Here is a 144,179-nt window from a genome sequence, read left to right as displayed (position 1 = left end):
CTCTGCTGGGATAGATATTTGCCCTTTTGGTGGGAGGGGAGAAGTTTGCTGAACCTGTCAGCTAGGATGTTGGCAATGTCTGTGGGTTCGGTGTATTTTTGTCATTCTGGACTAATTCTGAGCATATCTGGGAATTACCACCCAGGTTCCTAACATAACTAAAGAAAGCCTTGTGATTATCCTTCGTGTCCTGTGCAATTTTTCTCTCAAAGCTGGCCTTAGACAATTTTATGTGTGCCCGTAGTTTTTTGCTAATACTGATCAGTGATGCCTTCCCTTTTTGGGATTTTGCTTTATCATTTAGTAGCTTCCTCCTTCTATTGTATAGTTTGTTTATGGCTGGGGTCCACCAGACAGGACGTCTGCCTTTGGAGGATTGGGTCTTGGTTTTATTTGGGATCGCATGAATCATGCATTCCTGAAGGTGTTCATAGAATGCGTTATAAAGGATTCTGCGGTCTGGGCTGTATTTTCCACAGGCCCGGGGGCTTTGAAGGATTCCACCTCAGTTTTGAGGAGTGTAAAATTTGCTTTAGAGAAGTTTTTCACTGTGGTTTTCTGGGCAGGGGGTGGGGTCGGGATGTGAATATCCAGTGAGATTAGTTTATGGTCTGATCTTACCAGTGAGGGATACACTTCTGGTCTGGAGCATACAGTCCCCATGTTGGTGATGATCAGGTCCAGTATGTTTTCCCTCTTGTGGGAGTGGTAACAAGTTGTTCCATAGCATTTGAGTTTATAAATTCTAGGAACCTTTGGGCTAGGGTGTTGGAGCTAGAGTAATGCTCCCAGTCTATGTTTGGGTAGTTGAAGTCGCCCAATATAATGGTGTTTGGTGAGACCTTCATATTTTCCAGTGTTCTCAGGAAGGCCGAGTGGGGTTCCTGGGTTTGGGAGGGTGGTCTGTAGCAGGCTATAAACTGGAAGGCAGTTTTACCCACTGTTAGTTGCACATGGATAGTCTCTGATGCTTCGTGCTTTGCCACCAACCTGGAGGTGTGGGTATCTTTGATGAATATCGATACTCCCCCTCCTTTTGTGGTTCGGTCCAAGTTTTGGGGCCGAAAAGCATGGTATGAGGTATAACCTGGTAGTGCTGGGGTGCCCTCGGGAGCCCTGAACCAGGTTTCTGTTACTGCACAGATATCGATGTTCTCCATGCTAAGGAGAGTTTAGTGTACTATAGATCTTAGCTTTTAATTACCTACATATTACTTTCTGACTTCTACCCTTCAGAACTGACATCCCCCTGCTTAATCTACTGTCTGTCTGTGTAGGCCTGGGAGGGAGGTTGCCCATAGGCCTCATTCAGAGGCCATAGCACAGCCTTTGTTTTTGTTTGTCTACACCTGTCCTGCTGGCTGTGACTGTTGTTGGGCATGTGACCCCCCCCCGTGACTGGCATGTGTGAGTCACTTACCTTGTGGGTGTCCCAGTATTAAGGGTGGTGCTGCAGGGCTGCCTATGTCGGATGCACATAGTACACTCCCTACACATGGTTAGGCACAGGTAGCATAATGTTTGGCATCCCTTTTACTGTATGTGAGAGTCGGAGAGAGGTGTTATTCCCTGGGTTCCTTCTGTGTCAGTGTATGTGCTATGTGTTGCATCTTTGCCAAGGCCAGGGCATACTGGGCATGCCTCCTTCTGTCTACTGGGGCAGACTTAGGTTGTTCCTCCTCCGAGTCACTCTGTGCCTGTACAGGCCTTGGCAATGGTGGGGGGCTGTGTGGACCTGCCTCGTGCTGTTCCTGATGCAGCTGTTTCCACAGGATCATATTGTGTAGTATGGCAAATACGAGGATGATTTGGGTACATGTAGCTGGTGAGTACTGCAAGGCTCCACCAGATGTGTCCAGGCACCGTAACCATGACTTGAGCATCCCAAAAACGCACTCTACTATAATTCTGGTCTGTGCGTGTGCCTCATTATGTAGTACTTGTTCGGGTGTGTGTGCATTTCAGATGGGTGTCATCAGCCGTGTCTCCAGTGCATATCCAGCATCCCTCACTAGGTGACCGTGAGGAATGTCCCCATTGGCAAATCTCTGGTACAGCTGCGTCATAGGCTAGATGTGGAAATCATGATAGCTTGCAGGGCAGCCAGCATGCACATTCATTATTATGCCCTGAGCATCGCACATGACCTGGCAGTTGATGGAGCGGAAGCCCTTGCGGTTGATGTAGACCCTACCCCGCTCACCGGGTGGTGCTTTGATGCATATGTGCGTGTAGTGCATAGCACCCACTACCTCAGGTTATTCTGCTGTTTGGTAGAACAGTTGCATATTGCTGGCCAACGCTTCATGGGTGTTGGGGAAATATATGTGCTCACCGACATGTGCTGATATGGCATCCAGGAACTGGTGGAGTACCCTGGATGCTGATGCCTGTGAAATCCCCATCATATCCCCAGTTGGCCTTTGGAAGGTACCTGTAGCTAGTATTCTTAGGCCTGCACATACCTTGGTATCCACTGGGATGGGTTCCCCTCTGTTCTGTGCATCAGGCGTGGCCAGCACAGCTCAACAATTTGCTGTAGGAGGTCCCTGTCCACCCTATAGCACTCCACTATCTCCAGCTCATGTAGCCCCTGGTAGGTTACCCTGGATCTGTACACTCTTCTCTGTCTCCTCACTGTGGGTTGGTCGACAGCATTCACATCCTCACCACCCTCAGCCTCTTCCACAAGTTGTATGATAGCTATTGCAGCCCCTATCATTTTGCTGCTTTGAGTGTTAAAAGTTCCCTGTTTGTTTACACCGGTGGTGTAGAGTGTGGGAAAAACCAGAGGGGAAGGTGTTTGCTTAGTTTATAGTAGTATTTTGGGCTGGGCTGGTCTACTGCCTGTGTAATTGGCTGATTCTGATACATTTCACCTGCCAGCTAAGCTAGTTCTCCTCGATTGCCTTCCTACTGCTGTTTTCCCTTCCCATTGCCTTCCTGTTTAAGCTTGTGTGCGTGCCGCACAGAGTGCTCAAATGTGCACACTGCTGCTATTTCCTGGTTTAACTTTGTTTTTCTTCCTGTAAAACCCAGTGTGCAGCACACATACCCACTTAGGCTTTGTAAAGAGTGCTAGGCAGGTTTAGACACACCCCCTAGCTTAGCTGTGCTAAGCTGGGAGCAAACCTGAGCCACAGGGTACCAATCTGCATTCAGTATGCCTGACACCCCCCCCCCCCATGATGTCAGCTAACTCCTAAGCTTGCACCAAGCTATTCCTGCTCTTACACTGTTGGGACCTGACTCACATGCTGGGGAAAACTGGGATTCACTATCACCCTCCTCATTTGCATAAGATTGCCTGCTAATGCATAGTTACATGTCTCACACTGAGTCTCTCCCCTTAGCAACCACTACTCACTGGCCATGTTGTCTACTGCCTGCATTGACTTGCATGGCAGAATACTGATTTGAGTTATAATGCTTAATTTAGGTTTATTTTGTTATTTGCCCCCGATCCCATTTGTGCACCACTGCCCTACACTTAAACAGCCGAGATTGGCTACAGAAAAGATAAGAGTTGATTTTTTAATTTTTTTGTTTTGTTTGCAATGCCAATGGCCTTATATTTGGCCATTGGCATGCTTACTACATGATATGCAGCCTTTATTTGGAGCCGTCATAGCTCCGTTTTGGAGTTTGCAGAAATGTACTCTGTTACTAACCAAGTACATTTCTGCAGATAGCACTAGTCTTGCACGGACTGTTGCAAGCTTCCTGGATTGCAAAATCAACTCATTTGCATGGATTTCACATGCAAATGGGGTGATTTACATACCAGGGCTTAGTCCATGCAAGATAAGTGCAGGAACATTCATGCACGCCCCTGCAGAGGCTGTTCCTGGATCACACGGCAGACATATTGCCTGCTTGAGCTCCTGCACCAATCTTGCACTCCATGCAAGCTTTTGAGACTCCAGGGAATTATTTTTTGGTATTGCTGTCCTGTCATAGTACATGTGGATGGTATTTTTACCATTTGATCTGTATGAAGTACTGGCCTGTTACCCAAAATGGTAAGTATTTTAACCCATGTTCCTTTTTTTGTATTACTATGTTGTTTATACAAATAAACAGAGTATTGGTAGAAATCATACCCTTTTTTTCCCCTGTTGAGTTTATTCTTATTTTTGTGTTATTGTCTACACACTGTGACATTTTTGCATGATGCCATTCCTTGTCAGAACTGTTACATTTTTGAGGTAATGTACAGTATCTAATAGAGATAGAGCTGTTTACTGAAATGTTTATGTCAGTCTTTGATTCTTTCTCTACTTTTATGTATCAACTAACCATGCTGTTATATTTCTGTTAAATGTTATCCTCCCAAAGGTACATGCTGTATGCTTTTTAAAACTGAAATTGTCTTGTGTTCTATTTTGTGTAGCATTTTCCTAACTAAGTTTTATTCATGAAATATTGTAATTCTCTCTGTTATGATGTTCAGAATGATGCAAATGAAATGCATATGTCTGCGTTGAATGCTGTGTGCCTTGTCTCGCAGCTGAATTTTTATCTATAGTCCTTGAAGCATATTCTAGACACTGAACATTCAGCTTGTCTCAAGCTGTACCAGAATATATGTATGCTACCAAATAGAAATACTTGTATTTAACTAACTATATTATTTCTACATATATTATAGCAACAGATGTGTATATGCATCTAACTAGCAAATAGATGTGCACATGCATTTATACATTTTTAAACATAGTTATCACTCTATAAATTCCCTCTGTTTTACTTTAAATACAAAACGGTCTATATTAGTATGTACTTTTTAATCAAGTTATATTGCTATTAACTAGAAACACTTTGGGAAACAAAACCTTTTGTTTTCTTTTAATACTGCAGGTTAACACAGTTTTATATTGTCAGCACAATGATAACAAGCATTAACAGTTAGAACTGGATTAATCTGAATATGACTGTATACAGTGATGTTCTATACAGTAATTTATTGACAATGCTTGAGGATTTTATTGCAAATGCATTGCAGTCTTGTTTTTTGAAAAAAAAAACATACGTTACAAATGTCAAGCTTTGACTTGTTACTCTATTTACATAGATAAACCATTTGCTATATACTGTACAGAATACACTTGCATGTACAGATTGTTTTTGCATTTGTATATACATGGCTGTAATGTACACTCAGTCTAATTTTTAAACCTAGCATTAAACTGAAGCCTGCTAATTACATTACTTGAAAAATTAAAATGTATTTTTGGTATTACCACTTTGCACTTTTATTTGAGTCCTTTTTGCAGTATTGTGTACACAGTTAGTGCAAAATTGAAAGCATGCCCTCCCCCCTGTAGTATACATCATTTTATTGCAGTATTGTTTATTTGATTTATGCTGTGAGAATTGAATGTATGCTTGCCCTTCTGGCTGTTACCTAGACTGTGACACTTTGGTCTTAAACATTTGCTTATTTTTTGCCATTTTCAAAAACAGAAAATATTTTTTATAAAGCTTTTGCTGCTGCCTATACTGTCAAAGTTGTAATTGGAATCACTTTTACCCATTTTGAAAAGACGTTTACTGTTACTAGTAGCTATCTGTACCCTCCATTTTTGTAAAGGGACCTGCATAATTTAACTGCATACTATAGCCCATGTACTGACTGCACTTGTAGTATTTACTTGCAAACAGATTATTAATGACATGTAGAAAAACGTAAGCCATTTGGCCTGGTGACCAGTCTTGTTTCCTTCACATTATAAATTTCAGTACCAGTAACATTTTATCTTATGCAACATTCCTTATAACTACCCATTCCAGCCTGGAAAGATTTGAGCTCACATACTTTTTTGTTTTTCTTTCTGCGCATTCCAGACCCTTAACCCATAACTCCTTCAGCACTTACTTGCACCTTCAGTCATTCATTAATATACTTGCAACTTGATATTAGAATGCAGTTGTTATAAACATTAACTTGCCTAACTATGCATAATATTGTTTTTGAATACTGTTTTTGCTGGAGTCTTTGCTATTTTTTATGCTATTATACAATTACAAAATATTGTAAGAAACAAAAGAGATATTGGCTTAACTAACACATGCTTAAACAGATATATTTACATGATTTACATTTGCTGTTGTGTGCCTTTTGCTGCACTTTAAGTGAAAAAAAAATACATGCAGTCAGTCTTGTGACATCATGGGCAGGATTTACGAAGCCTCCGTGTAAGAGTTACAAGGCTTACACGGAGGCTGCAGTTAAACGGTGTGACGTCAGCATGTCATGCATATGCATGAGGGCATGCTGAATCACACCTAAGGCTTACATGGTCCGTGGAAGACAGTAGGGGCGTGTCCGTAGGCCAGGCCCTGCAAACGGACAAGCCCCCAGAAGAGTAAAATTCCCAAAAGAAAACCCCCACGACAGAGTCCATGGAAATGTGAATAAACACAACACATGCCCCCACAGACTATGAACATAAAATATATAAATGAACATGTTATATATTTTTTTAAATTGTAAAGATGTTTGCCCGTGAGTGCGCTCGTTTGCGCGGGCGTGCCCATAGCTTAGCCACAGTTAGCAGTCAGTGGAAAAGCATATAAGAACTAAATATGCAAAGTAAGCCAAAAAGCAATAGCGTAGCGGTAGAGATGTCGGCTGAAGAGCAGGCAGTCATGGTTCGAGACCCCACAACGTCAATTTTTATTTTTAGTGAAATAAGCACGAAACAAGTCCCTGACATATATGTACACATATAAAATTATATTTTATGTAAAATGTAATGAAATGGGCCATTTATTTTGAAGAAATGTGAGATAAAATAATAAAAAATGCCAGATGTGCCTATAGCTGAGCTACAGTTTAACAAGTTGAGTGTATCTGCCCGTAGGTGAGCAGTGGTTTAACAGGTGTAAAATGAGTGCCCGTAGGTGAGCAGTGGTTCAACAGGTGCAAAATGAGTGCCCATAGGTGAGCAGTGGTTTAACACGCTGAAACTGTGTGCCCCTAGCTGAGCTGAGCGTAATATGCGTGCTGACAGCCAAATGAAGCATAAACCAGCGTAACCCGTTTGCGCAGAGCTGCGCACCGCGCCAACAAGCTAACCGACGGGCAACGTTGAGCAAGCTGTAACAAAACTGCCTTTACACAGACACACCTCCTAGCCTGTGTAGACAGTCATAAAATATAAAAAGCAGTGGCCAGGTTCGAACCCAGGATACCATGCACCATAGTCAAGGTACTGAACCACTAAGCCATAACAGCTGTACTGAGAAATGCAGTAATAGCAAATATATAGGAATGAATAGAAAGACGAGTATGACAAAGCAGGTTTTGTGAAGCTGATACAATTCCAAAATGGCCAATCACAGATAAGTGTGGGAAAAATGGCATATATAAGCCACATAGGCGGGAATACACAGCATAACTGATTGTAGAACTAACTTGCAGCCAGAATTCAGGTGTAGGTGAGGGTAGTTGCTTTCGAGCACAGAGGTGGGGCGTTGAGGAGTCCAAATATATGGTTTGGCTCCTTGTCCACAATCATGAGGCCAAACTCATGCAGGGCCAGGTCCTGTGGGGAGCAAATAGGGCTGAGGCGTGGGACCGGTTGGCTCATGATCTTACCAGTGCCACAGAGATTCCAAGGATTGGTGAGCAGGTCCGTCACCACCATGCGGACCTGAAGAGACGGAAGCAGGACCAACTGAACCTTTGGATCCAGGTGGCCCGGCAAATGCCCAACGCCCCACTACTGAGTAAGTTACATCTAATTATTTATGTAAGAAATTAACCTAGCTGATATTATGGAGATGTGTATTCCAATATTACTTTATTTATATTACAGCTGCAGGTGTCCGTTCTGCGAACCGTAGAGCCTATGGCGATAGGCTTGTGCGGTTGCGCCACCAGGCAGGTCAGTAATCCTCTCCCTGTAACTGTAAATAAATATAAAAGTATGACAGTTAGCAAAAGAGTGCAGTGTAGTCACTAAGTAATAAAATGTGCAAGTAACGGTGTAAGAGGGTTTGCAAGTATTGCTTGATTACAAAAGTGTGCTGCAGTCTGTAATCCAAACAGAAAAATGAAAATGTCTGAAATAAAGTCTGAAATAAAGATGTCCCACCTGTAATATAATAGTACACAACCTGCAACAGGCTGAAAAGTACAGCTGCAGAAGCTGAGTAAAACACGTGTGAAATATATCCCTGTTGAAATACTGAAACATGACAGAAGTGAGACTGTTGGAAAGGATTGTAATAACTACAGGTAAAACATGTCAATAAAGCCTAGAAGTAAGTGCCATCCTGAATTGTAAAAATAAAACAAGTGAGAGAGTGTGACAAAGAGTTATGAATCCACCAATAAAGTAGTAATAACTCCTGAATAAAGTATACTGCAGTCAGTACAGAATGAAATGAATGTGACAAGCAGAACCAAACTGCAAAATGTGTTCAAAATGTTCCTGCAGCTAGAATGTGTATCCCAAAATCTGGATATGTTGCTCTCAGTCTGCAGTATGCAGATAGTATGGTTGTCTGAAATACCAAACATCCACAGTTGTCTATAGTTATATAAAGCAAATGTAGCAGGATGATGTAGCTGAACAGAGCCAGATATGAACGTGTATGAATAAAAATGAAAATGTATATTGATGTAGCAGTAACATTCCTATCACCAACTTGAAGTAGTTATCACATAGGAAACTGTAGGTAGAACTGTAGTGTGTATATATCTGCAGCTATTAGAAATGTACAGCATATGTATTGGTATTTGAAGGTGTTAATTATATTTTCTTCACCCTACCCTATAACCACATATAATCCATTCCACATGAAATTGGTATGTGCAATCACAATTAACACCCCTGGACATTTGTCCTGTTGGGTCATACATATTTGCATGTACGTTGATGCATCTGCCCTGTTCATACATCCAAACCTGATGGCCTGTTACCATCAATCAACCCTGCATGTTGTTGGACTGTGTATTGCTGTTCAAATTATGCATGTGTTATGCTCTCTGTTCAATGGTTTGAATATCTGGGTGTTTGGTTAATGGGAATACTAATGCATGCTGTTACAACTAATTGTGAATGGTATTGTATGTTACTAACCCAAACTGTCATGACATAATGCAAAACATAGGACGACAGGGAAGGTGGGTTCCAGCGGACCCACCTCTCCCACCTCAGCTGGCGAGTGCACCTGGCAGTAGTGCCCAGTCCGGACCCTCCTCCGGTGGCTCTGTGCCACCTGCGGGTGGAAGCGCTGCAGGGAATGGGGCTCGTCCCCCCTCTGCAAGTGTGGCCGGAGGAGAACCACCACTCACACTCCATAGCGTCCGGACTGTGGTGCGTAGGGAGATCCAGGAAGCTGTTCTTAGGCCCCTACGCCAGCTTGAGGCACAGATGGCACAACTAACAGGCATGCCTGCTGCCTGGCCTACACAGCCCCCAGCACAGCACCGTCCTGGGCAGTGAAGGCACAGTGGCAACTGCCCATGGGTGAGGATATCAGTTCCACTGTTGCCATCTGTGGGCTCATGGGCTCTAGATATCCAAACATCCTTCCCCGTCAATTGTGTAACCCCCCACACGTGTCATACACCGCCCCTGTATGCGTCTTGTTTGTCTTGTCTGTTGACCTGCCCAACCTACCTCCCCAGCTATACCGACTTCCTTTACCTGACATACCACTCTCACCTGAAAAAAATAAAATAAAATAAGGGCACCCTGTACCCACAAAAAAATTACGCCCCATACATAGCTGCCCATTTCACACACATGTCTGCTGGACATGGAAACTGTCAATTACAAGTGGCTGTACAACAAGTATTATTGTTGTCCTTACACCTCTCTCAGGGGTGGAAGGTTTCAAATGTCACACCAAATTACAAACATATGCACAGCTGTTGCTGATGAAGAAATGGGCAGCTATGGGCCTTACCTACATCCCTCCTGCAAACCCAAGCTTGTTTCCCTGCTGTCTTACCCTCTTTGTGACCCCTTTTTCTCCACTTTCCTGTCTCCCCATTTTCATTTCTTTCAAAGAAAATAGTGCGGGTGTGCGCAAGAGTAAGCACTTTTAAGCGGTTGTAAGCGGGTGTGCGCAGAGCTGAATGCCAGTGCACATGCGGGAGCTCCGCGCAAACCAGCGCTAACCAGATTACAACTGCTTAAAAGTGCCTTAGTCACTCTGAATGACAGGTCCTGTAGTCTGTTCAAAAGCAAAATAAAATCCCACTGTCAGTCCCGAACCCAGGACCTTGGAAACAGTAGTCTGCATGACTTACCACTAAGCCATGACTGTTATATAAGAACATTGTGCTACAATAAATATATCATGTAATAGTAGGAATGAATGTAAAGGGAATATAGGATGTGTAGTACACAAAGCATGTCATGTATATTTACTGTCAAATCTAGTGGATTTCTATAATAGTAGTGTGCGAACAGAAACAGCCATGCTAGTTGGTAGCTAGTAGGTAATAATGTCACTGTAGCACCTTGCAAGCCACACACATACTCACAGCAGGATAATCACTGCCCATACCCCACAACCTCTTACAGGAACACATCCGGACCAAGTAATAAAATATGTGAAGCAAAGGGCCAAAAACAGGGACACATTCCAAATAATGTTACAACAAACTTAGACAGTTCAGAAAGTAACAGGTTCTGTATTTTGTTGGATGTTTGGAAGGGTATGAAGTCTGAAACTTAAACGGTTGTCACTATATTCTGACTTGAGCCCAGAGTGATTTGCCAGAAAGAGCTGTTCATGAGATATTGACCAAAATATGAGGCAGACAATGTGGACAACCTGCAAATATCTGTACACTTGAGAGGTCTGACGCTGCTATATTTGAATAGTTAAGAGCCTAGACATAGCAACAGTGAGTGAGTTACAGGGATGCCCCACAGACTCCATGTGCAATGTACAAACAGTAGACAGAAAGGTGTTACAACACATGCAATGGTAACTATGAAGTCCTGAAAGTATGCACCACTTGCACGGCAGAAATTGTGTAGTAATACATATGCTCATGCTATCCCACAGTCACAACTGCAGAATACCTGACAATTTAATGGGTGTACCCCACTGATATGTACCATTCCATGAGGCAGATAAAATATGCACCTGGGAGTCTCTGGGGCCTGCTCAGCAGCATACTCAAATACCCTAATAGATGTCAAGGCCCACACCATGGCCAGACCACACTGCATGCAGTAACTCCCTAGCAGATATAGCAAGCATTCCAAGGTGTGAATGTACATGGAAAATAGGAAAGCCACAGCAACACACTACAGTCAAGACACCTAGCAGGCATACAAGTAGTGAATGTAAAGGGCAAATATTGAAGCCATAGCAACAAAGTGCAAGAGCCACTGCTATACACCAGTTACACCACATGTCCAACAGGAAAGCACACACACCCACATTAACAGTAGTAGTAGTCTTAAGTGTCAGTGTACATACACACTTAGTACAGGAAACTGGAGAAATTAATGGAGAAATGTTAATCTACAACACAGCCGGAAATATGAGCAAGATACTAACCTTTACACTCACAGAACAGTGTCCACAGCATACCAGCATGGTCCCTGCCCTTCAAATCTGAAAGGGCTACACCTATCTCACATACCTTTTTATAGCACTGTCCTGAAATCACAGTGAGAACTGCAATCAGTACACAACTGGCTGCGTGCAATTAGCAAATGCTGGCTAACAATTGGTGCAGAGGCCATCACATGGACATATGCAGATACCTACAAAAGCATGCTGTACTCCGAGTCCACACATGCAATACTTTCATTGCACCCTGTGGAGGTAGGGAGAGACAGAGAAAAAAAATTAAACATACACAAACAAAACCGGTCAGCAACAACCACTTGAAAGCTGACAACTAGCAAGTGGAGAAGCAGGACACAAAACCAGACGGCAACACAAGCAGCTGTGACAAACACAGGTAATGTAAAGTAATACTATAAAAGTCTACATACTGTGAACCCTCCATATGTGTCATTGGTCTGTATCCGTATGTATATGAAGATGTGCAAAGGGCAGGGGACATACAGCAACTATCAGTGAAGGCTGTACATACATATGTTTGTGAGAGCATCTATGTGCACATATCAATGTAGGTTGAATGTAGGTTGTAGTGCAATGTACAAAGTAGGTTTCACAGTTATGTATGTTTAGCAGTATGTTAGTGTGTGTATACAGTTTTGTAAACAAACATGTTGATATACCTATCTATCATATGGATACGTATGTATGTCAATATATGTATGTATATATATATATATATATATATATATATATATATATATATATATATAATATGCATATATGTATACATACATAGAGAGAGATGTAGGAATACATAGACAGATGTAGATAGATAGAATATGTACAAACATATATATGTAATACACACATACAGATATAGATATATGTAGATACATATACATACACAGACAGATCTGACTATCTACAGATATGACTGTATATGACGATCTCACACTCCCCCTGTCCCACCCCTCTGTCACTCTCACCCCCTCTCTGTCACACACACCCCCTCTCTCCATATCTATAGCAATATATGTACATCAATATATATATGTGTATATTGTAGACAGACATATATATATATATATATATATATATATATATATATATATATATATATATATATATGACAATGCACTCAAACACATTACCAATGCACAGTGACTGACAACACCACAGAGTACACACATACTACCCACATAGAGGTTACAACTCCTGGATTTACATACTTAAGTCACACCCATGACAGATGTCCAACAACCATAGTAACACCTCACACCATCCACAACCTAAATGACTGCTGTGTGTCGTCCGTGACACTGCAATAGAGAGCAAATGGTGGAGGTACAGGTTCCTACCCACAGATAAGACATACCCTGCAATAAACCACACAGCGTTAAGAAGCAAGACTCCCCATGAGTACATGTCACACATACACCTGCTGAATGTTAGTCAGATAGGTAATATGCCATATGAGTCACCCTGTGTAACTGTTTGACAGCAGCAGGTACTATCACATCACATGTGTCACAATGGTCAGGGTAGCAGAACAGTATGCTGCTGTAGTCCCAGGGGCAATAGCATATTGTATTGGTATGTAGAGGTGCCTCCTTTGTGGAGTGGAACCACTGCTGCTGTGCGCCTGTGTACAGTTACATATCCTGTACTCAGGCTAGTGATACATAGCACTTCTATATGTGTGTTTAGCTCCTCTTGGAGTTCATGTAGCATGCAACAGGGGATACCAGCAGGTCCCATTCATGTTGTGTATCCTGCTTTCCTGAGGGCGGCTCTCACCTGGACATCTGTGATGACAGGGAGGTTACAGTCAGCTGGGATAACTTTGTCTTATTTTGGGGGAGAGGGAGGGGGGAAACCTGCACTGAACCTGTCTGCCACAATGTTGCCAATATCTGTGGGTTCAGGGAATTATTTCTTGTTGTGTACTAACTATGAGCATAGTGGAGGGTTTCTGACTAGGTTGCTAACATAACTGAAGAAGGCCTTGTGGTTATCTGTAGTGTCCCTGTTGATTTCCCTCTCAAAGTTGCCCATGGATGTTTGTATGTGAGAAAATAGCTCCTTACTAGTGCTGATCAGACATGCCTTCCCTTTATGGAATTATGCTCTGTCTTGCAGTAGCTTCCATCTTTTGTTATACAATCTGTCTATGGCTGGGGTCCACCAGACAGGATGCTGTCCCTTTGTGGAGAGTGTCTTGGTCTTATATGGGATTGCATGATCCATGCATTCTCGGAGATGTCCGTAGAAATAATTTGTGAAGAGGTCAGCATTGTGGGTTGTGTCTTCCACTGGCCCAGTGGGCTGTAAGGATACCATGTCACTGTTACAAAGTGTAAAGTTTGCATTTGAAATGTTATTCACTATATCCATTTGTGCTGGTGATGGAGGTGGGATATGTATATCCAGGGCAATTAGTTTGTGGTCAGCTCACAGTAGTTGATGATGTACCCCATACAGTACCTTGATACAAACCCCCAGAGTGAGGAGGTGCTTTGGACCTGAATCAGTGTTCTGACTGCTGGGGTTTGGTAATATGTGATATGGAGCATGCCAGGTACTGTTGCACAGTTGTTGGCTGAGCACTGATACCTGGCCATTTACATGTGTATCCACCAATAGACAGACAGATGCTATATATGTGAGATATGTTGTATCACAACAGTCGAGTAGCATGTGTAGTATGTGTGTCAAATTCTGCTGACATATTTAGCTGATATCATGTTATTTCCTTTTTCAGGACTATGGCTCACCAGTGCAATCCAGCTTACTCAGCAGCTGAGGATGAGGAGATACACCAGAGCCTGGTGCGGGATTATGCAATACTCTTTTCCCGCACCAGCCAGAATCAGCAGGAGAGGGCTGCACTGTGGCAAGACCTGGTCCGTCGGGTAAATGACATAGGCACGCATAATAGGACATATGAGCAGGTACGACATCACTGCAGTGATTTTATCAGAAATGTCCGTCAGCGTGCGTCGGATAACCACAGGCAACAGGTTGCCACAGGTGGTGGGGTGGCTACACATCCCCCACTCACCAGACTGGAGGGACTACTCATAAGTGTTGTGGCTCCAGCCCGACAACAACAACAGCAGCAGCAGACATGCATTATGATGGAGGCTGGAGCCACGCAGCAGCAAGACTACGAGCGTGCAGGTAATATGCCATATGTATAGTTGACTGTTATGTACACTGGTAGTTAATGCATGTGTGAGGTGTGTCCTTGGTTTGTAGCTGTCATCATAGTATTTAATGTGCAAGTGTGGTATTCTCAATATCAGCAGCTGACCTGTGAAAGTTGACTGTTGTACTACTGACCTGTCTCATACTCAGTAACAATGGCACAGTTGTGCCCACTGGCATTAGTTTCCTCACTTCTGCAGGTCCCTCCGGTGTAACAGCAATGCAGCCTATCCATGCTGGTGAGTGTGTATTAACAATACCTTTAATAGTCTTGATAGTAATAGTAATATTAGGCTCACTGAGTAGTGCTCTGTGTATGCATGCAGGTGTATCTGTGTCTGTGTGTTGATATCTTGCATACTGAGTAGTGTGCAACTGTGTGCAGCTGTGTGCAACTGTGTGCATGTGTGCACCTGTGCATGTGTGCATGTATGAACCTGTGCATCACTGGTAATATTGTGTAGACATTGTAAACTGTGTTTCCTGTTTCCCTCCCACATGTTCTGGTGCTGCTCTGGTGTCATGCAGCAGGGAACCTGAATCAGGTGCCATGGGCACTGATAATGATGACATCTGTGTAATGGCACAGGAAGGTATGCCAGCATCCGTCATTGGTAGCCAATTGACAGTACACAGCTGTCAACCCTATCAATGCGCACAGTTATCCTGCCAATACACCCTTTGTCACCAATGTCCCTAGGTGATGGACAGGATACAGTGGCCATTGACCAGGGTAATGCGGTATCTGTGGCACATGCGTCCCCACACAGCAGCCATGGGCATGGCCCTGAGATGGTACCACACAGACAGATGTCCGGGGGTTCTCGTGGGAGCATCCGTGGGCGTACTGCCCCTGTCAGACGTGCCCACAGAGGTCTTACAACCTCAGCTATGTTTCGGGCTGTCATGCAGGCACAGTCACGTATGGAATGGTACACCAGACAGGGTCTGAGGGAGCTGACAGCATGTTGCACAGCCATGACTGACAGTATGCGTGACATTGCGGCTGCCATCCGTAATTTCACCGATGTCATAGACAGACGTTGTGGGGACATTTTAGACCGGTTCCACAACTACATGTCCATGAGCCAGGGCGATGGTGGACGGTTGAGGCGTCGATGTGGGCATATGCCAGCAGCAGCTGGCAGTCGTCGCGGACGACAACAGGGCCGCTGCTGCCCACATAGTGCCAGCAGCAGTCTGTGCTGTCATCAGACCGCCCCAGCAGACCACGTGCACGTGGCTCTGGCCAGGCCCGACAGGGATCTGTGTCCAGTCAACGAACACCTGCTTCTGATGACAGTACCCAGTCTGGATTGGTACCGGATACGGTCCGTAGCACCCCTGCAAGGCACACGTACCGTGTCCGTGGCCAGAGACACTGATCTGTATGACCTGGCAGGTACAGTCTGTGGCTGTCCACAAACACCAGTATATGGCAGCCATGAGGTGGAACTGTGTGCATCCATACACACAGGCGAATTGACAACACCTACGGCTAATGCATACACGCACACACTGCATCAACATTGCCCCACCTTGTACTGCTGTCCCTCACCAACACACATACACATACATGTCTATTGGTGGTATTGGTGGCTGACTCAGACGTACCAAGTTCACACCCTGTGCATATGATGAAACTGTGCCACCTCCTGCAATCTGTAACATCAGTGCAGGCACAGGTTAACATGTTGCTGATGCACAGGGTGACTACACAGACGTGTAGTAATAGTATCATGTTGTTAACAGTACTGTGTGCTGATATAATTGTGGGTATATCCCAGCATGCCTGATGCAGTAAGGGTATGATTGTCATGTACTGTTGTCTACACCCATGGTAAGTACCATAGTGTATCATCTGCACATGTTGGCATACTGGTGGTAAGGATGTCAACAGAAGTCTACATACATAGGTAGCACAGGGGATAAGGTAATGAAAGTATTGATACGCAATGATGGACATGTAAACTGCAAGTGGCATGTTGCCCACACTGGACTCTGCAATGCGGATGTATGAGGATGTTGATATGTGTGCAGTACTACACGACTGGTACAGGACACACAGAAGCACCCTAGCACTGCAAGCTCACATCTCATACCATGCTAGACAGCCCCAACACACAAAACTAACTGTCACAGGAGGGAGAGTCCCCATACATGTCAGGGATACTGTGGTGGCAGGCCAGGTAGCATACATCCTACTAAATATGGAACCACTGAGTGAAGGCTCAGTGTCTGTTATTTGACATGTGTATTACTGCAGGTATGAGCACCTGGGTTTCCATCCAGTTATTGTACATCCTGACGGTACATGGTCTGTACACTTGTGTGCGCTGAGACTGGACCCTAGCCATCTAACCTGTGTATTTCCATGTACATGTGTATAGTGCCTGCATATTTGCACTGTTACCTACTGGAAGTGTTACAGCTTGTTTGTTGTACAATGGACTACATGCAGCCCTGCTTACTGTAGCTTTGTTTGCATGCATGTTTGCTTGCAGTTACCCTGGAACACTGATCCCACCTGCATTGCAGAGTTACAGAGCTTCTGTGGAATCCTAGTGACATCTGCATAGCTTACTATATGTATGTCCATGTCTCACTTGACAGAACATCACTGTTTGTCCTGTTCACATGTACGTTGCCTGTGACACATTGCATATGACTTACCTGGCATTTGTCCACGTGAGCAGTCATATATGCCAGTGCTAACTAATCACAGACACTACACGCTCACATACTCACCTTCTGTTGAACCACCTGCTCCGCTAGGGACGGCTTGCACCTGTCACCCCTGGGCTTTAGGATATTGGCAAAGGCTCTTGCTACCCCCGTAGTGGCTTTTTTCGGCAAGGCTCAAAGGACAAACCCACCTCCATAGGTATCACAAGGGATAAGAATAAGAGTAATGCTACTCAACGCCAGAAGTCTAAACCTCAAGATGCACGCACTCAAAACTCTCCTTAGCATGGAGAACATCGATATCTGTGCAGTAACAAATACCTGTTTCAGGGCTACCAAGAGCACCCCAGCAGTACCAGGTTATACCTCATACCATGCTTTTCGGCCCCAAAATTTGGACCGAACCACAAAAGGAGGGGGAGTATCGATATTCATCAAAGATAACCACACCTCCAGGTTGGTGGCAAAGCACGAAGCATCAGAGACTATCCATGTGCAACTAACAGTGGGTAAAACTGCCTTACAGGTTATAGCCTGCTACAGACCACCCTCCCAAACACAGGAACCCCACTCGGCCTTCCTGAGAACACTGGAAAATATGAAGGTCTCTCCAAACACCATTATATTGGGCGACTTCAACTACCCAAACATAGACTAGGAGCATTACTCTAGCTCCAACACCCTTGCCCAAAGGTTCCTAGAATTTATAAACTCAAATGCTCTGGAACAACTTGTTACCACTCCCACAAGAGGGGAAAACTACTGGACCTGATCATCACCAACATGGGGACTCTATGCTCCAGACCAGATGTGTATCCCTCACTGGTAAGATCAGACCATAAACTAATCTCACTGGACATTCACATCCCAACCCCACCCCCTGCCCAGAAAACCACAGTGAAAACCTTCTCTAAAGCAAATTCACACGCCTCAAAACTGAGGTGGAATCCTTCAAAGCCCCTGGGCCTGTGGGAAATACGGCCCAGACTGCAGAATCCTCTATAAACGCATTCTATGGACACCTTCAGGAATGCATGGATCATGCAATCCCAAATAAAACCAAGACCCAATCCTCCAAAGGCAGACGTTTTGTCTGGTGGACCCCAGCCATAAAAAAACTATACAATAGAAGGAGGAAGCTACTAAATGATAGAGCAAAATCCCAAAAAGGGAAGGCATCACTGATCAGTATTAGCAAAAAACTATGGGCACTCATAAAATTGTCTAAGGCCAGCTTCGAGAGGAAATTGCACAGGACACAGGATAATCACAAGGCTTTCTTTAGTTATGTTAGGAACCTGGGTGGTAATTCCCAGATATGCTCAGAATTAGACCAAAATGACAAAAGAAACACCGAACCCACAGACATTGCCAACATCCTAGCTGACAGGTTGAGTGCAAACTTCTCCCCCCCGTCACACCAAAAGGGCAAATATCTATCCCAGCAGAGTGTTGCCCCCCCTGACATCTCAGATGCTCAGGTAAGAGACGCCCTCTCCAAAGCAAAAAACATAGCATCAGTGGGACCAGACAGTGTCCCGGGCTGTGTCCTACATGAACTCCAAGAAGAGCTAAACCCAAACATAAAACTACTGTGCAATCTCAGCCTTACTAGAGGATATGTGCCCAAAGAGTGGCGTACAGCAACAGTGGTCCCTCTCCATAAAGGTGGTGCCTCAACGGATCCTGGAAACTATTGCCCCATAGGCCTGACTAGCTTGGTCTGCAAAGCTATAGAAAGGATCATCATGGACCTCATAAATAAAGATATTGGGGACCTACAGACACTGGATCCTACCCATTTCGGCTTTGTTAACCGCAGATCCTGCCTCTTAAACCTGGTTGATTTCTTTGAAACAGTCACCAAGGCCATTGACGAGGGGAAGGTGGTCCACACAGCCTACCTGGACCTCGCAAAAGCCTTCGATACAATACCCCACTCGGGCATTATAGAGAAGCTCACCAGCTTAAATATAAACCCCTATGTCACTAGATGGATTGCAAACTGGCTCAAGGACAGAACCCACATGGTTAGAATTGCTGGAGCCATGTCAGACTCCAAACCAGTTACAAGTGGTGTCCCACAAGGCTCAGTCCTGGGACCTCTCTTGTTCGGTATATATTTCTCGGAGGTACAGGCCAACACGGAAGGACTGTGGCTGACCAAGTTCGCAGATGACTGCAAATTGGCCGCCATAATCGACTCTCCAGCCGACACAAGCATCCTCCAAAAGGGCCTCATAGAAACAGACAACTGGTGCCAGAGCCATGGCCTCAAGCTAAATGCCAAAAAGTGTATAGTCATCCCCTTTGGCAAAAACAAAGTGCCCACAAATTACCACATAGGTGGTAATCCATTAAGTAAAGAAGAAGTAATTAGGGACCTGGGGACCCAAGTTGATAGCAATCTCTCATTTAACAACCAGATGGCCAAAGTGGTTAGAAAAACATTTTATATAGCCCACCTCATCATGAAGGGATTCACATCTAGATCAGGGGAGGTCATTGTGCCTCTTTACTCATCCCTCTGCAGGCCCAAAATTGAGTATAATGCCCCTGTTGAGATGTACCTTACCAGACACCTACAGCAACAGGAAAGACCCCAAAAGTACCTCACCAAGAGGATCAAAGGGCTCAAACAGATGCCATATGCTGCCCGGTTAAAGAAACTCCAGCTCTATTCAGTGGCATACCACCTGTTCAGAGGCGATCTGTGCCTGACGTCTAAAGCCATGTCCAACCCAGACCTAATGGACATGCTGCACCTCAGAATATCCAAATGCCATCGAGCTACGCGCTCGAGAGACTTGAACCTCAGCACTGAAATAAATAGGACATGCTGGAGGGACAGATTCATAACCCAGAGGCTCTCTTCACTCTTGAATACAATCCCAGTCCAGGTTAGGCAGAGTCCCTCATTGACTCTCTTCAAGAGGAATCTTGATGAGTGGATGGGAGATCGTAGGTTTACCCCGGGTATCACTTCTGTGTCACTGTTAGACAGAGGCACAGTATACTAACCTCGGAAAAGGGCATAGCAAAATAAATTTAAAATGGGTGGCGAAAGCCAAACACATTCTGGCTAGGCTTATACATGCCCTAGAGCAGATAGCCTAGTATGAACCTATGAACCTATGAACCTATGTACCTTGTTCCCCATAGGCCCTCTGTGCTGTTAATCACCATGGCAATCACAATACTATGGTAGCATGTGCAAAGGTCACTTGTCAGTCACCTCTATGGTACAGTTGTGGAATATGTGGGTCATGTGGCAATGTCACAGCTGCCACATGTACACAGTCAACCCTCTCCCCTACACATGGACGTACAACACATGTATAAGATGCAACCACATAGCCAAACTGGGGACTAAGCACTCTGCACCCAGTACTGGCATAACCTGTCAGGTTGCATGAAATACTACAGTGACTACAATACCAGTCTGATGTAGACCTACACTGACAGCAATCCAAACACGTGAACACACTGGGCCATTCGTGGAGCCTCAGAATAGCATCCTGCCTGAACAGCAGACACCTCTGCAGCTGGCACACAGGCATACGTTAAGCCAGAACACAGCACATGCAACACATAGCACACAAATCCTGTGTGCCAAACAGTCACAGCTTGTACGGCTAGACAACACACCTGCTACAGTTGTGTTAGGTACCTTTATTGTCCGGTACAGTGAGGTCCCGCTCACCAGGCTGGACAAGGTGAAGGTCACAGTGATATGCCCGTGGGGCACTATGGTCCACCACATAACACAAGCATACAGGTCAGTCAGAGGCATGGACACATATGACTCAGTCATTGTCCATGCCACTATGGCTGACCTGTGATGTACCTCCCTGGACTACATGATATTGAACATGGAAGGGCTCTCTGAGCATGTGGCACAGGCTGGTATGACCCTGACCTTGGTTGGCATCATACCCTCACCAGGAATGCTGACGTATTACTGAATGCTGATGAATTACTGTAGCTACAACACCCTAGCTGAAAGGTTCCTAGCATGTAGTCACTGCATTGCTATGGAACAACTTGTTACCACTCCCACAACAGGTGAAACATGCAGCACCTGTTCCTCAACAACATGTAGACTATATGCCCCAGACCAGATGTGTATCCCTCGCTGCTAGGATGATACCATATACATCTCACACTGTATATACACATACCACATGCAGCACCCGCACAGAAGACCACAGTCATAATGTTATCCAGTACAAATACCATGTATTCACATGTGGCAGGCGTTAGACATGGGAACTATTGAAGGTCACAGGTACATATGTGTATTTGGCACACACATACATCATCTGTGTCCATTGCCATTACTGGTTTAATCAATGTCATGTATTATTGTGAACATCAACCCACTCACATGGGCATTCTGCGTGACAAAAACACACGTGGCATGTGTGGAATTCAAAGCCATAACTAACTGTGCTATGACAGTAGTGAGAGACACAGTAGCAGAGTGTGCTATTTGCATTACTGAGAGATTTGGCCTCTTCCGCTGTACTTGTAGGGTGCTGACATCATCAGTGTTTAGAAAGGGGAATGTGCATCCTGCCGTGTGTTCTCCTAGTTTCCAAAAGGGACATTTCCCTGACACAGAATTGCACACACACTAACCCCCCTCACCCAAACACACACACTTGCCATTTGCAGGATTCAAACCCCTACCTAACTATGTTATGGAACACAAGACAGACACATTAGCAGAGCGCGCTATTCGCATTACTGGGAAGTTTCCCTTCTCCTGCTGTACTTATAGGGTTCCGACATCATCAGTGTTTCGAAAGGGGAATGTATATCCTGTAGTGTGTTTTTCCAGTTGCCAAAAGGGACATTTCCCTCACACAGAATTGCACCCACACTAACCCCCCTCACCCAAACACACACATTTGCCGTTTGCAGGATTCAAACCCCTACCTAACTATGTTATGGAACACAAGATGGATACATTAGCAGAGCACGCTATTCGCATTACTGGGAGGTTTCCCTTCTCCTGCTGTACTTATAGGGTGCTGACATCATCAGTGTTTAGAAAGAGGAATGTGCATCCTGTAGTGTGTTCTCCTAGTTGCCAAAAGGGACATTTCTTTCATACAGAATTGCACACACACCAACCCCGCTCACCCACACACACACACACACACACTGAGCATTTGCAGGATTCAAACCCCTACCTAACTATATTATGACACTTGAGGGAGACGCATTAGGAGAGCGCACTATCCGAATTACTGGGCATCTGTTCTGCACCTGCAGTATTTATAGGGTGCTGACATCATTATTTCTACAGAGGTATGTACATCTAGTACTACCTGTCAGGTGGGGGATAGCATATATATGCATTTGCAGCCACCTACTTCAGGGTCAGATATGCACATCGCACTGGCAGGTTATGTTCTATACCATGCTTCGTGACCACAGGACCTGTAACACACAACACAACCAGTTCGAACCAACCCTCCCACATCCAGGACACACACTTTGCTTCCCTGGGAACAGTGCCAAGATATGCAGGTGTTCACATACACCATTCCAGTTATTAACGTCAGGTACAGGTATGTTGTGTGTGGGAACTATTCAGGCCTCTACAACATTACCCTACAGCCACTACAATTTGTGAGTCCATGTGCTATGGCAGAACCACTCACCACAGCCACAGGAGGAATACATATTGCACATGACCATCTGCAACATGGGTACTCACTGTTACACACCAGAGGTAGACCACCATTGTTGATATCTGACCATACCCACCTTTCCCTGGACATCCATATTCCATCCCCACCCCCAGGCAAGGTTGTCACTGCAAACAAAGTGTATTTATCAAAAGCAGACTTTACACTTGTGAAGACTGGGGTGGAAGACTTCAAAGGACCCATGCTGGGGGAGTATACAGGCCACTCTGCATAATCCTTGACAATTGCATTCTATGAGCATGTGGACAGTTTGCATTGATCATGCTATCCCAAATATACCCATGACTGCTCCACAACAGGACATCTGTCAGGTGTACACCAGCCATATATGAGCTGTCCAACAGACAGAGTGAGCTAATACATTGCAGAGCAGTAGCCCAAAGAGGGAGGACATCTCTGAACAGTACTGGTACGACACTTCAATCCCTCATAATCATCACGACAAAGTGTTGACAGTGAAATTGTCCAGACAATGCAGATAAGGCTCCCCTCAGTCTGTTATTGACACGCACTTACTGTTAGAGGTCCTCAGCAACCCTCTTCCGGCACACACCAACAACATGGATGTGGCTTAGCAAATTCAACCCCTGGGATCTCCACTGTGTTCCTGCTTGACAGAGGCACAGTACACTAGCCTCACACAGTGCCTTATGTGACCTACTTTACAGTGGCACAGTAGGCTACTGTACTGGGGAGGCAGACGCCAAGTACACTCTGGCTAAGCTGTCATTCCCTAGGGCAAACAGCCTAGTGTTGACCTCTACACCCATATGTTTAATTGTCAGATGGACAATATTTGTTGCTGATAGACTGTTTGCAGGTCTTTATTGCCATAGCATTCCCTGTATCTATGAACAACTTGTGTATCTGTGGAAGATGTTTGAATATGGGAGGGATCCACTATATCACGTATGTCTCTGTAGTCATTTAACTGTGTGCACTGGGCAGATTGCTGTAATGTGGTTGGTTCCTGGAATAACACGTACAAATACCAGATATGTGTGGCCAACTGCTAAACTGAGATTTGGCCTAAGTGTGTGAGCATGCCCAGTTCAGGCTTCCCATGGCATGTTGTCTGACATATGTCTCATTTATCGGTGTGCGAGCATGCCCAGTGTGAGCTTTCCATAAGTTGAACTCTGCAGCCCACCACATTTGTGGATGAGTGTGAACTTCAACAATATCTCACGTTTATGGTTGTGTGTTGTGTGTCATGTTGTGTAGTTACTGTCCAACTGCTTTGTGTCTGAACACAACAGGGATTATACTCTGCCTGCAGGATTTGCATGGGATACTTTGCATACAGTTGTCAACATCCTTTCATACTGACCTAACACTGTAGTACCGTATAGTGTACTGGTTCAGTAGTTTCACTGTGGTGGACAGTATCCTGGCCTTTAGTCCTATCACTGCTTTACATTTTCATAGCAAGCACAACAGCCTGGTTAGGGGCCAGTTGTGCACATCTGACCATGTTGCATTATGTTCAGATATGAACTACTTAAACCAGGCTTGTCCAGCATTGGTAGTGTATTCCACAACATAGGTGTACATTGGCAAACACTAGCGATGTTCCCTAGGCCATTTCTAATGCTAGTCGGAGAGTGTGTTTGTCCTTTGACACACATTGTAAGTTGAGTTTGCCATGACATAGGTCATGGTTAGTATACTGTGCCTCCGTCTAACCGTGACATAACAGTGATACCCAGGGTAAACCTACCATCTCCCATCCACTCATCAAGATTCCTTTTGAGGAGAGTCGATGAGTGACTCTCTGGCTAACCTGTACTCGGAGTTTACTCATAAGTGGGGGTGGCTTCTGTGTTATGGATCATTCAGTACAGCTTGTCCTATGTATGTCAGTGCTGGGGTTCAGGTCTCTCATGTGCATAGCTCACTGCCATTCAGATTGTACAAGGTGCAGCATGTTCATTGATTCCAGCCTGGACATGGCTTTATACATCAGGCACAGCTTGCCTCTGGATGGGCAGTATGGCAGTGTGTGGAGCTGCAGTTTGTTTAATCAGGAAACACATGGCATCTGTTCAAGCTCTTTGATACTCCTGGTGAGGTACGTTTGGGGACTTTACAGTTGATGGAGGTGTCTGCTGAGGTACATTACACAGGGGCTATTGTAGTCAATTGTAACGCTGATGAAGGGTGACTGCAGAGCCACAATGACCTCCCCTTATATAGATCTGACAACCTTCATGATAGGTGGGTATATGGTATGTTTCTGTAACCACTACAGCCACATGTTTGTCCAATGCAGGATATCTATCATCTTGTGTCCCCAGGTCTCTCATTACATGTTAAGTACTTAATGGGTTAACACCTATGTGGTAATTGGTGTGCACTTACTGTATATCCACAGGGGTTGACTATACACTTTTCTGCAATTAGCTTGCTGACATGGCTATGGCACCAGTTGTCTGTTTCTATGTGGCCCTTTTGTGGGATGCTTGTGTCAGCTGGAGGGTCAGGTATGGTGGCCAGTTTGTAGTCCTCTGCAAACATGTTCAGACAGAGTCCTTCCATGTTGGCCTGTACCTATGGAACATATATACCAAACGAGGGAGGTCCCAGGACCAAGCCTTGTGGGATGCCAGTTATATCTGGTTTGTAGTCTGACATGGCTGCAGCATGTCTGACCATGTCAGTTCTGTCCTTGGTCTGGTTTGCAACCCCTCTACTGACATGGGGGTTTACATTTAAGCTGGTGAGCCTATCTACAATGAACACGTGGGATATTGTATGGAAGCCTTTGCAAGGTCCAGCTACGCTGTGTGGACCACATTGCCCTCATCAATGACCTTAATGACTGTTTCAAATGAGTCAAACATGTTTAAGGGGCAGGATCTGCACTTAAGACAGCCACACTGGGTAGGGTCCGGAGTCAGTAGGTCCCCAATATCTTTATGCCTGCGGTACATGCTGATCCTTTCCATAGCTGTGCAGACCAAGCTTGTCAGGATTCTGGGGTGGTAGTTTGCAGTATCCATTCAGGCAACACCTTTGTTGAGAAGGACCACTGTTGTTGTACACTGCTCTTTGGGTACATATCCTGTGGTAAGGCTGACATTGAGCAGTAGTGTGATTTGGCATTCCATTCTTCTTGGAGTCCATGTTGGACTCAGCCCAGGACACCATCTCATACCATTGCTGCTGTGTGTTTTGCTTTGTAGATGCTGGCTGTTACCTCAGCATCTGCAATGTCAGGGGGGCAGCAGTGTGCTGGGATAGATATTTTGCATTCTGGGGAGGGGTTGCACTGCACCTGTCAGGTTGTATGTTGGCAATATTTGTGTGTTTGGTATGTTGTTGTAATATTTGAGTGATTCAGAGCATATCCGTGAATTCCCATCAAGGTTCCTACCATCAGTTGAGAGCCTTGTGATTATCCTTAGTGCCCTGTACAATTTGTATCTTGATAGGTTCATACTAGGCTATCCACCATAGGGCATTTATAAGCCTAGCCAGAGTGTGTGTGGCTTTCACCACCCCTTGCTATGTGAATATTATGGTCATTTATGATTTACTTTACTGTGCCTCTGTCTGGACGTGACACAGTGTAGACCCCCAGTGTACATCTACGATCATCCATCCACTTGGCAAGATTCCTGTTGAAGAGTGTCAGTGAGGGGCTCTGCCTAACATGGAGTGGGATTCTTTTCCTGGGTGTAGGGAGCCTCTGGGTTATGTATCTGTCCCTCCAGCACATCCTATTTCATTATGTGTTGAGGTTGACATCTCTCACTCTCACAGCTCCGATGGCTTTGGGTTTTTTGGGGTGGAGCATGTCCATTACTCCTGTGTTGGACATGGCCTTGTACAACAGGCATACAACGCCTCTGTGTAGGCAGTATGTGACTGCATTCAGCTGGGGTGTCTACAGCCAGGCAGCATATGACATATATTTGAGACCCTTTATCCTCTTGGTGAGGTACCTTTGAGGTCATTATAACTGCTGCAGGTGTCAGGTAAGGTACATCCCAAATGAGGCATTGTACTAGATTATGGGTCTGATAAGAGAACAGTATAGGGGCACAATGACCTCTGTTGACGTAGATGTGAATCCTTTCATGATACGGTGTCCAGTATAGACAGTCTTCCTAGCCACATTGGCAATGTGAGTGTCACATAAGAGGTTACTGTCCACTTGTGTCCCTAGGTCCCTGATTACTCCTTCCATACATAATGGTTTACCACCTATGTGGTAATTTGTGAGTACCTTGTTTGGTATTTGGTGGGACATTAATACTGTCCAGTGTCTTCAGGACGGCTGGGTTGGGTTCCTGTGTGTGAGAGTGTGGTTTGTAGCATGCTGCAGACTGTACAGCAGTTTTGCCTACGGTTAGTTGCACATGGGTGGTCTCCGATGCTTTGTGCATTGTCAGTTACCTGGACATATGGGTGTCTGTGCTGAATATGGATACTCCCCCTCTTTTTATGTTTTGGTCCAGGTTTTGGGGCCATAACGCATGATATGAAGTATAACCTGGTAGTGCTGGTGTGCTGTCAGGAGGCTTGCAGCAGGTTTCTGTCAGTGAACGGACATCAATGTTCTCCATACTGGGGAGGGCCTCGGGAGCATGCATATTGCGGTTTACACGTCTGGCATTGGTCAGCATTACCCTTATGTTTCTTTCCACTTATGTTTTCTAGGGTGGTGGGTTAGTCTTTTCAGCCTTGCCTACGAAAGGCTCTATGGAGGTGGCAAAAGCCTTATCCAATATCCAGACGCCCAGGGGTAACAGGTGCAAGCCATCCCTGGAACAGCAGCGTGGCTTGTCAAGCATGACATCCCAAGCAGACAGACATTGGATCCCCTTGGAATGACACCAGTAATTGTGCCACTTGTTAAAGCTGATTATTCTGTGTTTGTACTGTGGCATCATTCTTGGTGGGGGTAGGATGCTGCAAACGGTCAGTGTCATACCGGCCTGCACTACATAATCGGAGAGCTCATCTATGTTTCTTTTCATGTAGTCCAGGGAGGTACATCTCAGGTCATTCACACCAGCATGGAAAATGACTGTATCATATTTCTACTTGCTTTGGGACAGGACAGATATCAACATTCTCCATACTGGGTGAGTTTAGACTGCATGCATCTTGCTGTTTAGACTTCTGGCATTGGGTAGCATTACATCTAGGTTCTTATCCCTTGTGATACCTATGGAGGTGGGTTTGTGTTTTGAGCCTTACCTATTCAGGGCATGCTGTGGGTAACAACAGCCTTTGCCAGTATCCATAAGGCCTGGACTGATAGGTGCACGCCACCCCTAGCAGGTGGAGCATCATGTCATGCTCAGCATGTCATCCCAGGCTGGCACACATTGGATCCCCTTTGACTAACTGCAATACTTCAGCCAATTATTGCAATTGATCATCTCATCGTCATATTGTGGCATCATGCTTGGTGAGGGTAGGATGTTAGTCAGGGTCCTCAAGTGTGCATATACTACATGGTGTTACATTGCGTAACACATGTTATTCATGCCTCAGGTGGTGCTGCAGGGCTGCCTCTGTCGGATACACATATTACACTCCCTGTACATGTTTGAGAGGAGGTTATGTCATTTTCGGCATCCATGTTATTATATGAGTGAGTCAGAGAGGGGTATCATTCCCAGGGTTCCTACTGAGCCAGTGTATGTGCTATGCGTTGCCTCTTTGCCAAGGCGAGGGCATACTGGGCATGCCTCCTTCTGCCTACTGGGGCAGGCTCAGGTTGTTCCTTCTCTGAGTCACGCTCTGCCTGTGATGGACTTGGCAATGGTGGGGGGCTGTTTGGCCCGGCCCTGTGCTGATCCTGCTGCAGCTGTTTTCGCAAGATCATATTATGTAGCATAGCACATACCATGACAATTTGGGTACATGTAGTTGGTGAGTACTGCAAGGCTCCACCAGATGTGTCCAGACACCGGAACCGTGACTTGAGCAGCCCAAACACACGCTCTATTACTTTACGTATTTGTGCATGTGCCTCATTATGGCATTCCTGTTCAGGTGTGTGTGCGTTTCTGATGGGTGTCATCAGCCACGGCTCCAGTGCATAACCTGCATCCCCCACTAGGTGTCCATGTGGGATGTCCCCATTGGCAAATGTCTGGTACAGCTGCGTCAAATGCCAGATATGGGAATCATGGCAGCTCCCAGGGCAGCCAGCACACACATTCATTATTATGCCCTGGGCATCACACACGACCTGGCAGTTGATGGAGGGGAAGCCCTTGCGGTTAATGTAGGCCCTACCCTGCTCACTGGCTGGTGCTTTGATGCGTATGTGCGTGCAGTCTATTGCACCCTCTACCTCAGGGTATTCCGCTATTTGCTGGAAGAGACGCATATTGCTGACCAATACCTCACGGGCATTGGGGAAATATACATGATCACCGACATGTGCTGACATGGCATCCAGGAACTGGTGCTGTACCCTGGAGGCTGATGCCTGTGATATCCCATCATATCACCAGTTGGTCTCTGGAAGGTACCTGTTGCTAGTATTCTTATGCCAACACATACCTTGGTTTCCACTGGGATGGGTTCCCCTCTGTTGGTTCTGTGTGTGAAGCGTGGCCTGCACAGCTCGACAATTTGCTGCATGAGGTCTCTGTCCACTCTATAGCGCTCTACTATCTCCAGCTCATGTAACCCGTGGTAGGTGACACTGGGCCTGTACACTCTTCTCCGTCTCCTCACTGTGGGTTGTCTGGCACCATCTGCATTGTCACCACCCTCAGCAAGTAGCCTATGTCTCCTTATGACAGCCCCTAGCATTTCTGCTCTGAGTTCAGCTTTTTCAGTTTTCACTTCTAATAGCTTACTCTTGTCTTGCAGTGTCTCTTGAGAGAAACATCCTGCACTGCTGTTTGCAGAGTTTTAAGTGTTTGGCTGAGCTACTATTCTGCCTGTGTAATTGCCTGCTTCTAATTGTTTTCACCTGCTAGCTCCAGCAGTATTCCCTGCTAGCTTCCTACTAATTCTGTTGCTTCCTTTTTCCTTTCTGTTTCCTCAGGGGGGAGCAATGCGCATACCAGCAGAAACATGTTCACAGTGGCTTACATTCATGCACACATGCTTACACGGTTCAGAATCTGCTTATTCGGGTTAAAATGCGCACACACCAGCGCACACAGTGTTACAAGTCTGCCAACAGGCTCCCACATGCTCAGTCTGCCTTACACATGCGCACACTGCCCTACTTGCGCTTCATGGCGCGCACACGTGCGCATGCACGCCCAGCAAGAAACTTGGTGTAAGCAACAGTGTACACCTTCCATTTCTTGACTTTCCCATGCTTATGTTGTGGCACTCCTTTTTCCATGATATGTGTCTGACATCTGTCATGTAACACTAACATCCAATGAACTGCATTTCTTTCTACTATTCCCCCCTGTGATGTCACCTATCTCCTACTCTATTCCTCCCCCTTATGTATCTCTTACACTACTCAGAATGTGCTCATTTGCTATGTGACAGTGGAATTCGGTATCCTAACACTCATTTATATCAGATTGCCTACTAATGCTTAGTTAAATGTCTTAGACTCAGCTTCCCCCCTTAGCAACCACTAAACGGTGGCCATGTTGTTTTTGGTCTGCTGGTCCCTGTATTGTAAATCCATGTATTGCATAAAACCCACATTTGTGGGTTTATGACCTTCATTTTTATGTTTTACACAGTGCAGCCCGTTTGCGTGGGGCTGCGCTGCGTTTAAACATCGGCGATCGCTGAAACAAAAAATTATTTATTTTTCATATTTGCATCGGAGTACCTTGCCAATGGCCACATATTTGGCCATTGGCATGCTGCCTGACACATGTGCACCCTTTATTTGGAGCTGACATGGCTGCGTTGTGGTTTTTGCAGAAACGTACTCAGTTGTCAACTCAGTACATTTCTGCAGCTAAAACGGCTCTTACACGGGCTGCTTTGGGCTTCGTGGATCGCTAATCTACCTCATTTGCATGCCTTTGGGCTGCAAGTGAGGTGATTAGCATATCCACGCCCACTCTGTGTAAGAGACGTTTTAGCTGATCTCTTACACGGACTTTAGGGCTGTTCCTGGATTGCGAAGGCTGCATGGAGTTTTACACTACTCTTAGACTCCGTGCAAGCCTTCGTGAATCCTGCCCCATGTCTTTACTGCGTTTAACTACTCTCTTTTGATTTTTATATCCTAGAACTGTTTTGTTGTGAGAAATGGTTTTAAAATCACTATTTAAGTGCCTTGCTCTAACTGAATGAAAGTTTGTGGTGTGTATGCTTAACCATTTTCTAAAGGTAGAATAGTACGTCATAAATTATTTTCTATCAGCGTAGTTAACTGCTATTGCTTTAACTCTTTACTAACCAGATACAACACCAACTACGGACCAAGTGCAAAACAGTCACCAATGAAGTTAAAAAGCACTCAGACAGCTGTTGTTCACCCACAAACTCCTTTAATGACATAGCACAGCACACCACACAGAAAATAACACTGAACAGAGTTCCCAGTATGTTTTCGTCCAAGACTTCATCAGAATGGTTACATGCATTACTCCCCTCCATTTTATACAATAACCACTTCATCAATCAAACAATAAAACAATTAAAACAATTCATTAAGCTGTTATGCTTACTTAACACAAACACAACCAAGAACTTGCATTGAATAAAATGAAAACATTCCTATATATTATTTCATGCCTTTAAAGTCTAGTAATCCCTGTTCTTTAAAACAATCATTACAACATAGAAAAGTAATATATTTAATGAAATATGTATTATATTAAAATGTGAATATATATTAAAGTAAATACTTATAAAAAGCAATGCTTTGCTGCTATCTAGCAATCTAAAGGTTTATTACATTAACAAATTCATAACATCAAAAATCAAAGTGTCAAGCTAACACCATGGAATAGTCAATACATTATTTAAAAAATCTAACTTGTTAAAATCATTAAAAACTGTCAAAATCGGAGGAATATATAGGGTTTAAATATAAAAAAAGTAATTGTATACATAAATAAATAAGGAGGATGCTTAAGCACCCTATAACTTGGCTGCTCTTAATTATAGTACAGGTGCAAGGGAGACCATCTCATTAAGCCCTGGTCATTTGTTCTCCTCAAGGACCAACTTCCAGTACACTTCTAGATATTCAGTTTGTGTCTCCCATGGTCCCCCTTGAATATCCATCTGGACTTTTAGCACAAAAAAATACAAAAGTAGCCTCTTTTCATGTCAGTGTATGCTTATATAGGGCATTCCTATTATTGCCCTTTTTAATATCATAACTGTGCTCATATATTCTTCTTTTTAAGCACCTTTCGGTCTTTCCTACATAAAAACTTCCACATTTTCCACATAGGGACAAGTACACTGGCCCCTTAGAGTCACAGTTAGAATAACATTTTGCACTAATGCACCTATTCCTACTAGGAATGCAAACCTATGATTTGTTAATAATAAAGGGGCATTGTGGGCAAGCACCACATTTATATGTCCCTACCCTTCTAGATCGTTTTTCTATTCCCCTCTTTTCCAAAATATTTTTATTGCTTTTACCTTTCCTAAAAACAAATTTTAGGGGATAGTTCAGTTCAATATTCAAATCTGATAACTTACTAAACCTATCCCACTCCTCCTTCAGACATAATAATGGTTCCTGCATCGCCACTATAATTCAACACAAAATATTTTCCACCCTGTCCTTATTATCATTTACCTGTTGGTTAACACCTGTCTCATTATTATCCATCCCTAAAATGGGTGCAAACCTATTACTTCTGTTTCCTAGGACTTCACTGAACATTTCATTAATTATTTTCTCTGGGTATCCCCTATCAAGGAACATACCCTTCAAAAGTTCACCTTCTTGTATAAAATCCACATCCTCTGATGTCATTCTACTACCCCTGATGTATTGACCTTTTACAATGCTCTTTTTTGTGTAAATGGGTGGGAGCTCTGAAAATGTAGAAAGGAATTACAGTAGGTAGCTTTTCTATGTACTTTTGAAGTGAACTTATTACTGTCATAGTTGATCCCTATATTCACATCCAAGTAATTGATGGAACCCTGTCCCATTTTATAGGTAAACTTTAAAAATTATGTGCTATTGGTAATATAGTTCATAAATTCACCAATTTTTTCCTCACTCTCTATCCAAAAAAGGCAGATGTCATCCAAAAACCGTTGATAGAGGACCCAGCAGTCCTTGTACACAGAATTGAATATACATTTCTTCTCCCACCAGGCTAACACCAAATTTGCAAAGGTTGGGGCACATATGGCACCCATTGCCAATGTACATTGTACAATTGTGCATATTTCAGAGGATCTCTCTTGGACCGTGAACACTGAACAGTTGGTCAAAAAAGCACACCAACATCTCCACTTTCTCAGAAGGCTCAAAAAAGCAAAGTTCACACCTACTGTTTTCACTATATTCTACAGAGGATCAGTTGAAGGCATTCTCACTAGTAGCATCACAGTTTGGCTTGGGAACAGTCTAATAGCAGACAGAAAGAAGCTACACAGATTGTTGCGGATTGCCAAAATAAATCATGGGCACCAATTTATCACCAATCCAGGATCTCTTTGCAACAAGAAGCATTAAATGTACATCCAGAATAATTCATGACCCCTCTCACCCTGTACATGGCTGATTTACACAACTGTCTTTGAGTAAGAGATATCGGAGTATCCGCTGCAGGACCACCACATACTTAAATAGCTTCTACCCAACAGTGTTGAGACTTATAACCTCTGATACCAGCTACCGATTATTTAGTCAGTAATCATTCACAATACACAGCTCAGCTGAAAAGTGTGCAATATCTTTTTTATATTCTTTGATGTAGCAATATATTTTCTTATTCATGTGCAATTGCCTACTGTTTGTCTGATGCAGATGAACAAAGGAGTACAATCTTAACATGTGCAATCCTACTCTGTCATGCTATGTACAGTAATCTTCTTATGACTGTTTGGGGGGGGGGTTGTGTGCTTTTGCTGATATTATTGGTTTATTTTTCCTTCTGTGGGTCTTATACTGAAAATCGTTTTTTAAATTGAAATGTTCTAATGTTGTTCTTGTTATCCTTGCTTCCTATGTTCCCTCTGGTGAGTTGATACTCAGAATTTTGTTTAGGCTGCACTTGTGTAGTCCTAAATGACAATAATGTTTATTTTGACTTTCACTTTGAAAAGATGCCACAATTTTAAAAGATTGTCTCTGGTTAAATGGACTAGCTTTTCTTGTAGACATCACCAAATTGTTAGACAACTTAAATATGAAAATATAGGGGGAGGATTAATTGGTTAATAGACTGTATAAACATTTAGTCACGTTTATTCAAAAGATGGAATTGCCACAGTTTCATTTTCCCAAGCAGACAGTATTTCATTTCTCAGTCTGAAGCACAAAACCTGCTGATAAGTTTAATTACACAAAATATTGTTCCCTACAGGCCAAGCTCACTGAAGAGTGCAAGCATACATTTGAGGACTGTAAAGGCAATGCTAACATGAAGATCTTTAGGGAGCCATTTGCAGTTCATCCCTGCAGTGCTTCTAATACCATGCATCCCATACTGTTCCTGATACCATGCAGTCCTGCACTGCTCCTGATACCATGCATCCCTGAACTGCTCCTGATACCATGCATCCCTGCACTGCTCCTGATACCATGCTTCCCTGCACTGCTCCTGATAACATGCATTTAGAACTCAATGAGCTTCAGAACAACAGTGACTTAGAGAGCCTTTGTAGAGAACAGCCTCATCAATTTCTACAGCAAATGTTTTTTTGCAAAAATATATTCAAATGTCATAGAAAACAATAATGAAATTTACTGCACTTTTTGGCAGCATGTACTGTTGTGAGTATCTCTTCTCCAGAATGAAAGTGTGAAAAGCAAAACCAGATGTTATCTCAACTGCACATCTGGCAGAAAAACTTCACACTGCCACTTCTACAGTTGATGCTGACATAGATTACTTATGAAAAAGCAAGCAATGTCAAACATCGCATTAACTGTGGATCTAAGGATTACATCTCAACTTTTTCTACTGTCTTGACATTTGTTGCAAGGCCTAGTTACTCGTTCTTTGTACAGTAAAGGGGACTGCAACAGAAAGGGATATTTTTATTTTTTAATACCTTTATTGAATTATCACTTAAGACATAGGCAAACATGCATTTATATAAAATAAATCAAACCATATTAACATGTTCCTAGTTACAAACATTAGACATTACATATTTTTTTTTGTATAACTGTCATTAGCCTAATATTATATAAATTGCTTGATTCCTGCCTTCCCTTAAATTTCACTCCTCATACAAACCCTTTTCTAAAGATCCCAGTTCCACTTCTTTTATCTCTGTTACTGTATTCAGTACTTTAAATACAGTTGTTTTAGACTTTGATTCACATTTTCTATTTAATGGTATGTTTGGTAACCATTAGAATTAAATTTAGCAAGGCCTCTCTCGATTCAATGTCATACTTCTGCCTTCTTTGACACTCATGCCTGACTGTCACACATCTTCTCTCACACAATCCATCCACCTCTTTGCTAGATGCTCTTGTTTCCTCTTACCTTCTTCCTGTCTCTCCCAAATCTTCTTCACTAGACTGTCTTTTGTTTTCCTGTACATTTGCCCAAACCATCATAATCTGTTTCCTTTGATTTTTGATATTTTTCAGCAATTATAGCTATTTTGGCTTCTGCTCTTGTGTTGTCATTTATTTTTCTGTCCCACAGTGTGCATTCTACCACCTTTCTCAGGCACTTCATTTCCATCACCTCTATCTTTCTCACTTGCTGTGCCTTTAATGCCCAGGTTTCTGTACCATGCAGTAGTACTGGTTGCACCACTGTTTTATACATCACACTTTCCAGCTTCTTTGGCATTCTTATATCAAATGCTACACCTGACACTCTATGCCAGTTAGCTGCAGCCCCTCTGATTTTAGCTTTGACCTCTTTATTCAGACTTCCCTTCTTGTCAACACCCCTGACAATTACTTGAAGCTTTTAACCTGTTTCACGATATTCCCTTCTATCACAATAAGCTTTTTCTGATTTCCCCAATTTGCTGTTATTACCACTGTCTTATCTGCACTTAGTATCATCCCATTTTTGCATTCCATTGCCCTATCCTTTGCTGAAGTTCTGGCTCAGAGTCTGCCTGTAATACCACATCATCTGCATACAGCAACATTGTTGATCTGTCCCCTCTGACCTATTTGCCAATGTAGTCCATCACAGTATGAATGACAGTGGGCTCAGAGCTGAAACCTGGTGCACACCCACTCCCACTGGGAACTCATCTGTGAGACTGAACACTGTTTGTACTTGAGCTATTTATTTATTTATGAATATAAAGTCCTAAATGGCTGTTGTTATTCTCCTTAAAGACCTGCATCCAAAATCCCACTATTTCCTTATTTCTTGAATTCCCCTTCCCCATTTCATCATCATCCCTTTTCACTTTGAATTACAGATTTCTGTTTGTGTTATGTATATAAACCTTAACTATATAGCTCCAAAATATATCTTCAAATCAAGTAATTCTAAACTACATTGAGCTGTTGGAAGGATCGACTTATCCCACTTGATCCTTGCCTTCTTCCTTTCCCAGATAAATCCTTCATCTTTTTATTAATTACTATCCACATCTTCTCCTCCAGTTAGTAAACCATGCCTGACCTTTATAAAAAAACTAAAGGGACTAAAAAAAATATTTACTGATTGTATCTTCCTAGCCATATCTATAAACAAGAGCTTCCATTTTTTCAGTTTTGGTATTATCTTTTCTTTAGTATCTTCCCATATACTATTAGCTTTCATAACAGAATCCTTTTTAATGTTGTTTTTGTTGTTTGTCTTTCGGGTTTTTCCCGGTAAGGAGTTGCCACAGCGGAACACCTGTCCGCTAATGATTGGCAGTAGATTTTTTATGAAACGCCGAGGTCCCAGCTCGATGTTCAACCATCAACGAAGGCACGCCCATTTACGCACGCATGTCTTTCGAACGCTACCCAATCACAGGGAGGACATGCAGACTCTACACAGAAGGCATTCCCAAGCCAAGCCGAGAATCAAACGGGAGAACCTCTTGCTTTGAGGTAACAACTCTACCGCTGTACCACAGCGGTTTGTATAACAGAATCCTTTTTAATCCATACTCTTAAATACCTCATTTTATTGGCCAAAATATGGGTCTTGCTAGATGAATTTATGTGTGTGGGTATACAGTTTACAGCTATAGCCTCTATTTTCTGTTCATTAATTACATATCTCAAAAGACTTAAAACTGTCTCAAGGTGATCTACGACACTGAGATGTCATTTTCTAGTTTATCAGGTACAAAATAACATAGTCTGCAAACAAAGCCAACCTTTCTTGATTACCATACTAATTATATCCTAGACCGTCTGAATACCTTATTTTCTTTGCCAGTGGTTGTAAACATAAAACAAATAAAGGGAAAAAGGACACCCATGCCTGATTTCTCTGATCAGACACAGTGTGTCAGAGTGGAATGCCGCACTTTGATTTCTGATCCCGATCCCTCATATATTTTCCTAATTAACCTTACTATGGTATCAGGGAATGTAAATGCTTCCAGTGCCCTACTCATAAAATTCCATCTCCCTGCATCTAGACTAACAACATCAGTATTTTCTTACACTCTGCTTCCCTGTGGATCATCATTATTCTATTAATGCTCTCAAATGTTTGCTATCCCTCCACAAATCCATATTGATCAATATGCATCAATTTTGGCAATACATTTGCCATTCATTTAGCTATTATAGACATACATACTTTGCATCATTGAAATAGGCCTATAAGAAGATGGATGTGATGGTTCTTTACCATTGTAGATATTACAGCCACCACAACTTTCTTCCAGGATGTTGGTACTCCTCCTCCTTTTAAAATACTGTTCAATAAAACTTTCCAGATCTTTATCAATTTCTTCCACACTGATTGATTGTAGATCACCATTTTTATCTCATCTCCTCCTATCTTAACTGTTAATTGTTGAGCCTCATCTACCTCTAACCTTGGCATACTTAAGCCTTCCATAGATATTTCCATTTGTGCTCTTTCTTGATTTCCTTATTTCTCTGCTTAGTACAAATTTTCAAAAAATTTCCAAAATATCTCGATACCACTACAGGATCACTGGTTATTTTTCTTTTTATAAGCTCCCTACATTTGGCAGCAACCCCTTCTACTTTCTGTTGCCTAATTCATTTTGCTAAAAGTTTTAGTGCTCCAGAGGTATTATCAAAAAGTAGTTGTTTAACACCAGTCTTTCTAAACTCATGCATATATCCAGATGCTCCCTTATTTTCTCTTTATCACTCTGCAGTTGCACATTTTCTTGTTCTTTCTATGAAATTCTCCTTATTCTGCAGTATTTTAACCGTTGTCAGCCCCTGTAAAGAATCCTTGTTACTTCTTAACCATATATTGTCTTTCTTTTATTTCTACCCTATTTTTAAACTCCACTTTCATTTTATCTCACTCACCTGCTACAACTTCTGATGGCATTTCTATCATCCCTAATAACTTTTAAATAATCTCCAATGCACATTCTTTAAATTCCTTTCTTTTTAACAGGTAGGTGGGGAAGCAGCAGTTTCTTTTTATTTCTACTTCATTACCCAGCATTTTTATTTTAGTTGTTATTGGCACATGATCTGGCATAGTCATTGGATGTACATCAAAGCTTTTAATTAAATGCACATGTTCCTGTGAAATATAATTTTTGTCTAGTCTAGCCCATTTATTGTACCTTAGAGAATAATATGAAAATTATCTAAGAGTTTCTACTACTTAATTCACATCTTCCAGACCAAAACTGTTTTCATAAATTTCTTCAGAAATCTACCCTCTTTTGTAACATTTTCCATTCTAGGTCTTCCAGATACATCCTCACTGTTTTAAATGAAGCTGCGGGCTCATCTAGAAGTAACATTCTCTGCTGAAAGTTGATTTTTTCTTCAAAAGTTTTCTTAAGATCCATAATAGCAGTTTATGGTGGAATATAAATACATACCAGCATAATCCTCCTCCCTTGCCAGTAATCCCTTATTACCACAAATCTACTGCTATTATCTTTTTCCGTCTTTTATCACTATTGTAGCTCTTCTTGCAGTTGGTATAAGTGCTCCCATTTGTCCCTGATACTTTGTTAAATATCCATCCTGAAATCCTGACTTTATCAAATTGACATGCTCACTTATTTCCAAATTTATCTCATGTAGCATTGCTGTTCGCACTCTGCATTTCCTAATATAATTCTATACTATTACCTTTTGTCTATACCTGTAATACCATTCACATTTCAAAATAATATGGATAGTATAGACATGATAAGAAATTATTTCCACATTTTATATATATATATATATATATATATATATATATATATATATATACGGGTCTACCTGACAACGTCGACAAGCCACAACATCGACAACCAGTTTACCGAAACCACATAACCGACAGTACACAAGATCGACAAGCCACAACATCGACAACCATTTTACCGACAGCACATCAAAACAAATCCCCTGTCCAAAAAGCACACACACAACACAAGCACACCAAAATCCTTACAAACCCACACTAAACCTCACATACACAACTATCTACAACCTTAACCCAAACCCTAACCCTAAGGTCCGTCACTATCACACACTTACCTAACCCGCCCCTAACCCTAACTCACTTAACCCGCCCTAACCCAAAGACTATCACTACCGACACTTACCTAACCCGGCCTAAGCCTAACTCACTTAACCCGCCCGTAACCCAAAGACTATCACTACCGCACACTTACCTAATCCGCGCCCTAACCCTAACTCACTTAACCCACCCCTATCCCTACAGACCGTCAATATCGCACCCTTTTTTTCGCACCCAACGTCCGTCACTACCGCATACTTACACAGCCTTTTCCCATGTCGGTGTTCTCAGCGTCGGTGTTTTCATCCGTCGGTCTTCTCAATTGTCGATCTTCTGGCGTCGGTGTTCTCGTTGTCGGCGTTCTCAGCTGTCGACGTTCTCAGGTAGACCCATATATACATATGTATATACAGCTTTTAAATGTCCATTTTTAGCTTTTGTGTTACATGTCCGCACTAAAATATTCCAGGTTGATCTTTTATACAATTGTTTCTTGTCATCTGCATTTGAGCATATGTCACATTTTACATGCCCTCAAAACGCTAACCTCAGAATACCTTTGTAACATATTAACTTAAAAAAATAAACACATAAAATTATGGACATCTACAAATAATAAACTTTAACCTTCCTAATAGTAACAATTGCCCCAAATCAACAGCTGCACCTACAGGCATTGCCTAACCTAAAATTAAGGTTATTCATGCTAAGGTGCATGTTATAATGTGTGTTCTTGCTTACACTAATCACTATGCTTTCTTGTCTTATCTTTATTTCCGCTCCCATATGTGAAAAACAGAATGTATGCTTTCAGAAAACATTAACTTTTAACCTTAAAAAGTGCTCTGGATTTTATTGCCTGCCCCTATATTCAGCTTGTTTACATGGAAACATAAAAATAAACTGTATGGCTGCCAACAGCTGCAGACTTCTTAACTCACACTGAACATATATTTGCTAAAGGAAAACTTTTAATTACATTCAGTGTTCCCTTATTTACTTGATTATACAAAAACATATTGTTAGATTAAACCAAGGGCCTTAATGTGGACATTCACCTATGGAAAAGTCAGAGAAAATGTTTCATGTTTACATATGTTATAATCTATGAACTTTTACACCCCATCCTCCACCTCAATAGCTCAAGATAACAGCATATGAACTTAAACATGCTTTTGTCCAGCCTTTCTTGTCTTTTCACATTGTAATGCATATAGCTCTTAAAACTATAAAAGAAGAAAAAAGGTACTTATTTAGTTTTGTTTCTTTATCACATATGACAATAATGTTTTTCTAACATACAACTTATATCATGACATTTTAATATAAATACTGTTAAGAACAAAAATTGTTTTGCACAGTTTCTTTTTTTTTTCCTTCTGGGGTTCTTTCAAACATTAATGAAATGAAGTGGGATGTATGCTTTTCAGTCTCCCAAAAGTTTAATAAAGTCAACCAAGGTCCAATCTTTCCACTTTTTCTTTTAAAGTTATAATTCACAATTGTGACTGATGTTTTATAATCTCACATCTATTCACTAATTTCAGTGCTGCAGGTTTTCTTTCTGTTCATCTGTATCTCCCAACCCCAAACTCCAGTTCACGTCCAAGGTACTCCCAATACTTTTAGTCACCTCCTGTGAATTTTTTCTGTCTGTCACACATTTTCATTTGGAACACTGGAAAAGGTTACACTGGCAAAGTCTCTCTATGAGCTTCATTATAGAAGTATGAAAATCAGAGGTCCCTGCTGTTTGATGGCTTTCTTTTTGTTGGACAAACATTTGTACTTCTTCTTCTTTAGCCTATTCTACATCAAAAATTGAATTTGATCCTCCCGAAAAAAATATTAAGAAAACAGATGCAGCAGCTTGAAGCTTATACCTGCTTCTTGATATTCCCTGATTGCTGGGATAAAGTTTTTTTTTTTTTGCTTGGTGTATAGTGAATAATCATTTTCCATAAATACTGTACTATCTCCAATTTTTAATACTTTACCCTTCTGCCACAGTTTTGTTAAGATCACATCTTTCTGCTGGTATGATTGCTTCTTTATTAATGCAAGTCTTAGCTGCTTTATCATGGCCAGGTTTGGAGCATTCACATGATGTGCCTTTCAAGTAGCAAATACTACTGTGGAATACCAGTCCATTTGCTTACTTGTGATTTGTGCTTTCATAAAATTAATACAGTCTGTTTGTTCTAGTTTCTCTGCTACAGCAGAAAAATCTTAGGTTTTACCTGTGTGCCCTGTCCTCTAACTCCACCATTTTTTGAAACAGATGTTTTTAAACAGTCTTCTACTCAGCCAGCTGTTTCTTCATTTTGACCTCTGGTTTAGTTGTTTAAAGGTTCTTGCATTTTTTCCAGCTTTTGTTGCTTGAGTTGATATAGTCCTTCAAAGTTTCATTTATTTTAATCAGCTTTGAGCATATGAGTCTTTTTTTCTCTCTAGATTACTGGATGTCACATCTTGTACTAAAGCTGGAGCTTGAACTGCTGTTTGCTGAACAGCTACAAGATTCTTCCTAATCAGTGCTTTCTCTTCATATTTTCTAGGTGATTTTCTTTCAGGGTCTCTTAAGTTTTTTTTGTTTTTTTTTTTGTTTGTTTTTTTATCTTTGCTGGCATCCAGGCAGCCAGTAAGTAAATTTACTAAAACTGGCAGAGTTATCCACCCATATTTCTTAGTTTTTTTTCACACTGGTAAAGCTGAAAGTAAGCTTTTGATCAGTGTGCAGCTATTTTGAACTCAGGAAAAGATATTGTTGTTCAAGTGAAATGGGTGATGAGAAAATGAAGCTCAGTGAAGCAAAACTCTGTGGTGTCACAACTGATGGAGCTCCATCCATGATAGGGAAGCAAAGTGGATTTGTAAATTTAATGATTAAGTCAATTCCATTGAAACTCAGCATCCATAATCCAAATGAAAGTATTTGTAAGAAGTAGCACTTATACCTTGTCCAATCAACTATCATAAGCAGAAGAAAGTTCCTGTAAAAAATCGGCCTTCTCTAGAATCAAACTCTGGCACCAGTATTTTCATCACAAAGGAATCCTGAGAGCCAAATCAAATGAAAACAAAGATGTCCTGGAAAGGGTCATTGCAACTGTTAACTTTTAAGATCAAGGGTCAGCCAAAAGCAGTAAACTCAACATGGTCTTACTGTGTATTTAATTTGTCATGAAACTATAGCTGTGCTCAAGGATTATAACATAAAGTGGTGTTACACTGCAATGCATGCAGCTAAATTTTACAGCATCATTGAATGACTGAGGAAGGACACAGTAAAATTCTTGAAACAAAGTTGTAGCAGCCATCATTTTTGACATCAAAGAGCAATTGTCCATGACAATGGACAGCCTGGATACCCATCACATTCTCATCATCTGAGAATTTTGGCTTATGGCTGGATGTCAATTGCTTAGAAGATGCAGTACTGTTTTTCTGTAAACCCTGTTTTAGGCATTGCTCTGTTAGTATGGAAAACAATGTAATTAACAGCCTTGTTCCTGCATAAGTCTTAAAAATCCTACCACTACTGCTATCCTCCTAGGCCATATATTATGTTGTATGTGTGCCTGACAGTGTTTATATATATATATATATATATATATATATATATATATATATATATATACGCACATACATAAATATGCACACACACACACACACACTTAAATGCATATATACACACACTCTTTAAGTAAATGCCAGACACCTAGGTTTATTTACCACATATCCCCATAAAACAATCACAAAAGTTAAATTGACCGATTGACACATGACTATTACACTAGCATTGCTCCAAATAGTGTTACTAATGACATATGTGCTGAGCATGTAATTATAAAATGCTATTGAGCAGTACTCTGAATATGATCTGTATGTTAAGCTGGATATCACCTATCCAGCTTAACAATTCTGCATACTCCTAATTGCTGTATGGTTGCAATCTCTTCCCCAAAACACTTTAGCTAACACATGTAAAAGTACTGAAAAACTGTCATCCCACATAGGAAGCAGGTTCAAGAGCAGGTGCAAGCATCCATAATACAAATTAATGTATTTGTAAGAAGTAGGACTCACCTTATACAGGCAACTGTCTAAAGCTGAAGAAATTCACTGTGAAAAACTACCCTTTTCTAGAATAAACTTTGGCACCAGTCTTTTTTTATGGTATCACAAAAAAGGGTCTGTGCTTCTTCTTGTGTTTATATCATGCAGATTCACCTGTCTGACCATGATGATTATGCTCATTAGGGCTCAGCTCATTACTGTTCCTGAACCACTCAGTTTGCATGATAAGTACACCTGATAAACACAGGGCAGTCTTCTACTTGGTACAGTGCATACACCAGGGGTCCTGAAGGCAGGAATGTGCACACATGATCAGCCTATGCTTTTGTGGGGGAATTGTGACAGAGTCATTGTAACATGATGCATGAATAGTTGACATTGGCATTCAGAACTGACATATTTCACACCTTAAAATAACATTGTAAACTCTGATAATAAATATAATTTCTATACTTTTTTGGGTTGCCATCCATTCTGCAACATCATTGCATGGATGATGAGACATGTGCAACCTGATTTGTAGACTGATTCTATGCCATTTTTCACTGAATATCTTCAAGGTGAAGCATCATGGCTACAGACAGAGAGGGCAGTGTTCCTTTTAGAGCACAGAGCTTAATGTGAGAAGGAAGAAAAGATATTTCTTTGCCTCATCCATAAAGATCCAAAAGCAAGGTAAAGTGGCTCTATGGCAACAGCTTGTCTCAGATACAAATTTTTATTAAACACAAATGTTAAAAAATCATGCCTCTGCAGACTTCATCAGATACAAATGGATAAAATCAAACAAATAAATTTAAATAACAACACCCATCAATATATTGGTACATACACACACCTCTTCTAACAGCATTTAAAGTGGCCCAACACCTTTTTCCTTTGGTCTGCACTCCAAATAAATACAATGTATAACAATATTAAAATACTTGTATTAAAGACACCTTTTTTAGCAGATTACTTCAATAAAACTGTTCTACTTAAATTAATATTTTATAAAATCAAAGTATAAAATATAAAATATATAATTTAAGTGAGTATTCACAATCACTATATAAAATAACTATAAACCCTAGTGGAAGGAATGATAGCATAATGGTTAAGGTGCCCACCTCAAAAACAAAAGGTGCAGCATTTGACTTCCACCAAGGCAAACAGTTAAGCCAGCATAATCTGTAAGGGAGCCAAACCTGGCTCCGACCCATAAATCTATACATGTCATTATAAATAATTTCACTGCTTGTACATATTTTATAAAACCTTATCAGATAAAAAAGCAAAAGAAGAAAGCACTTGTATTGATTTTTTGTAATGTTTACATCTAATAAAAATTTGGCTCTGATACAAGCTGTTGCCGTGGAGCTGCTTTACCTTGCTTTTGGATGGGTTGGTTTGTTCCAGTATTTTCTTAGTCTTCCATAAAGATTACAGCTGAAAGTTGTTGCAGGAGGACTCTACAGGTCTACAGTATAAGACTGAAGCCTGGAAATGATGTACTTAGGCTGTCGCTCATGCAACTGACATCCCCCATATGGGGAGAAAAGTCTGTCATCATTACAGTAACATGAGATGCCACAATCTGAACATTCTATGCCAATGGGAGAATGAAGTCAAAGTGACTACACTACCTATGTGTAATAATGTCGCATAAGTAAGGTTCACATTTAAACTGGTACTGTGTGCCATCCACAAGTAGTATACAGTGCTCTGTTTATGTCTATAGTGTCTGAATTTGTAGACTCAAACAGGTGGCTGCACAGGGGATGGCTGGAGTGCCTCAAAAAGTGCCAAAGTGAGTATACCTGCTTCATAATATCTTATTTTAATAGTAACAGTAGTAGGCATTCATTCAATAAATGAATAACTTTCACACTTCTGTGACACTTCTGCCATCACTTTCATACCTCAAAGGTAGTAGTAAGCCTGTTCATTGTTATTTTTCTGTATACATCCACTTTTATAGTTGGATGACTGAGTTAGAATTTTAAGGATCTGTTCTTGTATTGTGCTGATGCCTTTGGGTTTAATTTCCCCCAAGATTTGTTAGCATGAAAAATGATTAATATTTATTTTTCGTCTAATTTATATACATGCAGCATTCCATGGGCATATATGTAAGAGCATCCTTATTACTTGAGTGGGAATGTTTAAATCTAAAAGGGCAGGATTCACGATGGCTTGCACGGAGCCTAAGAGTAGTGTAAGACTCCATGCAGCCATCGCGATCCAGGAACAGCCTGAATGTGCGTGTAAGAGAACACCTAAAACGGCTCTTACACGGGCAGGACGTGGATATGCTAATTACCTCACTTGCAGCCGAAAGACATGCAAATGAGGTAATTTTGTGATCCAGGAAGCAGAAACCTACCCGTGTAAGAGCCGTGTTATCTGCAGAAATGTACTCAGTTGATAACTGAGTACCGTTCTGCAAATAACACAATGGAGCCTTGTCAGCTCCAAATAAAGGTTGCAAATGTCCCAGGCAGCATGCCAATGGCCAAATATGTGGCCACTGGCAACGTACCCTGATGCAAACATGAAATAAAAATATATATTTTTTTCGGCAATCGCCGATGTTTAAACGTAGTGCAGCATCGTGCAAACGGGCTGCACTATAAAAAAACAGAAAAATAAAAATATTAAACCCACAAATGTGGGTTTATGCAAAGCATGAGTTTACAATGGAAGGGAATAGCAGGCTAAAACAACATGGCCACTGAGTAGGGGTTGCTAAGGGGGGAAGCAGAGTGTAAGACATGTAACTAAGCATTAGTAGGCAATCATATGTAAATGAGTGGTAGGATAGTGAATCGCACTGTTACATAGAAAATGAGCACATTCCGTGCAGTGTAGGAGTAGGATAAGGAGGAGTAACAGAGTAGGAGATAGGTGACATCACAGGGGACAGGGGGGAATGTATGAAAGGAATGCAGCTCATTGGAGCACAGTGGCATGTGAAAGCTGTCAGTCACACATCATGGAAAGAGGAGTGTCAACAAGTAGGCATGGGAAAGCCAAGAAATGGAAGGTGTACACTATGGATAACACCAAAGTTTCTTGCTGGGCTTGCATGCGCACGTGTGCACGCTGGGAGGCGCAAGTAAGATAGAGTGCGCGCGTATAAGGCAGAATAAGCATGTAGGAGCCTGTTTAAACACCTGTAAGCTTGTTTGCGCTGGTGTGCGTGCGTTTTAACCTGAATAAGCAGATTCTAGTCCGTCTAAGCATGTGTGCGCGCGTGTTAGCCACTGTGAGCGTGTTTTCGCTGGTATGCGCGTCGCTCCCCCTTGAGGAAACAGAAGGGAAAAAGGAAGCATGGGAAATAGTAGGAAGCTAGCAGGGATTACTGGCAGAGCTAGCAGGTAAAAACAATCAGAAGCAGGCAATTACACAGGCAGAACAGTAGCCCAGCCCAGCACTTAAAACTCTGCAAACAACAGTGCAGAATGTTTCTCTCAAGAGACACTGCAACAGAGGAGTAAGCTATTAGAAGTGGAAACTGAAAAAGCTTCACTCAGACCAAAAATGCTAGGGGCTGCCATAGCTGTTATAAGGAGACATATGCAACTTGCTGAGGGTGGTGACTATGCAAATGCTGCCAGACAACCCACAGTGAGGAGACGGAGAAGAGTGTACAGGCCCAGGGTCACCTACCAGGGGTTACATGAGCTGGAGATAGTGGAGCGCTATAGAGTGGACAGAGACCTCCTGCAGCAAATTGTTGAGCTGTGCAAGCCACGCCTCACACACAGAACCAACAGAGGGGAACCCATCCCAGTGGAAACCAAGGTATGTGTTGGCCTAAGAATACTAGCAACAGGTACCTTCCAGAGACCAACTGGTTATATGATGGGGATATCACAGGCATCAGCATCCAGGGTACTGCACCAGTTCCTGGATGCCATGTCAGCACATGTCGGTGAGCATGTATATTTCCCCAATTCCTGTGAGGTATTGGCCATCAATATGCGTCTCTTCCAGCAAATAGCGTAATACCCTGAGGTAGTGGGTGCAATAGACTGCACGCATGTACGCATCAAAGCACCAGCCAGTGAGCGGGGTAGGGCCTACATTAACCGCAAGGGCTTCCCCTCCATCAACTGCCAGGTTGTGTGTGATGCCCAGGGCATAATAATGAATGTGTGTGCTGGCTGCCCTGGAAGCTACCATGATTCCCATATCTGGCATTTGACGCAGCTGTACCAGACATTTGCCAATGGGGACATCCCACATGGTCACTTAGTGGGGGATGCTGGCTATGCACTGGAGCCGTGGCTGATGACACCCATCAGAAATGCACACACACCTGAACAAGAACGCCATAATGAGGCACACGCACAAACACGAAATGTAATTGAGCGTGTGTTTGGGCTGCTCAAGTCACGGTTCCGGTGCCTGGACACATCTGGTGGAGACTTGCAGTACTCACCAACTACATGTACCCAAATTGTCATGGTATGTGCTATGCTACATAATATGATTCTGCGAAAACAGCTGCAGCAGGACCAGCATAGGGCTGGGCCAAACAGCCCCCACCATTGCCAAGCCAATCACAGGCAGAGCGTGACTCGGAGGAGGAACAACCTGAGCCTGCCCCAGTAGGCAGAAGGAGGCGTGCCCAGTATGCCTTGGCCTTGGCAAAGCGGCAACGCATAGCACATACACTGGCTCAGTAGGAACCCAGGAAAGTATACCTCTCTCTGACTCACACATATAGTAAAAGGGATGCCTAAGTTGACACAACCTGCTATAAAACATGTACAGGGAGTGTAGTATGTGCATCCAATATAGACAGCCCTGCAGCACCACCTGAGGCATGATTGCCATGTGTTAAGTAATGTAACACCATGTAGTATATGCAAACTTGATGACCCTAACTAACATCCAACCCTCACCAAGCATGATGCCACAATATGAAGACGAGATGATCAATTACAATAATTGGCTTAAGTATTGCTTGTAGTCAAAGGGGATCCAATGTGTGCCAGCCTGGGATGACATGCTGAGCAAGACATGATGCTCCACCTGCTAGGGATGGTGTGCACCTATCAGTCCTGGCCTTTAGGATACTGGCAAAGGCTGTTGTCACCCCCACTGTGCCTTGAATAGGTAAGGCTCAAAACAGAAACCCACCTCCATAGGTATCACAAGGGATAAGAACCTAGATGTAATGCTACCCAATGCCAGATGTCTAAACTGCAAGATGCATGCAGTCTAAACTCCCCTCAGCATGGAGAATGTTGATATCTGTCATGTAACAGAAAACTGGGTTAAGGCTCACAAGAGCACCCTAACACTACCAGGTTACACTTCATACCATGCCTTACAGCCCCAAAACATGGAACAAACTACAAAAGGAGGGTGAGTAGCAATAATTGTTAAGGATAACCACACCCCCATGTTGGTACCACTACAAGAAGCAGCATGGACTATCCATGGTCAAGTAACAGTGGCTAAGACTGCCTGCCAGTTTGTAGCCTGCTACAGACTACCCTCCTAATGCCAGGAACTGCACTTGGCCTACGTTGGAACACATGGAAATATCTAGCTCTCCAAACAACATTATACTGGGTGACTGAAAATACTCAAACATAGACTGGGAGCATTATTCCAGCTCCAACACCCTAGGTCAAAGGTTCCTAGAATCCATAAAACAAAATGCTCAGGAACAACGTACCACTCCCACAAGAGGGGTAAGCATACTGGATGTGATAATCAGCAACATGGGTACTCTATGGCCAGATGAGAAGTGTATCCCTCACTGGTAAGATCAGAACATAGAGTAATCACACTGGATATTCACATCCTGACCACAGTCCCTGGCCAGAAAACCACAGTGAAAAACATATGTAAAGGAAATGTTGCACTCCTCCAAACTGATGTGGAATCCATTAAAGGCCATGTGCCTGTGGAAAATATGGGCCACACTTCAGAACCCTTTATAAATGCATTCTATGAACACAGTCAGGAATGCATGGATTATGCAATCCCAAATAAAACCAAGGCCCAATACCATACATGCAGGCATCTGTCATGGTGGACCACAGCCATTACCAAACCATTCAAGAGAATGAGGAAGCCACCACATGATAGACCAAACCCAAAAAGGGAAGTAATCTCTGATCAGTATTATGGCAATAAAATATGGCCACTCATAAAATCCACTAAGGCCAGCTACAACAAGTTGAATCTGTGAATCTTGGGCAATGTTACACCTGCCCCATGTACACAGACAACCCCCTCCTCCCCCCAAGAAATACAAATATATGTGAGAGATGCAAGCACGTCTCCAAACTGGAGGCTGAGCTCTCTCAACTCAGTACTGTCTAAACTAGTCAGGAGGAGAAGGTAACCACACACACCACAAACCCAGTCTCACATAGACCTATCACAACTGCAAACCAAAGACATAAACACACAAACACATCCCTGGAGGCTCTAATTAAAAACCACCAAATCAACAGAGGCCTCCAAAGCAGACACCCAAGCAACCACTACCCCCAAACATAGCACATGCAACACATAGTACACAAAGTCGGTGTGCCAAACAGTCACAGCCCGTAAGGACAAACAACATGCCTGATACACTTGTAATACGTGACTCCATAGTCAGACACACTGATGTCCCGTTCACCAGACTGAACAAGGAAAAGGGTACAGTAAGCTGCCTGTAGGCTGCTACAATCCGCCACATAACACAAGCACGCAGGTGACTCCAAAGCAAGCACAAATATGACTCAGTCATTGTCCATGCTGGTGTGAATGACCTGAGACGTACCTCCCTGGACTACATATAAAGAGACATAGAGGAGCTCTCCAATTATGTAGGCCAGGCCGGTATGACTCTGACCCTGAGCAGCATCCTACCCCCACCGAGAATGATGCCACAGTACAAACACAGAATGATCAGCTTTAACAATTGGCTCAATTACTGGTGTCATTCCAAGGGGATACAATGTTTGTCGGCTTGGGATGTCATGCTTGACAAGCCACGCTGCTTTGCCAGGGATGGCTTGCACCTGTCACCCCTGGGCATCTGGATATTGGCTAAGGCTCTTGCCACCTCCATAGTGCTTTTTGTAGGCAAGGCTGAAAAGACAAACCCACCTCCCTAGAAAACATAAGTGGAAAAAACATAAGGGTAATGCTGCTCAATGCCAGAAGTCTAAACCTCAAGATGCATGCTGTCGAGGCTCTCCCCAGTATGGAGAACATTGATATCTGTGCAGTGATGGAAACCTGCATCAAGGCTCTTGAGAGCACCCCAGCACTACCAGGTTATACCTCATATCATGCTTTTCGGCCCCAAAACCTGGACCAAACCACAAAAGGAGGGGGAGTATCCATATTCAGCAAAGATACCTACACGTCCAGGTTACTGACAATGCATGAAGTATCAGAGACCATCCATGTGCAACTAACTGTAGGCAAAACCGCTGTACAGTTTGTAGCATGCTACAGACCACCCTCTCAGACCCAGGAACATCACTCAGCCTTCCTGAAGACACTGGAGAGTATGAATGTCTCCCCAGATACCAAACAAGGTACTCACAAATCACCACATAGGTGGTAATCCATTACGTATGGAAGAAGTAATCAGGGACCTAGGGACACAAGTGGACAGTAACCCCACATGCGACACTCACATTGCCAACGTGGCTATGAAGACCACCTATATCGGCCACCTTATCATGAAAGGATTCACATCTACATCAAGAGAAGTCATTGTGCACCTGTACTCTTCTCTTATCAGGCCCATAATTGAGTACAATGCCCTATTTGGGATGTACTGTACCCAACACCTGCAGCAATTAGAAAGACCTCAAAAGTACCTCACCAAGAGGATAAAGGTTCTCAAACATTTGTCATCTGCTGCCTGGCTGACAACACCCCAGCTGTATGCAGTCACATACTGCATACTCAGAGGCGATGTATGCCCGATGTACAAGGTCATCTCCAATACAGAATTGATGGACATGCTCCACCTCAGAAAATCCAAATCCATCAGAGCCGCGAGAGCGACAGATGTCAACCTCAACACATAAATAAATAGGATGTGCTGGAGGGACAGATTCATAACCCAGAGGCTCCCTACACTCTGGAACAGAATCCCACTCCAAGTTAGGCAGAGCCCCTCACTTACTCTCTTCAACAGGAATCTTGCCAAGTGGATGGGAGATCGTAGATTTACACTGGGGGTCTTCACTGTGTCACGTTTAGACAGAGGCGCAGTAAAGTAAACCCTAAATGGGCATAATATTCACATAGCAAGGGGTGGCGAAAGCCACACACACTCTGGCTAGGCTGATAAATGCTCTAGGGCAGATAGCCTAGTATGAACCTATGAGCCTATGAAGATACAAATTGTACAGGACACTAAGGATAATCACAAGGCTTTCTTAACTGATGGTAGTAACCTTGTTGGGAATTCACAGATATGCTCTGAATTACCAAATATTACAAACAATACACCAAACCCACACACATTGCCAACATCCAACCTGACAGGTTCAGTGCAAACTCCCCCCCCCAAAATGCCAAATATCTATCCCAGCAGAGTGCTGGCCCCCTGACATTGCAGATGCTGAGGTAACAGCCAGCATCTTCAAAGCAAAACACACAGCATCAATGGTACGAGATGGTGTCCTGGGCTGTGTCCAACATGAACTCCAAGAAGAATGGAACGCCAAATAACACTACTGCTCAATTTCAGCCTTACCACAGGATATGTACCCAAAGAGCAGTGTACAGCAATAGTGGTCCCTCTCCACAAAGGTGGTGCCTGAATGGATACTGCAAACTATCACCCCAGAATCCTGACAAGCTTGGTCTGCAAAGCTATGGAAAGGATCATCATGGACCTCAGAAATAAAGATATTGGGGACCTACAGACACTGGACCCTACCCAGCGTGGCTTTCTTAAGGGCAGATCCTGCCCCTTAAACATGTTTGACTCATTTGAAACAGTCATCAAGGCCATTGATGAGGGGAATGTGGTCCACACAGCCTATCTGGACTTTGCAAAAGCCTTCCATACAATACCCCACGTGTTCATTATAGATAAGCTCACCAGCTTAAATATAAACCCCTATGTCAGTAGATGGGTTGCAAACCAGCCCAAGGAAAGAACTGACATGGTCAGAAATGCTGCAGCCATGTCAGACTATAAACCAGCTACAACTGGCATCCCACAAGGCTCGGTCCTGGGACCTCCCTTGTTTGGTATATATTTCCCATGGGTACAGGCCAACATGGAAGGACTCTGTCTGAATAAGTTTGCAGAGGGCTACAAACTGGGCACCATATCTGACCCTCCAGCTGACACAAGCATCCTACAAAAGGGCCACATAGAGACAGCCAACTGGTGCCAGAGCCATGTCATCAAGCTAATTGCAGAAAAGTGTATAGTCATCCCCTGTGGATAAACAGTAAGTGCCCACCAATTACCACATAGGTGTTAACCCATTAAGTACTTTAGAAGTAATAAGAGACCTGGGGACACAATTTGATAGATATCTTGCATTTGACAACCATGTGGCTGTAGTGGTTACAGAAACATACCATATACCCACCTAATCATGAAGGTAGTCAGATCTAGATCAGGGGAGGTCACCGTGTGTCTTCAGTCATACTTCATCAGCCTCACAATTGAGTACAATGGCCCCTGTGGGATGTACCTCAGCGGACACCTCCAGCAACTGGAAAGACCCCAAAAGTACCTCACCAGGAGGATCAAAGAGCTCGAACAGATGCCATGTGTTGCCTGATTAAACAAACTGCAGCTCCACACAGTGCCATACTGCCTGCCCAGAGGCAATCTGTGCCTGATGTATAAAGCCATGTCCAAGCTGGAATCAATGAACATGTTGCACCTTGTACAATCTGAATGCCAGTGAGCTATGCACATGAGAGACCTAAACCCCAGCACTGACATACATAGGACATGCTGTAGTGATTGATCCATAACTCAGAAGCTCCCTCCACTCTTGAGTAAACTCCCAGTACAGGTTAGCCAGAGAGTCCCTCATTGACTCTCCTCACCAGGAATCTTGATGAGTGGATGGGAGATGGTTGGTTTACCCTGGGTATCACTGTTATGTCACGGGTAGACAGAGGCACAGTATACTAACCTTGAAATATGTCGTGTCAAAATCCAGTTACAATGTGTGTTGAAGGACAAACACACTCTCTGACTAGCATTAGAAATGGCCTAGGGCACATCGCTAGTGTTTGTCAATGTCCACCCAAGTTGTGGAATACACTACCAATGTTGGACAAGCCTGGTTTAAGTAGTCCATATCCGAACAAAATGCAACATGGTCATATGTGCACAACTGGCCCTTAACCAGTCTGGTGTGCTCACTATGAATATTTAAAGCAGTGATAGGACTGAAACCCAGGATACTGTCCACCACAGTGAAAGTACTGAACCAGTACAGTATACAATATTACAGTGTTTGGTCAGTATGAAAGGATGTTGACAACTGTATGCAAACTATCCCATGGAAACCCTGCAGGCACAGTATAATCCCTGTCAGGTTCAGACACAAAGCAGTTGGGCAGTATGTACACAACATGACTCCCAACACACGACTATAAATGTGAAATATTGTTGAAGTTCACACACAATCACAAATGTGGTGGACTGCAGATTTCAACATATGGAAAGCACACACTGGGCATGCTTGCACACTTTGATAAATGAGACATATGTCAGGCAACAAGCCATGGAAAGCCTGAACTGGGCATGCTCACACACTTAGGCCATGTCTCATTTTAGCAGTTGGCCACACAGATCTGGTATTTGTATGTGCTAATCCAGGAACCAACCACAATACAGTAATCTGCCCAGTGCACACAGTTAAATGACTACAGAGACACAAGTTAAATAGTGGATCCCTCTCATATTCAAACATCTTCCACAGATACACAAGTTGTTCATAGAAACAGGGAAAGCTATGGCAATAAAGACCTGCAAACAGTTTATCAGCAACAAATATTGTGCATCTGAAAATTAAACATATGGGTGTAGAGGTCAATACTAGGCTGTTTGCCCTAGGGAATACAAGCTTAGCCAGAGTGTGCTTGGCATCTGCCTCCCCAGTACAGTAGGCTACTGTGCCTCTGTAAAGTAGGTCACAGAAGGCACCGTTTAAGGCTAGTGTGCTGTGCCTCCGTCAAGCAGGGACACAGTGGAGATCCCAGGGGTTGAATTTGCAATGTCACATCCATGTGGCTGGTGTTTGCTGGAAGAGGGTTGGCAAGGACTTATAACAGTAATTGGGCGTCAATTACAGACTGAGGGGAGCCTTATCTGCAGTTTTTGGACAATGTCACTGTCAACACCTTGACGCGATGAGTTTGAAGGATTTAAGTGTTGTGCCAATACTGTTCAGAGGCATCCTCCCTCTGTGGGATATTGCTCTGTAATGTATTAGCTCCCTCCTTCTGTTGTACAGCTTATATATGTCTGGTGTACACCAGAGAGGTCTCCTGTTGTGGAGGAGTCATGGGTTTAATTTGGGATAGCATGATCAATGCAAACCTTCCAGATGCTCATAGAATGCTATTGTCAAGGATTATGCAGAGTGGCCTGTATGATCCCCCAGCATGGGTCCTTTGAAGTCTTCCACCCCAATCTTCACAAGTGCAAAGTCTGCTTTTGATAAATACTTTGATTGCAGTGACTTCCTTGCCTGGAGATGGGGATGGGATATGGATGTCCAGGGAAAGTTGGGTATGGTCAGATATTAACAATGGTGGTCTACCTCTGGTGTGGAACATACAGTCCCCATGTTGCAGATGGTCAGGTCCAATATGTATTCCCCCTTGTGGCTGTGGTGAGTGGTCCTGCCATAGCACATGGATTCATAAATTGTAGTGGCTGTAGGGTGATGTTGTTGAGGCCTGAGTAGTTCCCCCACACAATATACCTGTACCTGTCGTTAACCACTGTAATGGTGTATGTGAACACCTTCATATCCTACACTGTTCCCAGGGAAGCAAAGTGTTTGTCCTGGATATGGGAGGGGTGGTCTGAACTGGTTGTGTTGTGTTGTGTGTTACAGGTCCTGTGGTCACGAAGCATGGTATAAAACATAACCTGGCAGTGCTGATGTGCATATCTGACCCTGACGTAGGCGGCTGTTAATGCATATATATGCTATCCCCCTAACTGACAGATAGTAATAGATGTACATACTTCTATATAAATAATGATGTCAGCACCCTATAAATACTGCAGGAGAAATGCAGATCCCCAGTAATTCAAATAGCGCGCTCCGCTAATGCGTCTCTCCCAAGTGTTATAATATAGTTAGGTAGGGGTTTGAATCCTGCAAATGCTCAATGTGTGTGTTTGTGTGAGGGGGGGGGTTAGTGTGTGTGAAAGAAATGTCCCTTTTGGCAACTAGAAGAACACACTGCATGATGCACATTCCTCTTTCTAAACACTGATGATGTCAGCACCCTATAAGGACAGCAGGAGAAGAAAAACCTCCCAGTAATGCAAATCGCGTGCTTTGCTAATGCATCTCTCTCAAGTGTCATAACATAGTTAGGTAGGGGTTTGAATCCTGCAAATGCTCAGTGTGTGTGTTTGGGTGAGGGGGGTTAGTGTGTGCACAATTCTGTGTGAAAGAAATGTCCCTTTTGGCAACTAGAAGAACACACTGCATGATGCACATTTCTCTTTCTAAACACTGATGATGTCAGCACCCTATAAGTACAGCAGGAGAAGGGAAACCTCCCAGTAATGCGAATAGTGTGCTCTGCTAATGCATCTCTCTCAAGTGTCATAACATAGTTAGGTAGGGGTTTGAATCATACAAATGCCATGTATGTTTTTGTTACACAGTTTGTCCATGTGTGTGGGGTGTTGCTCTTAATATTGTATGACATAGATCATATCAGTAATGTCAATGCACACATGAGGTATGTGTTTGCCACAGAGACATATGTACCTGTGACCTTAAATAGTTCCCATGTGTGAAGCCTGCCTCATGTGAATACATGTAATTTGCATTACACAACTTTATGACTGTGGTTTTATGTGCAGGGGCTGCATTTGGTATGTGAATATACAGTGAGAGTAGTCTATGGTGTCATCTTACCAGCGAGGGATACACTTCTGGTCTGGAGCATATTGTCCGCATGTTGGTGATGAACAGGTGCAGCATGTTTTCCCCTCTTGTGGGAGTGGTAACAAGTTGTTCCATAGCAGTTGAGTGTATGGATTCTAGGAACCGTACACCTAGGGTGTTGGAGCTACAGTAATGCTCCCAGTATATGTGTGGGTAAATGAAGTTGCCCAATATATTGTTGTTTGGAGACACCTGCAGATATTCATGTATTCTTAAGTAGGCCAAGTGGGTTACCTGGGTTTGGGAGTGGGGTGTGTGCCAGGCTATGAACTGGAAGGCAGTCTTACCCACTGTCAGTTGCACATGGATAGTCTCTGATGCTTCGTGCTGTGCCACCAACCTGGAGGTGTGTGTATCTTTGATGAATATTGATACTCCCCCTCCTGTTCTGTTTTGGTGCAAGTTTTGGGGCCGACAAGCATGGTATGAGGTATAACCTACCAAACACCACGCCTCGCATGTATGGCATGCACGGCCAAACCAATAGTAAAAAACAAAAAAGGCCAGCATGAATAGTCCAATGCTTTATTGGAAGATGTATAATAGGACATGAAAATGCCCCAACAATAAATCCAAAATTCAACCGGTTTCGGCAGAATGCCTTCTTCAGTGAAAAGTACAATATAATAAGAATGAAACATCATGCGTATTTATAGATACAACAGCCAGTATTAACCAATGGTATAATCCAACCCCTCCCTATCTAATGAATATGTATCAGGACATAGAAACTAGATAAGATGCTTGGTAAAGTACTTATGAATCATGAACAAAATAGGTAATGAAAATGATAATAATAAAAACTCAATACATAATTAAATATAGATATTAATCATCTTAGAAAAGCTGATAGAAATAACAACATAATGCTCAAAATTACCATACAACCATGAACCAAATCCAATAGGGTTATCCAACAACTGTATGTTCAATACTCACAAAGTGGGCCATCAACTATAACACAAGGAATAATTACATATCATGATATAAAAAAAATTTTTGAAAAAATATTTTTTCTCGTATGTGTTAGGGATTATCCAATTGGGCCTGATATAGCATTATACGTATAGGACAAAAGCTAAATAGAAATATATCTATCATAAATGGTCATTAAGACCAGGAGGAAACAAGGCTCCAAGATGGATAATCCAATACCTTTCCTTATGGCTGAGTATGTTTTGCCATCCTTGCTGATGGCTCCTATCTCCAATAATCCTGTCAATGACAGTGAACATAAACTTAGCTGAAGGATGTTTAATCGTATGTTGAAAAAGAGCATTTGTTTGCTTTTTGTTCTGTATGTCACTCCGATGTTCCCCTATTCTTATTCGAAGGAAACGGGTTGTTTTACCCACATAAAAGGCAGAGCACTGGCATGTGGCCAGGTATATGACCCAACTACTTGAACAATTGCCAAAAATCCTCAGGTCATAAACTTTACTCATGTTAGCACTAGTAAACTGTTTGATCTTATTTACCTGATTACAGGATGTGCAGTGGCCACATGGAAAAGTTCCCAATAGTTCATCCCCCATAATAGTTAGTTGTTTGTATTTGGCCCCTCCACTTTCTTGATGTTTATAATGGGAAAATAAAGAACCCAAAGTTCTACCCCTTCTATAAGAAAATTGACATTTGCAGCCCAGAATCTCACGCAAGTAATTGTTGGCCAATAGAATATTCCAATTGTCATTCAGAATATTCCTGATTACCTGATGATTTCTTCCAAATGTGGTGACAACTCTCAAAGTGGTATCCTGCGGTGTGCGTGAGTGATCCCTATATTCAAGCAATGTATTTCTGTGCTGTTGGCCCGACCAAGTACTGGCAGATACAATATCAAAAGGACGATATCCCCTTTCTAAAAATCTATTTGTCAAATCCGTCTTAGCATCCTCATAATCAGTCAAAGAGGAGCTAATACTTTTTATCCTAAGAAATTGAGATTTGGGAATATTCCGGATGGTGTGGCGTGGATGCATACTAGATGCATGAAGTAACGTATTGTATTTTTTTTTTCACTAAATATTTTTTTTATTATTTCAAATAAGATGTCTTAAACATTACATGAAATAAAGATAAATAACATATTTACAATTCTAAAACATTACTAACTTCAAACCATTATATAACTATTTACATTGGTGTCTATGCAAATAACATTGAAATTCTATATTATATAGAGTTAGAAACATAAGATGATATATCTTCTTCGATATTTTCAAGTATTTCCAGTACTTTCATCCAAGAGTAATAGTAAGAAGTAGATCTTTTAGTTCTGTTCTTCACTGTTAATATTTCCATGTGAGCAACTGTTGTTGTTAAAGTCTCAAATTCCTTGAACGTAGGCAAAGCCTCATTTTTCCAGTGTATAGTTATGATTTTACGTGAAATTGCCAATAGTGACCATAGGATTTTAGTGCCTTTTTTTGGTACACAGTTTGGAATAGGAGAGTTGAATAAAATTAAAGACTTTGTTAATTGAAAATTATCATTATAAACAGTCTGAAAAAAATAATTAATGGATTTCCAGTACATATTGAGACATATACATTCATAAAAAACATGCTGCCAATCTGCTTTTATCTTGATATGGCATCTCCAACATTGATCTTCAATAGAATACATTTTGGCTAACCTATGTGGTGTATAGAAACTTCTGTGTAGATATCTCCAAGTGAATAATTGCCAGTATTTTGATAATGTAGAAAATTTGGAAGATTTTAGAATATTACTTTTTTCTTCTTCAACTGGAGGATGGTTGTTTATTATAGTATAATAATCCCAGTATGATTTTTCATGATAGTTTTTTGTTTTTTTAACAATTTTATAGATATTAGACAAATAACCTGTACCCTGATAAGGCTGTTTTGTGATAAGAATAAGGTATTCAATGAGTTTTGGAGCTTCATGTCTAACTGAAGGTTGCATTTGTTTTTATTTATAAGAAAATGCCTTAGATTTTGTAAAAACAGCCAATTGTCTTTATTTATATTATAATTATAAATTATCTGTTCCTTTGTTAGAATTTTCCCTTTCTCTATAAGTTGATGCCAAAAGAGTAATGTTTCTTCTTTAAGTATATTTATTTTAGATATTTGGAATGTATCTAGAATATTTGGTGTAAAAGCTATAGGGAAAATAAGAAAAATCCAAGAATTAATATTTGGTATTTTGTTTATATATGTTCTGAACACTGAAAGTGTAGAACTTACATAGTTTGATGGCAATTTATTAATATTATTCCTTTTCCCTAAAAAATAATCTTTTAACATCCATATAAGGGGTGATGGTATTACTGTTAAGTTGTCTTGTATGTGATTATAATTGATTTCTATGTAAATCTGCTCATGGGCTTGTTTCCATATAGGTGTGTATGAATTATTTAACCATAGTGTTATGTTTTTAATAACAGATGAGGTAATATATAAATCAATATCTGGTAAATTAATTCCACCATCTTCCCAATCTGGCAAATGTTTATTTAAGGCTATACGGGTTTATTTGGAAACCATAGAAAATTTAAAATTAGTTTATTGTATCTTTGAATAATATATTTGGGAGGTGGCAATGAACAATTTTGTATTAAGTATAATATTTTGGGAAATATGATTATTTTAATAAGATATAATCTGTCTGCTGTTGAAAAGATATATTTATTCCAGTAACCAATTGTTTGTTCTATTTTGTCTAGTATTTTATTATAGTTAAATATTAGAGAATCTGTTAATTCATTGAGTAGATTTATTCCCAGATATAATAATTTACTTTCTGTTACTATATATTTGGAAAATCTTTTGTTTATATTATTTTTTTTTTACAATTACAGGGCATAATTTTAGTTTTGTTTTCATTAAATTTTAAGCCTGAAATATTTTGAAATTTATTCATGGAGTTAAATAGAGCATTCAAAGACTCATTTGCATCTGAGAGAGTTAATAGTATGTCATCAGCAAAGAGTTGGATTTTAAGGTTTAACATTTTATTAATACAAATGCCCTTTATGTTATTGTTTGATCTGATTTGATTTGCAAAGGGTTCTATGAGTAATGCAAATAACAATGGTGATAAAGGGCAACCTTGTTTAGTTCCCTTTTTTATTGTTATAGGGCCTGATCTATATGATCCCAGTTTAACATATGCAGTAGATTTTTCATATAGTATTTGGATAAGATTATTAAAATTAGAAGGAAAGTTATATTCTTTTAAAACTAGTGAAAGAAAGCTCCAATTAACCGAATCAAAAGCTTTATTAATATCTAATGAGATTACATTTAAATTTAGGACTTTATGTTTTCTATAATCTATTAATGTTAGTATTCTTTTAATATTATCTGAAGTATTTCTTCCTTTAATAAAACCTGTTTGATCTTTGTGAATTAAGAAAGGAAGAAAGTGTTTGATCCTATCTGATATAGCCATAAACATCTTGTAGTCTATATTGAGTAATGATATTAGCCTATATGAGGAACACTGTTTCTCATCTTTATCTGGTTTGATAATTGGGGATATCAATGAATATTTCCAAGAGGGTGGTATATTCAAATCTTTATTGGCTATATCATATACTTTTAATAATAAAGATATGGCTTGATTGGGTATTAATTTATACATTTCTGGTAGCATATTGTCTGGGCCAGGTGCTTTATTTGTCTTGAGCTTTTTAATTTGTAATTTTAATTCTGTCATATTGATTGGTTTGTTTATAATGTCTATTTGTTCTTGTGTTAATTTAATATGAATATTGTTTTCTAAGTATTTTTTATATCCTTAGTAGGTGTATCTTGAGTATTTATGGAATTATCAATGTTAAATTGGAGTCTGAATGCTTCTAAAATATCATTTAGTTCCGTAACTCTTTTGTTAGTATTGGGAATAAATATTTCTTTTATTTGCTTAGATTTAATTATTTTTTGTTCTATTAGTTAAGTATCTCAGGTGTGCTGAATTAGTAGAGTATGAGTTTATTTTTATCTTTTCTAAGTTAATCATAATCTTATGGTGTAGCAATTCTGTATACTTCTTATTGATTTGTGTAAGTTCTTGAACTTGAGTAGCACTACCCTTTTGTATTTCCAGTTTCAATTTATCTGCTTTGTTTTGTAAGTCTAGCATATCTTTATTCCATAACTTCCTTTTATTTATGTACCAGGATAATATCTTCCCATATGTAACTGCTTTTAATGAATCCCAGACATATATTTCTGAAATATCTTCTGTGTAATTTATTTCTAGAAAGTTTTTGATTGTTTCTTCATAAAATTCTTTGAAATCTCTCAATTTTGTGATATAGGAAGGTATCCTAGTAATGGGATTTGAATAAAATGGTGTAAGCTCTATCTCAAAGACTATGGCATTATGATCAGATAAAGGACAATTTATGATTTTGACTTTGTCAATTTTTGTTATTAGGTCATTGGCAACATATATTCTATCAATTCTAGAGTTAGTTTTATATCTATGAGAATAAAATGTGAAGATTAGTGAGTCTGGTTCTGCAAATTCATTTATATCTTTTAAATACAATGTATCTATAAATTTTGATAGTGCTTTAGAGATGGGTTGTTTTCTTCTTTTGGATTTAGAATCTGTATCTTTTTCATTCATTATACAGTTGAAGTCTCCTGCCAATATCAGGCTACCCTTAGTTAAATGAATTATCTCTTCAAAATGCTGTTTAACTGTTTTTAATCCTAGTCCTGGGATCCAATATAGATTTACTAACGTATAGATTCTCTTATTTAACTCTATTGAAACTAGACAAAACATACCTGATGTATCTTGATGAGTAGTAATTATTTTAGGTGTTATAGTTGAGTTGCGAAGTAGTATAGCTACTCCTCTTTTTTTGTTTTGTATTGAGAGTTTATTAGTACTGTGTAATTATTAATATTTAAGTTGTTTATATCTCTATCTAATAAGTGTGTCTCTTGTAAAAAGACTATTTGTGGTTTATGTAAGTTTATGTACTTGAATAGGCTTCTCCTTTTATTACTATTATTTAGACCATTAACATTTATGGATAAACATTTCATTTCCTAGTTTTGAGTTTGTTTTATGTGTAAGTTTATGTAAATATTGTTTATTCTTAGTTCCATCTTGGATACAGAATTCAAAAAGTTTTTCTTGTATGATTTTTGCATGTTTCTGAGTGACACCAAAGTGATAGAATAATAAAAAAAACAAAGAACTTCCAAACTTGTAATTCTTAACCTTAAAACCATTCCCTATTGCTATGAGGTAATATACCTCTTCGTTTGGTTAGTGAATCTAACCAAACAAACTTTCTACCCTCACAAATAATATTTGGATCAGTTTCTCTTATCCTCTTAGTTTTAAATAAAGATAATTGAATAATATATTAAGATAATCTAATCAGCTAAAATATATACATATATTCTTTACTCATCTTATTGTAATTCAATAATACTTACTTCTAAGCAGGTTTCAAAAGGTACAAATATTTAGATTAAGGTAGTATCATTTCAAAATAATTTAGGGTATTAATAAACATCATGTTAAAATCTATAACTGTATATTTCATACATCTGTTGAAAACTATTTACTGACATTACTGTATAATACAGTACCATTGTTGTGCAATTGTTTTAGACTACTCAAGTCCGAAACCAGTGTTTAAATTAATATTTGCAAAGTCATATTGGAATAAAACATGAATAGTTCTGAAACCACATCATATTTCATGTTTAACATAAACTGAAATGCGATACAATGTATAAGTATATTAATATTTCTTTAGTAGACATTAAATATGTTCCTCTGATTGCATTTTTCAGCTTTTCAATGACAATTCCCATGGCTGGAGACAACAAGATCACAATTTAGACAGCTCCCTTATCCAAGAGACCACTCATAATGTTGTTACCTGATTGAGTGTCTTGTTGCCAACACTTCCATCAACCCTCAGAGGGACCCTGCACAATGAAAACTGACACAGTACAGAGGTAAAACTGCAGCGCACTTGACCACACCCTCAAAGCAAACATCTATGTATATCACACATCAACTCCCACAGCTTAGACTGACACCCAACCAGTGAGTCTATCTGCTGACAACAAGTGCTGGAGATACAATCCTGACCTACTCAACACCAGTAATTCAATCCTATGACTGAACAAAAGTATACTGGAGAACACATCAAAGCAATGGAAGCTGCCAAGATTCAAACCACCATGTACGAAAATATTACAGGCCAAAATTCCCAACCCATTTTGCAGCAAAGAGACAAAACGTATTCAAACCATGGGGTAACACCTTTACCACATCAAAAAGGTGTCCAAGAAGCTTGTTTTTCCTCCAACATCGGAGGACAGCCACGATGATCCATGCACTGCAAGAGTACCATTTTATCCTGGCAATTGCTTCACGACTGTATATAGAAACATTTAATCCAAATCATTAACTGGCACCACAACAATATTTCTCAGAAAAGCTGTTTTACAGCCAATGACCAGACAGAACTCATCATTGAGAGGATACATTTATCAAATGTCAAGTGCCCCAGCCATAATACAAGTGTCTCCTCAAATCAATCCCCAACGAATCTACTGCCCACCAAACTTGCAGACCAATACTGGCATCCTTTCATGCAGTCACATTGAAACACAAAAATACAGGTCCGCTGATCAGGAACAACCAGGCTCTCAACTGCCAGACAACACACCCGTCTGCAGAAAGGTCCAAGAATCATAGTTGCATTGTCAAGCATCCTTGTCCACACTAACAGTAACATGATATACCCGCATACACTAGTATTGTGTCATTCTTGATAATATAAAAAGCCAGACAATATTATAAGAAGGGTGAAGCCACAGCCAGGCAACATAACAAGAAGAGCACAGCCACAGTCACCATTCAGATGAGCAAACGGGAACAGCATGAGCCATCTAAGGATGGATAGCCCGTTGAGTACCTGCCACAATGCATGCCCATAATGCATGGCAACCCAGTAACAAATTAGGGTGTGGGCTAAGCCTCTCCCCCTTCCACTCAAATCAGATCCAACACAATATGTGTGTAGAACACAGATGCTTCGACAAAGCCCAAAGCCACATGGGATATAAACATTGTATAATTGACACACCGGGTCAAATCCACTGTTGTTATGTTACTCATTATAGTTGCCTATACAATCATTGCTTCCACTTTCTCCATCTAGTATACCATAACGCCATCTAAATGTTTGATTTGCCAAATGCACATCCAACCTTCTTGTTGCATCCCACCTGCCCACCCGAGGGCATACCTTGGCAGCAGGACATCAGTAGTATTCTGCAGGAGCACCAGCGTGTGAAATGGCAACCCTCCCCAAAACAAACCTGTCAGTTGCTTGACATTTACTAGTTTCTTTAGAGAATTTGTAAAACAGCAGTGATTTTATTTGCTGATGATTAATTTCTGCTTTTTAAACTCTGCTGTATAAAACATAGTAAAGGATAGCTAAAATGTCTGGAAATCTAAACTGATAGAAAGACAAGCAGATATATGTCCTTATCTATCAAGGTGCTAGAAGACATCAGTAGCCATAAACTGAAAGTGCTTCAAAAATAAATATCTGTGTATATTTATATGAACCTTTATATTATTTATGTTTCCTTAGAAGGAATTTAGGTTTCTGTATCTTTAAATGTGAACCTAGCTTATTTTCTGACTAGACGTCAATTAGAAAGAGTCAGAGGATGGCGTACACAAGTAAATGCGACAAGCAATAAGTAACTCAAGTTTCTAGTGATGTTTGTGGCTGTTAAATTGTCTTGAGAACCAAGCGGGGAAAAGGTATGTGTTTTTTCTTTTTTCTTTTCCCTCCTCTTATTTGGTGACAAACTCATGTAGTGTGCACGCAAGCACTCCAGTTTACGGAGTAGTGTTCACAACTGTCAAACTTTGCATTTTAAACATGCTATGCCTTATTTCTCTACAAAAGAAAAGACAACAGGATATCTAAGCTAGTCACAAGCATCTTTCAACTCCGGATGTCTGGAGCCACAACACACATGACTTATAGCCTCAAAATATCACTTAAAACATATTTTTCACTGGACTATATCAGTATGTGCATATGGGTCAAAGGCAGAACATCTTTTAAGATTATTTAAAGTAGTCTTATGATACATCCTAACTGAAATACTTCATTTCAAAAGCAACACATTTCTGCCCAGCATTAGCGTTTATCCAAACAGGGACACTTTTAACTTATAAAAAGTAATACTATCAGGGATGTAACTAATAATAAGTTATATAGCAGCCATTACTATACCTATTAAGCAATATAACCATATACTGATTAAAGTATTATAAGTTAATGAAGATTTAATAAAAAGAAGAGAAAAATAAAAACAACAAAACACAAAGAGAGAAATAAATAAATAAATAAATAAATAAACTATTTGGGAACATTATTATGCATTGATTACTCTGATTAAGAATATGAAAATAATAGATGGATAATAATGAAAAATAGAGTAATGTTTAAATTATGCTTAGTATATTGATGTGATTTGAGATAAATGTATTTACATTTATGCTAATTTTGACATTTAAAATGTAATTGAAAACAGTACCTGTTTTGGTGTAACTTGAAGACAGTAAGAACTTTTCTTTTGTTGTTAGTATTATTATTTAGATTTTACAGAATATAACATATGTAAGATTATTTGTCCTTTAGTTTTTTTTTCTTTTGCTCAACAGTTTTCCAATTATTTACTTCAGCATTTCTCTTCGGTGTACTTATTGTCCAGTCCATAGATTCTTCATGTGTTAGGATGTTGTTGTTGGTAAGGTATTTTATTGCTGAATCTACTGTTTCAAAGATTTTTATTCCATTTGGTAGAAAAACTTTCAGTCTTGCTGGAAATAAAAGATGGACTTTCAGTTGCTTTTTCTTCAAGGTTTTTATTGGTAGAAATTCTTTTCTTTTGAAACCACCTTTGTAGAATAATCATTGTCAAATCTTATTAATGAATCATTGTATTTGATGGGAGAATTTGCCCAAACATTTCTTAATATAAGATCTTTATCTTGTGTAGAAAAAGTCTCACAATTATAGATCTCGGCTTGCTCTTACCGGAGAAGAAGCATTTCCAGAAGCTGCTAGTGATCTATGCCGTTCTATACCATATGAAAGAGCCTCAGGTATTTTTTTTACATCTGGTAACCAGGTGGTAAGAAAGTTTATCATATTGTCCCTTCAGATTTTTCTGGTAGACCATATATTCTAATATTATTTCTTCTTGTTCGGTTTTCCATATCATCAAGCTTTTCTAGTAAATATGTATTCTGTTGAAGTAAGAATTCAGTTTGTTGTTCTTCTATTTGGACTCTAGTGTCAATGTCACTTAATGACTGTTCAATAAGTGATATCTGTCCTTTCTGCTGTGTAAACATTTCTTGAAGCTGTTCCAGTTGTTGTGAGCACTTTTCTTTAAAAGTATCTATTTTATTGTCCATCTTGTCGATTTTTATTGTAAGTTCCTGTATATTTGTAATGAGAGACTGCAGGTCTTTTTTGAGAGAAGAGTCTTGTGCTGTATTCCTTAGATGACTCATGCTGTAAAGCTGATATTGGTGCTGATTTTCCAGTAATTAATTTGACAGGAATTATTCAAGTTCTGACAATAAAATTTTTCTTATAGATGCTCAGAGTTATTAGAAATAAGTTAGTAATAAAAATTTCTTCAAATTAAATATTATTTTGTAAAATTCCTGTCAGGAATTGTATTGAGGTGAGAGAGCTGAAATGAAGTGCAGCTATCAGTTCAGCATCCTAGCCACGCCCCAAGTAACGTATTGTATTGAGGGTATTTACGATGAATCTTAGTACTAATAGTATTATCTGTATTTCTATATACAGTAACATCCAAAAAATCAATGTGATCGATGTTAAATGTAACCGTAAACTCAATTCCCCATAGGTTACTATTAAGATATTCCATGAATTTATGTAAATACCCTGAATCCGCACGCCACACCATCCAGCAATCGTCCAAGTACCTGTGTCAAATATCGATTTCAACCATGTAAATGTTGTGTAGTGGGTTGTATATAAGGCATTCCTCCAAGTAGGCCATGAAAAGATCGGCATAAATGAGGGCAAATGATGCCCCCATAGCAGTTCACCGGTTTCCCATGTTGGTGATGACCAAGTCTGGGATATTGCTGCCCCTGGTGGGGGTGTGAATAAGTTGATCCAAGGCGTTGGTATTTATGAATTCTAGAAAATGTTGAGCAAAAGAGTTGGTACATGAGTAGTTTTTCCAGTTAATGATGTGGTAGTTGAAATCGGCCATTATTAGGGTGTTGGGTTGTACCCTAATACTTTCCAGTGTATCATGAAATGAGGGGTGTGAATCCTGGGGCATGGTGGGGGGTCTGTAGCAAGCTACAATTTGGATTGCGGTCTTGCCCAGAGTTAGTTGCACTTGGATAATCTCAGATGCATTATGCTGTGTAACTAGCCTGGAGGTGTGGATATCCTTAATGAATATGGACACGCCTCTGTCTTTAGTGCTTCTTTCTGGGTTAGGTGACCAAAAGGTGTGGTATGAATTGAAGCCTGGTAATGCAGGGGTGCTCTCCGGAGCTTTGAACCAGGTCTCTGTCACTGCACAGATGTCACCGTTTACGGTGGTGAATTTGTCATTTGAACCGTGCCTGAAAAAGGCCCTATAGGGGTGGCAAGAGTCATAGCCAGTATCCGGAATCCTAAGGGCGACAGGTGCAGGCCATCTCTGGCAAAGCATCGTGGACTGTCGATCATATCATCCCAGGCAGACAAATACTGGATCCCCTTAGAATGACACCAGAAGCTTAGCCAATTGTTGAAGTCAATCATTTTGTCCTTATACTGTGGTATCATTCTACATCCCTCTCTATCTATGTATACATATATGCATATTATATATAGATACATATATAAATATACATACATATACACATAATATATATATATATATATATATATATATATATACCTTTTTATTTACACATATGAATACACACATTAACATACTGCTAAACATCCATTACTGTACAACTTACATTGTACGTTGCAATACAACCTACATTGATATGTGCACATAGCATCCTTCACATACATATGTATGTCCAGCCTTCAGTAACAGTTGCAGTATGTCCCCTGCCCTATGCACATCTTCATATATATATATATATATATATATATATATATATATATATATATATATATATATATATATATACAGACTGCTAACACATATGGAGGGTTCACATTATGTAGAATATTACATTATTAGTTTACATTACCTTTGTTTAACACTGCTGTTTGTGATGGCTTGCTGCTGGTTAGCTTGCTGTTCTGTATTGTTTTATTTTCGGCTGTCTGTGTCTCTTTTTCATTTTTTTTTCTCTCTCTCTGTCTCTCCCTCCGGATGTTGCAATGAAAGTATTGCATGTGTGGACTGGGAGTACAGGCTGCTTTTGTAGGTATATGCACATGTGCATGTGATGGCCTCTGCACCAATTGTTAGCCAGCATTTGCTAATTGCATGCAGCCTGCTGTGTGGTAATTGCAGTTCTCACTGTGATTTCAGGACAGTGCTATAAAATGCTAAGTTAGGTAGGCTTGGCCCTTTCAGATTTTCAAGGTGGGGACCATGCTGGTATGCTTGTGGACACTGTTGTGTGAGTGTAAAGGTTGGTATGTCTCTCGTATTTCAGGCTGTGTTGTAGGCACTGGCATGCATGTTGTACTGACACCTGACTATTGCTTCCTCCAGTTTATTCTTCTCAGTGTGTATGTTAACTGACACCTAATAATACTAATACTGTTTAAATGGGAGTATGTGCTTTCCTGTGGGACTTGTGGAGTAACTGGTTTACAGCAGTGGCTCTTGCAATGTGTTGCTATGGCTTCACTATTTAGCCTTTACATTCACTCCTTGAATGCCTGCTAGGTGTCTTTACTGGAATGTGTTGCTATGGCTTTCCTATTTTCCATTCACATTCACTCCTTGTAATGCTTGCTATATTTCTTTCAGCAGCAATTCCTTATATGTTTGTTGTGGTTTGGTGATACTGCATGCAGTCTGGTCTGGCCAAGGTGTGGGGCTTGACACCTGCAAGGGTATTTTATTTTGCTGCTGAGCAGTAGTGGCGCCTTGTACTTTGTACTAACAGTTATGGATAGCAGGCACATGCAGTGCTTGTAAACTGCTATACTGTCCTTCTGTTATTAGTTGGATACCTCCTTTGATATTTGTGGGTTGTACACCTACATGTGGGTGTGCTTGTGGAAGCTATTCTACAGCTATTCACAGAGTGTGTGACAGCAGACATAATGATATGCCTGTGAGTTTGTGACACTTGCAGGCCTCAGATACTCTCAGGTGTATCTTTTATCAGCCTCAGGGAATGGTTCATATCAGTGGGATACACCCGTGATATATTTCAGATATTCTGCAGTTGTGACTGTGGGGTATTTTGAGCATGTGTATTAATACACCATTTCTGACATGCAAGTAGTGCATACTTTCAGTAGTTGACAGTTACCATTACGTGGGATAAAACACCTTTCTGCCTACTGTTAGTACATTTCACAGGGAGTCAGTGGGGCACAGCTAACATTTGTTTTCAAATCAGGGACATCCCTGTAAATCAGTCACAGTTGCGAGGTCTGGCCTCTTACCTGTTCAAATATGGCAGTGTTTATCTGATAGTGTGTGTGGTTTGCAAGATGCTACTGTCACATTATTACCTACTAGCTACCGACTAGCATGGCTGTTTCTCTTCTCACACTAATGTTATACAAATCCACAAGAATTGCCAGTAAAGATACAAGGAAAGCTTTGTGTAATAGCCTTCCTATATTCCCTTTACATTCAGTCCTATTATTTCATGATATATTGCTTTCAGCACAAAGTTCTTGTATATCAGTCATGGCTTAGTGGTAAGTCATGCAGACTAGTGTTTCCAAGGTCCTGGGTTCGAAACTGACAGACGAATTTTATTTTGCTGCTGAGCAGACTACAGGCCTTGTCATTCAGAGTGACTAAGGCACTTTTAAGCAGTTGTAAACAGGTTAGCGCTGGTTTGCATGGAGCTCACGCATGCGCACTGTCGCTTAGCTTCGCGCACACATGCTTAGCTAAGCGCACACAGGCGCACACCCACTTAAAACTGCTTAAAAGTGCTTACTCTCGCGCACACCTGCGCTAATTTCTTTGAAAGAAAAGAACATGGCGAGATAGGAAAGTGGTGAAAAAGGGGGCACAAAGAGGGTAGGACAGTAGGAAAACAAGCTTGGGATTTGCAGGAAGAATGTAGGAAAGACCCATAGCTGCCCATTTCTTTATCAGCAACAGCTGTGCATATGTCTGTAATTTGGTGTGAAATTTGAAACCTTCCACCCCTGAGAGAGGGGTGAGGACAACAAAATATGTTGTACAGCCAATTGTAATTACCACTTCACATGTCCAGCAGACATGTCTGCAAAATGGGCAGCTATGTATGGGGCGTAATTTTTTTTTGCGGGATCAGAGTGCCCTTTTTTTATTTTTTTTTTCAGGTGAGAGTGGAATGTGAGGTACAGGAAGTAGTTATATTTGGGGAGGTAGGTAGGGGAGGTTAACAGACTAGACAAACAAGACGCATACAGGGGTGGAGTATGACACATGTGGGGGGGGCACAATTGACGGGGACGGATGTTGGGATATCGCGAGTCCATGAGCCCACAGATGGCAACAGTGGAACTGAGATCCCCACCCATGGGCAGTTGCCACTGTGCCTTCACAGTCCAGGCCGGGGCTGTGCTGGGGGCTGTGTAGGACGGGCAGCAGGGACACCTGTGAGTTGTGCCACCTGAGCCTCAAGCTGGCGTAGGGGTTCAAGCACAGAATGCCTGATCTCGCTATGCACCACAGACCGGACACTTTGGCAGGTGAGTGGACGGTCTCCTCTGGCCACGCTTGCAGAGGGGGAACGAGCCCCATCCCCTGCAGTGCTTCCACCCGAAGGTGGCACAGGGCCACCGGAGGAGGTTCCGGCCTGGGCACTAGTGCCAGGTGCACTTGCCAGCTGAGGTGGGAGAGGTGGGTCCGCTGGAACCCGCCTTCCCTGTTGTCCTATGTTTAGAAATATTTTATGACATTTTGGGTTAGTAACAAACAATACCATTGAAAATTAGTTGTAACAGCATGCATCAGTATTCCCATTAACCAAACACCCATGAATTCCAAACATTGAACAGCAAGCATAACACATGCATATTTTGAACAACAGTACACAATCCAACAGCCTGCAGGGTCGACTGATGGCAACAGGCCATCAGGTTTGGATATGTGAACAGGGCACATGCAGCAATGTACGTGCAAATATGTTTGAACCAACAGGACAAATGTCCATAGGAATTAATTGTGAATACACATACCCAGTTTGTTGTGGAATGGCATTGTTTGTGAATATAGGGTAGGGTGATGAAGAAATATTTCATTAACAACTTCAACTACATATACATATGCTGTACATCTCTAGTAGCTGCAGATATATATACCCTACAGGTCTTAGTACAGTTTCCTGTATATAACCTTAGGAATGTTGGTGATGGGACTGTTACTGCTACATTAATATACATTGCATTTTTATTCATACACATTCATATCTGGCTATGTTCAGGTACAGCATCCTGCTACATTTCATTTATATGGCTCTAGACAACTGTGGATGTTCATTATTTCATAAAACCATACTATCTCCATATTGCAAGGGTACAGCAACATATCCAAATTGTGGGACAGACACATTCCAGCTTCAGTACTTTATTTCAAACATTTCACTTTTTAGTTGTGGCTGTCTCATTCATTTCATTATGTACTGACTGCAGTATACTTTATTCAGAAGTTATAACAGCTTTCTTGGTCAATTCATACCTCTTTCTCACACTCTCACTTGTTTTATTTTTACAATTCAAGATGGTACTTTATGCTAGGCGTTATTAACATGCCATACTTGATTACAACAATCCTTTCCAACAGACTCACTTGTTTCATATGGCAGATTTTCTAAGGGGATGTATTTGACACATGCCTATTGTCTTTAGCTTGTTTACCACTGATTTTTAGGCTGCAGCAGGTTATCTGATATTACACTTCAGGTGGGTAAGCACTATTTCAGACTTGTTTAATTTTTATTTCTGGATTGCAGGCTGCATCACTTATCTAATCATACAGTACTAGCAGCATCTTTCTTCTAGTGTTATTTGAACTTTATTAATATGTAACTACAGTGAACTCTTTTACAAGCTGTCTCACTTATATTGTATAACAATTACAGAAATATAATTACTAACCTGCCTGGTGGTGCAACCGCTCCAGCCTATCACCATAGGCTCACCGATTCGCGGAACGCACACCTGCAGCTGTAATATAAATGAAGTAATATTGGAACATACATCTCCATAATATCAGCTAGGATAATTCCTTACATACATAATTACATGGATACTTACTCGGTAGTGGGGCGTTGGACATTTGCCGGGCCTCCTGGATCCAACGGTTCAGATGGTCCTGCTTCCGTCTCTTCAGGTCCGCATGGTGGTGACGGACCTGTTCACCAGTCCTTGGTATGCCTGTGGCACTGGTGATATCATGTGCCAACCGGTTCCACGCCTCTGCCTTATATGCACCCCACAGAACCTGGCCCTGCATGAGTTGAGCCTCATGATCGTGGACTAGGAGCCAAACCATGTATTTGGACTCCTCAACACCCCACCTCTGTGCTCGGAAGCGACTACCCTCTCCTACACCTGCCATCCTGACTGCAAATAGGTTCCACAATCAGTTATGCTGTGTATTCCCGCCTATGGGACTTATAGATGCCATTTTTCCCGCACTTATCTGTGATTGGCCATTTTGGAATTGTATCAGCTTCACAAAACCTGCTTTGTCATGCTTCTATTTCCATTCATTCCTATATATATATATATATATATATATATATATATATATATATATATATGCTAATACTGCATTTTTCAGTACAGCTGTCATGGCTTAGTGGTTCAGTACTTTGACTATGATGCACAGTATCCTGGGTTCGAGCCTGGGCATTGCTTTTTTTTATTTTACTACTGTCTAGACAGGCTAGAAGGTGTGTCTGTTTAAAGGCGGCTTTGATACAGGTTGCTCAACGTTGCCCGCCGGTAAGCCAGTTGGTGCACTGCGCAGCTCCCCGCAAACGGGTTAGGCTGGTTAACGCGTTATTTGGCTATGAGCATGCATATTACACTGTGAGAAATGTTGCACAACTACGGGCACACAGTTTCAGCATGTTAAAGCACTGCTCAACTCTGGGCACTCATATTACACCTGTTAAACCACTGGTCACCTACGGGCAAACATACTCAGCTTGTTGGAGCGCTGCTCAGCTATGGGCACTTATAAAATATTTTATTTTTTTATTGTGTCAGATTTCTTCATAAAAACATGGCCCATTTCATTGCATTTTACTTAAATTATAATTGTATATATATACATATATGTCAGGGCATTGTTTCGTGCTTATTTCACTAAAAATAAAAAATGATGTTGGGGCTCAAACCGTGACTACCTCCTCTTTGGCCGACGTCTCTGCCACTACGCTATTGCTACTTGGCTTATTTTGCATATTTAGATCTTATATGCTTTTTCAATGACTGCTAACTGTGGCTGAGCGAAGGGCACACCCGCGCAAATGAGCGCAATTACGGGCAAACATTTTTGAAATTAAAAAAAAAATTAAACTGTTCATTTTTACGTTTTACATTTCAGTTGGGTTAATAGTCTGTAGGGGCATGTGTGCTGTTGTGTTTCTTGACATTTCCACAGACTCGCTCATGGGAGTTTCCTTTTGGGACTGTGATTCTTCTCGGGGCGTGTCCCTTTGCAGGACTCGCCATGCGGACACGCCCCCTACATTGCTACACGGACCGTGTTAGCCTAGGGTGTGATTCAGCATGCCCTCATGAATATGCAGGGCATGCTGACATCACCCCGTTTAACTGCAGCCACCATGTAAGACTTGCTAACTCTTACACGGAGGCTTCGTGAATCCTGCCGAATGTGTTTTCCTTTGAATATCACTTACAGTGGATATAAAAAGTTTACGCACCCCTGTTAAAATGCCAGGTTTTTGTGATATGAAAAAAATGAGACCATAATAAATCATTTCAAAACTTTTCCCACCTTTAATGTGACCTATTACCTCTACAATTCAATTGAAAAACAAACAAATCTGTTAGGGGAAAAAATATAAAATAATAAAAAATGTACAATAAGCTGTTTGCATAACTGTGCATACCTTTAAACTAATACTTTGTTGAAGCACCTTTTGATTTAATTACAGTGACTTCTTGGGTACACACCTGCCATCAATTAAGGAGACTCTGATTAACCCCAAATAAAGTTCAGCTGTCCTAGTAGGATTTTCCTGACATTTACTCAGTTGCCTGCTACAGCAAAGGCCATGGTTCGCAGAGACCTTATAAAACATCAAACAGATCTCATTGTTGAAAGGTATCAGTCAGGAGAAGGGTGCAAAAACATTTCCACAGCATTGGATATACCGTGAAACACAGCGAAGGCAGTCATCAAAAAGTGGAGAAAATATTAGACAACGGTGACGTTGCAAAGCACTGGACGTCCCTCCAAAAACTGATGAAACAACAAAATGAAAACTGGTCAGGGAGGCTTCCAAGAGACTTACAGCAACACTAAAGGAGCTGCAGGCATTTCTGTCAAGCACTGGTTGTGTACTACATGTGACAACAGTTTCCCATATTCTCCACATATCTGGGCTATGGGGTTGGGTTGCAAGATGGAAGCCTTTTCTTACACAGAAAAACATCCAGGCCCAGCTAAAATTTACAAAACAATACGCTGTCTCCCAAAAGCATGTGGGAAATGTGTTATGGTCTGATGAGGCCAAGGTTGAACTTTTTGGCTACAATTCCCAAAGATACATTTGGCACAAAAACAACACTTTGCATCACCAAAAGAACACCATCCCCACGGTGAAGCATGGTGGTGGCAGTATCATGCTTTGCAGTTGCTTTTCTTCATCTGGAACTGGGGCTTTAGTTAAGGTTGAGGGGAATTATGAACATTTCCAAATACCAGTCAGTTTTGTCCCAAAACCTTCAGGCATCTGCTAGAAAGCTGAAGATGAAGAGGAATTTCACCTTTCAACATGACAATGACCCTAAGCATATATCCAAATCAACAAAAGAATGGCTTCACCAGTAGAAAATTAAAGTTTTAGAATGGCCCAGTCAGAGCCCAAACCTAAATCCAATAGCAAATATGTGGGGTGACCTGAAGAGGGCTGTGCACAAGAGATGACCTTGCAATCTGACAGATTCGGAGCGCGTTTGCAAGGAAGAGTGGGCAAATACTGCCAAGTCAAGAAGTGCCATGCTGATAGACTCCTACCCAAGAAGACGGAATGCTGTAATTAAATCAAAAGGTGCTTCAACAAAGTATTAGTTTAAGGGTGTGCACACTTATGCAACCAGCTTATTGTACGTTTTTTTTATTTTTTTTTATGTTTTCCCTTAACAGATTTGTTTGTTTTTCAATTGAATTGTACAGGTTATAGGTAACATTAATGGTGGGAAAAGTTTTGAAATTATTTATTGTGGGCTCATGTTTTTATATCACAAAAACCTGGCATTTTAACAGGGGTGTGTAAACTTTTTATATCCACTGTATGAGTGATATTCGTATCTGAGCAGTATCTATTCCTTGTATATGTACATTAGAATGAGACATGAAACATAATTCATCTGTGATGGAAAGCATGTTTTGTCTTTCTACATAGCTTCTTGTATTAATCCTGTATTTGTCAGATGGCACATTATGGTGACTGTTGGTTCAGCTCCCCCTCTCAATGATCTATGCTAGCAGATTTGTTGAATTAATTAATTTTGGTTTGGTCCAGCAAGTATATTGCTGAATTGTATCATTCTCAATGCAGTAACAACTTCAGTTTTTCATTGTATTTGTAGTTCTCTCTCTCCCTTGCCCCATTTTCACTATCATCTCTCCTAAACACATTTATTTTTTCTTTTATTATTATTTTTTCCATGTCTTTAACTATTATATGGAATAGCACATCAACCTGCACCCAACCCACTGGCAAGGCCTGCCATCCCCCTACAGGTGGCTGCAATAGAGCCACTCCCATCATCATCACCACAACCAGAGTTACCCAGCACATCTGGGTTCAAGTCTGGCACAGTCACCCCCCACCTCCTTCTTTACCTTCAGCTTCAAGTAATCCTGCATTTGATGCTGGTACAGTTGTACTCAAAGGTAGTAATTCAAGTGTAGGTGACATGTTTGTCACCCATCAGCAGCTATCAGACATTGTGGAGAATGTTATAGACAAGAGGATGGATGCCCACAGTGTCCACAAACAAAACCTTATCCAGTGACTTGTTGAGTCATGTACCAAGCATTGCATTGACATTCTGCCACAATAATTCTTGAAATAAAAGATATCAGCATAGTATGATGCACTTGTCAGAGGAGTACTGTAACACTCACATCTCAGCATTAAAATAACATTATTTAATACCATACAGCTATGTATGTAGAAATAACCTTAGAAAGAATACAACCTCAGCAACTCCCTGAAAAGATATTCAGCCTTCATAAAAGCTCAGCACAAAACTTGCATGCCGCCATCTTCCTGCCCTCTCCTTCAGTACACGTTAAAACGTGATGGGGTAATACACATATACACACATATATATATATATCTATATGTATATATATATATATATATATATATATATATACATATATATACGTATATATATATCTATATATATATATATACATATATATATATATATATATATATATATATATATATATATATATATATATATATATATATATATATATATATATATGGGTCCACTATGTAATCCCGAAATACTGAAATCCCGAATTTCAGTATTTTGAAATTACATAACCGAAAACCCGACTACAACACACATTTCTGAAACCCGAAAACTGCGAAATTCAAAATCCCGAATGTACTCTACACATACAACACACACACATACACATACACATAAACACAACTCCCCCCCACCACAATCAAATAAATAATACTACACTACAGATAAGAAGGGGGGCAAGCCTCCCTGCACCCCCCATGTGGGGGGCTGTGCCCCCACACCCTCCCTACTTATATATTCTAACTCCGAGATCACACAGACACACAGAGGAAACTCACACCCACATATTTTACAGTCCCTCACACACACACATCGCAGTCACAACACACACACTAAGCCCCTAACCAACACACTTACACATACATACTTACCTAAATTTCCACCTATCCAGCCACACACCACACCAGTGGAAGTGGAAATTCAATATCTCCGTGCTTTGGGATTTTGAATTCCGCGCTTCTGCAGGTTTCAGAATTTATATATATATATATATATATATATATATATATATATATATATATATATATATATATATATATATATATATATATATATATATATATATATATATATATACATATATACATACACACACACATACATATATACATATACTACAATTATTGATGGGGGTCATACATATATATGTCTATTACAATTATCTATCTAAGTCCCCTGTGTATAATGTAGACAATGTATACTATGTTAATCTATCCATGTAGCACAGAGAACACAAAATATGTGTATCACTTAAGCATCATGCATGATGAATTATAGTGCAGTAAGGCAATACCACCAGAGATTAGTTAACACATGGTCCCTGTTCCAGTACTGTCCTTGGTGACAGGCAGTGTGCTGAGCATGTCACAAGATGACACAGATGCTCCATGTAAAAATGTATATGATTGCATCATGTCGTAGGAGGATTTTACACCTCACCATACCTCGTACATTGCTGTAATTTTTGTTTAAGACTCTGAAGCATGGTAAACTGATATTTGCACTCTGCATTTGGATGGTTGTAGTTATCCAGAGGCAAGCTTTACATCCAGTAACAAGGAACAGATCAGTGAAGGACCATCTTTTAGACTCCTTTACATGTCTGTTAAGCTTTAGTTATATTTTAATGTATGACTTGTAAAAATGCAACTATACACTGGATACCATAATCAGCATTACCATTAAGCATGTATCTGTTGATTTATTTGGCACAGGTATGACATGTCTCCTTTCAGACATTACTTGCTGCCATTGTTGCATAACTCATATGAGTGTGTGTGTGTGTGTGTGTGTGTGTGTGTGTGTGTGTGTGTGTGTGTGTGTGTGTGTGTGTGTGTGTGTGTGTGTGTCTGTAAGTGCGGGTGTATGTCGAATGAGGACAGCTACATAAAGTGTTTCTGGCATAACCATTACTCAGGCAGCCTGCATTCATGTAACACATTTATCATAACCCAATAATTGGGCTTTATTTCATGCATATATGTGTATAAATATATACATTTAGAACAAGACAAACAAGATAGCAAATGTATGTGTATGTTGTACATAGTGAGACACAGTGATATCCGGCTCACCAGGTTGGATAAGGAGAAAGTCATGATCAGCTTTCTGTCCAGTTCCAGGATTTGTCAGATCACATATGCACTGAAGTCACTCAACAAGTACTGTTATGACTCAGTCATAGTTCATATTGGTGTGAATGACTTGAGACATACCTCACTGGACTATATGAAGAGAGAAATGATTAAGCTCTCTGAATATGTGTTCCAGCCTGGTATGTCCCTACCCTTGAGCAGCATTTTGCCCTTACCTAGAATGATGCCACAATATAAAGAAAAAAATTATTGGCTTTAATAAATGGCTTAGTTTCTGGTGTCATTCAAAGGGGATCCAATTTCTGTCAGCCTGGTATGACATGGTTGATAGACCTCGTTGCTTTGCCAGAGATAGTCTGCAACTGGCACCTCTGGGCTTTCAACTGCTGGCTAAGGCTCTTGCCTCCCCCATAGTGCCTTTCTTAGGCAAAAGAAAACTTCCAACATGAAAATATCCAGCACAAACAAAAGAAGGGTTATGCTTCTGAACACTGGGAGTGTAAACCAAAAGCTGCACTCTCTGCAAGCATTCCTTTTCTTGCTTGATGTAGATATTTGTGCAGTCACAGAAACCTGCTTCAAGGCCACAGAGAGTACTCCAGCCTTAAAAGACTACAATGCCTTCAACACCTTCATACCACAAAATGAAAGTGTGAAAAATAAAGGTGGAAGAGTATCTATCTACATCAAAGATAAATACTCCTCCATACTGCTTAGACAAGATAACTCTATGGAGCTATTACAAGCTCAGATTACAGTGGATAAGACCCCCCTTCAAGTCATCGCTAGTTACAAGTCCCTTTCCATGAACCAAGATGCTCATGCGGCTTATTTGGCTTTACTTGAGTCAATCGAAATACAACCTAACACTGTTGTCATGGGGGATTTTAACTATTCTACTATCAACTGGGAAACTTATACGAGCCCTAACTTACTTGAACAAAAGCTCCTTGTCTTTGTTAACTCAAGTGTCCTGGAACAAATTGTACAAAATCATAAAAGGGGCTCAAATATACTTGACTTGGTTCTCATCAACATGAGGGACCATAAGTATAGGACCCTCATTAGTAAAATGTGATCATAAATTAGTCACTTTTGAAGTAGGGATAACTCCAGAACCCATCAGAGGTGATGTCAGATTAAAATTCTTCACCAATGCTAGTAAATAAAAACAACTTAACAAAAAGCTCAAAACCACCAAATGAAATAAAACTAAAAAAACAGACCATGACAGTGGTAAAACTGAGCATTAAACTTTATTGAACCACACTACTACTATAAAAGGAAGTACTTTTTATTGTACTGTTGACTCTGATGAAGCCCATGAAAGAACAGGGAGAAAGCACTTAGTCCTTTTAGTTGTGTGGTTCAATAAAGTTTTACCACTGTTGTGGTCTGTTTTTTATTTTTATTTCTTTACCAAGGCTGTCTATACCCACCATGGGGTTGGCATAAATAATTTCCAAGCCCCAGTCCTCACAGATGGTCTTGACAACTATATTAAAGTATACTCTGATGCCCTGTACCAACACTTATTTATACAAATGTCTAGACTTGGCTGTGGACATCTCATAAATAAACTATTCAACAAGCGTAAATAGCTGTTGTTTAAAAATACCAAAGGGAGGTCCCACCACTGGAAAAAACACACTCAAGTCTAAATAAACAAATAGGACAACTTATAAAATCCTCTAAGGGCAAGTTTGAGAAAAATTTAGCAAACACAGCTAAAGATAACCATAATGCTTTCTTCATCTACATTTGTTGCCTAAAAGGTAGGACCCAGATGTGTGCTGAACTAGTGACAAATGATATCACACACACTGATCTTACTGAAATTACTAACCTACTAGTGGACAGGTTTGACCGAAATTTCTCCCCTTTATACTCACCAAACATATCACAAACCATATCTTCAACAGCTCCCCTGCCCTATATAGCTAAAGAATGGGTCATCAAAGCTCTGTCTAAGGCAAAAAAATACAGCCTCTATGGGTCTTGATGGCATCACAGGCTGCATTCTAAACAAACTAAAACAGGAATTAACAACCCCTTAGGCACCCTATTTAACCGCAGCCTGAATACAGGATTTGTCCCAGCTGAATGGGAAACCATGACCATTATTCCCCTTCACAAATGTGACTTAGCAACAGATCCAGGGAATTATAGACCCATAAGCTTGACCGGCCTTATCTGCAAGGCCATGGAACGCATCATCATGGACCTCATAAATAAGGATATAGGTGATCTCCAAACCCTTGATCCAACCCAGTTTGGCTTTGTAAAGGGTTGAGCATGCCTGTTGAACCTATTATACTTCTTCAAAAACATGACCAGGGCCATAGATGAGGGCAAATCTGTGTAAACAGCATATCTAGACTTGGCAAAGGTCTTTGACATAATCCCCCATTCAGGTATTACTGGCAAACTCACCCACCTGTCAACCCTTTTCTTAGGTGGGTCACAAACTGGCTCACTTGCCTTACACATGCTATCAAAGTGGGTGACTCCACCTCAACCAGCAGACCTGTCACCAGTGGGTTCCACAAAGGTCAGTACTGGGCCCCCTTTTGTTTGGTATTTACTTCTCAAAAGTTCAGACCAAATCAAAGGGGCTGTGGCTTACCAAGTTTGCTGATGACTGCAAACTTGGTGAAATCATTGACTCTCTAAATGATGTCAGTGTACTCCAAGAGGGGCTTACACACCAACAATTGGTGCCAAAGTCATGGACTCAAACTAAATGCAAAAAAAAGTACATCATCATCCCCTTTGGTAAAAGGAATGTCCCTACTAACTACCAAATGAACAACAATACCTTAAGTAAGAATGCTGTAGTGAGGGATTTGGGCACACAAGCAGTCCATGACCTAAACTTTGACCACCATGTGTCCATTGTAGTAAGAAAGGCATTCTATGTCACACATTTGATTAACAAAGGTATAACCTCAAGGACAAAAGAGGTTATAACCCCCCCAGTACTCATCCCTTATTAGGCCCATAATTGAGTATAATGCCTCCTTTGGTATATATCATACCAGGTACCTGCAACAACTGGAGACACCCCAGAGATTTTTAACTAAGAAGATCCAGGGTCTTCAGCACTTGCCTCATATGGACAGACTGAAGTCTTTGTCACTTTACTTAGTAGCATATAAGCTGCTTAGGGGAGACGTGTGCCTGGATTACAGAGCAATCGCTGACCTCAACCTGATGCACATTCGTAGGTTGAATCGGACTAAACGTACCTGCTCCAGTGACCTAAATTTTGCCTGTGATTTAAACAGGACATGCTGGAGAGACAAATTCATCTCATAGAGGTTGTCACTTCTCTGGAATAGGTTACCAGTTCATGTTAAGCAGATCACCTCTATGACTCTGTTCAAAAGGACCCTGGATGAATGGATGAAAAACCACACATTTCTGCTGGGAATAGCTCCCACATCCCTCTTGGACATGGGCAGTCATTATTAATAATAATCTTGGGGCTTGACTAGACTTTTTCTCTTGAAATATAATGGGTGTAATAGGCTAGGCTTGGAACGACCTTCAGGTCAATAACCTAGTAACCTCCTATGAATCTATGAACCTATGAACCTACAACAGATGTGTGACTGTGATATAGCAGTCTCATCATGTTATCTAGTTTAGGGTATGTCATGCAACTTGTGTATTACATATATCATATAGACAACACATGTATGGCACAAAGCCAGAAATGGGTGATTGTGCAATCTGCGGGTGGGCATGATGCATTGTGCAACATCTTCTGTCATCATACACACCAAGTATGCACTGATTACTGACATGAGGCTATGAAGATTGCCAGAAATGTGTCCACATGTTTCATTAAGTAGGACAAAAGCTGTGCTCTTACCCATCTTATGTCCATATGGACATCCATACTCACCATCCATAGGAGTGGAGAAGTGTTATACAGATGCTACTAAATCAACTATATTAAAGTGTAACAAATAAATAAATAACAAAGAGTTTTACCTGTTTAGTCTTCAGTCAAGAATAAAGCTTCAGGATGTGCAGTGTACTGGCTTATTCCATAAACAGCGCTGGGAGACTGCCTTTACAAAATTTTAGATCAGTCTCAAAACACAGAATAATGACACAATTTGTATACCTTTTTTATCAGTTTCATTCATGCAGAACTCTGACATAACAGAGCTCTTAAATTGTATAATTTAAAAATATTTAATGTTCTTATGATCCTCACTTACAGCTTCACATGAACATTTCACAAATGTACCTTCTTTAAAACATAGACTACCTGGCCTAAGAATCTGTCCTTTGACCTTGTAACTTTTAGTACCAGTTTACACTATCTTTGGAAACATCCTTGCAACAACTCATCCTCCATCCTAAGGAGGTCAGAGCTTACAAAAGGATGTCTGTCCCACAGTTTTTTTTATCTGTTCCTCCCTTCATTAATATTTTAAAATCAGACTCTTTGAACATAGGAACATCCCTTAACTCCTTCAGCACTTATTTTGCCTTCATTTATCTGTCAGTGCACTTATAATTTGGTATTAAAAGAATGCAGTTGCAAGGCACTTGAAATACAAAGCTATAACTTTTGTGAAACCGTGTTTTGCATAATTATGCATCTATACTATATTTTAGCTTTAACATAAACATTTATAAGCATTTTATTTGACACATTTGTGAAGAAGCTGCAAGTTAATATACATTTTGTGAATAATAATCATGAGACAATATATTTTTCCTTAACAGATATCCCTCATTTGACACTCTTAGTGTCACACACAGTACACAATTACATTTTAATTGTTTTTAACTTGATAAAATATGTTTCAGCATCATAGTATTCATCATCTACAGTGATTGAATTTTTATTTACCTTAAGTTCACTATCAGATACTTTTATAAGTGGCATTCCATGTGCAGGTGAGATCAAGCACTTTGTTTTTATAGCCTTTAGAACAGCAAATATTAAAACAACTAAAATAATAATACCAATTATTATAATGATATCTTGTAATATACTAGTTCCCAGGTTATCAAATGCACTGCCCAAACAACTAAAAACTGTCCACTGTTTGGATGTGCTGTCCAGGTCCTTGGCCCTCTCCTCCATGAAGTACGCCAACTATGTTTTGTTTATCATGATAGTCACTAATGTAAGAACAACCACAACTTCCTATGAGGGCACATGACCCCCCTTTGGCAGCAAGCATTATGTCAAGTGCCAAATGATTTTGTAATACCACAGTTCAAATTTCAGTCATTTTTTTTCATTTGGCATCCTGATGTGATGTAAATTATAGTTTTCTGTCTCCTGAAGAATTTGAGCAAGCATGGTGATTTCAAGCATTGCCATTTGCAGTCTATACACAGGAACAAAGACTAAAAATACTTGCTCTGCCCAGTGGATTGCCCACTTATTTAGACCAGTTTGTAGGCAACCAGGGGTAAGCATGATCACCACAAATGTAGTAATGATCCTTTATTATGCCCATGCCATGCTGCCAGTCATAGCTTTTCAAGTGTAAAGAGTTTAAAATGCTTTCATGTCTAGTGTCATTACATTTACTGGTTCTCACTGGTACAGTTCCATTTCTGGCATAGCATGTGTCTCCACTATTTGTGGTTGCAAGATGAAGCAACACAACCTTTGAAAAATTAGACACATTATGCCAAGTTAAATTAGTGTCACTAAGATTCTTTTCAAATGTCACCTGTGATACAGGGATTGGAAACATGGGAATCCATGCCCTAGAATGATTAGGCATATGCAAACACACACAACAATTTGTCACAGCATTTTGTCGACAAACCAACAGTAAACTATTTTCCCCCTACCAGTTTATAAAAGGAAACAGCAACAAAAACAAAGTGAATGCACCTGTTGGCACAGGATTCATCATGAATTGTTGTATGAGTTGTTTTTACTCCTCAGTCCTTCACTGGGGCAGATGATTCGTTTCTTGCACTTTTGAGTTTCCTGCACTGACAAAGATGAGTCATCAGGAGCTTTCACAGAACAAGTCTTGTTTGGACTCAAAACAGTTTTTTTCTTTGGAAAGTTTTAACATAAACCCAATCATTGGGCCTCAGTTGGTGACAGGGGTTTTCAGAAGGTTGAGGAATAGCATTTGTTACAGTTTTGTGGTACTACTGCAAGAAATGAATACTTTTTTGTTTTTACAGCAGTACAATATAATCTGTTAGTGTCAATTCTTCATTTGATACAAGGGGAGTAGCTGCAAGGGCCATGGGTCTCCCCATTAATATCTCATAGGGACTCAGTTTCCTTGTAGTATTTAATGTACTTCTCATACTCAATGCTAAGGGAAGTGTCTTTGGCCATTTAAGTTTGTTTTAGCCCAAGTCTTTGAAATTTCTTTTTTAAAGGTCCTATTCTCTCTAGTCTGAAATTAAAATGAGTTTCCTGGTCACTATTGATAGTACAAGGCATATCAAATTTACAGCATCTGCTTTGTGACATGGTAAGCTTCCACCCATGCAGAAAACATACAAAACACTACTAATACATATTGTAAATTTTGTACTTTTGGCATCTGGACAAAATCCAGCTACGCATTAACAAAAGGTCCCCAAGGTAGTGGTAAGCATGCAGCCCTAATTTTTGCATTTTTGCTAGCATTATGCTTTAAGCATATAGCACAGTTATTAGTGTACTGAACTATCAAACAAATGTGAGGGACATACCAACTTTGGGTTGTTGTTGTTGTTGTGTCTTTCGGCTTTTCCCGATTAGGGGTCACCACAGTGGAACTCCGTTCCGCTAATGATTGGCAGTGGATTTTTACATGTCGGACATACCAACTTTGGGTAATTTGATTAAATAAAGCTGACTTACCTGCATGGGCTGGTTGATCTGCCAAATTATTTCCCTATGATACTGTATCTATACCCTTTTGATGGGCAGTACTAGCTGTCTTTGCAGTAAAAGAGCCTCTGATAAATTATTCACATGAACAGCATTTTTACTTTTAGTACCTAATGAGGTTAAGAAACTTTTCTGCTTCCAAAGTTGCCCAAAATCGTACCCTACACCAAAGGTGTAATGACTATTAGTATATATGTTGTCAGCTTTGTCTCTGGCTAATTCACATGCCCTTTGTAGAGCCACTAACTCAGCTATCTGTGTAGAATGTATATTCTCGAGTCTTTGTTGAAGCAAAATCTCATTACTGGTCATAAGATCATAGGTTCATAGGTTCATACTAGGCTATCTGCCCTGGGGCATTTATAAGCCTAGCCCGATTGTGTTTGGCTTACGCCACCCCTTGATTTAAGTATACTGTGCCCTTTTTAAAGTTTAGTTTACTGTGCCTCTGTCTAATAGTGACACAGAAGTAATCCCTGGGACAAATCTACGATCCCCCATCCACTCATCAAGATTCTTCTTGAAGAGAGTCAGTGAGGTGCTCTACCTAACATGAATTGGAATTCTATTCCAGAGCGAAGGGAGCCTCTGGGTTATGAATCTGTCCCTCCAGCATGTTCTATTTATTTCTGTGCTGAGGTTCAAGTCCCTCGAGTGCGTGGCTCTAAGGGATTTAGATTTACTGAGGTGGAGCATGTCCATTAATTCTGGGTTGGACATAGCTTTATATGTCAGGCATAGATCGCCTTGAAGTAGGCAGTATGCAACTGAGTAGAGCTGGAGTTTTTTTAACCGATCAGCATATGGCATCTGTTTGAGTCCCTTGATCCTCCTGGTGATGTACTTTTGGGGTCTTTCTAATTGCTGCAGGTGTCGGGTAAGGTACATCCCAAAGAGGGCATTGTATTCTATGATGGGCCTGATGAGGGATGAATAAAGGGGCACGATTATCTCTCTTGATCTAGATGTGAATCCTTTCATGATGAGGTGGGCTATGTAGAAGGTCTTTCTAACCACTTTGGCAATGTGGTTGTCAAAGAAGAGATTGCTATCAACTTTGGTCCCCAGATCCCTAATTACTTTCTCTGTACTTAATGGGTTACCACCTATGTGGTAATTTGTAGGCACATTGTTTTTGCCGAAGGGTATGACTATACACTTTTTGGCATTTAGCTTTAGACTATGGCTCTGGCACCAGTTATCCATCTCTACGAGACCTTTTTGAAGGATGTTTGCGTCAGCTGGTGAGTCGATTATGGCGCCCAGTTTGCAGTCATCTGTGAACTTGGTGAGCCATAGCCCTCCCACGTTGGCCTGTACCTCAGAAAAGTAAATACTGAACAAGAGAGGCCCCAGGACAGAACCTTGTGGGATGCCACTTGTGACCGGTTTCGAGTCTGACATGGCTCCAGCAACTCTGACTCTGTGGGTTCTGTCTTTGAGCCAGTTTGTGACCCATCTTGTGACTTAGGGGTTTATATTTAGGCTGGATAGCTTATCTATGATGCCCGAGTGGGGTATTGTGTCAAATGCCTTTGCGAGGTCCAGATAGGCTGTGTGGACTACCTTCCCTTCATCTATGGCCTTGATGACTGTTTCGAAGAAGTCAACCAGGTTCAAAAGGCAGGATCTGCCCTTGACGAAGCCAAATTGGGTAGGATCTAGTGTTTGTAGGTCCCCAATGTCTTTGTTTATGAGTTCCATGATGATCCTCTCCATAGCCTTGCAGACTAGGCTAGTCAGGCTTATGGGGCGATAGTTTCCAGGGTCCGTAGAGGCGCCACCTTTGTGGTGTGGGACCAGTGTTGCTGTACGCCATTCTTTGGGCACATATCCTGTAGTGAGGCTGAGATTGTACAGCAGTTTTACTTGAGGGATTAATTTTTCTTGGAGTTCATGTAGGACGCAACCCGGGACGCCATCTGGTCCCATGGAAGCAGTGTTTTTTGCTTTGGAGAGGGCGGCCTTCACCTGAGCATCAGAGATGTTTGGGAGGCTGCACTCTGCCGGGATAGATACTTGCTCTTTTGGGGGGGAGGGGGTGGAGAAATTTGTACTGAACCTGTCTGCCAGGATATTGGCAATGTCTGTGGGTTCAGTGTATTTTTTGTTGTTTAGAATCAACTCAGAACAAGTCTGCGAGTTGCATCCCAGGTTCCTAACATAACTGAAAAAAACCTTATGATTGTCTTTAGTGTCCTGTGCAATTTTTCTCTCAAAGCTGGCCTTGGTGGATTTTATGAGGGATCGTAATTTTTTGCTAGTACTGATCAGAGATGCCTTCCCTTTTAGGGATTTTGCTCTATCATGTAGTAGCTTCCTCCTTCTGTTGTACAATTTATTTATGGCTGGGGTCCACCAGACTGGACGCCTGCCTTTGGATGATTGGGTCTTGATTTTGTTTGGGATAGCATGATCCATGCATTCCTGGAGATGTCCGTAGAATGCGTTTATATAGGATTCTGCAGTCTGGGCCGTAGTTTCCACTGGCCCTGGGGCCTTGAAGGATTCCACTTCAGTTTTGAGAAGTGTGAAGTTCGCTTTTGAGAAGTTTTTCACTGTGGTTTTCTGGGCTGGGGGTGGGGTCGGGATGTGGATATCCAGTGAAATTAATTTATGGTCTGATCTTACCAATGAGGGATATACTTCTGGTATGGAGCATAGAGTCCCCATGTTGGTAATGATCAGGTCTAGTATGTTATCCCCTCTTGTGGGAGTGGTGACTAGTTGTTCCATAGCATTTGAGTTTATAAATTCCAGGAACCTTTGGGCTAAGGTGCTGGGGCTTGAGTAATGCTCCCAGTCTGTGTTTGGGTAGTTGAAGCCGCCCAATATAATGGTGTTCGGAGAGATCTTCATGTTCTCCAATGTTTTCAGGAAAGCCGAGTGGTATTCCTGACTTTGAGAGGGTGGTCTGTAGGATGCTATAAACTGAAAAGCAGTCTTGCCCACTGTGAGTTACACATGGATGGTCTCCGATACTTCGTGCAATGCCACTAACCTGGAGGTGTGGATATCCTTGATAAATATGGAAACTCCCCCTCCTTTTGTGTTTTGGTCCGGGTTTTGGGGCCGAAAAGCATGATATGAGGTATAACCTGGTAGTGCTGGGGTGCTCTCTGGAGCCTTGAACCAGGTTTCTGTCACTGCACAGATATCGATGTTCTCCATACTGAGGAGAGCTTCGAGTGCGTGCATCTTGAGGTTAAGACTTCTGGCGTTTAGCAGCATTACCCTTAGTTTTTTGTTCCTTGCGCTGTCTATGGAGGTGGGTTTGACTTTTGAGCCTTGCCTAAAAAAGGCACTATGTGGGTGGCAAGAGCCTTTGCCAATATCCGAAAGCCCAGCGGTGACAGGTGCAAGCCGTCCCTAGCGAAGCAATGTGGCTTGTCGAGCATGTCATCCCAGGCTGACAGACACTGGATCCCCTTTGAATGACACCAAAATTTTAGCCAATTGTTAAAATCGATCATTTTGTCTTTATACTGTGGCATAATTCTAGGTGAGGGTAAGATGCTGCTCAAGGTCAGGGTCATACCGGCCAGACTCCTTAGAGGTGACCTCTGTCTGGCATAAAAAGCAATCTGGTAACATACGGATTGATGCCTAGCTGAAAGAGTTTATCTATTAAACCCAAGTAGGGAATAGCATCAAAGGCTTAGGAAGTTACTAGGCTATTGACCTTGAGGCCCTTACAAGCCTAGCTAAGAATTTAACCCATGTTCTGACAAGTCAGTACCCAATGCCTTTGTCCACCAGGGACACAGGTGGGATCCCAGGGATACATTTTCTGTTCCCTGTCCACTTACCCAGGTTGCACTTAAAAAGGGTTAATGAGGTACTCTGCTTGATATGAAGAGGGAGTCTGTTCCACAGAAGATGGAGTACTGGGACACAAATCTGTCCTGCCAACAAGTCCTACTGATGTCACAGACCAGGTTAGGGTCACCAGTGTGGGTTAGTCGAGTGGAGCTTGACTTGCAGATATGCAGCAGTCCTATCAAGTTGGGGTCTGAAATTGCTTTTTATGCCAGACAGAGGTCACCTCTAAGGAGTCTGTATGAGACTGAGTAGAGGGACAGGGCCTTTAGCCTATCTGTATAGGGTAGATGTTTGTGACCCTGGATTCTCCTGGTGAAGAACCTCTGTGGTCTCTCCAGCTGCTGCATGTGCTTTGTGAGGTATATGCCAAAAGGGCCATTGTACTTAATAATGGGTCTTATAAGGGAAGAATACAGGGATGGTATGACCTCCTCTCCCCTGTATGAGATACCCTTACTAATAAGATGGACCATATAGAAAGCTTTCCATACAATGGAAGTAATATGGTGGTAAAAAGTCAATTTGCTATCAATCTGGGTGGCCAAGTCCTTCACAACAGATTGCATGCTTATGACCTTGTTACTAATCTGATAATTTGTGAGGGCATCACCCTCCACAAAGGGGATGAAGATGCATTTTTTGGCATTCAGTCTGAGGCCATGTTTCTGGCACCAGTCATTTGTCTGGGTGAGACTGTCTTGGAGGATATCTACATCACTATGAGAATTGATGACAGCACCTTGCTTGCAGTCATCTGCAAACTTGATCAGCCATAGCCCGATGGTTTTGACCTGCACCTCAGAAAAGTATATGCCAAACAACAGAGGCCACAACACTGATCCCTGGGATACACTGCTCGCTATGGGTTTACTTTTTGAGGTGGCTTCCCCTGTTTTGACTAGGTGGTTCTATCAATGAGCCAGTTTGCTATCCATCTGGTAACATATGGATTGATGCCTAGCTGAACAAGTTTATCTATTAAACCCAAGTAGGGAATAGCATCAAAGGCTTTGGCCAGGTCAAACTAGATGGTCTGCACCATCTTCTCCTTGTCCATGGCTTTGGTGACTGTCTCAAAGAAGTTGACCAGATTTAACAGACATGATCTCCCCTTGATGAAACCAAACTGTGTGGGATCAAGTGTTTGGAGGTTGCTAATGTCCTTGTTAATGAGGTCAATGATAATCCACTCCATGGTCTTGTAGATCAGGCTGGTTAGTCTGATGGTTCCAGTAGTTTACTGGATCAGTGGATGCTTCACCATTGTGCAAAGGGATGACAGTGGCTGTCCTCCACTCAGCTGGGATGAAGCCAGCACTCAGGCTTTGGTTGAATAGGGTGCCTAATGGTGCTGCAAGTTCCTGCCTAAGTTCATGTAGGATGCAGCCTGAGATGTTATTGAGTCCCATGAAGGCTGATTTTTTTTTTGCCTTTGAGAGGGCAGTGATGACTTTCTTCCTAGAGATAAGTGGAGAAGGGCAGGTGCTGGGGATGACCTGATTTATTGATGGGGAGGACAGAGGGGTGAAATTTTCACTGAACCTGTCTGCCAGCAGGTTGGCTATATTAATGGCATTTGTGTTTGTGGTGTCCTTGACCACCAGTTCTGAGCAGATTTAAGTGCTTCCTTTGAAATTGCAGACATATCTGAAGAAGACCTTATGATTGTCTTTAGTAGATGCGGCCAGTTTGGACTTGGTTTGCTTTGGAGGATTTTACTAGTGCTCTTATTTGCTTATTCAGGCTAAGGAGAGATTGCTTCCAATTAGGCACATGCTCCTTCTTGGTCCTGGACAGTGATTTTTTTTCCTTTTATTATAGAGTTTATTTATTGCAGATGTCCACCAGACAGGTTTACTCTTCCTTGAGGAGGAGGATTTTGTCCTGATGGGTATTCTTGATTCCATGCAGCTATATAAATGCTCGTATAGTACTTTGGTGTAGGTTTGGGTTTGGACATATATGCCAGTTCTTATGGAGGGGGAGGGGCTGTAAAGCTGTTTATACCTTCCCTAAGGAGGTTGTTATTAGCTTTGCTGATGTTATTTTGTTTGACCCTAGCTGGGGGGGGGGTCGGGGGAGATGGTTATTTCAAAAGTGACCACTGGTTGGATCTTACCAGGGAGGATGACACTGTAGAGATGCTGCAGTGGTTACTCATGTTGGTTAATACCACACCCAAGATATTTCACCTCTTATGGGGGTGTTGATCAGTTGGTCCAAAGCATTTGCATTGACAAAATCAAGTAATCTCTGGGCATTTGTGTTTTGGCATGAGTAGCTCTTCCAATCTATGGTTGGATAGCTAAAGTTCCCTAGGATCAGGGTAAAGGGTTGAATCTTGATAGATTCAAATAGGTCCAAATAGGTGGAGGGGGCATCTTGAGTCAAAGTTGTGGGCCTGTAACTAGCTATGATTTGAATAGGGGTCTTGTCAATGGTTAACTGCACCTGGCGTGTCTCCTGTGTGTGATACCATTTTACCAGCCTGGAGGTGTGTATGTCTTTTATATATATTGCAACTCCATCTCCTTTTGCTTTGCTGCCCACGGTTTGGGGTCTGACTGTCTGATAGGATGAGTAACCTAGTATGGCTGGGGTGCTGTCAGCAACTTTGAACCAGGCTTCTGTGACTGCACAAATGCCAGCATCTTCCAGGGTTAAGAATGCTTGTAATAAGTGCAATTTCATGTTTAGACTCCTAGCAGTTAGCAGCATGACTTGTAATTTGCAAACAGATATGCCTACAACCAGGTTTCCATTTTGATCTCTTCCACAGGAACCATCCACAAATAAGTCCAGTTTAGTGCAGTATATAGGAGTGTTACCTAAGTCATTCCTAAGAGAAAGCAGATAGTTAGTCCCACACACACACACTCACACACACACACACACACACACACACACACACACACATACACACACACACACAGTCATGCTCTTTACCATCTCAGCAGTAGGTAATAAAGATGCAGGATTCAGAACAGGACAGCATACGAGAGAAATAGCTGGATTCGAAAGAAGGGTGAGTTCATATTTAGTTAGACATGTAGTTGAGAGGGGTTGAATTTTCATTTAAGTAAGAGAGATGATACAGAATGAGGGATGGCTACTCTAAGATTATGCCTGAGCACCAGTGATTGTGGAAGATCGACTAGAATGGCAGCAGCAGCCACCACCCTTAAACATGTCGTAAATCCCTTTGAAACAGAATCAAGCACTGTGTTATAATAAGCCTGTACCGAGCAAATTCATGTCTTTCATGACAAAACAAAATGAAAGTCTTTCCATAATGTGGTAACCCTAAAGCTGGAGCAGTAGCTAAAGCTTGCTTTAAATTCTGAAATTAATTTTCCTCTTCACTATTTCAAGGGAGAGGCTCTGGTGTATCTTATTTTAAAAGATTTGTCAAAGGTTTAGCAATTTCTGCATAGTTAGAAATCCACTGTCTGCAATATCCTGTCACACCTAAGAAAGATCTAAGCTGATGCTGAGTAGTTGGATATAGGGCTCTAGCTATTCCTTCAGTATGAGACAATAACACTTGCCTACTACCCTGAGATATCAAATGACCAAGATAACATACCTGAGGTGACCATAGCTGTAATTTGTCTCTTGACACCTTGTTCCTTTTACCTACAAGGATAGTTACAAGATGTAGGGTATCTTGATGGCACTGTTGAAAGGAATCTGATGCTATTAGTAGATCATCTACATACTGCACTAACACAGACCCACTTGGAGATATCACGTCTTACACATCTTTTCTTAGAATCTGAGAAAATAAATGAGGGAGCTTCAGTGTATCCTTGTGGCAACTGTTCCCATGTATACTGCTGTCCCTGATAAGCAAAAGCAAACAAGTATAGAAAATAATGCTGAACACAGATCTATCACAGAAAAATATTTTGCTGTAGGTGGTATGCAGCTAAATACTGTTGCTGCATTTGAAACAACAGGAAAAGTTAATAATACTGCAATATTTACAGCCCTCATATCTTGCACAAACAGGGAGAATGGGAGTATTACAATGGCTTGTAGCTGGCACTATTATTCTTTGTTGGCTCAAGGATTGAATTACAGATTTGATTCCCTGCTCTACTTCTGGTTTTAGTGGATACTGCAAACCTCTAGGGAGATATTTTGATGGATTCAGTTTTATTTTTTCTGATTCTTCAGATTTTACTATACCTACTTCATTAGCATATTTGGCCCATAAGTCAGCAGGGACCTGCTACAGCAGTTTTTCTGTTGTCTGTATGCCTTCAACAAGCTGTTCCTCAGATTTTATAAGACTGTTAATACTTTCCCCTCTGATTTTGTTGGAAATTTAAACACACCCCTTTTTGTGTGCAGTAAATAGTATAACCCAGTTTGCATAACAGGTCTCTCTAGCAAATTTACTGGTGCAGTAGTACTCAAGATAAAAGTATGCCTTTTTTAAATTGGTTTTAAAGAAATGGGTATACGTTCTGAAACAGGGTATGTAACAGTGACATTATCACATAGACAGCAACCCAATGAGTACGGAAAAAGTAATCAGAGACCTAGGGACCCAAGTAGACAGCGACCTCTCATTTGACACCTACGTTGCCAAAGTGGTTAGAAAAACATTCTACCTTGCACACCTCATCATGAAGGGATTCACATCCAGATCCAAGGATGTCATTATACCCCTATATTCCTCCCTCATCAGACCCATGATTGAGTACAATGCCCCATTTGGTATGTACCTCACCCGGCATTTGCAACAGCTGGAGAGACCACAAAAGTACCTCACCAAAAGGATCAAGGGTCTCCAACATATGTCTTATTCTGCCAGACTAAAGAAACTTCAGCTCTATTCAGTAGCATACCGTCTGCTCAGAGGTGATCTCTGCCTGACGTACAAGGCCATGTCCAATCAGGATCTGATGGACATGCTCCACCTCAAAAAATCCAAATCCATCAGGACCACGAGAGCTAAAGACTTAAACCTCGGCACAAGTATGAATAGGACATGCTGGAGGGATAGATTCATAACCCAGAGGCTTCCCATGCTTTGGAACAGGATCCCAGTTCGTATTAGGCAGAGCCCCTCACTGACTCTCTTCAAGAGAAATCTTGATGAGTGGATGGGAGATCGTAAGTTTACCCCAGGGGTCACATCTGTGTCACTGCTAGACAGGGGCACAGTAAACTAATTCTATTATATAAGGGGACCTTCATTGTGTCACTACTAGACAGAGGCACAGTATTCCAGATTTATTCTGTACATTTTTGTACCATTTCATGGGGTGGCAAAAGCCACATCACTATGGCTAGGCTTAGAAATGCCCCAGGGCAGATAGCCTAGTACTATACTATGAAACTATTTATTACTCTAGCTGCCTTTACTTTATGTTTTGATACTGGTATTTGGCTATCTGAGGTAACTTTTAATACAGACCTAGTGGTTCGAGTGTCCACCAAGAAAGGAATTTTTTTTTAATTTATTTTTACCTTAACATAGGGTTCCTTTTGATCAATTGTCAGCAATGGATCAAGATTTATTTTTGCTTTATTACCCTGATATAGTCAGTATGGCGATTTGCAGCACTTAATAAGGACTCCAAGTCCTTCTCCTACCAGTCTATAAGTACTTGCCTTATTTGATTTCGTACAGGGGCTTGCAAACCCTGCACAAAAGCAGCTGCAATAACTGGTTTAGCTTGTTCTTTTGAGTCTGGTATTTCTGAATGTTTAGCAAGCACTGCTTTAAGATGACTCAAATAATCTGCAGGGGCTTTCCCTTTATTTTGCTTATATGCCTGTATCTAAAACCAATCTATCATAACTAGACACACTTTTGTAATTTTATTTAACAATGATGCCCTTTTCTTCTATTAGTGCATTTTCTTGTGATAGCAAAACTGTTATTTCAGCCTTCTCATGTAACTGTTTTCTTATTTCATTTGAAGTAACTACCTGCAGGAGCTGTTTTAAATCTGTCAAAGTCGGATTGTAAAATTCTGTTATAGTTTTTAATTCCTGCTTAAACCCTAATAGATTTTTTTTAATATTTAGAAAACTTTTAGACATAGTATGCAAAGCAGCATTAACCCCAAAAAGTTTTCCAAGAAGTGACAAAAGATCATCTTCAGAGGCAATAGCCTGTTGTCCTACCCTATCAAGTGAGTACATATGATGAGCCACATGAGTGTCAAATACTAGTGCTCTTGTTGGAAAGGTAGAAGCTTGTTGAAAGTGATAGGAAGAAGAAAAAAAAGAAAAAAAAATTTTTAACTGGAGATGCTTACTCTAAAGATGAGGGTAGAACAGGGGAACTAGGTTGATATGTAACAGTACTTCACTGACTTGGTGTCAACTATACAGTTGACCATAATGCAGGTGTGTGAAAAACAGCAGAATATTGTACAGGAGCCACCTGTATCAGTACATATGGGGTTGGGGGTGCAGTAGCTACTGGAGGATTATCATCCTCTCTAGAAGTTTCTGCTTTTTGGCCATCCACAGTTTCTTCTAAACTTGCCAAAATGGGATAAAGGGGACACTTTTTACTGGTCTGTACTGCCTTCTTGTCCTCTTTTTCCTGTTGTAACAACCTCTTATTAGCATCTTGTAATCCCCTTAATGCTGAGTCCTTTTCCCTTTTAATAACTTTAGTATACCAAGAATAAAATACTGCCCACTGTTTTTTACTTACCTTGTTTCTCTTTTTTTCCCAAAATACCCTTCAAATTCTCTAATTTATTCTTGCCATAAGTTTCATTTAGTGGTTTCAGTTTACTAAAAATTGCTCTGGTGAAGTATTTCCATTAAATGAAACTTATGGCAAGAATAAATTCGAGAATTTAAAATACTTGCAACTTTTTCTTTTCATGATTATGATACATAATATATGAAGGTGTTTTCTTTACAGGGATTTGATCCTGCCTGCTTAACGTTGCTCCCATTTTTCCTATTAAGACTTACTTTGTATATTCTGGATTCTGATAATTCAGAAAAAATGACTACATCAATTCACACACCATTTATGGAGGGAAGGATAGGGATTCTGTCATCACACAGTCACACTTACATCCCAACATGCTATGGGCTCATAAACTTGATTTACTAGCACACATACCTATGATTAAATATGCTATAGCCCCATGACCATGATTTAACAACACACATGCATCTATGTCCCAACATGCTATGGGTCATAAACTTGATTTACCAGCACAAACACCTATATCCCAACATGCTGTAGGCTCATGGATTTGATTTAACAATATACACACCTATGTCCCAACATGATGTAGACTCGTGAATTTGATTTAACATTAACATTTTTGTCTCTCTCTCTCTCTTTAGTCATACATTAAACAACGTAAAAAATCATTTATACATTAAACAACACAAAACATATCTCATACCTTTTACCTTTAGTCCTGAGAGTACCACCCTCAACACAAGCACCTCCTTGCATTAATTTTTCCTTTTTGTTGTATGCATATAAATATTAATACATTTCCCTTATTTCCTGTGGAGTCCTCCCACTATTACTTTACATTGACTTAACAAGCAATTTTTTTGTCATTCAACAAAACAATAAACACCACATACCTAACAAGCAAACTCAGTCATTCAACAAAACAGTAAACGCCATTCCAATGTTTGTTTTAACTGCAATTTTCTAAGAGAGGAAAGAAAATAAAGCATTTTCCACAAATCAATTTTCCCCATTTCTAGCCCAGTATGTTTGTACACCCTGAATAGTTAAATATCAAAATCTTTGACTATTTCATACAAAACAGTATGGAATTTCACAGAAGAACTTTCTGTGCTGGTCCCTTATAATAATTTATTCCACACTGCCCTGCAGCAATACCAAAGTTCAGATCTGAGTCACGGCACCAATTGTTAAAGTGCCACAAATGAATAAATAAATAACAAAAAGCTTTATCTTTTTAGTCCTGAGTCAAGAATAATGCTTTGGGATGTGAAAAATGCTGGTTTGTTTCATAAACTGTGCTAGGACACTGCCTTTACAAAATTTTAGATCAGTCTCAAAATGCAGAATAATGACACAATTATTATACCTTTTTATCAGTTTCATGCATGCAGAATTCTGATGTATCACAACTTTTAACAAATAATATAATTTAAAATATTTTATGTTTTTGTGATCCTTGATTAGAGCTTCATGTGAACATTTCACAAATGTACCTTCTTTGAAACATAAACCACCTGGTCTAGGAATCTGTCCTTTGACCTTGTAACTTTTAATACCAGTATGCAATATCTTTGAAAATATCCTTGCAATGACTCATCCTACAGCAAAAGGAGGTCAGAGCTTACAAAAAAGATCTCTGTCACATTGTTTTTTTCCCCTCTTTTCCTCCCTTAACATTTTAAAACCAGGCTTTTTGAACATAGGGACATCCCTTAACTCCTTCAACACTTAATTTGATATTAAGAAGAATGCAGTTGCAAGACACTTGAAATACAAAGCTACAACTTACGTGAAATTGTGTTTTGCATAATTATGCATCTATACTACAGCTTTAACATAAACATTTATTATATTTGACTCATTTGTGAAGAAACTGCAAGTTAATATACATTTAGTGAAGAATAATCACAAGACAATATATTGTTCCCATAACACCTACTAAATTAAACAGAAATTGTACACTTGCACATCTTTTTTCAACCATATGAAAATATCATAATTTACAAATTTAGTATTATTACAGCATACAAATGATGTTCCATCTGATATTAAAATACAGTGCTTATTACTAATCATGTTTATTGAACATAGTAGTACAGCTTACATCTGTCATTGTACTGGTATTTTATAGTAGAAAAATGTTCAGCATTAAAGCCACTGAGATGTCCATTTTGTTCCATAACCCTAGTACCTGGTGAATCAAATACATTTAGTGGCTCTAGAACTTAATGGTACAGGCTGAACAGATGGAAGTGTCTGTCCCGGGAGTCATGGCTGGTCTTGCCATACCAACACAATCTATTTGGATAGAGTTGACTTTTGAGTACCTGTACAGGGATGATATAGAAATGTATGGGAGCATGACACCTTGTTGAAGGTAGTTTTGATGAATGCCAGGAAATCAAATGCAGTTTGCTGAAATAATTTTTGTTGACATCAGAGATTGTGTTTTCTTCCACTGTTGTGTAATCTTGGACTTGGTGTATATAATTTCATGGGTTGTGGGTGGGTCCCCCCAGCATAGGAACTGCAAAAAAAAAATTTTAAATTTCACTGAAGGTGATTTTGGTGAACTCCATGTACCTCTTGAAGGCTCTATGCAGGGAACACAATGCAAATTTACAGATGGCCAGAGGATGTCACTACAGTGATGGAGGCACCCATTTCACCACCTAATGTGAGACATTAGGGACATTCATGCAAAAATGCTGTCACTGCCAGGATGTCAGACACACAAAGAATTAGTGATATTCAAGAAAAAATACTCTCACTGCTGCTATGCTAGTGAGAGCACCAAGCACCCATATGTTTGCCTGAATGATGTCCCCTCTGGATGATTTTCAACCCAGGAAATCTAAATCATGTCTCTCTACCTCTAGGAAGTGAATGGGCTTGAAGGCAGTAAAGGCAGGCTAGATGGCCAATGAGGCTGAGGGGAACAAGAAGCACAAACAAAAGAGAACAGTGCCATTGAAGGTTACTAGGCGTAGCAGTCTGTAGACTCATTACATCCAGATGTTTACAATATGCATGCCCATACCTGCATAACAATATTGGCTGAAGAAACGCACAAGCCTCATTCAACTGCATGAAAGTCCTACCTTTGCACAAAGCCACATATATTCATCTCTGCAAATGGTATGCATTATTTGAAATATTTATTCGGCTGGAATCTAAATTACAGCTGTTTAAATTATTCCTGATGCTACTTGCAGCCTTGTAGTTGCAATGACTGATCAGCACTCCCATCTTATAACACAAGTTGCACCACTTACTGAAGGAATTGTATTTACATACCATGACTGGGACAGCAGCAGCTGCTTAAATGATAGAAACACTTGACTATAATCGAGAAATACTTGTCGTTTTGTCAATATTTTTTCACTTAACTGATTTGCCACTATCTGTTAACCTCCTTTGAGCAATAATTCTTGTATGCAGCTAAAACATTCATTGAATTAAAATATGAGTGTATTTCTATTCACACTAAAATATTATTTTCTGGCCAAATTCTTATAGCAACTTTAAGCATTTGAATCTTTGACTCATTCTCAGTTCATGTTTGAAACATTTTTTCAGCCATAGGGAAATTTGAAATTATCTAGCTAATATGTTATCTCCCCCAAAAAAATTCTCATTGCTCTGGACTATATGAATGACCCAGCATATCTGCTATATGCATCTCTTTTTCCAGCTTATAACTCACCCTCATGTCATAGTTTTGTAAATGTAATAACATTTTGCAGTCTTGGTTGAGCATTGCTCATACCTTTTCTGAGCTTATAAATCACTCTTATAGTTTTGTAAGTTTAATAACATTTTTGCAGTCTTGGTGTATTCCTCATATCTTTTCTGAGCTTATAAATCACTCTCATAGTTCTTTAAGTGTAATAGCATTTTTGCAGTATTGGTGGTGTCTAACTTCTTCAGTATAATCTGCAATGGCTTACAGTCACCTCCCACTAGTACTAGAACATGTTTAAATAAATGCATTTGTGAAACATCTGTCAACCATATATTATAGCTAATGTTTTTTTTCTGTCTGAGACAGAGGTGTAGCTAGGTATTATTGTGTCAGATGTTGTCCACAAATCTGGAACCCCTCCCCCAAAAAAAACTCCTCCTGAAAGGTGTAGTAAAAAAAATCTTTTAAACTGGAACAAACTGTGTTGCAGTCAAAACCACACATGCAGCGCTACAGCACACAGTTCAATACTGGCATTTATTTCAAAATTCCATATGCACAGCAACCCCTGATCAGGATGGGCCAATCATGTTCCCTAACACTTTGCACATGTGACAGCTTCTCCCTTTGCCCCCATCCTACTTCCATTACTGCTCCGAGTATATATTTTCTAATAGTCAATAAAGACTCTTGACCACCTGGAAACTACTTTACATTTTGTACAATAACTGCACTGATTATATCTTGACTTGCATCTACTCATTATGTGACTGCCTTATTCACTTTAAAATATTCATTGCTAGTGTGTTTATCACAAGCAGTTTAAATGATATGCAATTTTACATTTTTCTTAGTTCTAGCAGCATTTCACATGTAGTCCTAGCAATTCATAATTTTCCTAATGGTGCATTATTTAACATAATATAAATTTCATGAGGTTTACTGATGTCCTGACTTAGGAATTGGATGAATTACCATCAAAGTAAGTAATTGAGCTGATGCACTAAATTTCATTTAGGCTACACGTGTGTAGTTCTAAATGACAATAAAGTTTACTTTGACTTAAAAAAATATGCAGTTGGAGAAATTAAACTAACAGGACCCATATACATTCCCTATAATCTCCTCCCCAGTGAACTCTCCTCACTTCCCTCAGTATCATGCTTCAAAAACAAATTCAATGTGTTCCTCAGAACACAGTGGTTATGCCCCTGTACTAAGCCTGACTAGTTATGTATCTCTTAATACTTTGCTCTTCCTACACCTTCTACTCATTAACTGTAATTCCTTCCTTATTAACCATAATACTATCTCCCTCTAGAACATCTTGATTATAGTAGCATGCTATGTTATGCCTGTATTCTGCACTGCTGAATTTACTGTGATAACCTGTAATATGCATTGTAAATATGAATGTTTGTTTAATGTTTCCTTATTTGTTATCTTGTTAATTTCATTGTTCTATCTTGGAGCTTATCTCCCAGGCCTTTACTGAAAATGGACATGTATCCAGTTAGACTAGCCTGGTCAACAAATGTAAAATAATAAATAATAATAAATATATCCAATAATTTCTTTTTAGTCTATTTGGAGTAAAGAAAGACTGTGTATGCATTTCCATGTATATGTTTTCCAAAACTGCACTTGTGAGGTATATCCAACAGATTTTTTTTTTTTAATTCTTCTTCTCCCTGTTTGTTGTACTGGGTATTTTGAAACATAAAATCCCAAAATTTATATTTGTCACTGTTTTGTAATCTATAAATATCTTATATATGTCAGATAGCATTTTCCCAGTATTTTTCTGTTTATAAATGATTTGACAAAAATAGTTGAGATACTTAGGAAATTCCTAGACAGAAGTACGTGTCTAGATTAGAACAAATCTCTGTTGTGCCTATATTCTAAATACTTGAATATAAATCCAGTGACCTTTGTCTAACTCAAATTCCAGTTTTAGTGTACACATTTTACATTTTTACTTTGAAAACAATTGGTGGCTGCAGTGGTGCAGCAGTTAGCATTGCTGCCTCCTAGCAAAAGATTCTCCAGTTCAATCTTTGGCTGGGGTAACTTCTTTGCGGAGTCTGCATGTCCTCCCTGTGGTCGCATGGGTTTCCTCCAGATGCTCCAGTTTCCTCCCAAAGACATGCTGTAGGTGGATTGGACACTCTAAATTGCCCCTAGGTGTGAGTGCATGTGTGTGTGTGCCTTCTGTGGAAGGTTGGGTGCCGGACTAGTAACTTGACACTGTAAAACTCCACTGCCAGTCATGAGCAGACAGGTGATCCGCTGTGGCGACCCCTAACTGGAAAAGCTAAAAGAAGAAGAAAAACTTTGAGAACAATTATAATATCCTATTTTTTATTTCCAATTAGTTATTTTAGGTTCGTTAGTACCTTCAATTAGACCTTCAGTTGCACAAAAAAAGTGTAAATAATACCAAAGCATTTCTTTAATTCTGTATATTTATACATGGAACTTTCAAAGCCTTTGAGACATTGTTTGCACGTTGAAAAAGTGTAGATCTGGGATTCACAAAGCTCCATGCAAGAATAAGGCTACTCTTGTACAGAGCGGTCCATGTCCATTTAGAACAGCAGTGCACTTTGCATATGCATGAAGGCGTGCTGCTGTTTAATCTAAATGGACATGAACACTGAATGAGTGCAGAGGGAGTGTATGATTAGTGCATGGACACTAAACATGCCACCTGCACTCAGAAAGTGCCATATGGCACTTTCTAAGCCGAACTGGCATAATATTAGAGCTTTACTCTATTATTATGCCAATATTTCAGTGTCTGTGGACACAAATAAAAATGGCAATAAGAAAGCAATGCAGGGGGTGTGTTACAGGTACTGTGACACACTCCCTGCATTGCTAACATGCTGTACAGCACTTTTGCAACCTGCCAAACCAGGAAATGTGTGAAAATGCACACATAACGGGGGATAAATCCCCCAAAAGTGAAAAAGCACAAGCACAGCCCCACAACCATAGAAGGTTGATAGAGAACAGGTCATGCACCAGCATGAATCACATAAGGATAAAAGTCTGAAAGCAAATGTATAGCAACTTTCCCTCACAGCAGTTAATATTCACAAAGGCACAAATGATGGGGGGAATAAAACTACATTAGGGACATGCCTGAAAAATTGCCCCACATGCTTAGAAAGTTGATAGATAACAGGATATGTATTAGCAGGAGTCCCTGATGGATAGAAGCCTGAAAGCCAAATCAGTGCCAATATTTCATGATTGCAGTCCAAAGTAGTTGTCAGAACACCAAAATACACACCCATATAACCTAATAATATAAGACTTTTTTCCAGTAGCCTAAGGAGTGTTTAAGTGTAGCTAAGAAGGCGTGCATGTTATGGCTGTCCGCTTTGCATAGCTTAAACATAGACAGGTGAAATTTTCAAGCTGACATAATGTAGTGGTTAGAGTCCTGGCTTTGCATACAGGTGTTTGTGGTTCAATTCCCAGGACAGAAAATATATTTTCCTATGTGAAAGTAGTGTTAAAATTATGTTAGTAAACTTAAATTATGTAGCAACCTTTTTTTGTTAACCAGGGTAGTGTAGCAGTTCCAAAAGTGAGATATCAGTGTAGAAAAGATGTGAACCCCCCATATAAACACAAGTGCCCCATACAGTATAGTCACACAAGAATATAATTTAATGAAAGCACCACTACACCAGCTGAGCTGTGAAAAACTGTAATGCTTTAACAAACATATCATGCATTCAGGTTATTTAACATTAATGAAAAAAAAAAAAAAAAAAAACAGTGCCGAGTGTAAAACCCATGATTGTGATCACTATAATCAAAGGAATGTACCACTACACCATCTGAGCTATAGGAAGCAACACTGGGCAGGATTCACGAAGGCTTGCACGGAGTCTAAGAGTAGTGTAAGACTCCATGCAGCCTTCGCGATCCAGGAACAGCCCTAAAGTCTGTGTAAGAGACCAGCTAAAACGTCTCTTACACGGAGTGGGCGTGGATATGCTAATCACCTCACTTGCAGCCCAAAGACATGCAAATGAGGTAGATTAGCGATCCACGAAGCCCAAAGCAGCCTGTGTAAGAGCTGTTTTAGCTGCAGAAATGTACTCAGTTGACAACTGAGTACGTTTCTGCAAAAACCAAAACGGAGCCATGTCAGCTCCAAATAAAGGGTGCATATGTGTCAGGCAGCATGCCAATGGCCAAATATGTGGCCATTGGCAAGGTACCCCGATGCAAATATGAAAAATAAATATTTTTTTTCAGCGATCGCCGATGTTTAAACGCAGTGCAACCCCGCGCAAACAGGCTGCTCTGTATAAAACATAAAAATGAAGGTTATAAACCCACAAATGTGGGTTTTATGCAATACATGGATTTACAATGCAGGGACCAGCAGACCAAAAACAACATGGCCACCGTTTAGTGGTTGCTAAGGGGGGAAGCTGAGTCTAAGACATGTAACTAAGCATTAGTAGGCAATCTGATGTAAATGAGTGTTAGGATACTGAATTCCACTGTCACATAGCAAATGAGCACATTCTGAGTAGTGTAAGAGATACATAAGGGGGAGGAACAGAGTAGGAGATAGGTGACATCACAGGGGGGAATGGTAGAAAGAAATGCAGTTCATTGGAGGTTAGTGTTACATGACAGATGTCAGACACATATCATGGAAAGAGGAGTGCCACAAGATAAGCATGGGAAAGTCAAGAAATAGAAGGTGTACACTGTCGCTTACACCAAAGTTTCTTGCTGGTCGTGCATGCGCACGTGTGCGTGCCATGAAGTGCGAGTAGGGCAGTGTGTGTGCATGTAAGGCAGACTGAGCATGTGGGAGCCTGTTGGCAGACTTGTAACACTGTTTCCGCTGGTGTGCACGCGTTCTAACCCGAATAAAATGATTGTAAACTGTGTAAGCATGTGTGCGCACGTGTAAGCCACTGTGAGCGTGTTTCTGCTGGTATGCATGTTGCTCCTCCCTGAGGAAACAGAAAGGAAAAAGGAATCAACAGAATTAGTAGGAAGCTTGCAGGGAATACTGCTGGAGCTAGCAGGTGAAAACAATTAGAAGCAGGCAATTACACAGGCAGAATAGTAGCTCAGCCAAGCAATTAAAACTCTGCAAACAGCAGTGCAGGATATTTCTCTCAAGAGACACTGCAAGACAGGAGTAAGCTATTAGAAGTGAAAACTGAAAAAGCTGAACTCAGAGCAGAAATGCTAGGGGCTGCTATAGCTGTCATAAGGAGACATAGGCTACTTGCTGAGGGTGGTGACAATGCAGATGGTGCCAGACAACCCACTGTGAGGAGACGGAGAAGAGTGTACAGGCCCAGGGTCATCTACCATGGGTTACATGAGCTGGAGATAGTAGAGCGCTATAGAGTGGACAGGGACCTCTTGCAGCAAATTGTCGAGCTGTGCAGGCCACGCCTCACACACAGAACCAACAGAGGGGAACCCATCCCAGTGGAAACCAAGGTATGTGTTGGCCTAAGAATACTAGCAACAGGTACCTTCCAAAGACCAACTGGTGATATGATGGGGATATCACAGGCATCAGCCTCCAGGGTACTGCACCAGTTCCTGGATGCCATGTCAGCACATGTCGGTGATCATGTATATTCCCCAATGCCCGTGAGGTATTGGCCAGCAATATGCGTCTCTTCCAGCAAATAGCGGAATACCCTGAGGTAGTGGGTGCAATAGACTGCACGCTCATACGCATCAAAGCACCAGCCGGTGAGCGGGGTAGGGCCTACATTAACCGCAAGGGCTTCCCCTCCATCAACTACCAGGTTGTGTGTGATGCCCAGGGCATAATAATGAATGTGTGTGCTGGCTGCCCTGGGAGCTACCATGATTCCCATATCTGGCATTTGACGCAGCTGTACCAGACATTTGCCAATGGGGACATCCCACATGGACACCTAGTGGGGGATGCAGGTTATGCACTGGAGCCATGGCTGATGACACCCATCAGAAACGCACACACACCTGAACAGGAACGCCATAATGAGGCACATGCACAAACACGTAATGTAATAGAGCGTGTGTTTGGGCTGCTCAAGTCACGGTTCCGGTGTCTGGACACATCTGGTGGAGCCTTGCAGTACTCACAAGCTACATGTACCCAAATTGTTATGGGATGTGCTATGCTACATAATATGATCTTGCGAAAACAGCTGCAGCAGGACCAGCATAGGGCTGGGCCAAACAGCCCCCCACCATTGCCAAGGCCATCACAGGCAGAGCGTGACTCGGAGGAGGAACAACCTGAGCCTGCCCCAGTAGGCAGAAGGAGGTGTGCCCAGTATGCCCTGGCCTTGGCAAAGAGGCAACACATAGCACATACACTGGCTCAGTAGGTACCCTGGGAATGATACCCCTCTCTGACTCACTCATATAATAACATGGATGCCTAAAATGACATAACCTGCTCTCAAACATGTACAGGGAGTGTAATATGTGCATCCGACAGAGGCAGCCATGCAGCACCACCTGAGGCATGAATGCCATGTGTTAAGCAATGTAATACCATGTAGTATATGCACACTTGAGGACCCTGACTAACATCCTACCCTCACCAAGCATGATGCCACAATATGACGATGAGATGATCAATTGCAATAATTGGCTGAAGTATTGCAGTTAGTCAAAGGGGATCCAATGTGTGCCAGCCTGGGATGACATGCTGAGCATGACATGATGCTCCACTTGCTAGGGGTGGCATGCACCTATCAGTCCAGGCCTTATGGATACTGGCAAAGGCTGTTGTTACCCACAGCGTGCCCTGAATAGGTAAGGCTCAAAACACAAACCCACCTCCATAGGTATCACAAGGGATAAGAACCTAGATGTAATGCTACCCAATGCCAGAAGTCTAAACAGCAAGATGCATGCAGTCTAAACTCACCCAGTATGGAGAATGTTGATATCTGTCCTGTAACAGAAAACTGGGTCAAGGCTCACAGCAGCACCCTAACACTACCAGGTTACACCTCATACTGTGCTGTACAGCCTCAAAACATGGAACAAGCTACAAAAGGAGGGTGACTAGCAATAATTGTCAAGGATAACCACACCCCCATGTTGGTACCACAACAAGAAGCAGCATTGACTAGCCATGGTCAAGTAACAGTGGCTAAAACTGCCTCCCAGTTTATAGCCTGCTACAGACTACCATCCTAACACCAGGAACTGCACCTGACCTATGTTGGAATACATGAATATATCAAGCCCTCCAAACCACATTATATTGGGCGACTGAAAATACCCAGACATAGACTGGGAGCATTATACTAGCTCCAACACTGTAGGAGAAAAGTTCCTAGAATCCATAAACCAAAATGCCCAGGAACAACGTACCACTCCCACAAGAGGGGTAAGCATACTGGATGTGATAATCAGCAACATGGGTACTGGATGGCAAGATGAGAAATGTATCCCTCACTAGTAAGAACAGACCATAGAGTAATCACACTGGATATACACATCCTGACCACAGTCCCTGGCCAGAAAACCACAGTGAAAAACATGCGTAAAGCAAAAGTTGCACTCCTCCAAACTGATGTGGAATCCATTAAAGGCCCTGTGCAGGTGCAAAATATGGGCCACACCTCAGAACCTGTTATACAGGCATTCCATGAACACAGCCATGAATTCTTGGATTATGCAATCCCAAATAAAAACAAGACACAATGCCATACACGCAGGCATCTGGCATGCTGGACTCCAGCCATTACCAAACCATGCAAGAGAATGAGGATGCTACTACATGATAGAGCAAACATAAAAAGGGAAGTAATCACTGATCAGTAGTATGGCAATACAATATGTCCACACATACAATCCACTAAGGCCAGCTACAACAAATTGAATCTGTGAATCCTGAGGCAATGTTACACCTGCCCCAAGTACACAGACAACCCTTAACTCCCCCCAAGAAATACAAATATATGTGAGAGATGCAACCATTTATCCAAACCGGAGGCTGAGCTCCCTCAACTCAGTACTGTCATAACTAGTCAGGAGGAGAAGGTAACCACACACACCACAAACCCAGTCCCACATAGACCTATCACAACTGCAAACCAAAGACATAAACACAGAAAAACATTCCCGGAGGCCCTAATTACAAACACACCACATCAACAGAGGCCTCCAAAGCAGACACCCAAGCAACCACAACCTCCAAACATAGCACATGCAACACATAGTACACAACGCTGGTGTGCCAAACAGTCACAGGAAAGAAGGAGAAACAACATGCCTGATACAGTTGTAATAGGTGAATCCATAGTCAGACACACTGCTGTCCCGCTCACCAGACTGAACAAGGGAAAGGGTACAGTAAGCTGCCAGTAGGCTGCTACAATATGCCACATAACACAAGTACGCAGGTCACCCCAAAGCAAGTAGAAATATGATGCAGTCATTGTCCATGCTGGCGTGAATGACCTGAGATGTACCTCCTTGGACTACATGAAAAGAGACGTAGATGAGCTCTCCGATTATGTAGTCCAGGCCGGTATGACACAGACCGTTTGCAGCATCCTACCCTCACCAAGAATGATGCCACAGTACAAACACAGAATGATCAGCTTTAACAAGTGGCACAATTACTGGTGTCATTCCAAGGGGATCCAATGTCTGTCTGCTTGGGATGTCATGCTTGACAAGCCATGCTGCTGTTCCAGGGATGGCTTGCACCTGTTACCCTGGGCGTCTGGATATTGGATAAGGCTTTTGCCACCTCCATAGAGCCTTTCGTAGCCAAGGCTGAAAAGACTAACCCACCACCCTAGAAAACATAAGTGGAAAGAAACATAAGGGTAATGCTGACCAATGCCAGACATGTAAACCGCAATATGCATGCTCCTGAGGCCCTCCACAGTATGGAGAACATCGATGTCCGTGCAGTGACAGAAACCTGCTGCAAGCCTCCTGACAGCACACCAGCACTACCAGGTTATACCTCATATCATGCGTTAAGGCCCCAAAACCTGGACCAAAACATAAAAGGAGGGGGAGTATCCATATTCAGCACAGACACCCATACGTCCAGGTAACTGACAATGCACGAAGCATCAGAGACCACCCATGTGCACCTAACCGTAGGCAAAACTGCTGTACAGTCTGTAGCATGCTACAGACCACACTCTCACACACAGGAACCCCACCCAGCCATCCTGAAGACACTGGACAGTATGAATGTCCCACCAAATACCAAACAAGGTACTCACAAATTACCACATAGGTGGTAAACCATTATGTATGGAAGGAGTAATCAGGGACCTAGGGACACAAGTGGACAGTAACCTGTTATGTGACACTCACATTGCCAATCTGGCTAGGAAGACTGTCAATATTGGACACCGTATCATGAAAGGATTCACATATACGTCAACAGAGGTCATTGTGCCCCTGTACTGTTCTCTTATCAGACCCATAATCTAGTACAATGCCTCATTTGGGATGTACCTTACCTGACATCTGCAGCAGTTAGAAAGACCTCAAAGGTACCTCACCAAGAGGATAAAGGGTCTCAAATATGTGTCATATGCTGCCTGGCTGTAGACACCCCAGCTGAATGCAGTCACATACTGCCTACACAGAGGCATTGTATGCCTGTTGTACAAGGCCATGTCCAACACAGGAGTAATGGACATGCTCCACCCTAGAAAACCCAAAGCCATCGGAGCTGTGAGAGTGAGAGATGTCAACCTCAACACATAATGAAATAGGATGTGCTGGAAGGACAGATACATAACCCAGAGGCTCCCTACACCCTGGAACAGAATCCCACTCCATGTTAGGCAGAGCCCCTCACTGACACTCTTCAACAGGAATCTTGCCAAGTGGATGGATGATCGTAGATGTACACTGGGGGTCTTCACTGTGTCACGCCCAGACAGAGGCACAGTAAAGTAAATCATAAATGGCCATAATATTCACATAGCAAGGGGTGGCGAAAGCCACACACAGTCTGGCTAGGCTTATAAATGCCCTAGGGTGGATAGCCTAGTATGAACCTATGAACCTATGAAGATACAGATTGTACAGAACACTAAGGATAATCACAAGGCTTTCTCAACTGATGGTAGGAACCTTGTTGGGAATTCACGGATATGCTCTGAATCACTCAAATATTACAAACAACATACCAAACACACACACATATTGCCAACATACAACCTGACAGGTGCAGTGCAAACTCCCCCCCCCAGAATGCAAAATATCTATCCCAGCAGACTGCTGGCCCCCTGACATTGCAGATGCTGAGGTAACAGCCAGCATCTACAAAGCAAAACACACAGCAGCAATGGTATGAGATGGTGTCCTGGGCTGAGTCCAACATGGACTCCAAGAAGAATGGAATGCCAAATCATACTACTGCTCAATATCAGCCTTACCACAGGATATGTACCCAAAGAGCAGTGTACAACAACAGTGGTCCTTCTCAACAAAGGTGTTGCCTGAATGGATACTGCAAACTACCACCCCAGAATCCTGACAAGCTTGGTCTGCACAGCTATGGAAAGGATCAGCATGTACCGCAGACATAAAGATATTGGGGACCTACTGACACCGGACCCTACCCAGTGTGGCTTTCTTAAGTGCAGATGCTGCCCCTTAAACATGTTTGACTCATTTGAAAGTCATTAAGGTCATTGATGAGGGCAATGTGGTCCACACAGCGTAGCTGGACCTTGCAAAGGCTTCCATACAATACCCCACATGTTCATTACAGATAGGCTCACCAGCTTAAATATAAACCCCTATGTCAGTAGAGGGGTTGCAAACCAGACCAAGGACAGAACTGACATGGTCAGACATGCTGCAGCCATGTCAGACTACAAACCAGATATAACTGGCATCCCACAAGGCTTGGTCCTGGGACCTCCCTCGTTTGGTATATATGTCCCATAGGTACAGGCCAACATGGAAGGACTGTGTCTGAACATGTTTGCAGAGGACTACAAACTGGCCACCATATCTGACCCTCCAGCTGACACAAGCATCCCACAAAAGGGCCACATAGAAACAGACTACTGGTGCCATAGCCATGTCAGCAAGCTAATTGCAGAAAAGTATATAGTCAACCCCTGTGGATATACAGTAAGTGCCCACCAATTACCACATAGGTGTTAACCCATTAAGTACTTAACATGTAATGAGAGACCTGGGGACACAAGTTGATAGATATCCTGCACTGGACAAACATGTGGCTGTAGTGGTTACAGAAAAATACCATATACCCACCTATCATGAAGGTTGTCAGATATAGATAAGGGGAGGTCATTGTGGCTCTGCAGTCATCCTTCATCAGCGTTACAATTGACTACAATAGCCCCTGTGGGATGTACCTCAGCAGACACCTCCATCAACTGTAAAGTCACCAAAAGTACCTCACCAGGAGTATCAAAGAGCTTGAACAGATGCCATGTGTTGCCTGATTAAACAAACTGCAACTCCACACACTGCCATACTGCCCACCCAGAGGCAAGCTGTGCCTGATGTATAAAGCCATGTCCAAGCTGGAATCAATGAACATGCTGCACCTTGTACAATCTGAATGGCAGTGAGCTATGTTCATGAGAGACCTGAACCCCAGCACTGACATACATAGGACAAGCTGTACTGAATGATCCATAACACAGAAGCCACCCCCACTCATGAGTAAACTCCCAGTACAGGTTAGCCAGAGAGTCACTCATCGACTCTCCTCAAGAGGAATCTTGATGAGTGGATGTGAGATGGTAGGTTTACCCTGGGTATCACTGTTATGTCACGGGTAGATGGAGGCACAGTATACTAACCATGACATATGTCATGGCAAACTCCACTTACAATGTGTGTCGAAGGACAAACACACTCTCCGACTAGCATTAGAAATGGCCTAGGGCACATCGCTAGTGTTTGCCAATGTACACCTATGTTGTGGAATACACCACCAATGTTGGACAAGCCTGGTTTAAGTAGTTCATATCTGAACATAATGCAACATGGTCAGATGTGCACAACTGGCCCCTAACCAGGCTGTTGTGCTCACTATGAAAATGTAAAGCAGTGATAGGACTAAAGCCAGGATACTGTCCACCACAGTGAAAGTACTGAACCAGTACACTATACGGTACTACAGTGTTAGGTCAATATGAAAGGATGTTGACAACTGTATGCAAAGTATCCCATGCAAACCCTGCAGGCAGAGTATAATCCCTGTTGTGTTCAGACACAAAGCAGTTGGACAGTAACTACACAACATGACACACAACACACAACCATAAAGGTGAGATATTGTTGAAGTTCACACTCATCCACAAATGTGGTGGGCTGCAGAGTTCAACATATGGAAAGCTCACACTGGGCATGCTCGCACACTTTGATAAATGAGACATATGTCAGACAACATGCCATGGGAAGCCTGAACTGGGCATGCTCACACACTTAGGCCAAATCTCAGTTTAGCATTTGGCCACACATATCTGGTATTTGTACGTGTTATTCCAGGAACCAACCACATTACAGCAATCTGTCCAGTGCACACAGTTAAATGACTACAGAGACATACGTGATATAGTGGATCCCTCCCATATTCAAACATCTTCCACAGATACACAAGTTGTTCATAGAAACAGGGAATGCTATGGCAATAAAGACCTGCAAACAGTCTATCAGCAGTAAATATTGTGCATCTGACAATTAAACATATGGGTGTAGAGGTCAACACTATGCTGTTTGCCCTAGGGAATGACAGCTTAGCCAGTGTGCGCTTGGCGTCTGCCTCCCCAGTACAGTAGGCTACTGTGCACTGTAAAGTAGGTCACATAAGGCACCGTGTGAGGCTAGTGTGCTGTGCCTCTGTCAAGCAGGGACACAGTGGAGATCCCAGGGATTGAATTTGCTAAGTCACATCCATGTTGTTGGTGTGTGCTGCAAGAGGGTTGCTGAGGACCTCTAACAGTAAGTGGGTATCAATAACAGACTGAGGGGAGCCTTATCTGCATTGTCTGGACAATTTCACTGTCAACACTTTGTCGTGATGATTATGAGGGATTGAAGTGTCGTGTCAGTACTGTTCAGAGATGTCCTCCCTCTGTGGGCTACTGCTCTGCAATGTATTAGCTCACTCTCTCTGTTGGACAGCTCATATATGGCTGGTGTACACCTGACAGGTGTCCTGTTGTGGAGCAGTCATGGGTATATTTGGGATAGCATGATCAATGCAAACCTTCCACATGCTCATAGAATGCAATTGTCAAGGATTATGCAGAGTGGCCTGTATACTCCCCCAGCATGGGTCCTTTGAAGTCTGCCACCCCAGTCTTCACAAGTGTAAAGTCTGCTTTTGATAAATACACTTTGTTTGCAGTGACAACCTTGCCTGGGGGTGGGGATGGGATATGGATGTCCAGGGAAAGGTGGGTATGGCCAGATATCAACAATGGTGGTCTACCTCTGGTGTGGAACAGTGAGTACCCATGTTGCAGGTGGTCAGGTGCAATATTTATTCCCCCTTGTGGCTGTGGTGAGTGGTCCTGCCATAGCACATGGACTCACAAATTGTAGTTGGTGTAGGGTAATGTTGTAGAGGCCTGAGTAGTTCCCACACACAACATACCTGTACCTGACGTTAACAACTGGAATGGTGTATGTGAACACCTGCATATCTTGGCACTGTTCCCAGGGAAGCAAAGTGTGCATCCTGGATGTGGGAGGGGTGGTCCGAACTGTTTGTGTTGTGTGTTACAGGTCCTGTGGTCACAAAGCATGGTATAGAACATAACCTGCCAGTGCGATGTGCATATCTGACCCTGAAGTAGGTGGCTGCAAATGCATATATATGCTATCCCCCACCTGACAGGTAGTACTAGATGTACATACCTCTGTAGAAATAATGATGTCAGCACCCTATAAATACTGCAGGTGCAGAACAGCTGCCCAGTAATTCGGATAGTGTGCTCTGCTAATGTGTCTCCCTCAAGTGTCATAATATAGTTAGGTAGGGGTTTGAATCCTGCAAATGCTCAGTGAGTGGGGTTGGTGTGTGTGCAAGTCTGTGTGAGGGAAATGTCTCTTTTGGCAACTGGGAAAACACACTACAGGATGCACATTCCCCTTTCTAAACACTGATGATGTCAGCACCCTATAAGTACAGCAGGAGAAGGGAAATCGCCCAATAATGCAAATAGCGCGCTCTGCTAATGTGTCCGTCTCGAATGTCATAACATAATTAAGTAGGGGTTTGAATCCTGCAAATGCTCAGTGTGTGTGGGTGAGCGGGGTTGGTGTGTGTGCAAATCTGTAAGAGGGAAATGTCCCTTTTGGCAACTGGGAAAACACACTACAGGATACACATTCCCCTTTCTAAACACTGATAATGTCAGCACCCTGTAAGTACAGCAGGAGAAGGATAACTTTCTAGTAATGCGAATAGCATGCTCTGCTAATGCATTCATCTTAAGTGTCATAATATAGTTAGGTTGGGGTTTGAATCCTGTAAATGGCAAGTGTGTGTGTTTGGGTGAGGGGGGTTAGTGTGTGTGCAATTCTGTGTGAGAAAAATGTCCCTTTTGGCAAGTAGGAGAACACACGACAGGATGCACATTCCCCTTTCTAAACACTGATGATGTCAGCACCCTATAAGTACAGCAGGAGAAGGGAAACCTCCCAGTAATGCGAATAGCGCACCCTGCTAATGCATCCGTCTCAAGTGTCATAACATAGTTAGGTAGGGGTTTGAATCCTGCAAATGACAAGTGTGTGTGGGGGGGTGGAAGTAGGGTGTGTGCAATTACATGTGTGAGAGATCTGACCCTTTTGCCAACCAGTACAACACACCAGCTGCTGCATATTCCAATCTCTACACAGAGATGATGTCAGCACCCTACAAGTACAGCGGAAGAGGCCAAATCTCCCAGTAATGCAAATAGCACACTCTGCTACTGCGTCTCTCACTACTGTCATAGCACAGTTAGTTATGGCTTTGAATTCCACACATGCCACGTGTGTTTTTGTCACACAGAATGCCCATGTGTGTGGGTTGTTGTTCACAATAATGCATGACATTGATTAAACCAGTAATGGCAATGGACACAGATGATGTATATGTGTGCCAAATACACATATGTACCTGTGACCTTCAATAGTTCCCATGTCTGACGCCTGCCACATGTGAATACATGGTATTTGCACTGGATAACATTATGACTGTGGTCTTCTGTGCGGGTGCTGCATGTGGTATGTGTATATACAGTGTGAGATGTATATGGTATCATCCTAGCAACGAGGGATACACATGTGGTCTGGGGCATATAGTCTACATGTTGTTGATGAACAGGTGCTGCATGTTTTCACCTGTTGTGGGAGTGGTAACAAGTTGTTCCATAGCAATGCAGTGACTACATGCTAGGAACCTTTCAGCTAGGGTGTTGTAGCTACAGTAATTCATCAGCATTCAGTAATACGTCAGCATTCCTGGTGAGGGTATGATGCCAACCAAGGTCAGGGTCATACCAGCCTGTGCCACATGCTCAGAGAGCACTTCCGTGTTCCCTATCATGTAGTCCAGGGAGGTACATCACAGGTCAGCCATAGTGGCATGGACAATGACTGAGTCATATATGTCCATGCCTCTTACTGATCTGTATGCTTGTGTTATGTGGTGGACCATAGTGCCCCACGGGCATATCACTGTGACCTTCACCTTGTCCAGCCTGGTGAGCGGGACCTCACTGTACCGGACAATAAAGGTACCTAACACAACTGTAGCAGGTGTGTTGTCTAGCCGTACAGGCTGTGACTGTTTGGCACACAGGATTTATGTGCTATGTGTTGCATGTGCTGTGTTCTGGCTTAACGTATGCCTGTGTGCCAGCTGCAGAGGTGTCTGCTGCTCAGGCAGGATGCTATTCTGAGGCTCCACGAATGGCCCAGTGTGTTCACGTGTTTGGATTGCTGTCAGTGTAGGTCTACATCAGACTGGTATTGTAGTCACTGTAGTATTTCATGCCACCTGACAGGTTATGCCAGTACTGGGTTCGGAGTGCTTAGTCCCCAGTTTGGCTATGTGGTTGCATCTCATACATGTGTTGTACGTCCATGTGTAGGGGAGGGGGTTGACTGTGTACATGTGGCAGCTGTAACATTGCCACATGACCCACATATTCCACAACTGCACCATAGAGGTGACTGACAAGTGACCTTTGCAGATGCTACCATAGTATTGTGATTGCCATGGTGATTAACAGCACATAGGGCCAATGGGGAACAAGGTACATAGGTTCATAGGTTCATAGGTTCATACTAGGCTATCTGCACTAGGGCATTTATAAGCCTAGCCAGAATGTGTTTGGCTTTCGCCACCCATTTTAAATTAATTTGCTATGCCCTTTTCCGAGGTTAGTATACTGTGCCTCTGTCTAACAGTGACACAGAAGTGATACCCGGGGTAGACCTACGATCTCCCATCCACTCATCAAGATTCCTTTTGAAGAGAGTTAATGAGGGACTCTGCCTAACCTGGACTGGGATTGTATTCCAGAGTGAAGGGAGCCTCTGGGTTATGAATCTGTCCCTCCAGCATGTCCTATTCATTTCAGTGCTGAGGTTCAAGTCTCTCGAGCGTGTAGCTCGATGGGATTTGGATATTCTGAGGTGCAGCATGTCCATTAATTCCGGGTTGGACATGGCTTTATACGTCAGGCACAGATCGCCTCTGAACAGGCGGTATGCCACTGAGTAGAGCTGGAGTTTCTTTAACCGGGCAGCATATGGCATCTGTTTGAGCCCTTTGATCCTCTTAGTGAGGTACTTTTTGGGTCTTTCCAATTGCTGCAGGTGTCTGGTAAGGTACATCCCAACAGGGGCATTGTACTCAATTATGGGCCTGCTGAGGGATGAGTAAAGAGGCACAATGACCTCCCCTGATCTAGATGTGAATCCCTTCATGATGAGGTGGGCTATATAAAATGTTTTTCTAACCACTTTGGCCACGTGGTTGTCAAATGAGAGATTGCTATCAACTTGGGTTCCCAGGTCCCTAATTACTTCTTCTGTACTTAATGGATTACCACCTATGTGGTAATTTGTGTGCACTTTGTTTTTGCCAAAGGGGATGACTATACACTGTTCGGCATTTAGCTTGAGGCCATGGCTCTGGCACCAGTTGTCTGTTTCTATGAGGACCCTCTGGAGGATGCTTGTGTCGGCTGGAGAGTCGATTATGGCGGCCAGTTTGCAGTCATCTGCGAACTTGGTCAGCCACAGTCCTTCCGTGTTGGCCTGTACCTCCGAGAAATATATACCGAACAAGAGAGGTCCCAGGACTGAGCCTTGTGGGAGACCACTTGTAACTGTTTTGGAGTCTGACATGGCTCCAGCAATTCTAACCATGTAGGTTCTGTCCTTGAGCCAGTTTGCAATCCATCTAGTGACATAGGGGTTTATATTTAAGCTGGTGAGCTTCTCTATAATGCCCGAGTGGGGTATTGTATCGAAGGCTTTTGCGAGGTACAGGTAGGCTGTGTGGACCACCTTCCCCTCGTCAATGGCCTTGGTGACTGTTTCAAAGAAATCAACCAGGTTTAAGAGGCAGGATCTGCCCTTAACAAAGCCAAACTGGGTAGGATCCAGTGTCTGTAGGTCCCCAATATCTTTATTTATGAGGTCCATGATGATCCTTTCCATAGCTTTGCAGGCCAAGCTAGTCAGGCCTATGGGGCGATAGTTTCCAGGATCCGTTGAGGCACCACCTTTATGGAGAGGGACCACTGTTACTGTACGCCACTCTTTGGGCACATATCCTGTAGTAAGGCTGAGATTGAACAGTAGTTTTCTGTTTGGGTTTAGCTCTTCTTGGAGTTCATGTAGGACACAGCCCGGGACACTGTCTGGTCCCATTGATGCTGTGTTTTTTGCTTTGGAGAGGGCGGCTCTTACCTGAGCATCTGAGATGTCAGAGGGGAAGCACTCTGCTGGGATAGATATTTGCCCTTTTGGTGTGGGGGGGGGAGTTTGCGCTGAACCTGTCAGCTAGGATGTTGGCAATGTCTGTGGGTTCAGTGTTTCTTTTGTCATTTTGGACTAATTCTGAGCATATCTGGGAATTACCACCCAGGTTCCTAACATTACTAAAGAAAGACTTGTGATTATCCTTAGTGTCCTGTGCAATTTCCTCTCAAAGCTGGCCTTAGACAATTTTATGAGTGCCTGTAGTTTTTTGCTAATACTGATCAGTGATGCCTTCCCTTTTTGGGATTTTGCTCTATCATTTAGTAGCTTCCTCCTTCTATTGTATAGTTTGTTTATGGCTGGGGTCCACCAGACAGGACGTCTGCCTTTGGAGGATTGGGTCTTGGTTTTATTTGGGATCGCATGATCCATGCATTCCTGAAGGTGTCCATAGAATGCGTTTATAGAGGATTCTGCGGTCTGGGCCGTATTTTCCACAGGCCCGGGGGCTTTGAAGGATTCCACCTCGGTTTTGAGGAGTGTGAATTTGCTTTAGAGAAGGTCTTCGCTGTGGTTTTCTGTGCAGGAGGTGGGGTTGGGATGTGAATATCCAGTGAGATTAGTTTATGGTCTGATCTTACCAGTGAGGGATACACATCTGGTCTGGAGCATAGAGTCCCCATGTTGGTGATGATCAGGTCCAGTATGTTTTCCCCTCTTGTGGGAGTGGTAACAAGTTGTTCCATAGCATTTGAGTTTATAAATTCTAGGAACCTTTGGGCTAGGGTGTTGGAGCCAGAGTAATGCTCCCAGTCTATGTTTGGGTAGTTGAAGTCGCCCAATATAATGGTGTTTGGCGAGACCTTCATATTTTCCAGTGTTTTCAGGAAGGCCGAGTGGGGTTCCTGGGTTTGGGAGGGTGGTCTGTAGCAGGCTATAACCTGGAAGGCAGTTTTACCCACTGTTAGTTGCACATGGATAGTCTCTGATGCTTCGTGCTTTGCCACCAACCTGGAGGTGTGGGTATCTTTGATGAATATCGATACTCCCCCTCCTTTTGTGGTTCGGTCCAAGTTTTGGGGCCGAAAAGCATGGTATGAGGTATAACCTGGTAGTGCTGGGGTGCTCTCGGTAGCCCTGAACCAGGTATCTGTTACTGCACAGATATCGATGTTCTCCATGCTAAGCAGAGTTTCGAGTGCGTGCATCTTGAGGTTTAGACTTCTGGCGTTGAGTAGCATTACTCTTATTCTTATCCCTTGTGATACCTATGGAGGTGGGTTTGTCCTTTGAGCCTTGCCTAAAAAAGCCAGTATGGGGGTAGCAAGAGCCTTTGCCAATATCCGAAAGCCCAGGGGTGACAGGTGCAAGCCGTCCCTAGCGAAGCAGGTGGTTCAAGAGAAGGTGAGTATGTGAGCGTGTAGTGTCTGTGATTAGTTAGCACTGGCATATATGACTGCTCACGTGGACAAATGCCAGGTAAGTCATATGCAATGTGTCACAGGCAACGTACATGTAAACAGGACAAACAGTGACGTTCTGTCATGTGAGACATGGACATACATATATTAAGCTATGCAGATGTCACTAGGAGTCCACAGAAGCTCTGTAACTCTGCATTGCAGGTGGGATCAGTGTTCCAGGGTTACTGCAATCAAACATGCATGCAAACAAAGCTACAGTAAGCAGGGCTGCATGTAGTCCATTGTACAACAAACAAGCTGTACCACTTCCAGTAGGCAACAGTGCAAATATGCAGGCACTATACACATGTACATGGAAATACACAGGTCAGATGGCTAGGGTCCAGTCTCAGCGCACACAAGTGTACAGACCATGTACCGTCAGGATGTACAATAACTGCATGGAAACCCAGGTGCTCTTACCTGCAGTAATACACATGTCAAATAACAGACACTGAGCCTTCACTCAGTGGTTCCATACTTAGTAGGATGTATGCTACCTGTCCTGCCACCACAGTATCCCTGACATGTATGGGGACTCTCCCTCCTGTGACAGTTAGTTTTGTGTGTTGGGGCTGTCTAGCATTGTATGAGATGTGAGCTTGCAGTGCTAGGGTGCTCCTGTGTGTCCTGTACCAGTCGTGTAGTACTGCACACATATCAACATCCTCATACATCTGCATTGCAGAGTCCAGTGTGGGCAACATGCCACTTGCAGTTTACATGTCCATCATTGCATATCAATACTTTCATTACCTTATCCCCTGTGCTACCTATGTATGTAGCCTTCTGTTGACATCCTTACCACCAGTATGCCAACATGTGCAGATGATACACTATGGTACTTACCATGGGTGTAGACAACAGTACATGACAATCATACCCTTACTGCATCAGGCATGCTGGGATATACCCACAATTATATCAGCACACAGTACTGTTAACAACATGATACTATTACTACACGTCTATGTCGTCACCCTGTGCATCAGCAACATGTTCACCTGTACCTGCACTGATGTTACAGATTGCAGGAGGTGGCACAGTTTCATCATATGCACAGGGTGTGAACTTGGTATGCCTGAGTCAGCCACCAATACCACCAATTGACATGTATGTGTATGTGTGTTGGTGAGGGACAGCAGTACAAGGTGGGGCAATGTTGATGCAGTGTGTGCGTGCATGCGGTAGCCCTAGGTGTTGTCAAATCGCATGTGTGTATGGATGCACACAGTTCCACCTCATGGCTGCCATATACTGGTGTTTGTGGACAGCCACAGACTGTACCTGCCAGGTCATACAGATCAGTGTCTCTGGCCACGGACACGGTACCTGTGCCTTGCAGGGGTGCTACGGACCATATCCGGTACCAACCCAGACTGGGTACTGTCATCAGTAGCAGGTGTTCGTTGACTGGACACAGATCCTTGTCGGGCCTGTCCAGAGCCACGTGCACGTGGTCTCCTGGGGTGGTCTGATGACAGCACAGACCCAGCATTGCTGGGGCTGCTGCTGGCACTATGGGGGCGGCTGTGGCCCTGTTGTCATCCGCGACGACTGCCAGCTGCTCCTGTTGCTGGAATACGCCCATGTCGATGTCTCAACTGTCCAACATTGCCCTGGCTCATGGACATGTAGTTGTGGAACCGGTCTAATATGTCCCCACAACGTCTGTCTATGACATCGGTGAAATTACGGATGGCAGCCGCAATGTCACGCATACTGTCAGTCATGGCTGTGCGACATGTTGTCAGTTCCTTCAGATCCTGTCTGGTGTACCATTCCATAAGTGACTGTGCTTGCATGACAGCCCGAAACATAGCTGAGGTTGTAAGACCTCTGTGGGCACATCTGACAGGGGCAGTACGCCCACAGATGCTCCCACGAGAACCCCTGGACATCTGTCTGTGTGGTACCATCTCAGGGCCATGCCCATGGCTGCTGTGTGTGGACGCATGTGCCACAGATACCACATTACCCTGGTCAATGCCCACTGTATCCTGTCCATCACCTAGGGACATTGGTGACAAAGGGTGTATTGGCAGGATAACTGTGCGCATTGATGGGGTTGACAGCTGTGTACTGTCAATTGGCTGACCAATGACGGACCCTGGCATACCTTCCTTTGCCATTACACAGATGTCATCATTATCAGTACCCATGGCACCTGATTCAGGTTTCCTGCTGCATGACACCAGAGCAGCACCAGAACCTGTGGGAGGGAAACAGGAAACACAGTTTACAATGTCTACACAAAATTACCAGTGATGCACACATCCACACATGCACAGGTCCACACATGCACACATGCACGCATGCACACAGTTGCACACATGCACACAGTTGCACACTACTCAGTATGCGAGATATCAACACACAGACACAGACACACCTGCATGCATACACAGAGCACTACTCAGTGAGCCTAATATTACTATTACTATCAAGACTATTAAAGGTATTGTTAATACACACTCACCAGGATGGATAGGCTGCATTGCTGTTACACCGGAGGGACCTGCAGAAGTGGGGAAACTAATGTCAGTGGGCACAACTGTGCCATTGTTACTGAGTATGATACAGGTCAGTAGTACAACAGTCGCCTTTCACAGGTCAGCTGCTGATATTGAGAATATCACACTTGCACATTAAATACTACGATGACAGCTACAAACCAAGGACACACTTCACACATGCATTAACTACCAATGTACACAACAGTCAACTATACATATGGCATATTACCTGCACGCTCATAGTCTTGCTGCTGCGTGGCTCCAGCCTCCATCATAATGCATGTCTGCTGCTGCTGTTGTTGGCGGGCTGGAGCCACAACACTTATGAGTAGTCCCTCCAGTCTGGTGAGTGGGGATGTGTAGCCACCCCACCACCTGTGGCAACCTGTTGCCTGTGGATATCCAACGCACGCTGATGGACATTTCTGATTAAATCACTGCAGTGATGTTGTACCTGCTCATATGTCCTATTATGCGTGCCTATGTCATTTACCCGACGGACCAGGTCTTTCCACAGTGCAGCCCTCTCCTGCTGATTCTGGCTGGTGCGGGAAAAGAGTATTGCATAATCCCGCATCAGGCTTTGGTGTGTCTCCTCGTCCTCAGCTGCTGAGTAAGCTGGATTGCGCTGGTGAGCCATGGTCCTGAAAAAGGAAATAACATGATATCAGCTAAATATGTCAGCAGAATTTGGCACACATACTACACATGCTACGCGACTGTTGTGATACAACATATCTCACATATATAGCATCTGTCTGTCTATTGGTGGATACACATGTAAATGGCCAGGTATCAGTGCTCAGCCAACAACTGTGCAACAGTACCTGGCATGCTCCATATCACATATTACCAAACCCCAGCAGTCAGAACACTGATTCAGGTCCAAAGCACCTCCTCACTCTGGGGGTTTATATCGAGGTACTTGTATGGGGTACATCATCAACTACTGTGAGCTGACCAGAAACTAATTGTCCTGGATATACATATCCCACCTCCACCACCAGCACAAACGACTATAGTGAATAACATTTCAAATGCAAACTTTACACTTTGTAACTGTGACATGGTATCCTTTCAGCCCACTGGGCCAGTTTAAGACACAACCCACAATTCTGACCCCTTCACAAATTATTTCTATGGACATCTTCGAGAATGCATGGATCATGCAATCCCATATAAGACCAAGACACTCTCCACAAAGGGACAGCATCCTGTCTGGTGGACCCCAGCCATAGACAGATTGTATAACAAAAGATGGAAGCTACTGCAAGACAGAGCATAATTCCATAAAGGGAAGGCATGTCTGATCACACTAGTAAGGAGCTATTTTCTCACATACAAACATCCATGGACAACTTTGAGAGGGAAATCAACAGGGACACTACAGATAACCACAAGGCCTTCTTCAGTTATGCTAGCAACCTGGTCAGAAACCCCCCACTATGCTCATAGTTAGTACACAACAACAAATATTTCCCTGAACCCACAGATATTGGCAACATTGTGGCAGACAGGTTCAGTGCAGGTTTCCCCCCTCCCTCTCCCCCAAAATAAGACATAGTTATCCCAGCTGACTGTAACCTCCTTGTCATTACAGATGTCCAGGTGTGAACCGCCCTCAGGAAAGCAGGATACACAACATGAATGGGACCTGATGGTATCCCCGGTTGCATGCTACATGAACTCCAAGAGGAGCTAAACACACATATAAAAGTGCTATGTAACACTAGCCTGACTACAGGATATGTACCTGTACACTGGCACACAGCAGCAGTGGTTCCACTACACGAAGGAGGCACCTCTACATACCAATACAATACAACACAATACAATACATTACAATACAATACAATACAATATGCTATTGCCCCTGGGACTACAGCAACATACTGTTCTGCTACCCTGACCATTGTGACACATGTGATGTGATGGTACCTGCTGCTGTCAAACAGTTACACAGGGTGACTCATATGGCATATTACCTATCTGACTAACATTCAGCAGGGGTATGTGTGACATGTACTCATGGGGAGTCTTGCTTCTTAACGCTGTGTGGTTTATTGCAGGGTATGTCTTATCTGTGGGTAGGAACCTGTACCTGCACCATGTGCTCTCTATTGCAGTGTCATGGACGACACACAGCAGTCATTTAGGTTGTGGATGGTGTGGGGTGTTACTATGGTTGTTAGACATCTGTCATGGGTGTGACTTAAGTATGTAAATCCAGGAGTTGTAACCTCTATGTGGGTAGTATGTGTGTACTCTGTGGTGTTATCAGTCACTGTGCATTGGTAATGTGTTTGAGTGCATTGTCACCGTGTTGTACATGTCACTGTGTCCTTCTCCATATCTGTAGCTGTCATGTGAGGTACATACCGTGGCAGCCATTATGTGGTGTGGAGGGGTACACTGACCTACATGTCCATAGCTGACACACCATGTCTGCTGACACATACCATGTGCAGGTATTCCAGGAATAGTGTGCCACTGTTAATATCATTGGGGGGACTATTGTACACATTTATGACCCTGTTCACCCCTGACACATGCAGTGGTGGGCAGCCAATCACATGTCTGGTGGTTACTGGTGTAGGTGATTTGAAATGGGGTATGGTACTCCAGTTTTGACACTGGTGTTCACTCCATGCCTTTGTCACCAGGCACCTGTTGCAATACATCTGTACACATGTGCCTCACTCAGAATATATATACATCTCTCTCTCTCTATATATATATATATCTATATAGATATATCTATATGTATATATTTATATATATATGTCTGTATACATATACACATATATATATTGATGTACATATATTGCTATAAATATGGAGAGAGGGGGGTGTGTGACAGAGAGGGGGTGAGAGTGACAGAGGGGGTGGGACAGGGGGAGTGTGAGATCGTCATATACAGTCATACCTGTAGATAGTCAGATCTGTCTGTCTATGTATATGTATCTACATATATCTATATCTGTATGTGTGTATTACATATATATGTTTGTACATATTCTAGCTATCTACATCTGTCTATGTATTCCTACATCTCTCTCTATGTATGTATACATATATGCATATTATATATATATATATATATATATATATATATATATATATATATATATACATACATACATATATTGACATACATACGTATCCATATGATAGATAGGTGTATCAACATGTTTGTTTACAAAACTGTATACACACACTAACATACTGCTAAACATACATAACTGTGAAACTTACTTTGTACATTGCACTACAACCTACATTCAACCTACATTGATATGTGCACATAGATGCTCTCACATACATATGTATGTACAGCCTTAACTGATAGTTGCTGTATGTCCCCTGCCCTTTGCACATCTTCATATACATATGGATACAGACCAATGACACATATGGAGGGTTCACAGTATGTAGACTTTTATAGTATTACTTTACATTACCTGTGTTTGTCACAGCTGCCTGTGTTGCCGTCTGGTTTTGTGTCCTGCTGCTTCACTTGCCAGTTGTCAGCTTTCAAGTGGTTGTTGCTGACCGGTTTTGTTTGTGTATGTTTAATTTTTTTTTCTCTCTCTCTCTCTCTCTCTCTCTCTCTCTCTCTCTGTCTCTCCCTACCTCCACAGGGTGCAATGAAAGTATTGCATGTGTGGACTGGGAGTATAGCATGCTTTTGTAGGTATCTGCATATGTCCATGTGATGGCCTCTGCACCAATTGTTAGCCAGCATTTGCTAATTGCATGCAGCCAGTTGTGTACTGATTGCAGTTCTCACTGTGATTTCAGGACAGTGCTATCAAGAGGTATGTGAGATAGGCATAGCCCTTTCAGATTTTAAGGGCAGGGACCACGCTGGTATGCTGTGGACACTGTTCTCTGAGTGTAAAGGTTAGTATCTCTCTCATATTTCCGGCTGTGTTGTAGATTAACATTTCTCCATTCATTTCTCCAGTTTCCAGTACTAAGTGTGTATGTACACTGACACCTAAGACTACTACTACTGTTAATGTGGGTGTGTGTGCTTTCCTGTGGGACATGTGATGTAACTGGTGTATAGCAGTGGCTCTTGCACTTTGTTGCTATGGCTTCAATATTTGCCCTTTACATTCACTACTTGTATGCCTGCTAGGTGTCTTGACTGTAGTGTGTTGCTGTGGCTTTCCTGTTTTCCATGTACATTCACACCTTGGAATGCTTGCTATATCTGCTAGGGTGTTACTGCATGCAGTGTGGTCTGGCCATGGTGTGGGCCTTGACATCTATTAGGGTATTTGAGTATGCTGCTAAGCAGGCCCCAAAGACTCTCAGGTGCATCTTTTATCTGCCTCATGGAATGGTACATATCAGTGGGGTACACCCATTAAATTGTCTGGTATTCTGCAGTTGTGACTGTGGGATAGCATGAGCATATGTATTACTACACTATTTCTGCCGTGCAAGTGGTGCATGCTTTCAGGACGTCATAGTTATCATTGCATGTGTTGTAACACCTTTCTGCCTACTGTTTGTACATTTCACATGGAGTCTGTGGGGCATCCCTGTAACTCACTCACTGTTGCTATGTCTAGGCTCTTAACTATTCAAATATGGCAGTATCAGACCTCTCAAGTGTACAGATATTTGCAGGTTGTCCACATGTCTGCCTCATATTTTGGTCAATATCTCATGAACAGCTCTTTCTGGCAAATCATTGTGGGCTCATGTCAGACTATAGTGACAAACATTTAAGTTTCAGACTTCATACCCTTCCAAACATCCAACAAAATGCAGAACATGTTACTCTCTGAACTGTCTAAGTTTGTTGTAACATTATTTGGAATGTGTCCCTGTTTTTGGCCTTTTGCTCCACATATTTTATTACTTGGTCCGGATGTGTTCCTGTAAGAGGTTGTGGGGTATGGGCAGTGATTATCCTGCTGTGAGTATGTGTGTGGCCTGCAAGGTGCTACAGTGACATTATTACCTACTAGCTACCAACTAGCATGGCTGTTTCTGTTCGCACACTACTATTATAGAAATCCACTAGATTTGACAGTAAATATACATGACATGCTTTGTGTACTACACATCCTATATTCCCTTTACATTCATACCTAATATTACATGATATATTTATTGTAGCACAATGTTCTTATATAACAGTCATGGCTTAGTGGTAAGTTATGCAGACTACTGTTTCCAAGGTCCTGGGTTCGGGACTAACAGTGGGATTTTATTTTGCTTTTGAACAGACTACAGGACCTTTCATTCAGAGTGACTAAGGCACTTTTAAGCAGTTGTAACTGGGTTAGTGCTGGTTTGCACGGAGCTCCCGCATGCGCACTGGCGTTCAGCTCCGCGCACACCTGCTTACAACCACTTAAAAGTGCTTACTCTTGCGCACACCCGTGCTATTTTCTTTGAAAGAAATGAAAATGGGGAGACAGGAAAGTGGTGAAAAAGGGGTCATAAAGAGGGTAAGACAGTACGGAAACAAGCTTGAGTTTTGCAGGAGGGATGTAGGTACGGCCCATAGCTGCCCATTTCTTCATCAGCAACAGCTGTGCATATGTTTGTAATTTGGTGTGACATTTGAAACCTTCCACCCCTGAGAGAGGTGTAAGGACAACAATAATACTTGTTGTACAGCCAATTGTAATTGATAGTTTCCATGTCCAGCAGACATGTGTACGAAATGGGCAGCTATGTATGGGGCGTAATTTTTTTGTGGGTACAGAGTGCCCTTTTTTTTTTTTTTTTTTTTTTTTTTCAGGTGAGAGTGGTATGTCAGGTATAGGAAGTCGGTATAGCTGGGGAGGTAGGTTGGGTCGGTCAACAGACAAGACAAACAAGATGCATACAGGGGCGGTGTATGACACGTGTGGGGGGGTTACACAATTGACAGAGATGGATGCTTGGATATCTAGAGCCCATGAGCCCACAGATGGCAACAGTGGAACTGATTTCCCCACCTATGGGCAGTTGCCACTGTGCCTTCACTGCCCAGGATGGGGCTGTGCTGGGGGCTGTGTAGGCCGGGCAGCAGGCATGCCCGTTAGTTGTGCCACCTGTGCCTCAAGCTGGCGTAGGGGCCCAAGAACAGCTTCCTGGATCTCCCTACGCACCACAGTCCGGACGCTACGGAGTGTGAGTGGTGGTTCTCCTCCGGCCACACTTGCAGAGGGGGGACGAGCCCCATCCCCTGCAGCGCTTCCACCCGCAGGTGGCACAGGGCCACCGGAGGAGGGTCCGGACTGGGCACTACTGCCAGGTGCACTCGCCAGCTGAGGTGGGAGAGGTGGGTCCGCTGGAACCCGCCTTCCCTGTTCTCCTATGTTTTGCATTATGTCATGACAGTTTGGGTTAGTAACATACAATACCATTCACAATTAGTTGTAACAGCATGCATTAGTATTCCCATTAACCAAACACCCAGATATTCAAACCATTGAACAGCAAGCATAACACATGCATAATTTGAACAGCAATACACATTCCAACAACATGCAGGGTTGATTGATGGCAACAGGCCATCAGGTTTGGATGTATGAACAGGGCAGTTGCATCAACGTACATGCAAATATGTATGACCCAACAGGACAAATGTCCAGGGGTGTTAATTGTGATTGCACATACCAATTTCACGTGGAATGGATTATATGTGGTTATAGGGTAGGGTGAAGAAAATTTAATTAACACCTTCAAATACCAATACATATGCTGTACATTTCTAATAGCTGCAGATATATACACACTACAGTTCTACCTACAGTTTCCTATGTGATAACTACTTCAAGTTGGTGATAGGAATGTTACTGCTACATCAATATACATTTTCATTTTTATTCATACACGTTCATATCTGGCTCAGTTCAGCTACATCATCCTGCTACATTTGCTTTATATAGGTATAGACAACTGTGGATGTTTGGTATTTCAGACAACCATACTATCTGCATATTGCAGACTGAGAGCAACATATCCAGATTTTGGGATACACATTCCATCTGCAGGAACATTTTGGACACATTTCGCAGTTTGGTTTTGCTTGTCACATTCATTTCATTCTGTACTGACTGCAGTATACTTTATTCAGGAGTTATTACTACTTTATTGGTGGATTCATAACTCTTTCTCACACTCTCTCACTTGTTTTATTTTTACAATTCTGGATGGTACATACTTCTAGGCTTTATTGACATGTTTTACCTGTAGTTATTACAATCCTTTCCAACAGTCTCACTTCTGTCATGTTTTTGTATTTCAACAGGGATATATTTCACACGTGTTCTACTCAGCTTCTGCATCTGTACTTTTCAGCCTGCTGCAGGTTGTGTACTATTATATTACAGGTGGGACATCTTTATTTCAGACTTTATTTCAGACATTTTCATTTTTCTGTTTGGATTACAGACTGCAACACACTTTTGTAATCTAGCAATACTTGCAAACCCTCTTACACTGTTACTTGCACATTTTATTACTTAGTGACTACACTGCACTCTTTTGCTAACTGTCATACTTTTATATTTATTTACAGTTACAGGGAGAGGATTACTGACCTGTCTGGTGGCGCAACCGCACCAGCCTATTGCCATAGGCTCTATGGTTCGCAGAACGGACACCTGCAGCTGTAATATAAATAAAGTAATATTGGAATACACATCTCCATAATATCAGCTAGGTTAATTTCTTACATAAATAATTAGATGTAACTTACTCAGTAGTGGGGCATTGGGCATTTGCCGGGCCTCCTGGATCCAACGGTTCAGTTGGTCCTGCTTCCGTCTCTTCAGGTCCGCATGGTGGTGATGGACCTGCTCACCAGTCCTTGGAATCCCTGTGGCACTGGTAAGATCATGACCCAACCGGTCCCACGCCTCAGCCCTATATGCTCCCCACAGGACCTGGCCCTGCATGAGTTGGGCCTCATGATTGTGGACAAGGAGCCAAACCATATATTTGGACTCCTCAACGCCCCACCTCTGTGCTCGAAAGGAACTACCCTCACCTACACCTGACATTCTGGCTGCAAGTTGGTTCTACAATCAGTTATGCTGTGTATTCCCACCTATGGGGCTTATATATGCCGGTTTTCCCGCACTTATCTTTGATTGGCCATTTTGGAATTGTATCAGCTTCACAAAACCTGCTTTGTCATGCACCTCTTTCTAGTCATTCCTATATATTTGCTATTACTGCATTTCTAAGTACAGCTGTCATGGCTTAGTGGTTCAGTACCTTGACTATGGTGCATGGTATCCTGGGTTTGAACCTGGCCACTGCTTTTTATATTTTATGACTGTCTACACAGGCTAGGAGGTGTGTCTGTGTAAAGGCAGTTTTGTTACAGCTTGCTCAACGTTGCCCGTCGGTTAACTTGTTGGCGCGGTGCGCAGCTCCGCGCAAACGGGGTATGCTGGTTTACGCTTCATTTGGCTGTCAGCACGCATCTTACACTCAGCTCAGCTAGGGGCACACAGTTTCAGCGTGTTAAACCACTACTCACCTACGGGCACTCATTTTGCACCTGTTGAACCACTGCTCACCTACGGGCACTCATTTTGCACCTGGTAAACCACTGCTCACCTTCGGGCACTCATTTTACACCTGTTAAACCACTGCTCACCTACGGGCAGATGCACTCAACTTGTTAAACTGTAGCTCCGTTATAGGCACATCTGGCATTTTTTATCATTTTGTTATCTCACATTTCTTTAAAATAAATGGCCCATTTCATTACATTTTACATAAAATATAATTTTATATGTGTACATATATGTCAGGGACTTGTTTCGTGCTTATTTCACTAAAAATAAAAATTGATGTTGTGGGGGCTCGAACCATGACTGCCTGCTCTTCAGCCGACGTCTCTACCGCTACGCTATTGCTTTTTGGCTTACTTTGCATATTTAGTTCTTATATGCTTATCCACTGACTGCTAACTGTGGCTAAGCGCCGGGCACGCCCGCGCAAACGAACGCACTCACGGGCAAACATCTTTACAATTTAAAAAAATATATAACATGTTCATTTATATATTTTATGTTCATAGTCTGTGGGGGCATGTGTTGTGTTGTGTTTATTCACATTTCCATGGACTCTGTCGTGGGGGTTTACTTTCAGGACTTTTACTCTTCTGGGGGCGTGTCCGTTTGCAGGGCTCGGCCTACGGACACGCCCCCTACTGTCTTCCACGGACCGTGTAAGCCTTAGGTGTGATTCAGCATGCCCTCATGCATATGCATGACATGCTGACGTCACACCGTTTAACTGCAGCCTCCGTGTAAGCCTTGTAACTCTTACACGGAGGCTTCGTGAATCCTGCCAACTGTCTTTTCAGACATATCATGCAATAGAGGCATAGAACATTAGGGAGAAAGCTTTGTGGAACAAGTCATGTGTTGTATATAGACATACACACACACACACACACACACACACACAGACATATATATATATATATGTGTGTGTGTGTGTGTGTGTGTGTGTGTGTAGTACAATTATACCTCAGAACCATCCCTCTCAACATGGTAGTGCAAGAAACCTGTACAAAGGTTGTAAAAGGGAGGGGGTGGGCCATATATAGGGACATATTTCATATATTGCTGTTACAAATGAAGGCATTTGCTACAGCAACAGGGTATGTTTCAGCAGAAAATTAATGAAGGATATGAGGATGGAAACTGAAATGCTATGTCATTATTTACTGACATAAATCCTTGGATCATCACTGTGATTTACCAGACAAATACAAATAAATTGTGGAACTGAACGAAAGTATGGGCCAAACATCCGGACATTCTGTGAAAATCCTGGCAGTGGAGATGTATGCTCAGAGCCCCTTAGTGCAATGAATCTGGACCAAGCCTGACAAAGTGGGGGGACAAAGGCTTGAAAATAGGGACATATCCAAAATACGTCAGTAGATAAGCTGAGAAAGTTGATGTAGTAACGCCGTATGTCCTAACATATATCGACTGAAATATCACAATTCCAGGACTCAATTGCTTCCCATTAATTAGAGTCCTCAATCCTCACATCATCCCACTGATGTGTCAGGAATACACAACAGTTAATGGGGATGAGACCAAAGATATCGGCCAGACACCTGGACATCTTACAAATATGTGGACATAATACAACAGTAGGGAAACTACACTGAGCTACCAAGCAATGTCCAAACTACAATCAGACTGACATAACTACCTAAGTCCAGCTCTGGGGCTGTACATATGGATTAGCAAATATAACAGACACTACAGGGATGTAACACTACTGTAAAACAGACACTGGTGTGAAAGTGCATACCTCCAAAAAATTGCAACACAGTCACAGCGGCATACCAATAAGCAAACTGAATACTAAAGTATAATGACTGTGTGAGCAACAAAATCCTGTTTGCCACTCACAGATTACCCCTACATATACTGCCCCAAGTCACAGAGTAGTGGGAATTGTGAGGTGTTATGGGACATGTCACGGTCTGCATGTACAAACATATATAGGCAATAGGGAAACAGAAACTGGAGCAGCATGCACAGTCAGATAGAAAGGGCCCATGACACTCACATGTACCCCCTCACTACACAGCCCAAATAACATATACACACTTCACTGCTACACAATCCTGCCAGTCTTTTAACAATGGGCAGACATACACAGACTTCTCATATGTATAGTTTCCCTGAGAATGTATAGGCACAGGACTCATATCTATGGTCACTTCCTTGTTACATGTCTGGCAGTCTTTGACATCACTGGGATGGTAGCAGGAATGAATGCAATAAATAATGATAATACTTACCTCTGAACCTCTTAGTGCATGACATCTGGACAAAGTCTGACATAACTGGGGGATAGAGGACCAAACACAGGTGTATATTGGACATATTGCTGTGATAAATGTAGACAGTTGCTAGTATTACCGGCTTTGTTGTAACATATCTTTTTTGAGGGATATGAAGTCAGTAACACCATTGGATGTTAGCATTTACTGACTGCGTTCCCCAGAGTATCCTACTGATTAGCCAAGGACAACAACTGTCTGGGGAACAGACCAAACATATGAGCCACACATTTGGATGGTGTCTAGGCCTCTGGACAGTGTAGAGGTATGACTACAGTGATGTAATAGAATGGAAATTCCCTGACAGCCACCAGACAAGTCACCCAGTACCTTATGAAGTACAGTAAGACCAACATGACACTACCCCACATCACCTCTGAGAAATTACCCATGTATATTCAAATATGGCATGTACTACAGGGATGGACCTGTAGTGAAAAGCAGAGAGTGGTGCAAAGCTGTCCACCCAAAAACATTTGCATCACAACAACATACCAGTACCTAAAATGAACTCTAGAGTAGAAAAACTGGCTGAACAAACATATCCTGATTGCCAGTTACATACTACACCAACATATACTGGCCCACTTCACAGTGTACTGGTAATCTTAAGGTGTGACTGGGTATTTCACAGTCAGCCCCTGCAAGCATACAGACATGACAGACTGCCAGCAGCTGTATCAGCATGCAGAGTCAGATAGGTAAAGGATGTATGGCACTCACATCTTCTAGTCTCCCTACCCAGCCCAACAAACATCTACACACAACACTGCTACACAATCTTGGCAGTCTGTTCACAATGACCAAACAGACATAACTGTCATATGTACAGATGTCCACAGATTTACCAGAGTGTGGAACCATAATTCTGGCAACCATTGCATTCCATGTCCAGGAGTCTGCCAGGTCATTGGCTTGATAACTGGAATGCAGTTGGTAATTAATGATATACCATTCCTCTGTACCTTGTAGTGCAGGACATCTGGAAAATGCATGATGTACTTGTGGAACAGGGGGGCTGGAAAGAGGGACATATCACACATAATATTGTTACAAACTGAAACAGTAGCTGGTGTTACACGTGTAGTTGTAACATAACATCCCTGAAGGATATGATGTCTGGAACACCAATGGATGTCAGCAGTTACTGGCTATAATCCTCACATTATCCTACCAACTCCACAAAAACTGACATTGTTCGAGGAACAGACCAAGCATAACAGGCAAACATCTGGTCAGTCTGTGGACAACATGCCAGTTGAGAGGAATGTCAGAGGCATATCACTGTCAGATGTCAAGTCACCCAGTAAATTCATATCCAGACTAACCCTGTCAATCTAACAGCCCTCCATGTCTGTATAACAGCAATAATGACATACAATCTGTACCCAGTTATGGAGCTTTGTCCCCCATGTTGTTGGCCTGCCTCCACATGACGTGTTCTGTGAGGTATTTCCACCTACTGTCTATGAAGCTGTAGCCCCCACACCTCCATAATGCCCCCCACACAGGCAAGGAAAATGGACAAGGCCCACATCAAGGGCGTCCCATATGTTGGAACTAGCAGCAGTGTCCAGGCCCACGCCACAATATTATGTGGGCACCTACATAGCTTTATGGCCTCAGCAATACCCAACAGGACAACATCAACCCCCTCAAGGTAGGCTGAATGCCTGTGGTGGACAGCAGCAATATACAACTACCATCATAAGTGTCAATAATCGCAGGATGGGCCAAGAAGGAGCAGGTGCCCCATTGAAAGCCATGTCACTTTGTTCTGCACAAGCAAATAAGGTCACAGGTAATGTACCCGAAGGTTGTCTTTGAGTGCAAACTGGAGACATCCACCAAGGCCAATCACTAGGCCTTCCGGACATGTGTCTGCAATTCCAGAGGCAACATACATATCTGCTCTGTAGTGGTGGTCAATAACACCACATACACATATGCCATGGATATAGACAACCGGCTGCAGACAGGTGAAGTGTAAACATCACCCCCCTGTCCACCCATAGGTACACATGTGCATGTACAGCACCTGCCCCCTCCCCTCATGATCAGGAAGCAGGTCTGTAATGCCCTCTCAAAGGCAACACATAGAGGTCTCCATAGGCCTGATATCATTCCTGGCTGCATCCAACATGAACACAGGCATGGGGTCTCAGACCCATTCTGCAGTGTAGTCAACCACAGCCTGAGCACCGGTGTCATCCCATCTGCACAGAGGACAGACAATTGATAGAAAACAGGTTATGCATTAACATTAATGTTCAGAATGATATAAGTTTGAAACTGAAATGTATGCCATAATGTCTTGACAGCAGTCCTCAATGACATGGCTGAAAACTGCAATACTCTCCATTTAATATAGTAATATAATAATTAATATCCAATAGGTGATAAATAAAAATATACAGCTCAAATCCCCAAACCAAGATAGTGTAGTGGTCAGAATCCCAGCTTTGCATGCAGGTGTACATGGTTCGAGTAATACAACAGGCAATCCAAATTTACATGGGAAAGCAGTGTTAAAAGTGCTATCTTCACATTAAAATATGTGGCAGGTTATTTTTGTTGCCCAGGGTAATGTAGCTGGTGTAAAATGGAAATGTGTGAGTGCATATAACGTGTGAAAACACCCATGTATACATGTGTCCCATACAGTATAGTTACACACCTTGCTACTGTAATGAAAGCACATACAGCCATGTCATATAAGGAAAATCATATACACTTACTAAATGAAGTAATTAGTGTTGTATATTATGAGAATGAACTGTGGGCCATGGTTAGCAATGCTCATCTATGCTTAGCAGGTTTAACAACACATTTCTGTTGTCCTCACCCTCTCTCTGGGGTTTCAGTACCCAAATTCACCTTCAAAGTCTGTACAAATGTACAGCTGTTGTTGTATAAGAAAACGACAGCTATGGACCTTCTATACACCGGTCCTGCACATCTGTAGCTATCTTCCATATTGTTCTTCCCACTCCACCACCACTTTCCTATTACCCATTTCTCTTTTCTTTTAAATAATTAGTGCGGGTGTAAGCGGGAGAAAGAGCAACAAAATTACCAGCCCTGCCACATCTTTTACTCAGTGCCCTGTACTGTACACTACACCATTTGAGTTGTAGGGCTAGCTGATGCTTTTTCCAACATATGCTCATTCAACAGAAGGGAAAAGATTCCGTAGAATCAGTCAGGCCTCATATTTATACATATACACATGTATATATGTATGGAGATGCATATATATGGACAAATATATACATAATATAAATAGTGATATACATATAAAAAATAAACATACACACACACACACACATATATATATATATATATATATATATATATATATATATATATATATATATATATATATATATATATATATGTATACATATATATATATATATATCTATATATAAAGAAACTACACATATATAGAAATAAAAAAAAAATATATATATATATATATATATATATATATATCTGCTCATAACATGTATGTAGTGGGGTCATACCTCAGAAGCATACCTACCAACCTCTTCCTGCAAGAAATCTGGCCCAAGGCTGTCCAAATGGGGGGTGGGGGGCAATGGGACAAAACTAGGGACATATTTCAAATATTGCTCTTATAAATGTAGAATGTCGCCAGAGTGACAGGGTTTGTTTCAGCAAACATGTTTTGAAGGATGTGAGTTTTGAAACTGAAATATATGTCACCATTTACTGTCAGAAATTCTCAGATTCTCACAGTGATTTACCAAGGATATGAAAATAATGCATCTGTGGAACAGACCAGAAATATGAGTAATAAACCTGGACATACTGCAACAGTCCAGACAGTCCCGAGGTAGGCTCAGAACCCTTCAGTGCAACAAACTTGGGCCAGGCCTGACAAAGTGGGGGGTTGCCATGGAGATAGGGACATATCTGAAATGCTGGAGTAGATAAGCTGACACAGTTGCTGCAGTAACACCCTCATGTCTGTCCTAACATATATTGACTGAAATAGCACAAGTCCAGCACTCAGTTACCTTCCACTAGTTAGTGACTGAAATCCTCACATCAGCCCACTGATGTGTCAGAAATACATAACAATTATGGGAGCCAGGCAACACTATGTCCTATAAATATCTAGACATAACATCACATTAGGGAAACTACACTCAGCTGCTAAGCATGTCACCAAGCAATGTCCAAACTACAGTCAGACTGACACAACACAAACTCAAATCTGCCAGGGGGAATTACACATGTATTGGCAACTATATCAGACACTACAGGGATGTCACAGCACTGAAAAACAGACACCAGTGTGAAAGTGCATACTCACAACCAATTCAGCCAGTCACAGTGACATACCAGTAAGCCAAAGAAACAGTACAGTATAAGGACTGTGTGAACAAAAACATCTCAACATGTTTGCCACTCACACACTACCCCCTATATATACTGGCCCAATTTACAGTGTAGTCTGACACCTGACTGTGGTGTGGGACATGTCTCAGTCTGCCCCTACAAACATATACAGGTGATAGAGCACCAGAAACTGGAGCAGCATGCAAAGTCGGATAGAAAATGACCCATAACACTTACATCTACCCCCCCTCCCTAGACAGGCCAAGTAACACTTTCACAATACACTGCTACATAATCCTGACAGTCTGTCAACAATCGCCAGAAATACACATACCTCTCAACTGTACAGAGTTCCACAGAATGGGCAGGCTTTCCCCTCATATATAAGGCCTCCTACACATAACATGTCTGGCAGTTTGATACATCACTGGCATGATATCAGGAATGAAGTCACTATATAATGATATACCATACCTATCCACCTCTTACTGCATGACATCTGGACAAAGCCTGACACACTTAGGGGGCAGAGGCCCAAACACAGGGGCATTATTGACATATTGCTGTTATAAACTGAGAATGGTGCTGGTGTAACAGGGTTTGTTGTAAAGTATCTGTTCTGAGGGATATGAAGTCAGAAACACATATGGATGTTACTATTTACTGACTGCTATCCTCAGAGTATTCCACTGAATTTCCAAGGGCACAAATGTGTGAGTAACACACCAAATATGAGTCCAAACTCTGGCCAGTCTGCAGAAAGCCCTACAGTTGAAAGTTACGTCAACCACATAACACTGTCAGACTTATAATCACTCAGAGCAGGCATATCCACACAAATCCTGTCAAACTAGCATTACTTCAACTGTATAACAGCAATACTTACATTCTGTCCCTATGTCTGGAACATTTTCTCCCAGTTTGCTGGGCTGTCTCCACAGTGTTTGTTGTAAGAGGTATTTCCAACTACCTTCTGTGATGCTGTCATACACCTCCATGAAGTGCTCTTCACAGACAAGGAAAGGGGACAATGACCACATGAAGTACTCAGTTATAGGAGTGTGTCTCCATTCTATTGGGTATAGGAATGATACCACACCTGTTCTACATGCAATTAGCAAGTGGGGGACACCAACTGGTGCACAGGCCATCAACTACTCATGAGTATTACCTACAAAAGGCAAGCTGCTGCCATGCAAAACAGATGTATATCCTACATCTGTCTGAGAGAGAGACAGACAGACAGACAAACAAGCAGACAAGCAGACAGACAAACAGACAGGCAAACAGACAGACAGACACACACACACACACACACACACACACACACACCCACACACACACACACACACACACACACACACACACACACATACACTGAAAGTGAAGGATTATACCAACCAAACCAGAAAAAAACAGGTATGTCAAACAATTAAGCATGTAATGGAATGTAGTAGGGGGTATGTAAATGTGGAAAATAGGAAGTTCAACAAATATTATGTCTCATCAACACATGCTGTAATTATATATTGCTGATCAGAACCTATGGCCGTAGCATCTGTGCCTGTCTGCAGTGACATAGAACACAGCTCAGGGCCGTGAGTCACCCCAGAAAAGGATGTCTCACATTTGACCTATACTGGAGTGTGTGTTGAACAATACTGACTTTGGCACTGCTAGGCCAGCTACTTGGATGTTGCAGATATCCATATGTTAATTGTGAATACAAATTTGATATACATGTTTGTTTCAGAAATGTGATGGAGCTATACAGGGTATTTGCATACTGAAATACTGTCATAGCTGTGTGTGTTGAACAGCATGTGATATGGTGAGATCATACCATTCAACTGTCCAGTGTTATGCACACTGACCATATGTGTGCCTCATATTTGTAGTTATTTCATCAAGAGTTGTGTTATGTCTGGCAAATAATTGGAAACCTATGAACACTGACATTGCAACATCACCTTCTCTTTCTTTTGGCTGTTCCCATTAGGGGTTGCTACAGCAGATCATCTGTCTCAATGTCTTCCAGTCCTCTGCATCTTGCTCTGTCACACCAACCACCTGCACGTCCGCTTTCACCACATACATACTCCTATCTCAGGTCTTCCTCTTTTCCTCTTACCTGGCAGCCTCATCCTTTCCCAAATATACTCAGCATACCTCCTCATCACATGTCCAAACCAGTATAATCTTGCCACTTTCTGGCTTTGTCCCCGAGCTGTCCAACCTGAACTGACTCGCTAACATACATATTCCTGATCCTATCCACCCTCATCACACCTAGTGCAAATCTTAACATCATTAACTCTGCTATGTTCAGCTCTGACTCGTGCCTTTTCATTCAATGTCAATATCTCCAACCCATATGACATAGCTGGTCTCACTACCCTCTTGTAGTCCTTCCCTATCACTCTTAATGGTACTCTTCTGTCACAAATCACTCCTGACACTCTTCTCCACCACCCGCATCCTGCCTGTACTCTCTTCTCCACCTCTCCCCCACACTCGCCATTACTCTAAACTGTTGTTCCCAAGTATTTAAATCTATCCGCCTTTGCAAACTGTACTCCCTGCATCCAAAAAATTTGTCTATCCTCCCTCTAATTCACACACATATATTCTGATTTAGTCCTGTTGACCATCATTCCTCCTCTATCTAGACCATACCTCCACCTGTCCAGGGTTTCCTCAACCTTTTTCCTACTCTCACCACAGTCCACAATGTCATCTGCAAACAACACAGTCTACGGGGACTCCTGTCTGATCATGTCTGTCAACCTGTCCATCACCACTGCAAATAAGAAAGGGCTCATAGCTGATCCCTGATGTACTCCCACCTCCACCTTAAAAGCACCTGTCACTGCCAACTCAGAACTCACTGCTGTCACACTAGCCTTTTACATATCCTGTAGCATTCTTATGGATTCCTCTGCCACTCCTGACCTCCTCATACAATACCACAATGCCTCAATAGGCATCTTATCATATGTTGTCTTTAAGTCCAAAAAAACACAACGCAGCTACTTCCAACTTTCTCTGTACATCTCCATCAACACTCTCAGAGCAAACATTGTATCTGTACTGCTCTTTCCTGGCTTGAAACCATACTGCTGATCAGTAATCCTCACCTCCCTTCTTAACCTAGATTCCACCACCCTTTACCATTACCTCATGCTGTGACTGGTCAGTGTTATCCCTCTATAGTTACTACAGCTCTGCGCACCACTCTTATTCCCATAATATGTACTCAACCACATTTTATCCACTCCTCATGCATCCTCTCACTTTCCAAGATTACAATAAACAATCTGGTTAAAAAATCACTGCCATTACTCCTAAACACCTCCATAATTCCACAGGTATGTCATCTGGACCAATAGCTTTTCCATTCTTAATCCTCTTCATAGCTATCCTTACTTCCTCCACGATAATCTCTTGCACTTCCTGATTCACCATACCCACATCAGCCAACATTCTCTCTCTGTCTCTCTCTCTCTCTCTCTCTCTCTCTCTCTTCTTTCAACAGCCCATCAAAGTACTGTTTCCATCTGCTCTACACACTCTCCTTGCTTGTGAGTGCATTTCTACCAGTACCCTTTATCAGACTTATTTGCTGCACATCCTTCCTAGCTACGTGCCTCTGTCTAGCCAATTGATACAGGTCCTGTTCTCCATCCTTGGTGTCCAGCCTTACATACAACCCTTCAGATGTCCCATCCTCAGCCTTTGCCACCACTTTCTTTGCCATGCACCCTATTTCCTTATACTCCTGTCTACTGCCATGCACCCAATGTCCTTATACTCCTGTCTACTTTCTTCATCTGTCTGACAATCCCACTTCTCCTTCACCAACCATTTTCTCAATATACCCCTGTACTTCCTCATTCCACAACCAGGTCTCCTTGTCCTCCTTCCTCTGTGCAGATGTCACACCAAGGCCATTCTACTCATCTCCCTTACTAGCTCAGATGTAGTTACCCAGATATTTGCTAACTCATCACTGCCGCCCACTGCCTGTTTTAACTCTTCCCTGAACTCAGCCTCACAGTTACCCTTTCTCAGTATCCACCATTTGATCCATGGTGCTGCCCTCACATTCCTCCCCCTCTTCCTGATCACCAACATCACCCCACAGACCAACATTCCATGCTGTCTAACTACACTTTCCTCTGTCACCACTTTACAGTTTCCAATCCCCTTCAAACAGGCCCATCTGCATAGAAGATAATCCACCTGTGTCCATCTTCCTCTACTCTTACATGTCACCCTATGCCCCTACGTAGTCACCACAGCCATGTCCAACCTGTTTTGCAAACTCCACCACCATCTCACCTTCTGCATTCCTTTGCTTAACAACCATACCTACCCATCACTTCTGCATCCCCTCTGTCCCCTTCACCAACATGCCCATTGAAATCTGCACCAATCACCACTCTCTCACCCTTGGGTACACTCATCACCACTTCATCCAACCACTCCAAAGTACATCTGTCTCATCCATCACACACGCAATTAGCAGAGCATATGCACTAACAACTTTCATCATTACACCATCAATTCCCAGCCTCCTAAACATCACTATACCCGACACTCTTATCTCCACAAACACTCTTGACATAATGTTCCTTCAGGTTAACCTCACACCAACACCTGTTCCCCTCACATACACACCATGATAGAACTATTTGTACCTGACTCCAATACACACAGCCGTACACCCCTTCCATCTGATCTCTGGCACACATAATATATCCAGTATACTCTGTCCAGTATATCAGCTAGCTCTGTCCCCACACCAGTCATACTCACAACATTAACTGTTCCTACTCTCACTACCACACTCCTAGCCTTTCTCCTCTCTTCCTGCAATATAAGCATCAGACATCCTCCAGGGTACATCTGTGAATGCAAAGGCTACTGTACTATCAAATGACATGTGTGTTACAGCAATATGAAGAAAGTGTCACTAATTTTGACACATAGCCCACCATGTATGTGCGGTGTCCTCCAGATGTCCTGCCCTAACAGGTTGATATGAATAACTGAGCAGCAAGAGTGTAATTACAGTGTGCCATATTGACATAGAACAGAAATGTACAGCAGGTATTACATGTGCATATGTATATAAGGGTAGGTGTACCTGGCTACCACATAACAACTGACATGGGATGCAAAACATCAGGTAAATAAGCTGTGCATGTTGTACACATGTGTAATCTTAGTTTCTGTGCATCCAGCAGAGTTACACTTCTACAGCTAATGGTTGTTGCATTGCCCTGACACAGACATGGGTACTAGAATAAGCATGAGTATCAAGTTGAAATTGGAGAGGTGTCCAACTGTGTTATGACCATGTGTCTATGTCTACTACAAACATATATATGACCACCCACATAGCTGTATGGCCTCAGCAATACCTTAGTTGTAAAACCTGTCTCCACCAAAGTAAACTAATCCCCTTTGCTGGACAGCAGCAATGCACAAAGCGCAAAATGGGATGCTATAATGGCTGTACAGGGCAAAGCAGGATCATTCAACAACTGTGCAGCATGTCAAACTTTGTCTGAACAAGCATATTAGGTCACAGGTGGATTACTGTAAGGCTAACTATGAGTAAAAATTGGACACATCCACTAAGGGCAATCACAAGGCCATCTTCACATATGTCTGCAGTCTCAGAGGCAACAACCAACCCACCCTGTAATGGTGGTCAATCACACCACATACACACACAATAGCTACAGCCAACCTGCTGCAGACAGGTTTAGGGCAAATATCACCCCCCTGGCTCAACATCACTATAGGTGGATATACACAGTACACTCACCCCTCCCTTCATCATCATGGATCAGATGCAAACTGCCTAATCAAAGTTAACAAAAGCAAGTCCCCTTGGGGCCTGATAACATTCCTGTCTACATCCTACATGAATCCAGGCATATGCTTCCAGCTCCATTACACACTGTATGCAAGCAAAGCCTGAGCACCACTGACATCTCATCTATAAGGAACATGACCACTGTCATCCCTCTGCACAAATGTCATTGATGAATGGTGGTTATTGCAATGTATTGGCCCTAACTGGGGGAGCATGACACATCAGGACAAGGAGTACAATGCATGTCCTTACAGTGCTACTAGGTACAGGGGTATGATGTGTTTGTAAGCGGTGGCTAATGATAGGCAATATTCATATGCTGGCTCTATAAAGAACTCTGGGCAATGTCTGAT

The sequence above is a fragment of the Protopterus annectens genome, chromosome 5.part1 (genome assembly GCF_019279795.1).
Source record: "Protopterus annectens isolate FY-2018-M chromosome 5.part1, PAN1.0, whole genome shotgun sequence".
NCBI classification, from domain to species: domain Eukaryota; kingdom Metazoa; phylum Chordata; order Ceratodontiformes; family Protopteridae; genus Protopterus; species Protopterus annectens.
This window is presented reverse-complemented; position numbering follows the sequence as displayed.